The following is a 144,179-nucleotide window of genomic DNA, read 5'->3' as shown; positions in this document are numbered from 1 at the left end:
GTGGTGTATTGGTGTAGTGGTGTAGTGGTATAGTGGTGTAGTGGTATAGTGGTATAGTGGTGTAGTGGTGTAGTGGTGTAGTGGTATAGTGGTGTAGTGGTGTAGTGGTGTAGTGGTGTAGTGGTATAGTGGTGTAGTGGTATAGTGGTGTAGTGGTGTAGTGGTGTAGTGGTATAGTGGTGTAGTGGTGTAGTGGTGTAGTGGTATAGTGGTGTAGTGGTATAGTGGTGTAGTGGTGTAGTGGTGTAGTGGTATAGTGGTATAGTGGTATAGTGGTATAGTGGTATAGTGGTGTAGTGGTGTAGTGGTGTAGTGGTATGTGGTATAGTGGTATAGTGGTGTAGTGGTGTAGTGGTATAGTGGTGTAGTGGTATAGTGGTGTAGTGGTGTAGTGGGTGTAGTGGTATAGTGGTATAGTGGTATAGTGGTGTAGTGGTGTAGTGGTGTAGTGGTATAGTGGTGTAGTGGTGTAGTGGTATAGTGGTATAGTGGTGTAGTGGTATAGTGGTATAGTGGTGTAGTGGTATAGTGGTATAGTGGTGTAGTGGTGTAGTGGTATAGTGGTGTAGTGGTATAGTGGTGTAGTGGTGTAGTGGTGTAGTGGTGTAGTGGTGTAGTGGTATAGTGGTGTAGAGGTATAGTGGTGTAGTGGTGTAGTGGTGTAGTGGTGTAGTGGTGTAGTGGTATAGTGGTGTAGTGGTATAGTGGTGTAGTGGTATAGTGGTGTAGTGGTATAGTGGTGTAGTGGTATAGTGGTATAGTGATGTAGTGGTATAGTGGTATAGTGGTATAGTGGTGTAGTGGTATAGTGGTATAGTGGTGTAGTGGTGTAGTGGTGTAGTGGTGTAGTGGTGTAGTGGTGTAGTGGTATAGTGGTATAGTGGTGTAGTGGTGTAGTGGTGTAGTGGTGTAGTGGTGTAGTGGTGTAGTGGTGTAGTGGTGTAGTGGTGTAGTGGTATAGTGGTATAGTGGTGTAGTGGTATAGTGGTATAGTGGTATAGTGGTGTAGTGGTGTATTGGTGTAGTGGTATAGTGGTATAGTGGTATAGTGGTATAGTGGTGTAGTGGTGTAGTGGTGTAGTGGTGTAGTGGTATAGTTGTATAGTGGTGTAGTGGTGTAGTGGTATAGTGGTGTAGTGGTGTAGTGGTGTAGTGGTATAGTTGTATAGTGGTGTAGTGGTGTAGTGGTATAGTGGTATAGTGGTGTAGTGGTGTAGTGGTGTAGTGGTATAGTGGTGTAGTGGTATAGTGGTGTAGTGGTGTAGTGGTGTAGTGGTGTAGTGGTGTAGTGGTGTAGTGGTATAGTGGTGTAGTGGTGTAGTGGTGTAGTGGTGTAGTGGTGTAGTGGTGTAGTGGTGTAGTGGTGTAGTGGTGTAGTGGTGTAGTGGTATAGTGGTATAGTGGTGTAGTGGTGTAGTGGTGTAGTGGTGTAGTGGTATAGTGGTGTAGTGGTGTAGTGGTGTAGTGGTATAGTGGTGTAGTGGTGTAGTGGTGTAGTGGTGTAGTGGTGTAGTGGTATAGTGGTGTAGTGGTGTAGTGGTGTAGTGGTGTAGTGGTGTAGTGGTGTAGTGGTGTAGTGGTGTAGTGGTGTAGTGGTGTAGTGGTATAGTGGTATAGTGGTATAGTGGTATAGTGGTGTAGTGGTGTAGTGGTATAGTGGTATAGTGGTATAGTGGTATAGTGGTGTAGTGGTGTAGTGGTATAGTGGTGTAGTGGTATAGTGGTGTAGTGGTATAGTGGTATAGTGGTATAGTGGTGTAGTGGTGTAGTGGTGTAGTGGTATAGTGGTGTAGTGGTGTAGTGGTATAGTGGTATAGTGGTGTGGTGTTGGTATAGTGGTATAGTGGTGTAGTGGTATAGTGGTGTAGTGGTGTAGTGGTGTAGTGGTGTAGTGGTATAGTGGTATAGTGGTGTAGTGGTGTAGTGGTGTAGTGGTATAGTGGTGTAGTGGTGTAGTGGTGTATTGGTGTATTGGTGTAGTGGTGTAGTGGTATAGTGGTGTAGTGGTATAGTGGTGTAGTGGTGTAGTGGTGTAGTGGTGTAGTGGTGTAGTGGTATAGTGGTGTAGTGGTGTAGTGGTGTAGTGGTGTAGTGGTGTAGTGGTGTAGTGGTATAGTGGTGTAGTGGTGTAGTGGTGTAGTGGTGTAGTGGTGTAGTGGTGTAGTGGTGTAGTGGTATAGTGGTGTAGTGGTATAGTGGTGTAGTGGTGTAGTGGTGTAGTGGTATAGTGGTATAGTGGTATAGTGGTATAGTGGTATAGTGGTGTAGTGGTGTAGTGGTATAGTGGTATAGTGGTATAGTGGTGTAGTGGTGTAGTGGTATAGTGGTGTAGTGGTGTAGTGGTGTAGTGGTGTAGTGGTGTAGTGGTATAGTGGTATAGTGGTATAGTGGTGTAGTGGTGTAGTGGTGTAGTGGTATAGTGGTGTAGTGGTGTAGTGGTATAGGTGGTATAGTAGTAGTGGTATAGTGGTATAGTGGTGTAGTGGTATAGTGGTATAGTGGTGTAGTGGTGTAGTGGTATAGTGGTGTAGTGGTATAGTGGTGTAGTGGTGTAGTGGTGTAGTGGTGTAGTGGTATAGTGGTGTAGAGGTATAGTGGTGTAGTGGTGTAGTGGTGTAGTGGTGTAGTGGTGTAGTGGTATAGTGGTGTAGTGGTATAGTGGTGTAGTGGTATAGTGGTGTAGTGGTATAGTGGTGTAGTGGTATAGTGGTATAGTGATGTAGTGGTATAGTGGTATAGTGGTATAGTGGTGTAGTGGTATAGTGGTGTAGTGGTGTAGTGGTATAGTGGTGTAGTGGTGTAGTGGTGTAGTGGTATAGTGGTATAGTGGTGTAGTGGTGTAGTGGTGTAGTGGTGTAGTGGTGTAGTGGTGTAGTGGTGTAGTGGTATAGTGGTATAGTGGTATAGTGGTGTAGTGGTGTAGTGGTATAGTGGTGTAGTGGTATAGTGGTGTAGTGGTGTAGTGGTATAGTGGTGTAGTGGTATAGTGGTGTAGTGGTATAGTGGTGTAGTGGTGTAGTGGTATAGTGGTGTAGAGGTATAGTGGTGTAGTGGTGTAGTGGTATAGTGGTGTAGTGGTATAGTGGTATAGTGGTGTAGTGGTATAGTGGTGTAGTGGTGTAGTGGTATAGTGGTGTAGTGGTATAGTGGTATAGTGATGTAGTGGTGTAGTGGTGTAGTGGTGTAGTGGTATAGTGGTGTAGTGGTATAGTGGTATAGTGGTGTAGTGGTGTAGTGGTGTAGTGGTATAGTGGTGTAGTGGTATAGTGGTATAGTGGTGTAGTGGTATAGTGGTGTAGTGGTGTAGTGGTATAGTGGTGTAGTGGTGTAGTGGTATAGTGGTGTAGTGGTGTAGTGGTATAGTGGTGTAGTGGTATAGTGGTGTAGTGGTGTAGTGGTATAGTGGTGTAGTGGTGTAGTGGTATAGTGGTGTAGTGGTGTAGTGGTATAGTGGTGTAGTGGTATAGTGGTGTAGTGGTGTAGTGGTATAGTGGTGTAGTGGTATAGTGGTATAGTGATGTAGTGGTATAGTGGTATAGTGGTATAGTGGTATAGTGGTATAGTGGTGTAGTGGTGTAGTGGTATAGTGGTGTAGTGGTGTAGTGGTGTAGTGGTGTAGTGGTATAGTGGTATAGTGGTATAGTGGTGTAGTGGTATAGTGGTGTAGTGGTGTAGTGGTGTAGTGGTATAGTGGTATAGTGATGTAGTGGTATAGTGGTATAGTGGTATAGTGGTATAGTGGTATAGTGGTGTAGTGGTATAGTGGTGTAGTGGTGTAGTGGTGTAGTGGTATAGTGGTGTAGTGGTGTAGTGGTGTAGTGGTGTAGTGGTATAGTGGTATAGTGGTATAGTGGTATAGTGATGTAGTGGTGTAGTGGTGTAGTTGTATAGTGGTATAGTGGTATAGTGGTGTAGTGGTGTAGTGGTGTAGTGGTATAGTTGTATAGTGGTATAGTTGTATAGTGGTGTAGTGGTGTAGTGGTGTAGTGTTGTAGTGGTATAGTGGTGTAGTGGTATAGTTGTATAGTGGTATAGTGGTATAGTGGTGTAGTGGTGTAGTGGTGTAGTGTTGTAGTGGTATAGTGGTGTAGTGGTGTAGTGGTATAGTTGTATAGTGGTATAGTTGTATAGTGGTGTAGTGGTGTAGTGGTGTAGTGTTGTAGTGGTATAGTTGTATAGTGGTGTAGTGGTGTAGTGGTTAGTGGTGTAGTGGTGTAGTGGTATAGTTGTATAGTGGTATAGTTGTATAGTGGTGTAGTGGTGTAGTGGTGTAGTGTTGTAGTGGTATAGTGGTGTAGTGGTAGTGGTGTAGTGGTATAGTGGTATAGTGGTGTAGTGGTATAGTTGTATAGTGGTGTAGTGGTGTAGTGGTGTAGTGGTGTAGTGGTGTAGTGGTGTAGTGGTATAGTTGTATAGTGGTGTAGTGGTGTAGTGGTTAGTGGTGTAGTGGTGTAGTGGTATAGTTGTATAGTGGTATAGTTGTATAGTGGTGTAGTGGTGTAGTGGTATAGTGGTGTAGTGGTATAGTGGTGTAGTGGTTAGTGGTGTAGTGGTATAGTGGTGTAGTGGTATAGTGGTGTAGTGGTATAGTGGTGTAGTGGTATAGTGGTATAGTGGTATAGTGGTGTAGTGGTTAGTGGTATAGTGGTGTAGTGGTGTAGTGGTATAGTGGTGTAGTGGTGTAGTGATGTAGTGGTGTAGTGATGTAGTGGTATAGTGATGTAGTGGTGTAGTGATGTAGTGGTATAGTGGTGTAGTGGTGTAGTGGTATAGTGGTATAGTGATGTAGTGGTATAGTGGTGTAGTGGTGTAGTGGTGTAGTGGTATAGTGGTATAGTGGTGTAGTGGTATAGTGGTATAGTGGTATAGTGGTATAGTGGTGTAGTGGTGTAGTGGTGTAGTGGTATAGTGGTTAGTGGTGTAGTGGTGTAGTTGTGATGTAGTGGTATAGTGGTATAGTGGTATAGTTGTATAGTGGTGTAGTGGTGTAGTGGTGTAGTGGTATAGTGGTATAGTGGTATAGTGGTATAGTGGTGTAGTGGTTAGTGATGTAGTGGTATAGTGGTATAGTGGTGTAGTGGTATAATGGTATAGTGGTATAGTGGTGTAGTGGTGTAGTGGTATTGTGGTGTAGTGGTAAAGTGGTTAGTGGTGTAGTGGTGTAGTTGTGATGTAGTGGTATAGTGGTATAGTGGTATAGTTGTATAGTGGTGTAGTGGTGTAGTGGTATAGTGTTGTAGTGGTATAGTGGTATAGTTGTATAGTGGTGTAGTGGTGTAGTGGTGTAGTGGTGTAGTGGTATAGTGGTTAGTGGTGTAGTGGTGTAGTTGTGATGTAGTGGTATAGTGGTATAGTGGTATAGTTGTATAGTGGTGTAGTGGTGTAGTGGTATAGTGTTGTAGTGGTATAGTGGTATAGTGGTATGGTGGTGTAGTGGTATAGTGGTATAGTGGTGTAGTGGTGTAGTGGTGTAGTGGTGTAGTGGTGTAGTGGTATAGTTGTATAGTGGTGTAGTGGTGTAGTGGTATAGTGGTGTAGTGGTATAGTTGTATAGTGGTGTAGTGGTATAGTGGTGTAGTGGTATAGTTGTATAGTGGTGTAGTGGTGTAGTGGTATAGTGGTGTAGTGGTGTAGTGGTATAGTGGTATAGTGGTGTTGTGATGTAGTGGTGTAGTACAATAGTGTATAGTGTATAGTATGTAGTGTGTAGTGTTTAGTGTTTTGTGTATATTGCTATCGTGTGTAGTGTCTAGTGCTGTAGTGTATATTGTATACCTGGTGTCGTGTGTTGTGGACAGTGTGTAGTGTACTGTGCTGTTGTGTATACCTAGTGTAGTGTGTAGTGTATTGTTCTGTATTGTATGTATACATGGTATAGTGTGTAGTGTAGTGTACAGTGTATAGTTCTGTAGTGTATAATGTATACATAGTGTAGTGTGTAGTGTACAGTGCTGTCGTGTATAGTACTGCTGTGTATAGTGTATACCTAGTGTGGTGTATAGTGTGTAGTGTATATTGTATACCTAGTGTAGTGTGTGGTGTATACCTAGTGCGGTGTATAGTGTATACCTGGTGTAGTGTAGTGTATATTGGGTATTGTATACCTAGTGTAGTGTGGAGTGTATAGTGTATACCTAGTGTAGTGTATGTAGGGTAGTGTATAGTGTAGTAGTGTATGGTGTATACCTAGTGTAGTGTACAGTGTATAGTGTATACCTAGTGTAGTGTGTAGTGTACAGCGCTGTAGTGTACAGTGCTGTAGGGTATAGTGTATAGCTAGTGTTGTGTATAGTGTTTAGTGTGTAGTGTATACCTGGTGTAGTGTGTAGTGTTTACCTACTGTAGTGTGTAGTGTATACCTACTGTAGTGTGTAGTTTATATCTAGAGTAGTTTATGGTGTATACTGGGTGTAGTGTGTAGTGTATACCTAGAGTAGTGTGTAGTGTTTACCTAGAGTGGTATGTAGTGTATACATAGTGTAGTGTATAGTGTATACCTAGTGTAGTTTATGGTGTATACCTAGTGTAGTGTGTAGTGTACACCAAGTGTAGTGTATAGTGTATACCTAGTGTAGTTTATGGTGTATACCTAGTGTAGTGTATAGTGTACACCTAGTGTAGTTTATGGTGTATACCTAGTGTAGTGTATAGTGTACACCTAGTGCAGTTTATGGTGTATACCTAGTGTAGTGTATGGTGTATACCTAGTGTAGTGTATGGTGTATACCTAGTGTAGTTTATGGTGTATACCTAGTGTAGTGTGTACCCCATAAGAACTCCCTTGTCCAGAATACTGCAGCCGGAAGCCAGCAGAACTAACAACATAAATCAGGAGATTTCACGTCTCTCTCTCACACACACACACACACACACACACCCTCTCTCATCCTTTTGTCCTCTCCTTAAGCCCTCTCTCACCCTTCCCTCTCTCTCACCCTTTCCCTCTCTCTCACCCTTTCCCTCTCTCCTTATCTCCTTCTCCATTCATCTCTTTCCTCTTCCATCCCTCTCCTCCTCTCTCCATCTCTCTCCTCCTCCTCCTCCATCCCTCTCCTCCTCTCTCCATCCCTCTCCTCCTCCTCCATCCCTCTCCTCCTCCTTTCTCCCTCCCTCTCCTCCTCCATCCCTCTCCTCCTCCTCCATCCCTCTCCTCTCTCCATCCCTCTCCTCCTTCTCACTCCATCCTCCTCTCCTTTCATCCCTCTCCTCCTCCTCTATCCCTCTCCTCTCTCCATCCCTCTCCTCCTCTCTCCATCCCTCTTCTCCTCTCTCCATCCCTCTTCTCCTCTCTCCATCCCTCTCCTCCTCCTCACTCCATCCTCCTCTCCTTTCATCCCTCTCCTCCTCCTCCATCCCTCTCCATCCCTCTCCTCTCTCCATCCCTCTCCTCCTTCTCACTCATCCTTCTCTCCTTTCATCCCACTCCTCCTCCTCCATCCCTCTCCTCCTCCATCCCTCTCCTCTCTCCATCCCTCTCCTCCTCTCTCCATTCCTCTCCTCCTCTCTCCATCCCTCTTCTCCTCTCTCCATCCCTCTCCTCCTCCTCCATCCCTCTCCATCCCTCTCCTCCTTCTCACTCCATCCTCCTCTCCTTTCATCCCCCTCCTCCTCCTCCATCCCTCTCCATCCCTCTCCTCTCTCCATCCCTCTCCTCCTTCTCACTCCATCCTTCTCTCCTTTCATCCCTCTCCTCCTCCTCCATCCCTCTCCTCCTCCATCCCTCTCCTCTCTCCATCCCTCTCCTCTCTCCATCCCTCTCTCCATCCCTCTCCTCCTCTCTCCATCCCTCTCCTCCTCTCTCCATCCCTCTCCATCCCTCTCCTCATCCCTCTCCATCCCTCTCTTCCTCTCTCCATCCCACTCCTCCTCTCTCCATCCCTCTCCTACTCTCTCCATCCCTCTTCTCCTCTCTCCATCCCTCTCCTCCTCCTCTCTCCATCCCTCTTCTCCTCTTCTCTCATCCCTCTTCTCCTCTCTCCTCCTCCTCACTCCATCCTCCTCTCCTTTCATATCCTGGCCACCGAGACAAAGGAGAGCTGGTGGGAAACACATACACACACACACACACACACACACACACACACACACACACACACACACACACACACACACACACACACACACACACACACACATGCAAACACAGACTAAGAGCACTTAGCTTTCTGTGTGTGTCTCCAAATATCACATTTTATTGGTCATGTACACATTCAGCAGATGTTATGTTATGTTATTGCATGTGTAGTGAAAGGCATGTGTTAATAGCTCCAAAAGTTCAGTAGTATCTAACAATTCACAATAATGCACACAAATCTAAAAGTAAAAGAATGGAATTAAAAATACGAAGAGCAATTTCGAAGTCCGAAGTATGTAATGTGTGTGTGATGTTTTGTATTGTTAGATGGGATGTATAGATGTTGTGTATTGTTAGATGGGATATATTGATGGTGTGTATTGTTAGATGGGATGTATAGATGTGTATATTGTTAGATTGGATGTATGAATGTATAGATGTGTATTGTTAGGTGGGATGTATAGATGTTAAGATGGAAATATATCCCAACTAACAATACACAACATCTATACATCCCAACTAACAATACACAACATCTATATATCCCCATCTTACAATACACAACATCTATACATCCCAACTAACAATACACAACATCTATACATCCCAACTAACAATACACAACATCTATATATCCCCATCTGACAATACACATCTATACATCCCAACTAACAATACACAACATCTATACATCCCAACTAACAATACACAACATCTATACATCCCAACTAACAATACACAACATCTATACATCCCATCTTACAATACACAACATCTATACATCCCAACTAACAATACACAACATCTATACATCCCAACTAACAATACACAACATCTATACATCCCAACTAACAATACACAAGATCTATACATCCCAACTAACAATACACAACATCTATACATCCCAACTAACAATACACAACATCTATACATCCCAACTAACAATACACAACATCTATACATCCCAACTAACAATACACAACATCTATACATCCCAACTAACAATACACAACATCTATACATCCCATCTTACAATACACAACATCTATATATCCCCATCTAACAATACACAACATCTATACATCCCAATGATGTATACATTTCAATCAGGACTGACTAATCAGAATACTATTATGTTACTGTATAGATGTATGAATTGTATTTTAATCCTAGTACTGAATATAATGTGTGTAAATATAATCAAGAATTAGAACAATGACTGTCTGTTCCTTGGTAGAAACGAATGAACTTATCGTCAGACTGGCTAGAATGCTTATCTACACAGGGAGACCTTGGCCTGGTCGTAAATGATCTAAACCGGTGGGGTCAGATGTAGGAAGGCTTGTGAACTATACTGCCATTGTATCGGAGAGGAGGAAGGACGGGACGGTTAAAAAACCTATGACGTCATTTTCAGTTTATAACCTGCTGTAAATCAGTACTCTCGAGAATAAACGTTATTGCTTGATTTTGAGACTGGTCTCAGCCCATTTTATGCAAATAAGTATCTTACAAATCCTTAGAATGGGGCTGAGTGTATTAATTGAATTGGGTAATTTAATGCCTCTATCAGTAACAATACACATAATTTATACATCCCATCTAACAATACACAATATCTATACATCCCAACTAAAAATACACAACATCTATACATCCCAACTAACAATACACAACATCTATACATCCCATCTAACAATACACAACATCTATACATCCCATCTAACAATACACAACATCTATACATCCCAACTAACAATACACAACATCTATATATCCCCATCTAACAATACACAACATCTATACATCCCATCTAACAATACACAACATCTATACATCCAAACTAACAATACACAACATCTATACATCCCAACTAACAATACACAACATCTATACATCCCAACTAACAATACACAACATCTATACATCCCAACTAACAATACACAACATCTATACATCCCAACTAACAATACACAACATCTATACATCCCATCTAACAATACACAACATCTATACATCCAAACTAACAATACACAACATCTATACATCCCAACTAACAATACACAACATCTATACATCCCAACTAACAATACACAACATCTATACATCCCAACTAACAATACACAACATCTATACATCCCATCTTACAATACACAACATCTATACATCCCAACTAACAATACACAACATCTATACATCCCAACTAACAATACACAACATCTATACATCCAAACTAACAATACACAACATCTATACATCCCATCTAACAATACACAACATCTATACATCCCAACTAACAATACACAACATCTATATATCCCATCTAACAATACACAACATCTATACATCCCAACTAACAATACACAACATCTATACATCCCAACTAACAATACACAACATCTATACATCCCAACTAACAATACACAACATCTATATATCCCATCTAACAATACACAACATCTATACATCCCAACTAACAATACACAACATCTATACATCCAAACTAACAATACACAACATCTATACATCCCATCTAACAATACACAACATCTATACATCCCAACTAACAATACACAACATCTATATATCCCATCTAACAATACACAACATCTATACATCCCAACTAACAATACACAACATCTATACATCCCAACTAACAATACACAACATCTATACATCCCAACTAACAATACACAACATCTATATATCCCATCTAACAATACACAACATCTATACATCCCAACTAACAATACACAACATCTATACATCCCAACTAACAATACACAACATCTATACATCCCAACTAACAATACACAACATCTATACATCCCAACTAACAATACACAACATCTATACATCCCATCTAACAATACACAACATCTATACATCCCAACTAACAATACACAACATCTATATATCCCATCTAACAATACACAACATCTATACATCCCAACTAACAATACACAACATCTATACATCCCAACTAACAATACACAACATCTATACATCCCATCTAACAATACACAACATCTATACATCCCAACTAACAATACACAACATCTATACATCCCAACTAACAATACACAACATCTATACATCCCAACTAACAATACACAACATCTATACATCCCAACTAACAATACACAACATCTATACATCCCATCTAACAATACACAACATCTATACATCCCAACTAACAATACACAACATCTATACATCCCAACTAACAATACACAACATCTATACATCCCAACTAACAATACACAACATCTATACATCCCAACTAACAATACACAACATCTATACATCCCATCTAACAATACACAACATCTATACATCCCATCTAACAATACACAACATCTATACATCCCAACTAACAATACACAACATCTATACATCCCAACTAACAATACACAACATCTATACATCCCAACTAACAATACACAACATCTATACATCCCATCTAACAATACACAACATCTATACATCCCATCTAACAATACACAACATCTATACATCCCAACTAACAATACACAACATCTATACATCCCATCTAACAATACACAACATCTATACATCCCAACTAACAATACACAACATCTATACATCCCAACTAACAATACACAACATCTATACATCCCAACTAACAATACACAACATCTATACATCCCAACTAACAATACACAACATCTATACATCCCATCTAACAATACACAACATCTATACATCCCAACTAACAATACACAACATCTATACATCCCAACTAACAATACACAACATCTATACATCCCAACTAACAATACACAACATCTATACATCCCAACTAACAATACACAACATCTATACATCCCAACTAACAATACACAACATCTATACATCCCAACTAACAATACACAACATCTATACATCCCATCTAACAATACACAACATCTATACATCCCATCTAACAATACACAACATCTATACATCCCAACTAACAATACACAACATCTATACATCCCAACTAACAATACACAACATCTATACATCCCATCTAACAATACACAACATCTATACATCCCAACTAACAATACACAACATCTATACATCCCATCTAACAATACACAACATCTATACATCCCAACTAACAATACACAACATCTATACATCCCAACTAACAATACACAACATCTATACATCCCATCTAACAATACACAACATCTATATCCCATCCTTTTTATTTTTTTATTATTTTTATGTAACCTTTATTTAACCAGGCAAGTCAGTTAAGAACAAATTCTTATTTTCAATGACGGCCTAGGAACAGTGGGTTAACTGCCTGTTCAGGGGTAGAACGACAGATTTGTACCTTGTCAGCTTGGGGGTTTGAACTTGCAACCTTCCAGCTACTAGTCCAACACTCTAACCACTAGGCTACCCTGCCGCCCCAATCTAACAATACACAACATCTATACATCTATACATCCCATCTAACAATACACACCATCTATATATCCCATCTAACAATACACAACATCTATATCCCATCTAACAATACATCCCATCTAACAATACACACCTACACATCTCAACTAAAAATACACAACATCTATACATCTCAACTAAAAATACACACCATCTATACATCCCATCTAACAATACACAACATCTATACATCTAAATATCTATACATCCCATGTAACAATACACAAAATCTAAACATCTCAACTAAAAATACACACCATCTATATATATCCCATCTAACAATACACAACATCTATATATCCCCATCTAACAATACACACCATCTATATATATCCCCTCTAACAATACACAACATCTATATATCCCCATCTAACAATACACAACATCTATATATCCCCATCTAACAATACACAACATCTATATATCCCCATCTAATACACAACATCTATATATCCCCATCTAACAATACACACCATCTATATATCCCATCTAACAATACACAACATCTATATATCCCCATCTAACAATACACAACATCTATATATCCCCATCTAACAATACACACCATCTATATATCCCCATCTAACAATACACAACATCTATATATCCCCATCTAACAATACACAACATCTATATATCCCCATCTAACAATACACAACATCTATATATCCCCTTCTAACAATACACAACATCTATACATCCCTTCTACCAATACACAACATCTATACATCCCTTCTACCAATACACAACATTTATACATCTACAGTGGGGCAAAAAAGTATTTAGTCAGCCACCAATTGTGCAAGTTCTCCCACTTAAAAAGATGAGAGAGGCCTGTAATTTTCATCATAGGTACACTTCAACTATGACAGACAAAATGAGAAATGACAAATTGTGGCTGACTAAATACTTTTTTGCCCCACTGTATGTTAAGGATAGCATGTGGATAGCACAGGAGGCTGCTGAGGGGAGGACGACTCATAATAAAGTCCGGAACGGAGCAAATGGAATGGCATCAAACACCTGGAAACCATGGAAACCACGTGTTTGATGGATTTGCTACCATTCCACTGATTCCACTCCAGTCATTACCACGAGCCCGTCCTTCCCAATTAAGGTACCACCAACCTCCTGTGGTGGATATAATAGATAGTGTATCTGAAGAATACATGAATAGAATAGTATATGTACAGCAATGGTTGAATAGGATGAACTTGACTCGAATACAGTAAATACGTATGAATTACGAAAAACAGTATGTAAACAGTATGTAAACATTATTAAAGTGACCAGTGTTCCATGTCTATTTACATAGCGTAGCAGTCTCTAAGGTGCATGGTTGAATAACCGTGTTTTTACGGATAGTGACCAAAGTTCAGGGCAGAGTACTGGGCGGACCCCGGCTAATGGTGACTATTTAACAGTCTGATGGCCTTGGGATAGAAGCTGTTTTTCAGTCTTTCGATTCCAGCTTTGTTGCACCTGTACTGACCTCGCAGGCCGTGGCTCGGGTGGTTGTCCTTGATGATCTTTTTGGCTTCCTGTGACATTGGGTGGTGTAGGTGTCATGGAGGGCAGGTAGTTTGCCCACGGGGATGCGTTGGGTAGACCACACCACCCTCTGGAGGGCTTTGCAGTTGCAGGCGGTGCAGTTGCCGTACCAGGCGGTGATACAGCCCGACAGGATGCTCTCAATTGTAGATCTGTAAAAGTTTGTGAGGGTCTTAGGGGTCAAGCTTAATTTCTTCAGCCTCCTGAGGTAGAAGAGGCGCTGTTCTTCTTCACCACGCTGTCTGTGTGGGTGGACCATTTCAGATTGTCAGTGATGTGTACGCTGAGAAACTTTGTTAGGAAGCTTTCAACCTTCTCCACAGTCATGGGTGAACAAGGAGTACAGGAAGGGGCTGAGCATGCACCCTTGTGGGGCCCCTGTGTTGAGGATCAGCGTAGCAGAGATGTTGTTATCTACCTTCACCGCCTGGTGGCGGCATGTCAGTAAGTCCAGGACCCAGTCGCACAGGGCGGGGTTCCGATCCAGGACTCTGAGCTTAATGATGAGCTTAGAGGGTACTATGGTGTTGAATGCTGAGCTGTCGTCAATGAACAGCATAATTACATAGGTATTCCTCTTGTCCAGATGGGTTAGGGCAGTGTGCAGTGCGATGGCGATTGCGTCGTCTATGGACCTATTGGGGCGGTAAACAAACTGAAGTGGGTCCAGGGTGTCAGGTAGGGTGGAGGTGATATGATCCTTAACTAGCCTCTCAAAGCACTTCATGATGACAGAAGTGAGTGCTACGGGGCGATAGTCATTTAGTTCAGTTACGTTAGCTTTCTTGGGTACAGCTACAATGGTGGACATCTTGAAGCAAGTGGGGAAAACAGACTGGGATAGGGAGAGATTGAATATGAGATTAAACACTCCAGCCAACTGGTCTGCGCATGCTCTGAGGACGCGGCTAGGGATGCAGTCTGGGCCGGCAGCCTTGCGAGGGTTAACCCTCTTAAATGTCTTACTCACGTCAGCCACGAAGAAGGAGAGCCCACAGTCTGGGTTGGTGGCACTGTGTTATCCTCAAAGCGGGCGAAGAAGATTCTTGTGAAGATGCCTGGACAATTGTGTAATTGACGTCCTTTCCAGTCACAACTTGTGGACAAGCGCTGTTGCTAACGTTACTTTGCTAGCCGCCAACTTTACATTTTTTATATCGTTTTATATTTTTTATTTTTATAACAACTTTTTTGGTTATTTTTTTTGCTTTATTTGGACATGGTTCTATACGACCTCCACAGTAGTAATGATATATATTAATATAAATAATATAAATATTCATATAAATATTAACAATAATTGCCGTACTCATAATAATAATCACCTTACGGTGAGGATAGCCGTGCTGCAAGCCCAGCTTCAGACACAATCGTTGAAGTGTAGGAAAAGATGAAACAGCATCTGTGCCACTAGTAAGTACAAATAGTAGTATAAATCCCAGCACACTCCATTACCCGCAGTATTAGACTTAAAACGAATCATCCAGCGATCATACACTGTTTACCAGGGGGGCAGGGCTACCGACGTTAAGGCTAATCTGAAGATGGTGCTGGCTAAAGCTAAAACTGGCGAGTGTAGAGAGTATAGAGATATTGTTATCCACGTCGGCACCAACGATGTTAGGATGAAACAGTCAGAGGTCACCAAGCGCAACATAGCTTCAGCGTGTAAATCAGCTAGAAAGATGTGTCGGCATCGAGTAATTGTCTCTGGCCCCCTCCCAGTTAGGGGGAGTGATGAGCTCTACAGCAGAGTCTCACAACTCAATCGCTGGTTGAAAACTGTTTTCTGCCCCTCCCAAAAGATAGAATTTGTAGATAATTGGCCCTCTTTCTGGGACTCCATCCTAGCTGGAGCGGTGCTCTGATCTTATCTACCAACATAGACAGGGCTCTAGCTCCACAATGAGATAGGGTGCAGGACAGGCAGCAGGCTGTTAGCCAGCCTGCCAGCTTAGTGGAGTCTGCCACTAGCACAGTCAGTGTAGTCAGTTCAGCTATCCCCAATGAGACTGTGTCTGTGCCTCGATCTAGGTTGGGCAAAACTAAACATGGCGGTGTTTGCCTTAGCAATCTCACTGGAATAAAGACCTCCTCCATTCCTGTCATTATTGAAAGAGATTGTGATATCTCACATCTCAAAATAGGGCAACTTAATGTTAGATCATTCACTTCCAGGGCAGTTATAGTTAATGGCCTGACTGAAACATGGCTTAAGCCTGATGAATTCACTGTGTTAAATGAGGCCTCTCCTTCTGGTTACACTAGTGACCATATCCCCCGTGCATCCCGCAAAGGCGGAGGTGTTGCTAACATTTACGATTGAAATGTAGGGGAATTTTTCATCTTTTGAGCTTCTAGCTTCTAGTCATCAAATCTATGCAGACTACTCAATCACTTTTTATAGCTACTGTTTACAGGCCTCCTGGGCCATATACATCATTCCTCACTGAGTTCCCTGAATTCCTATCGGACCTTGTAGTCATAGCAGATAATATTCTAATTTTTGGTGACTTTAATATTCACATGGAAAAGTCCACAGACCCACTCCAAAAGGCTTTCGGAGCCATCATCGACTCAGTGGGTTTTGTCCAACATGTCTCTGGACCTAGTTTTGTCCCATGGAATAAATGTTGTGGATCTTAATGTTTTTCCTCATAATCCTGGACTGTCGGACCACCATTTTATTACATTTGCAATCGCAACAAATAATCTGCTCAGACCCCAACCAAGGAACATCAAAAGTTTTGCTATAAATTCACAGACAACACAAAGATTCCTTGATGTCCTTCCAGACTCCCTCTGCCTACCCAAGGACGTCAGAGGACAAAAATCGATTATCCACCTAACTGAGGAACTAAATGTAACCTTGCGTAATACCCTAGATGCAGTCGCACAGCTAAAAACAAAAAACATTTGTCATAAGAAACTAGCTCCCTGGTATACAGAAAATACCTGAGCCCTGATGCAATTTTCAAGAAAATTGGAACGGAAATTGAGCCAAACTGGAAGTCTTCCGACTAGCTTGGAAAGTAAGAGCCCTCTCTGCTGCTCAATCATCCTATTTTTACAACTTAATTGAGGAGAATAAGAACAATACAAATGTATTTTTGCTACAGTCGCAAAGCTCACTATAAAGCAGCATTCAACAAGAGAGGATGGCTTTCACTTCAGCAGTAATAAATTCATGAATTTCTTTGAGGAAGAGATCATGATCATTAGAAAGCAAATTACGGACTCCTCTTTAAATCTGCGTATTCCTTCAAAGCTCAGTTGTCCTGAGTCTGCACAACTCTGCCAGGACCTAAGATCAAGAGAGACACTCAAGTGTTTTAGTACTATATCTCTTGACACAATGATGAAAATAATCATGGCCTCTAAACCTTCAAGCTTCATACTGGACCCTATTCCAACTAAACTACTGAAAGAGCTGCTTCCTGTGCTTGGCCCTCCTATGTTGAACATAATAAACAGCTCTCTATCCACCGGATGTGTACCAAACTCACAAAAAGTGGCTGTAATAAAGCCTCTCTTGAAAAAGCCAAACCTTGACCCAGAAAATATAAAAAACTATCGGCCTATATCGAATCTCCCATTCCTCTCAAAAAAAAATGAAAAAAGCAGCAACTCACCGCCTTCCTGAAGACAAAGAATGTATACGAAACGCTTCAGTCTGGTTTTAGACCCGATCATAGCACTGAGACTGCACTCATAAAGGTGGTAAATTACCTTTTAATGGTGTCAGACCGAGGCTCTGCATCTGTCCTCATGCTCCTAGACCTTAGTGCTGCTTTTGATACCATCGATCACCACATTATTTTGGAGAGATGTAGACCAATTTGGGTTTCAACTGACAAATTTTGGCCTGGTTTAGTTTATCCTGGCCTGGTTTAGTTCATCCTGGCCTGGTTTATCCTGGCTTGGTTTATCTGTCAGAACAATATCAGTTTGTCTCTGTGGAAGGAGGTGCTGACCTGTTGCACCCTCTTCAACCACTGTGATTATTATTATTTGACCCTGCTGGTCATCAATGAACGTTTGAACATACTGGCCATGTTCTGTTATAATCTCCACCCGGCACAGCCAGAAGAGTCCTTAGCTTAGTGATGAGCTTTGAGGGTACTATGGTGTTGAACGCTAAGCTGTAGTCAATGAACAGCATTCTCACATAGGTGTTCCGTTTGTCCAGGTGGGAAAGGGCAGTGTGGAGTGCAATAGAGATTGCATCATCTGTGGATGTGTTGGGGCGGTATGCAAATTTGAGTGGGTCTAGGGTGTCCGGGAGGATGCTGTTGATGTGAGCCACTTCATGGCTACCGACGTGAGTGCCACGGGGCGGTAATCATTTAAGCAGGTTACCTTCGCTTCCCTGGGCACGGGGATTATGGTGGTCTGCTTGATACATGTAGGTATTCTCGGACAGGGAGAGGTTTAAAATGTCAGTGAAGACACTTGACAGTTGGTCCGTACATGCCTTGAGTACATGTCCTGGTAATCCGTCTGGCCCAGCGGCTTTTTGAATGTTGACCTGTTTAAAGGTTTTGTTCACATTGGCTACAGAGACCGTTATCACAGAGCCATCCAGAACAGCTGATGCTCTTGTGCATGCTTCAGTGTTGCTTGCCTCGAAGCGAGCATAAAAGACATTTAGCTCATCTGTTAGGCTCGCGTCATTGGGCAGCTCGCATCTGGTTTCCTTTTGTAGTCCGTAATAGTTTTCAAGCCCTGCCACTTCCGACGAGCGTCAGAGCCGGTGTCGTAGGATTCAATCTTAATCGTGTATTGACGCTTTGCTTCTTTGATGGTTAGTCTGAAGACATGGATTTGGATTTCTTATAAGTGTCCGAATTGGTCTCCCGCTCCTTGAAAGCGGCAGCTCTAGCCTTTAACTCGATGCGGATGTTGCCTGTAATCCATGGCTTCTGGTTGGGAAATATACGTACAGTCATTGTGGGGACGACGTCATCGATGCACTTATTGATGAAACTGATGACTGAGGTGGTATACTTCTCAATGCCATTGGATGAATCCCGGAACATATTCCAGTCTGTGCTAGCAAAACAGTCCTGTAGAGTAGCATCCATGTAATTTGACCACTTCTGTATTGAGCGAGTCACTGGTTCTTCCTATTTAGTTTTTGCTAGTAAGCAGGAATCAAGAGGATAGAATTATGGTCAGATCTTCCAAATGGAGGGTGAGGGAGAGCTTTGTATGCATCTCTGTGTGTGGAGTAAAAGTGGTCTAGAGATTTTTTCCCCCTGGTTGCACATGTGACATGCAGGTAAAAATTTGGTAAAAATTATTTAACTTTGCCTGCATTGCCTGCAGTCCCCGGCCACTAGGAGCGCCACTTCTGTGTGAGCATTTTCTTCTTTGCTTATGGCCTTTTAGAGTTGGTTGAATGTGGTCTTAGTGCCAGCATCGGTTTGTGGTGGTAAATAGACGGATACGAATAATATAGATGAGAACTCTCTTGGTAGATAGTGTTGTCTACAGCTTATCATAAGGTACTCTACCTCAGGTGAGCAATACCTCCAGACTTCTTTAATATTAGACATCGCGCACCAGCTGTTATTGACAAATAGACACTCACCCCCACCCCTCGTCTTACCAGAGGTAGCATCTCTGTTCTGCCAGTGCATGGAAAATCCCGCCAGCTCTATATTTTCTGTTTCTTCTTTCAACCACATCTCAGTGAAACATATAATGTTACAGTTTTTAATGTCCCGTTGTTAGGATAATCTTAATAGTAGGTCATCAATTTTACTTTCTAACGATTGCACGTTAGCGAGGAGAATGGAAGGCATTGGGAGTTTACTCGCTCGCCTACGGCTTCTCAGAAGGATCCCCGATCTACGTCCCCTTTTCCGGCGTCTTTTCTTCACGCAGAAGGCATGGATCTGGGCCTGTTCCAGTGAAATCAGGACATCCTTCTCGTTGGACTAGTTAATATAAAACGTTTCTTCCAGTCCGCGGTGAGTAATCGCTGTTCTGATGTCCAGAAGTTATTTTCTGTCAATAGAGACGGTGGCAGCAACATTATGTACACAATAAGTTCAAAAAGAAGTTCAAAATTATCAAAATTGCACAATTGGTTGGGAGAATGGAAAACGTCAGCCAATTAGGTTAGGGTTATGTTAGGGTTAGGGTTATATATAAAACACATTAGGTTAGGGTTATGTTAGGGTTAGGGTTATATATAAAACACATTAGGTTAGGGTTATGTTAGGGTTATATATAAAACACATTAGGTTAGGGTTATGTTAGGGTTATATATAAAACACATTAGGTTAGGGTTATGTTAGGGTTATATATAAAACACATTAGGTTAGGGTTATGTTAGGGTTAGGGTTCATATAGAACACATACCGTAGTCCTACTGTAATTATTTAGAACACATACCGTAGTCCTACTGTAATTATTTAGAACACATACCGTAGTCCTACTGTAATCATTTAGAACACATACCGTAGTCCTACTATAATCATATAAAACACAAATCGGAGGGCCTGTTGTCCGGACCTCTGGCAGTCTCTATGGGGGTGCCACAGGGTTCAAGTCTCAGGCCGACTCTTTTCTCTGTCCATCAATGATGTCGCTCTTGCTGCTGGTGATTCTCTAATCCACCTCTACACAGACGACACCAGTCTGTATACTTCTGGCCCTTCTTTGGACACTGTGTTAACTAACCTCCAGACGAGCTTCAATGCCATACAACTCTCCTTCCGTGGCCTCCAACTGCTCTTAAACGCAAGTAAAATTTTAAATCGATCACTGCCCGCACCTGCTCGCCCGTCTGGCATCACTACTCTGGACGGTTCTGACTTAGAATATGTGGACAACTACAAATACCTAGGTGTCTGGTTAGATGGAAACTCTCCTTCCAGACTCACATTAAGCAACAAAGCATCCTTCACTCATGCTGCCAAACATACCCTCGTAAAATAGACTATCATACCGATCCTTGACTTCGGCGATGTCATTTATAAAATAGCCCTCAACATTCTACTCAGCAAATTGAATGCAGTCTATCACAGTGTCATCCGTTTTGTCACCAAAGCCCCATATACTACCCACCACTGTGTCCATATTCGTCGCCAAACATACTGGCTCCAGGTCATCTATAAGTCTTTGCTAGGTAAAGCTCCGCCTTATCTCAGCTCACTGGTCACCATAGCAACACCCACCTGTAGCACGTGCTCCAGCAGGTATATTTCACTGGTCACCCCCAAAGCCAACACCTCCTTTGGTCACCTTTCCTTCCAGTTCTCTGCTGCCAATGACTGGAACGAATTGCAAAAATCACTTTAGCTGGAGACTCATATCTCCCTCACTAACTTTAAGCATCAGCTGTCAGAGCAGCTCACAGATCACTGCATCTGTAAATAGCCCATCTGTAAATAGCCCATCCAACTACCTCATCCCCATACTGTTATTTATTTATGTTCCTCCTTTGCCACCCCAGTATCTCTACTTGCACATTCATCTTCTGCACATCTATCACTCCAGTGTTTAATTGCTAAATTGTAATTATTTCGCCACTACGGCCTATTTATTGCCTTACATCCCTTATCTTACCTCATTTGCGCACACTGTACATACTTTTTTATTTATTGTGTTATTGACTGTATGTTTGTTTATCCCATGTGTAACTCTGTGTTGTTGTCTGTTCACACTGCTTTGCTTTATCGTGGCCAGGTCGCAGTTGTAAATGAGAACTTGTTCTCAACTGGCCTACCTGGTTAAATAAAGGGTAAAAAAATAAAATAAAATACCGTAGGCCTACTGTAATCATATAAAACACATACTGTAGTCCTATTGTATTTCCTACTGTAATCATATAAAACACATACTGTAGTCCTATTGTATTTCCTACTGTAATCATATAGAACACATACTGTAGGCCTACTGTAATCATATAAAACACATACTGTAGTCCTACTGTAATCATATAGAACATATACTGTAGTCCTACTGTAATTATATAGAACACATACTGTATTTCCTACTGTAATCATATACAACAAATACTGTAGGCCTACTGTAATCATATAGAACACATACTGTAGTCCTACTGTAATCTTCTAGAACACATACTGTAATCATATAGATCACATACTGTAGGCCTACTGTAAGTCCAGGGATATGAGACTAGAGACGAGGAGGAACCGGTAGTGGCTCCAAAAGGAGCCTGCCGTGGAGTCTTGTTTTGGGCACACAGTGCGCGCGGTGACGAAGGCAGAGACGTCAGGGACCATTGTGGGCCACCAGAAACATTGTCGGAGGAAGGCTAGTGTACGACGGGACCCTGGAAGGCAGGTCAGCCTTGAGGAATGAGCCCATTCCAGGACCCGGGACCGGACTGGATTAGGGACAAACAGCCAGTTAGCCCGGCCCCCTTCAGGTCCAGGCTGGGAGCATTGCGCCTCGCGGACCAGATTCTCAATAGCCCAATCCACAGTGGCAGCAAGGCATGAGGTAGGGAGAATGGTGTGTGAGGTCGAGGGTTTGGCAGAGGAACTGTATAGAAAGGAGAGGGCGGCAGGCTTCACATTTTTTTACCCTGGGTGGTAGGAAATGGTGGAGTTGAATCTGGTGAACAGGAGGGCCCACCGGGCCTGCCTGGAGTTGAGGCACTTGGCTGTACGGAGATATTCCAGGTTTTTATGGTCGGTCCAGACCAGAAATGGCTGTTCTGCTCCTTCCAGCCAGTGCCTCCACTCTTCCAACACCATCTTCACCGCCAGGAGTTCTCGGTTGCCAACATCGTAGTTCCTCTCAGCAAGATTGAGACGCTGGGACAGGAAGGCCAGGGATGAAGCTTCTGGTCCTGGGCAGATCGCTGGGACAGGATGGCCCCAACTCCAACACCCGAAGCATCCACTTTCACCACAAATTGACGCGAGGGGTCTGGATGGATGAGGATGGGTGCTGTTGTGAACTGATGCTTCAGGTCCACCAAGGCTTGTTGACAGCTGGAGAACATTTGAACGGTACCTTGGGAGAGGTGAGTGTTCGAGAGGGGGGCCGCCGGGGTGCTGTAGTCCCAAATGAAACGGCGGTAGAAGTTTGCAAAACCAAGACACTGTTGCAAATGTACCCTGGACGTTGGTTGAGGCCAATCCACCACTGCTTTCACCTTTCCAGGATCCATCTGAACATTGCCCTCAGTAATGACATATCCCAGAAAGGTGATGGTAGAGCAGTGGAACACTTCTCGGCTTTCACAAACAATTGGTTCTCCAGGAGGAGCTGAACGACCTGCCTGACATGAAGAACATGATATTGGGCAGATCGGGAGAAAAAACAGGATGTTGTCAAGGTACACGAACACAAACCGGTTTAGCATGTCCCGAAGCAAATCATTGACCAAAGCCTGGAAAACAATGGTGAGTCCAAATGGCATGACCTGGTACTCATAATGTCCACTGGCTGTGTTGAAGGCTGTCTTCCACTCATCCCCCTCGCGTATCCGAACCAGGTGGTAGGCATTCCTAAGGTCCAACCTGGAAAACATGGTGGCCCCCTGGAGAGCTTCAAATGCCGGGGAGAGGAGAGGTAGGGGGTAACGATTATTGACAGTAATGTCATTAAGTCCCCGGAAGTCAATGCATGGACGCAGGGTCTTGTCCTTCTTCTCCACAAAGAAAAACCCTGCACCGGCAGGAGATGCAAACGGACGAAGCATCCGTAAGATTTCCATTAGCAAGCCCCAGAGTCAATGAGCACTCGGAGAAACTTAGATTGCTCTCCCCACATGATGAGAATTAGGGAACTCCCAGTCTGACTCACCATAGTACTGGTACCCACTAGAGACAAGGGTTTCCTAATAGGGCAAGTAGCTAGCTATAAAATGTCCTGCCCCTCCACAGTACAGGCAACAGTTATTATTCATCCTCCATGAGCACTCCCAAACTGATAACCTAGTCCAATTGCATAGGCTCAGGAGTATCCAACTCACCCGTCGTAGATTCACGAGAGAGCTCGGGTGGCTTCGACTCCTCTTGGAAGAGCTGCCTTCAGAAACATCCGGATTCCATAGGAGGTGAACGCGCCATATCGGGCTTTTCTAAAAACTTTTCTCAACCTCTGCCATGAATTCCTCAAAATGACCGCAAATGGCAGATTGTTGTTCCCAAACTGCCATAGCCCAGGAGAGGGCCCTTTCCAACATTAGCGTAATAATATACGCCATCTTCGATCGGTCTGAAGGAAACGAAGATGGCTGTAGCTCAAAAATAAGCGAGCACTGAGAAAGAAAACCCCCGGAAGGTACCAGGATTCCCTGAATATCGCTCCGGAGGAGGTAAGCGGGGTTCCCGGGGAGTAGGATAGGCTGTACCAACTCACCACAGATAGGGGGAAATAGGCTGTACCAACTCACCACAGAGAGGGGGAAATAGGCTGTACCAACTCACCACAGATAGGGGGAAATAGGCTGTACCAACTCTCCACAGATAGGAGGAAATAGGCTGTACCAACTCACCACAGATAGGCTGTACCAACTAACCACAGAAAGGGGGAAATAGGCTGTACCAACTCACCACAGAGAGGGAAAAATATTACTGGGTGATTGGGGTTTTTCAGAGGTGGCAGACAGTCTGAGCTAACTCCCTGATTTACTCCATAATAGCCTTTAACCCATGGTCGTGGCGTTCCGTCAAAGAACGGAGCCCTTTTAAAAGGCCCTGTAGCATCTCCTCATGGTGGCTCCCTGCAGGGAGACAGTATGGCGGAGCTGGTTCAAGTCTGCTGAGTCTGTCATGGCCAGGTCGTACTATCAAGGCACAAGGCGAGACCCAGATGCAGTCACAGGAGGCAGATGGTTGGAGTTTAAGATGTTTAATAAATCCAAAGGGAGTAGGCAAGAGAATGGTCGTGGACATGCAAAAGGTCAAAACCAGTTCAGAGTCCAAGAGGGAACAGAGTGGAAGGCAGGCTCGAGGTCAGTGCAGGCAGAATAGTCAGGCAGGCGTGTACAGAGTCCATAACAGGCAAGGGTCAAAACCGGGAGGACTAGAAAAAGGAGAAAAGGCAAAGCAGGAAAAGGGGAAAATCGCTGGTAGGCTTGAACATACAAGACAAACTGGCACAGAAAGACAGGAAACACTGGGGGAAACAAACAACACGTGAAGGGGGGTGGAGACAATAACGAGGACAGGTGAAACAGAGCAGGGTGGGACATAATCATATAGAACCCATTCTGTAGGACTATTTCCTATTGCAACATCTAACCACAGACCCATTTATAGGGAAACAGAAAAACAAGCAACCTTTGTTTCACAGATTTCACAGGTAGAAAGGGGAAAACTTATTAGCCTCGTTTTGCTATCTTTGCTACAGGACTTTCAGACCTGACCAAGTACTACACAAATAATTGACAAAAAAACAGTGACAAACAATATTTCTTACGGGTCTCTCAATGAACAGTTTGGAACCCAAAGCCTCTCCAAGCACATTACACAAACTGGAACCAACTTCGAGTGGTGGGAAAAATACCCATATGTCATACTTGAGTTAAAGTAAAGATACTTTAATAGAAAGTAACTCAAGTAAAATACAACTTCAGTAAAAGTCTAAAAGTATTTGGTTTTAAATATACTTAAGTATGAAAAGTAAAATTATAATATTTTCAAATTCCTAATATTAAGCAAACCAGACAGCATCATTTACTTGTTTTAAAAAATATATATATTTACAGATAGCCATGGGGCATGCTCCAACACAGACATAATTTACAAATGAAGCCTGTGTTTAGTGTATCAGCCAGAACAGAGGCAGTTGGCTTGACCAGGGATGTTCTTTTGATTAGTGTGTGAATTAGACAATTTTCCTGTCCTGCTAAGCATTCAAAATGTAACGAGTACTTTTGGTTGTCAGGGAAAATGTATGGAGTAAAAAGTACAACATTTTCTGCAGGAATGTAGTGAAGTAAAAGTTGTAAAAAATATATAAGAAGTTACTAAGTACAGATACACCCCCCCCCCCCCCCCAAAAAAAAACGACTTAAGTAGTATTTTCAAATATTTGTACTTAAGTACTTCACTCCACTGCCAACTTAGTTATTACACTCAACCATACCCCCATCTTTAGGTAGCATGGTGATTAAAAAAAACAATGATACCAAACAGTCAATCAAATGCATAGAACCTGCAGGTGTAAAACCTCTCATAAAGTTGTATGTAGTTAGTGATGGGACGATTGATACTGGAGCTCCAACGCACTTTTCAAAGCACTTACTGGTTTGACATAAGGTACCGATCATCGTATTAAAGTAACATTATGACGTGTTTAATGACGTCGAAGCTTTTATCACGCGTTTTTTCGTGTTGCAAAATGAGAGATACCACTGATTTCGCTGTTGTGCTTTTGGCTTCCTTCGATGCAAAGTTGCTTTCAAACACCGACCTCTACTGGACACCTTAATTAACAATTTAGTTAGATGTGTTTCGGTTTATAGCACCTGAACCGTAGCTCTGTTGGTAGGGTCAGAGGATGCCAAAATAAACTGGCATCGGCACAATATTGAATCATGGCGATGCCAATGATTGAAAAAACACTAAAAACACCACAATATCTTCCCATTGTTGTTCAAATACGTCATTTTATTTAGTGTAGCCTATGACAATATTTTGTCTTCAGCGTAATAATACCACGGATTTTGAAAAAATAGTGAACCTGGAGGCAAAATGGGTGGATTTTACTAACTCACGCATGGGGGGGGAGGGGGGGGGGGGTCTATATAAACATCAAACATGCTGATATTTATCCCTGACCAGCAGATGTCCCGAATGTGCCCTGTGTTAAAATGGTATGTTAAAAGATAACTGTTTTTCGGGAACAATTTGGTGAAAGCCTAAGGGTTTAGAAAGCCTTGAATTCCCATCACTAGTATTATTGTTATTCCTGGTAAGACAGCTCTGCGAATCTGCTCTTTTCTTTACACCACTCCTAAATATGTGCAAGGAGACTTTTAAACTTTTCTGCCTGTGCTCCCCTAAATAGTATCCATAGGGAAACACTGACGAAAATTATAGTTCTTACACTGTCACCCTATTATCAGTACATTTCATTCATAGATACAATGAATACAGTCTGTGGATACTTAGTCAACTGAATAATTGTATCCGTTATTATATTTTTTTCAGCACAGGCCGGGCCTACTACAACTATCCTATTGTCTGTGTCCGCTGGAGCGCACACGGAATCAGTGCACATGTGCGAAAGAACAGGGTTTTGGATTCCAAATCCACAAGTCTGAACTTGTATCCCAAAAGTTATTCACAGCCATAAAAGGACTGGATAGAAGAAAAAAAGCAGAATGGTAGAGATTCCGTCCGAGCCAGCTATCACTGTTATAAAGTCACATTATCCGCCAGTTTTTTTAATATATATTTTTAAATACAGCAGATATCAGTAGAGTAGGAACTAAAGCAAGGAGCTAGGAACCGAATTTGTCATTAATTCGGGGAAGTTTGGGACCACTCGGGACAGCGTCGACCAATCAGATAGCACTGAGGGTCTGTAGTTGGGGAGTGGGTCCACCGCCAAATTCAAACACAGAAAGACTTCCCGTTGACTACTACAGTTAGACGTTTCTCCAGGAGACACACAGAGAGGGAACAAACAACTTTACAAGGTAGATATTATCGAATATAAAGTACTTCGTTGTGTATCATAAATGAGTTTTACAGAAAAAGATAACCTATTCACCTCGTTCAAAGGACGATTTAGCTAAAAAAAAAAAAAAAACAGGCATTCAGAGAGTTTTACGTCAGCTAGCTAATAATGTTAACTTTGTCTGCTTGCTAACTAGCTAATCCGAAGCTGCTAGTATCATTATTAAAATAATTTATTTAACCTTTATTTAACTAGGCAAGTCAGTTAATAGCAAGGTTAGCGAATTCAAAAGTAGAACAAAGTATCTAGCTAGTTAACTTAAGATAGCTACATTTTGTTGATATGGTTATTGGGATGTTAACTAGCATGTGAAATTACTACAGTAGGTAATGTTAGTTAACTGGGTACTGTAATATATTGTAACGTTAGTTAACTGGGTACTGTAATATATTGTTGGGGCAAGCCAAAGAAAAGCAGCATAACCGGGCGGTTGTGAACGGCATGACGAAATGTAAACAATGCAAACTTGAGTTGACTCCCTTTCAGAGACAAAACGCTTAAATAAGGTAAGGCTCCAGCAGATACCGGAGCGAACGGCTCTTTTTTTGGGCGAATTTCGGTAACCGAATTGCATCGGTGAAAGAGCCGTTTATTTGGCTCCCTGAGTTGCATACTGCTACTACTGTTTGTTTGTTTTAGCTCCATACAACGATTATCGGCACAACGTTATAAAAACATTATCTGGAGTTTATAATCCCTCACTAGTGAGGAGAGACTTTTTTTGGTTCACACATTTTTTGCAATGCGTTCATTTTTGCGGGACAGTAATTTGGTCAGGTACAAATGTATTTGAATTCACATGTCACGATCTGACATTATGGCAGGCAACTTTGTAGTCTTTATAAATTCCTTTTTCAAAATGTTCCTGGTTTTAAACACCCACACCAGAGACGATACGTCAGTGGGATGATTCGATTAGGCTGAGCCGCGGGCTCGTTACGTCATCGGGCGAAAGCGTGGAGGGAAAAGCCACTTACTGAAATGGAACAGTAATCTGCGCCTCTCAGTCATTTTGTCAACAAGGCAGCATGGTGCAACGTCCAGAAAAATACATATATCATTTTTATTATTATTATTATTATTTTTACTCGTTTTCATTTGGGGATGCAGACAGAGTGTGCTGAAAAACAATCACTTTTGCATGTGGAAAACACAGAATCCTACTCATTACTCCACATGCTCCTACATCACTTTGTTTCGAGCCGACAGGGCACCTGGCTCGTACCCAGGAGTGTGCCAGTTATCTAATGTAATCAACGTTTACCTGGTGCAAAACACGCCTACATGGACACCCGGGTGAAATTAATCGAATCCCCTCATTGGCAAGACGCGGGCAGTTCGGTTAACACTTCAAGTCCAAATATATCATACTTTAACTTGAACGACTACATGTTGACTGACAACATTGTGCAACAAATGTAAACTCTGCTCGTCCTCTTTCAGCTGGAACAAAGTGGATTTGGAAATTATTTTTGGGCCAAATTTTCATTTTCAGGGCTGGGTTTTATTTGAATGGTATCACCCACCAGCATGGCATTGTTTATTAATCAGAAACACCTGCAAAGTTCACGAGTAGTAATTGAGTTTAGCAGGGTGCACTGTGGTTTTAAAAGTAAGTGAGGGGGTATAACCTGGCGGTGGGTCTTGATCGACCAAGAGTAGTAGTGTTTACAACCAATTTCAATCAATTGGTCCATTTTAAAACTGGTATTTTTTTCCATGTTAAACACGGGGTGTGTCTATAATACAATCAACTAGGCTATATGTACTGTAATTGTCTGACGCTTTAAGCACGCTGTTTGATTAAATAATTAACACACACAAATGACTCAAGAGGGAGCCAGAGATCAAGATAGCCGGAACCTGTTCCTGACCCTCCTGCTGCAGCAGCTGGCCTTTGCAGATTCTGGCTTTGTGCTCCTGATGTAGTTGGTAACAGGCTACACCAAGGGTCGGAAACCTTTTCCATTTGGAGTGACAATTTATCTTACCATTTCCACCAATCTACCTGCCAGTTACGATTTTCATATGCACATTTTCGTGGAACGGTTTCATTTTAATTTATAATAGTATTTTTATATCAATCATAGACTGTAGATTAACCACATACAATCTAAATGACAATTATTCAAATCTAAAAGTAACTTTCATTGCCATTTCCAACTATGTAAAAATGGCCGACATAAAGCCAATGCATAACATTGCAGCCCGCAGGTAGAAAATACCCTGATGAAAATACATAAATATCCTATAAATCACATTGGCTATGCATGGCCTGTATGCAACAAACTTGCAACATTGTATATAATATTCTGGGCCCTGAGAGTTCCCAAGCCAGTGAGCTTGGGACAGACACAGCTGTAGGCTATTTGTGCAAAAGGGATAAGAAGTAATCAGGTATTCTATGATGTTTCCACTGGATCAGAACATTACATTTGTTCCTTTCATGCTGAGTGGTTATCGAAAGGGAGAGAGTTGGAAATATTGTTCAAATACTTTGATGAACTTCTCAATTGATCCTAAAAACACTTTGTTTACTCGCTGTTTCAGGTGAAGAAAAACATGATTTTGAGAAACTCCACAGCTCATTAGTGGTGGTGAGTTAAGACAATCAGAAAAACTATCAGACATCCCCTCTTACAGCTCTTAGAGACTGACCCAGGAAGACTCACAGCTCTTAGAGACTGACCCAAGAAGACTCACAGCTCTTAGAGACTGACCCAGAAAGACTCGCAGCTCTTAGAAACTGACCCAGGAAGACTCACAGCTCTTAGAGACTGACCCAGGAAGACTCACAGCTCTTAGAGACTGACCCAGGAAGACTCACAGCTCTTAGAGACTGACCAAGGAAGACTCACAGCTCTTAGAGACTGACCCAGAAAGACTCACAGCTCTTAGAAACTGACCCAGGAAGACTCACAGCTCTTAGAGACAGACCCAGGAAGACTCACAGCTCTTAGAGACTGACCCAGGAAGACTCACAGCTCTTAGAGACTGACCCAGGAAGACTCACAGCTCTTTAGTGGTGGTGTGTTAAGATGATCAGAAAAACTATCAGACATCCCCAAATGGACACATTTTATAGGCCTACATTTGCGCGCAGGCCAGGCAGCCTAGTCTTACTTCTATATGCGTCCTTACTCAACATTGACAGGAGCATTTCAAAGACGACCAACAAATTGACAACTCATAAATGGAGTGAAATAAACAAGCTTGTTTCTCAGAAGGTTATGAGTTCTGCAAAACACATTTCCAATCTGACAAAATTATTAAATAACTAATATATTGAACGCATTAACAGAAATTAAAGTCAGTTAAAAACAAATAACAGCCTACCAGGGAACAGTGGGAAAACTGCCTTGTTCAGGGGCAGAACGACAGATTTTTACCTTGTCAACTTGGGGATTTGATCCAGCCACCTTTCGGTTACTGGCCCAACGCTCTAACCACTAGGCTACCTGCCACCCCATGCACACAAAAGTTATATGAAACAATACGAATACCCATGAAATTGCAGGAGAGGACACATTCTGGAGAGAGATGTGCCTTGTGTATCTGAGCCACAGTCCCCATTTTATTGTCATCACTGCGGCCTCCTCAATGGATTTGTCCAGAGACAGGCGCAAATCAGACAGGTGTCTCGTGTGCCATAAAATAAACATATACACTACCATTCAAAAGTTAGGGGTCACTTAGAAATGTCCATGTTTTTGAAAGAAACTTTTGAAATTATGTTAGCACAAATTAAAACTGTTGTTCTGGTTAAAGAAGCAATAAAACTGGCCTTCTTTAGACTAGTTGAGTATCTGGAGCATCAGCATTTGTGGGTTTGATTACAGGCTCAAAATGACCAGAAACAAAGAACTTTCTTCTGAAACTCGTCAGTCTATTCTTGTTCTGAGAATTGAAGGCTTTTCCATGCGAGAAATTGCCAAGAAATTGACAATCTGGTACAATGCTGTGTACTACTCCCTTCACAGAACAGCGCAAACTGGCTCTAACCAGAATAGAAAGCGTGGGAGGCCCCGGTGCACAATTGTGCAAGAGGTTTCCGGGGTCATGGTATGTGCCTAGAACAAACTACTGACTCGGGACCAACAAACTTCTACAGGTTGTGCGCGTTCATACCATTTGAGACTCTAAAATACCATCCGAGACACTCAAGCATTCCCTTTTAGGATCACAGACCAGGCAGCGTCATAATCTTCTGCTGGATAATTCCAGCTTCTTGTAAGTAGGACTTTGTTTTGCAGTGCTTTCTAGTTCACTCCAAAACCACCGTTTTCCCCCCAGACGTGTTTAAATGACCTCGGCCATCTGTTGTGCAGAATTTCATCCCACAGACGGTCACCAGTTTTATTATGCGCTTATCTTTTACATTTTGAGGCGAGTTGCTTGTTCTACATTTCTATCTGAACGCTCTACATTGTGTGTGTGTGTGTGTGTGTGTACTGCTGAACACAGCCCTGATCTCTTCCCCTTTCCTCCCTGATTGGCCAGCTTCAGCATGTCGTCGTCGGTGATGAGTGGCGTGGCGGTGTGGAGGGCTCACAGCGTTCTGGAGGAGTCAGACGGGGGCGAGTCCAGCTCCCCTGAGGCACCCCCCCCTGACCGCTTCAGGAAGCTACGCTCCTCCTCCTCTCTCAACTCCCTCCGCATGTCTCTGAAGAAGAGGCTTCCACTGCGCTCTGTACAGGTAAGAGGCTGAATCAAGCTGCACACGTCCCCAATGGCTCCCTGTTTAGTTCACTACTTTTGACCAGAGTAATTTGGGATACATAGAAAGACCTCATCCTAGATAACATCTCCTGCCATTGGGACCTTAAGCAAAGCAACTAACCCATTCTCTGTCCAGAGTCTGTGTGTACACTGAGTTTACAAAACATTATAAGAACACCTTCCTAATATTGAGTTGCTCTGAGAACAGCTTCGGTTTGTCGGGGCATGGACTTTAAAGGGTTCCACAGGGATGCTGGTCCATGTTGACTCCAATGCTTCCCCACAGTTGTGTCAAGTTGGCTGGATATCTTTTGGGTGGTGGACCATACTTGGTACACACAGAAAACTGTTGTGTGAAAAACCCAGCAGCGTTGCAGTTCTTGACACAAACCGGTGCGCCTGGCACCTACTACCATACCCCGTTCAAAGGCACTGAAGTCTTTTGCCCATTTACCCTCTAAATGAAAAACATACACAATCCATTTCTCAAGGCTTAAAAAAATCCTCCTTTGCCCTGTCTCCTCCCCTTCATCTACACAGATTTTTGAAGTATATTTAACAAGTGACATCAATAAGGGATCGTGGCCTTCACCTGGTCAGTATGTCATAGAAAGAGCAGGTGTTCTTAATGTTTTATAGTGTGTGTGTCGGGCTTGCTAAGATAATGATCCTATCGTCCTGTCCGATAATGGCCAATAAAAAAGTGGTGCATTGTTCCTCCAGACCAACTCCCTGCCAGACCCTGAGCTGACCCCTGACCCCACCTGGGAGAGTCTGCAGGCCAATCAGAAGACCAACGCTGTCTGCCAGCTCACACGCAGCGCACGCAGCCACATCGGGGGAGTGTACCAGGTAGGAGACACTGACCGTAGTGGTACCTCTGCTTTGTCCTTAACCTGCACCGCAATTGCTAATAACCCATCCGCAACCGCCTGAGAAATAAGAATCAACTTCCGACTCTCGGAATGGAGGGACTAAAGCTGTCTAATGTTTTTACTCACGTCAAAGTGGGTTTGATGATGAGCAGCTTGTGGAGTCGCACTGGAGCCAGCCTCTAGCTCCAGTTGTCGGATCCTCACCTCCTTGTCAGCTTCTATTTTCCTAATTTCAAGTTCAAAATTAATCTGTCTCTCTTTATCTTTTTGCTCCATTTCTAACCGAGCCAGCCTCACCTTCAGCCTAGCAGTCCCATCTGAACGACCCGAAGCAGAAGATAAAGGATCGAATCGGGGCAATGTAAAAGGGGTACGAGGAACCCCTTCCTCTGCCCTGTCCTCCGACTTGGCATCAGAAGGTCTACCCGTCTTGAATACATGCCATGTCTACTTATTTGCTATATTCTTTTTTTTATTTTTTAGAATTTGAATCAGTCTAATCTACTGTTTTTATGTTTACTGGACAGCACATTAGTTCAAATGATACACCAACTCCCTGCATCATTTGTTTTGGCAGTAAGACTGAAGCCAAATACATGTCATTAATATCACAATGAATTGATCCAGAAGTTGGAGTCAACACCTCTATTGGTTTCCGATGCAGCTGGAATCATTTAGTCACTTGTCAGTATACTTATAAAACAAGATGATCCAAACCTCCATTATATACATACTGTAGAACAGCTAGTGACGTGCCAGCAACAAACACTGACACTACACATTATGAAAGACAAGAATGAGGTGAAAAAATGATTGCTGTCTATCAACAATGACAAGCCACCAGGGTCTGACAATCTAGATGGAAAATTACTGAGGATAATAGCAAACGATACTGCCACTCCTATTTGCCACATCTACTAGAAACTGTGTGCCCTCAGGCCTGGAGGGAAGCTAAAGTCATTCCGCTACCCAAGAATAGTAAAGCCCCCTTTACTGGCTCAATCAGCCTGTTACCAACTTTTAGTAAACTTCTGGAAAAAAATAGTGTTTGACCAGATACAATGCTATTTCACAGTAAACAAATTGACAACAGACTTTCAGCACGCTTATAGGGAAGGATGCTCAACAAGCACAGCACTTACACAAATGACTGATGATTGGCAGAGAGAAATTGATGAATAAATACAAATTGTGGGGGCTGTCTTGTTAGACTTCAGTGCAGCTTTTGACATTATTGATCAAAGTCTGCTGCTGGAAAAACTTATGTGTTCTGGCTTTACACCCTCTGCTATATTGTGGATAAAGAGTTACACAGAGGGTGTTCTATAATGGGAGCCTCCCCAACATAATCCAGGTAGAATCAGGAATTCCCCAGGGCAGCTGTCTAGGCCCCTTACATTTTTAAATTTTCACTAACGACATGCCAATGGCTTTGAGTAAAGCCAGTGTGTCTATGTATGTGCATGACTCAACACTATACACGTCAGCTACTACAGTGACTGAAATGACTGCAACACTTAACAAAGAGCTACAGTTAGTTTCAGAACGGGTGGCAAGGAATAAGTTAGTCCTAAATATTTCTTAAACTAAAAACATTGTATTTGGAACAAATCATTCACTAAACCTCAACTAAATCTTGTAATAAATAATGTGGAAATTGAGCAAGTTGAGATGACTAAACTGCTGGAGTAACACTAGATTGTAAACTATCATGGTCAAAACATTGATACAGTGGTAGCTAAGATGGGGAGAAGTCTGTCCATAATAAAGTGCTGCTCTACCTTCTTAACAACACTGTCAACAAGGCAGGTCCTACAGGCCCTAGTTTCTACCTTCTTAACAACACTATCAACAAGGCAGGTCCTACAGGCCCTAGTTTCTGCCTTCTTAACAGCACTATCAACAAGGCAGGTCCTACAGGCCCTAGTTTCTACCTTCTCAACAGCACTATCAACAAGGCAGGTCCTACAGGCCCTAGTTTCTACCTTCTTAACAACACTATCAACAAGGCAGGTCCTACAGGCCCTAGTTTCTACCTTCTCAACAGCACTATCAACAAGGCAGGTCCTACAGGCCCTAGTTTCTACCTTCTTAACAACACTATCAACAAGGCAGGTCCTACAGGCCCTAGTTTCTACCTTCTTAACAACACTATCAACAAGGCAGGTCCTACAGGCCCTAGTTTCTACCTTCTTAACAACACTATCAACAAGGCAGGTCCTACAGGCCCTAGTTTCTACCTTCTTAACAACACTATCAACAAGGCAGGTCCTACAGGCCCTAGTTTCTACCTTCTTAACAACACTATCAACAAGGCAGGTCCTACAGGCCCTAGTTTCTACCTTCTTAACAGCACTATCAACAAGGCAGGTCCTACAGGCTCTAGTTTCTACCTTCTTAACAGCACTATCAACAAGGCAGGTCCTACAGGCTCTAGTTTCTACCTTCTTAACAGCACTATCAACAAGGCAGGTCCTACAGGCTCTAGTTTCTACCTTCTTAACACTATCAACAAGGCAGGTCCTACAGGCCCTAGTTTCTACCTTCTTAACAACACTATCAACAAGGCAGGTCCTACAGGCCCTAGTTGTGTCGCACCTGGTCTACTGTTTAGTCGTGTGGTTGGGTGCCACAAAGGGCTTAGGAAAATTGCAATTGGCTCAGAACAGGGCAGCACAGCTGGCCCTTGGATGTACACAGAGAGCTAATATTAATAATATGCATGTCAATCTCTCCTGGCTCAAAGTGGATGTGTTTGACTTCATCACTACTTGTATTTATGAGAGGTATTGACATGTTGAATGCACCGAGCTGTCTGTTTGAACTACTGGCACACAGCTCAGACACCCATGCATACCCCACAATACATGCCACCAGAGGTCTGTTTAAACTACTAATACACAGCTCAGACACCCATCCATACCCCACAAGACATGCCACCAGAGGTCTTTTTGAACTACTGGCACACAGCTCGGACACCCATGCATACCCCACAAGACATGCCACCAGAGGTCTCTTCACAGTCCCCAAGTCCAGAACAGACTATAGGAGGCACCCAGTACTACATAGAGCCATGACTACATGGAACTCTATTCCACAGTACTACATAGAGCCATGACTACATGGAACTCTATTCCACAGTACTACATAGAGCCATGACTACATGGAACTCTATTCCACAGTACTACATAGAGCCATGACTACATGGAACTCTATTCCACAGTACTACATAGAGTCATGACTACATGGAACTCTATTCCACAGTACTACATAGAGCCATGACTACATGGAACTCTATTCCACAGTACTACATAGAGCCATGACTACATGGAACTCTATTCCACAGTACTACATAGAGCCATGACTACATGGAACTCTATTCCACAGTACTACATAGAGCCATGACTACATGGAACTCTATTCCACAGTACTACATAGAGACATGACTACATGGAACTCTATTCCACAGTACTACATAGAGCCATGACTACATGGAACTCTATTCCACAGTACTACATAGAGCCATGACTACATGGAACTCTATTCCACAGTACTACATAGAGCCATGACTACATGGAACTCTATTCCACAGTATTACATAGAGCCATGACTACATGGAACTCTATTCCACAGTACTACATAGAGCCATGACTACATGGAACTCTATTCCACAGTACTACATAGAGCCATGACTACATGGAACTCTATTCCACAGTACTACATAGAGCCATGACTACATGGAACTCTATTCCACAGTACTACATAGAGCCATGACTACATGGAACTCTACTCCACCTCAGGTAACTGTTTCAGCGGTAGAATCAGATTTAAAAACAGATAAAAATACACCTTATGGAACAGCGGGGACTGTGAAGAGACACACACAGGTACAGACAAGCATACGCACACACACATATACGATAACATACGCACTATAAATTAGAGGTCTACCGATTATGATTTTTCAATGCCGATATCGATTATTGGAGGACCAAAAAAGCCGATGCCGATTAATCGGACGATTTAAAATAAAAAAAAATACAAACGTTTTATTTGTAATAATGACAATTACAACAATACTGAATGAACACTTATTATAACTTAATATAATACATCAATAATATCAATTTAGCCTCAAATAAATAATGAAACATGTTCAATTTGGTTTAAATAATGCAAAAACAAAGTGTTGGAGAAGAAAGTAAAAGTGCAATATGTGCCATGTAAAAAAGCTAACATTTCACTTCCTTGCTCAGAACATGAGAACATATGAAAGCTGGTGGTTCCTTTTAACATGAGTCTTCAATATTCCCAGGTAAGAAGTTTTAGGTTGTAGTTATAATAGGAATTATAGGACTATTTCCCTCTATACCATTTGTATTTCATTAACCTTTGACTATTGGATGTTCTTATAGGCACTTTAGTATTGCCAGTGTAACAGTATAGCTTCCATCCCTCTCCTCGCTCCTCCCTGGGCTCGAACCAGCAACACAACGACAACAGCCACACTCGAAGCAGCGTTACCCATGCAGAGCAAGGGAAATAACCACCCCAAGGCTCAGAGCGAGTGACGTTTGAAACGCTATTAGCGTGCGCTAACTAGCCAGCCATTTCACATCGGTTACACCAGCCTCATCTCGGGAGTTGATAGGCTTGAAGTCATAAACAGCGCAATGCTTGACGCACAACGAAGAGCTGCTGGCAAAACGCACGAAAGTGCTGTTTGAATGAATGTTTACACGCCTGCTTCTGCCTACCACCACTCAGTCAGATACCTAGATACGCAGGACACGCTAGATAATATCTGGTAATATCATCAACCACGTGTAGTTATCTAGTGATTATGATTGATTGATTGTTTTTATAAGATACGTTTAATGCTAGCTACCAACTTACCGTGGCTTACTGTGGAGTAAGCCACAAGGGGCAGAGTACAACAAGGGCCAGGTCGTTATTGCGTTGGACTAGTTAACTGTAAGGCAGCAAGATCGTTTAGGGCCAAAAAGCATTCCAATTTGCTTTGTTGTTTTTGGTTGATTTCTTTCCAGCGTGTCAAATAGTTTTACTTTCTCATAATGTGTTTGGGTCTAATTGTGTTTCTGTCCTGGGGCTCTGTGGGGTCAGTTTTGTGTTTGTGAACAGAGCCCCAGAACCAGCTGGCTGAGGGGACTCCTTCTCTAGGTTCATCTCTCTGTAGGTGAGGGATTTGTGGTGGAATGCTTTAATCTCAAACCAATCGCATCTACTCACGGCCGCTCATGTTGTAAACACAGTCCAGTTCAAAGTGAATGGCACAGATCCATATATGGCAATGGTCTATTTGCATATAGGCCTACTGCAGCTCTGATTGGTTATGCTGCACCGGTCTGTGTAGAGTATGCAATAGAATCCTACTCCGATGAGTTCTGCCTACAACAAAATCTCTTGCATAGTTTGTTTTGGTATGTTGCATTGAAAGTATACATTTTTCGTTGATTCGATCACAATTACCACCGTAACAGGGAAAACTTTAGAAAGTTGAATGAAGTTCAATCTGTGCTTCTCTCTTTGGGCTGATATTTAATCTGTCCCTGGGAGCTGCAAGGCTACTGCACACCCACGCGCAGCTTAGAGGGGGCATTGGTCTTCACCAAGAGAGAGAATCTTTGATTCTGTGAAAGTCCAGCTGAAACTGTTTGGGGTTACCCAATAAAAAAATCCAAGTTTATCCAACTCCAAATGTTATCTTTTTGTATAAAAAATAAAAAATCTGCTTGTGATCTCTCTTTCTCAGAAGCTTCAGAGGAACAGAGCAGTGGTACAGGATCAGGAGGAGTGTTTGGTGGCGACACCTGGCCAGGTGTGTGAGGGGGGAGAGAACAACGAGGGGGTCACCTCCCGTACACCCAGGCGCACCCCCGTCCGTTCCACCACACTCATACCTACAACAACCCCCAGAGCCACCGCGCCCAAACGCACCCCTGCCTCAGGCCGCAGGGGGAGGAGAACCCCAGGGCGAAGTCCTGAGGTGACAGGGGTGAAGAACGTGGGAGGGAGGAGGCAGCTGGTTCGGATGGCTGCACTACGAAGCCCCTTCGCATCTCCTAACACTCAGAGCCTCAGACGGTGAGGACACACCCCCATACACACACACACGTATACATACACACACACACACATGTATACATACACACACACACACACACACACATGTACAAACATGCAGTACCAGTCAAAAGTTTGGACACACCTAGTCATTCCAGGGTTTTTTCTTTATTTTTACTATTTTCTACATTGTAGAATATTAGTGAAGACATCAGAACTATGAAATAACACATATGGAATCATGTAGTAACCAAAAAAAAAGTGTTAAACAAATCAAAATATGTTTTAGATTCTTCAAAGTAGCCACCCTTTGTCTTGATGACAGCTTTGCACACGCTTGGCATTCTCTCAACCAGTTTAATGAGGAATGCTTTTCCAACAGTATTTAAGGAGTTCCCACATATACTGAGCACTTATTGGCTGCTTTTCCTTCACTCTGCGGTCCAACTCATCCCAAACCATCTCAATTGGGTTAAGGCCAGGTGATTGTGGAGGCCAGGTTATCTGATGCAGCACTCCATCACTCTCCTTCTTGGTCAAATAGCCCTTACACAGCCTGGAGGTGTGTTGGATCATTGTCCTGTTGAAAAACGTATCAGTCACCAGGTCTGACTGTATAGTCCCACTAAGCCCAAACCAGATAGGATGGTGTATCTCTGCAGAATGCTGTGTTAGTAGCCATGCTGGTTAAGTGTGCCTTGAATTAAATAAATCACTGCCAGTGTCACCAGCAAAGCACCATCACAAATACACATGCCGAGATCATCCATTCACCCACACCACATCTCACAAAGACACGGTGGTTGGAACCAAATATCTCCAATTTGAATTCCAAATCAATCAAGACAGTTTCACCAGCAAAGCACCCCCCACACCATAACACCTCCTCCATGCTTCATGGTGGGAACCACACATGCAGAGATCAAAAATCTCAAATTTGGACTAATCAGACCAAAGGACAGATTTCCACCAGTCTAATGTCCATTGTTTGTGTTTTCTTGGCCCAAGCAAATCTCTTCTTCTTATTGATGTCCTTTAGTAGTGTTTTTTTTGCAGCAATTCGACCATGAAGGTGTGATTTACAGTCTCCCCTCCCAAACAGTTTATGTTGAGATTAGAGGTCGACCGATTAATCGGAATTGCCGATTAATTAGGGCCGATTTAAAGTTTTCATAACAATCGGAAATCTGTATTTTTGGACACCGATTTGGGCGTTTTTTTCTTTTACACCTTTATTTAATCTTTTATTTAACTGGACAAGTCAGTTAAGAACACATTCTTATTTTCAATGACGGCCTAGGAACAGTGGGTTAACTGCCTCGTTCAGGGGCAAAACGACAGATTTGTACCTTGTCAGCTCAGGGATTCAATCTTGCAACCTTACAGTTAACTAGTCCAACGCTCTAACCACCTGCCTCTCATTGCACTCCACGAGGAGCCTGCCTGTTACGTGAATGCAGTAAGAAGCCAAGGTAAGTTGCTAGCTAGCATTAAACTTATCTTATAAAAAACAATCAATCATAATCACTATTTAACTACGCATGGTTGATGATATTACTAGTTTATCAAGCGTGTCCTGCGTTGCATATAATCGATGCGGTGCGTATCGTTGCTCCAATGTGTACCTAACCATAAACATCAATACCTTTCTTAAAATCAATACACAGAAGGAGATATTTTTAAACCTGCATATTTAGCTAAAAGAAATCCAGGTTAGCAGGAAATATTAACCAGGTGAAATTGTGTTACTTCTCTTGTGTTCATTGCACGCAGAGTCAGGGTATATGCAACAGTTTGGGCAGCCTAATTTGCCAGAATTGTACGTAATTATGACATAACATTGAAGGTTGTGCAATGTAACAGGAATATTTAGACTGATGGATGCCATCCATTAGATAAAATACAGAACGGTTCCGTATTTCACTGAAATAATAAACGTCTTGTTTTCGAGATGATAGTTTCCAGATTCGACCATATTAATGACCAAAGGCTCGTATTTCTGTGTGTTATTATGTTATAACTAAGTCTATGATTTGATAGAGCAGTCTGACTGAGCGATGGTAGGCAGCAGCAGGCTCGTAAGCATTCATTCAAACAGCACTTTCGTGCGTTTTGCCAGCAGCTATTTTTGACTTCAAGCCTATCAACTCCCGAGATTAGGCTGGTGTAACCGATGTGAAATGGCTAGCTAGTTAGCGGGGTGCGCGCTAATAGCGTTTCAAACGTCACTCGCTCTGAGATTTGGAGTGGTTGTTCCCCGCGGCTTTTGTGGAGCGATGGGTAACGCTGCTTCGAGGGTGGCTGTTGTCGTTGTGTTGCTGGTTCAAGCCCAGGTAGCGGCGAGGAGAGGGACGGAAGCTATACTGTTACACTGGCAATACTAAAGTGCCTATAATAACATCCAATAGTCAAAGGTTAATGAAATACAAATGGTATAGAGGGAAATAGTCCTATAATTCCTATTATAACTACAACCTAAAACGTCTTATCTGGCTGGGAAAATTGAAGACTCATGTTAAAAGGAACCACCAGCTTTCATATGTTCTCATGTTCTGAGCAAGGAACTTAAACGTTAGCTTTCTTACATGGCACATATTGCACTTTTACTTTCTTCTCCAACACTTTGTTTTTGCATTATTTAAACCAAATTGAACATGTTTCATTATTTATTTGAGGCTAAATTGATATTATTGATGTATTATATTAAGTTAAAATAAGTGTTCATTCAGTATTGTTGTAATTGTCATTATTACAAATACATTTTTTATTTTTTAATCGTCCGATTAATCGGTATCGGCGTTGAAAAAATCATATACGGTCGACCTCTAGTTGAGATGTGTCTGTTACATTTATTTGGGCTGCAATCTGAGGCTGGTATCTCTAATGAACTTATCCTCTGCAGCAGAGGTAACTCTGGGTCTTTCTTTCCTGTAGTGGTCCTCCTGAGAGCCAGTTTCATCATAGCGCTGGATGGTTTTTTGCGACTAATGATGGACTCTTTCTCTGTTTATTTGAGCTGTTCTTGCCATAATATGGACTTGGGTCTTTTACCAAATAGGGCTGTCTTCTGTATACCACCCTTACCTTGTCACAACACAACTGATTGGCTCAAACGCATTAAGAAGGAAAGAAATTCCACAAATTAACTTAACAAGGCACACCTGTTAATTGAAATGCATTCCAGGTGACTACCTCATGAATCTGGTTGAGAGAATGCCAAGAGTGAGCAAAGCTGTCATCAAGGCAAAGGGTGGCTACTTTGCAGAATCTTATATTTTGATTTGTTTAACACTTTTTTTGATTACTACATGATTCCATATGTGTTACTTCATAGTTTTGATGTCTTCACTATTATTCTACAATGTTGACAATAGTAAAAAATAAAGAGAACCCCCTGAATGAGGTGTCCAAACTTTTGACTGGTACTGTACATCCCTACACACACATCCACACTCTCAAACAATGTATACCGAATTGACCATGCCCAGAATGGAGTGCGTGTGATTGACTGGTGTGTCCTGCTCTCTGATTGGTTCCTGTGTATGATTGACAGGAAGTTTGGCCGGGACCTGGAGAGTGTGTCCAGCGGTCTCAGGAAGCTGAAACGTCTGTCCCACGCCTTTGATGATGTCATAGGGAGAGACGACCGGTGAAGAGAACACTAACATTTATTCATACAGATACCGTCTGTTACACAGGGTTTTACTCACTATATTTACACTAGTATTTATATAGGGCAATGAGGGGTTAGGACGAGGAGGAGGACAGAGGACTATGTAGTGAGAGGTTAGTTTTGTTAGGATGGGGAGCAGGACAGAGGACTATGTAGTGAGAGGTTAGGCTGGGGAGCAGGACAGAGGACTATGTAGTGAGAGGTTAGGCTGGGGAGCAGGACAGAGGACTATGTAGTGAGGGGTTAGGCTGGGGAGCAGGACAGAGGACTATGTAGTGAGGGGTTAGGCTGGGGAGCAGGACAGAGGACTATGTAGTGAGAGGTTAGGCTGGGGAGCAGGACAGAGGACTATGTAGTGAGAGGTTAGGCTGGGGAGCAGGACAGAGGACTATGTAGTGAGAGGTTAGGCTGGGGAGCAGGACAGAGGACTATGTAGTGAGGGGTTAGGCTGGGGAGCAGGACAGAGGACTATGTAGTGAGGGGTTAGGCTGGGGAGCAGGACAGAGGACTATGTAGTGAGGGGTTAGGCTGGGGAGCAGGACAGAGGACTATGTAGTGAGAGGTTAGGCTGGGGAGCAGGACAGAGGACTATGTAGTGAGGGGTTAGGCTGGGGAGCAGGACAGAGGACTATGTAGTGAGAGGTTAGGCTGGGGAGCAGGACAGAGGACTATGTAGTGAGAGGTTAGTTTTGTTAGGACGGGGAGATGGTAGCAAATCTGGCTCAGATATGCGTTTCCTGTTCTGGGGCCCTGAGGAGGGGCTCCTGTCTAACGGTCGCCTGCCCTAAAACCCTTCAGCTGCTCTCTCCTTCCCGCCCGCTCAGATTCAAATTGGGCTTGTGGTATGTGGATGAGTGAGGGAGGACTGGAAGGGGGGTGATGTGGGGGCGGTTGGAGAGGACAGGGGGGAGTCAGAGCTCTATAGTTGGACTTGTTTTAGGAGTGATGCTTAGGGGAGGAGGGTGTGTGTGTGTGTGAGACTACGCAGGCCAGTCAAATTTCCGCCCTGCCCCGGTCAACTGTAAGTGCTGTTATTTGTGGAAACGCCTAGGAGCTCACAGAATGAGCTGAAGAATTCGCTATGACAGCCAATTAATATCTAGTATAACTTTTGATTTCACCCCCATCTCAAAAATATATATATATATTTTTACAGTTTAAATGTTTTTATGGAGTGGTCTTCTCTGTTTCGGCCATGCAGTGTGCACCGCAAAAGGGATTTCTGTCCTCGTTATGAAGTGAACTTTACCCTCTATTTAAAAATGTAAAAAAACATAAAACGCTGATTGTTTAAAGCAAAACTACCAAAACTATTGCTGATGGTGAACCTGAACAATCCAAATAGAATCGGTTGTAGTTTTCAACAGCCAGATGAATGGTCGACGGTAGCTGACTTTTACTCCAGTAAAACACAATTTTCAACATCTCCATAGGTAACAATAACATAGCAGATCACATAGATTGACACTCAACTAATTAAGGCTAATAATCACAGTCGGTCATTTTATCATTTGAACGCCATCATTCCACTATTACTGCAGATGCATGGTGGATATTTTCTGAAATTACAATGCAACATGCTACTAACATGCTACGTTGCTACATGTTACTAACATGCTACGCATAGCACCTTTAATTTAGAATGGAAATTACAATGCAACATGCTACGTTGCTACATGCTACGCGTAGCACCTCTAATTTAGAATGGAAATTACAATGCAACATGCTACGTTGCTACATGCTACTAACATGCTACGCATAGCACTTTTAATTTAGAATGGAAATTACAATGCAACATGCTACGTTGCTACATGCTACTAACATGCTACACATAGCACCTTTAATTTAGAATGGAAATTACAATGCAACATGCTACGTTGCTACATGTTACTAACATGCTACGCATAGCACCTTTAATTTAGAATGGAAATTACAATGCAACATGCTACGTTGCTACATGCTACGCGTAGCACCTCTAATTTAGAATGGAAATGACAATGCAACATGCTACGTTGCTACATGCTACGCGTAGCACCTTTAATTTAGAATGGAAATTAATATGTTAGTGTATCGATTCGTTCTCCCACCAAACCTTTTCAAAATAAAACGTATCGTTCCTGTATCGAGAGACAATGTATCTAATTGTCTTGAAAAGAGAAATATGTACATCCCTAATGAACACTGAAGTTGACATGCACACTTTTGTCATTTCAGTAAGGATTTTTGTTATGAACTGGGAATTGGATTTATAAACAACTTTATCAGTGTCATTTTTTTATGAATTCTATCAGATTTTAAGACTTGATCAAACGATGAAATTAGGTCCAACAACTAAGTCAGACTTTATCAGTGAAAACCTAGGTGTCTCTGTCTGTCTGCTTCCAGGGCCCAGTTATCTCTTGATTTTGCCTATCGGATAGGATTAAATGCATAGAAATAGAATGGACAGAACATGTATCATTGACTTGAATGGGGACTCCCGTTCTGCATGTTATATTTCTTTGTATTTTAATCCTATCCGATAGCTGAAGTCCAGATAACTGGGCAGCTGGGACTGTAAAGGTATGGCAGCTGGGACTGTAAAGGTATAGCAGCTGGGACTGTAAAGGTATAGCAGCTGGGACTGTAAAGGTATAGCAGCTGGGACTGTAAAGGTATAGCAGCTGGGACTGTAAAGGTATAGCAGCTGGGACTGTAAAGGTATAGCAGCCGGGACTGTAAAGGTATAGCAGCTGGGACTGTAAAGGTATAGCAGCTGGGACTGTAAAGGTATAGCAGCTGGGACTGTAAAGGTATAGCAGCTGGGACTGTAAAGGTATAGCAGCTGGGACTGTAAAGGTATAGCAGCCGGGACCGTAAAGGTATAGCAGCTGGGACTGTAAAGGTATAGCAGCTGGGACTGTAAAGGTATAGCAGCCGGGACTGTAAAGGTATAGCAGCCGGGACTGTAAAGGTATAGCAGCCGGGACTGTAAAGGTATAGCAGCCGGAACTGTAAAGGTATAGCAGCTGAGACTGTAAAGGTATAGCAGCTGGGACTGTAAAGGTATAGCAGCCGGGACTGTAAAGGTATAGCAGCTGGGGATGTAAAGGTATAGCAGCTGAGACTGTAAAGGTATAGCAGCCGGGACTGTAAAGGTATAGCAGCTGGGACTGTAAAGGTATAGCAGCTGGGACTGTAAAGGTATAGCAGCTGGGACTGTAAAGGTATAGCAGCTGGGACTGTAAAGGTATATCAGCTTGGACTGTAAAGGTATAGCAGCTGGGACTGTAAAGGTATAGCAGCTGGGACTGTAAAGGTATATCAGCTTGGACTGTAAAGGTATAGCAGCTGGGACTGTAAAGGTATAGCAGCTGGGACTGTAAAGGTATAGCAGCTGGGACTGTAAAGGTATAGCAGCTGGGACTGTAAAGGTATAGCAGCTGGGACTGTAAAGGTATAGCAGCTGGGACTGTAAAGGTATAGCAGCTGGGACTGTAAAGGTATAGCAGCTGGGACTGTAAAGGTATAGCAGCTGGGACTGTAAAGGTATAGCAGCCGGGACTGTAAAGATATAGCAGCTGGGACTGTAAAGGTATAGCAGCCGGGACTGTAAAGATATAGCAGCTGGGACTGTAAAGGTATAGCAGCCGGGACTGTAAAGATATAGCAGCTGGGACTGTAAAGGTATAGCCCTATCTGTTGTTAACCCTGTTGTTTTTCATCCTGCAGCAGAACCTTCAACTACTCTCTAATTGCAGAGTGAATATGCAGGTAACCATGTTTACACTAGCTAACTGTCTCACCTAACACTCTGTTACTGAACTACTGCTGGTACTGGGCCATCTGCATCTGAATGGGAGAGTTGACTGACTGACTTGACTGCATGGCTGAGTTGAACCTGGTGGCTGATTGGTTGGCTGACTGACTGACTTGACTGCATGGGAGAGTTGAACCTGGTGGCTGATTGGTTGGCTGACTGACTGACTTGACTGCATGGCTGAGTTGAACCTGGTGGCTGATTGGTTGGCTGACTGACTGACTTGACTGCATGGGAGAGTTGAACCTGGTGGCTGATTGGTTGGCTGACTGACTGACTGACTTGACTGCATGGGAGAGTTGACCTCGTGGCTGATTGGTTGGCTGGCTGACTGACTGACTTGACTGCATGGGAGAGTTGACCTCGTGGCTGATTGGTTGGCTGACTGACTGACTTGACTGCATGGGAGAGTTGAACCTGGTGGCTGCATGACATTGCATGGTGCTGTCCATCTAAAAGCCTAAAAGATACTCAGACCGTTGGGCTTCCATTCAGACACAACAACAACAGACTGATACTCAGACCGTTGGGCTTCCATTCAGACACAACAACAGACTGATACTCAGACCGGTGGGCTTCCATTCAGACACAACAACAGACTGATACTCAGACACACAATAACTACCCAGATGATCTTGACAAAGCTTGAGTTCTGATTCTCTCTCCTTCTCCAGAAGTGCATGACTGTTCACACCCACTCTAAAAGCCTTGGATTTGTGCAAGAAGGAGGGTCCTATAAAATAGAACGAGGACAGAACCACGGAATCCAGACATTGAAAACGGAATTCAACAATATTAAAAAAAACTGTTGTACTTAGTAGGGAATCAACTAACTGCATTGAATTTAGTAATTGTATGTATTGTCTACTAAATTAATTATATTCCTGCAACTTCCTGAAGAGACGCAGGAGTGTCCACTTAGCTGTTAGCGACGATGATAAGTCTTCTGGTAGATGGAAAGGCTTTCCCCAAATAAAACTAAATGAAATGTTAACTACAAAGTAGCCTATGACTATCTGGCAGAATGCTGATAGGATTATTTTCATTAATCCAGTGGCCATTTTGTTTTGAAAACTGTGATGGGAAAAAAATCCCTCACAAAACTCTGCAATCAGATGAGCACCACAGAAACATTGCTAACCAAACAACGTGCTGGTGCATGCACACTAACTACACCCAGAAACACAGAGGTTTCCAAGACCTCACAGTGGTCTCCTGATGTGCTTTAATCATTGTTGTGGACTTACAACATCCAGTTTTGTTGTTTTTCTATTTAAAAAAAAATAGTGCTTTTGCGAGTGAAAACCTGAAAAGACCTGTGGAAACCTGGAAAAACGAAATGTAGAAAATACTAAAACGGAATCAGGAAAAGATGTAAACGATTTTTAAGAAGGTCCTACTGGAGGGAGGTTCCTCCATATGCCTGAGGAAAGAACAAGTATACACTTCTAGAAGGGTAGAGAATTAGAACCTGTCCCTGGAGAAGTCAGGAGTCTGTCTGGAACGCAGCCACAAGAGGGCAGAGGGCAGTGAAGTGTCGTGTCATTACGTCAGATAACTAAGAGCCTCTCATTGTGACCAGTGGACAGGCATGTGACGCTGATGTGAATTTCCCCCCCAAAAAAACACAGTGAATGAATGGATGGCTCACATTGTTTAACTGACACAAAGACTGCTGCTATCAACCAGACACACTGACTCAACCAAAACTCTCCTCTCCTTCTCTTTTCCCTCTCACCCCCTCCAGAGGTCCTGTGCAGCAGAGCGTTATGGAGGGGTGAGGAGGTTGGACCCCAGCGGGGGGCTGGGCTACTCCTCTTTCACAGAGCCAGACGCCTCCTACCAGCTCAGCCAAACGCCTCCTACCAGCTCAGTCTCACGTCAGAATTAGACGTTGATCCATGTTTCTCAAACGTCAAATTGCAAAGTTTTTTTAAAAGATTGAGTTTAGGCATTTAACTCAAATGTGTAAGATTTAGGGTTAAGTTCAGGCTGGTTTCCCCCCCTCAGCTCCCGACGTCCTCAGACATAGATTGGACGTCGGATGCTGACTTGTATCACGGGGGACCTGGTTCACCTTGCAGTCCTCAAGCCACACTGAACCCCACATACCTTCCTGTTACAGTGTGTTGGTGTGAGGAATATCTATCTTTCCATATTCTAGATGTACAGTTGCAGCCAAATAGATTGGCATCCTTGCCACTTCTCTTAAATAATTCCCTTTTTCTTCTCTTAAGTTAACGTTTGAAATTGGTCTCCACACCTTTTTGTTATTGGATTGTCAACATTGCAGAACATATATGTTTATTTTGTTGCTAGTACTTGTTTTTGCACAGCTTTTTGTTCAAGATAACTGCCGACAAATGTTTCTTCTTCCATCAATGAGCTTGCTGCACTATTCTACTGCCGATTTGACCTTCAGAAAATAACGGATCTAGTTATTCAATGCCCTCCACCAACTGCTGTTTGGAGCTCTCCCCCCAAGGTAAGGGATGTGATTCTGGACTCTTCACTGGCCTCTCCAGAACAGTCCAGCGTTTTCGTCTTGAACCATTCCAGGGTGCTTCTATGTGTTTTAGGGTTGTTGTCCTACTAGAAGACCCACAACCTTCAACAGAGAGACATTGCACTCCAAAATGCCCTGATAATCTGCTCATTGATTATTTTGTCTTGTTGGGGGGGGGTCCAAATCAGGCTTTCTGGTGTCTCCTTCAGCAGCGGGGTCTTCCTGGTGTTTACCAACAACCAAAACAAAGCATTCAGATAAAATTACACCCTCCCTACAATCATAGATGGTGGAGGTTTGATCATGCTGTTGGGTTGCTTTGCTGCTTCTGGTACTAGTGGTCTTGGAACATGTGCAAGACATGAAATCAGCAGATTCTGGGTTTCTGGAGTCCAATGTTCAACCCAGTATCCAAAAACTGGGTCTCCATTAAAGGTTGTGGGTCTTCCAGCAGGATAATGACCCCTAAACAGAGGTTCCGGCGTGCCCAGCTAAGAGTCCCCTAATTGACAGTTGAAAAGGTGTGTCAGGAATATATATTTTTTGCTTCAAGAAGTGTTCGCGGTTATCTTGGTCAATAGGCTGTGCAACCAAGTACTAGCTCTGAAGTGCCAATAATTTTGTCGATGACATTTGTCTTTTAAGTTTACAATTTGTAATTTTAGAAAATAAAGTTTACCAAAAAATAAAATTGGTTCTGCAATGTTGAAGATCTAATAAGGTGTGGTGACTAAACGTTTCTCAAATTTGAACTTATTTGAGAAACGGGGGACTAAGAAAAGTATATGCGCGTGTATTGGTACATACCGGTTACGGTCTACCCGCCTGGGACAGTTTCTGTACAGTATGTTCGTGTATTCTATTCACCTTATGATTCCCTGCCCACTTGACCCAGTTCCTGATCCAACAGGATTGTTTGCCCATTCACAAACAAACAAAAACATTGTTAAATATAAATTACATTTGTCAAAAATATTTTTATACAAGACCTGAAGGAGGAAAAAGTCACAAATTGGATTGTCCTCGTTGACACGGGCATCATAAGGTGAATAATTAAACAGAATGGGATTCGTTTCTATGTTCATAGATTCTATAATGTAACAGGTTTGTTTTATACGTGATGGGATGTTTAAGGTAAAGCCGGGGGTGAAAGTAGATGGCATTTCTTATCGGTAGCGGTCAGCCAAGAGCACGCACGCATTTTTACTGTGAACATGACAGAGTAGCTTACTCTGCTGACACTGACGAACAGATCAACAAAACCCGATGTCTGATCCATATAATTGGCCTACGAAAACGGGAGGCACAAATACAATGGAGGGGGATATTATTGTCCAAAAACAAACAAAAGTGGCACTGATTCAATGATAAAGACTGAATATGCACACACCGGGGGGGACATGGCCGATGTTCTCTGCTGGTGCCAGGAAGATAGGCTACTGTTCGTTCGATTAAGTTAAGAATTTTGAAAGTTAAAATACAGATTGGAGTCTTCTGACTGTAATATGTTTTACAGCAATATCCATTTGCTTTCTAAACAGTTTTTCCGGATTGTAATCTTTAAATATTGCTGACAGTCGCAACGCAACAGTGATCTATTGGTATTGCAGCAGCCGCTGCCCACATTGCGGGCCCTTCCGACTGTTGGCGATTTAAAACAATCCACACGTTAATAAAATAAACTAATGATCCTCTGTTGCCAAATCATGCTTTCTGGTGTAGTAGCCTATTTTGAATGATTTTATTCATTTATGTATAGACAGGAGAAGCTAATTAGGCTATATAATTTTGCCAATTTAATTCAATTTAGGGAAAGCTTAGTTTATGCCTTTTTTTAAACGTGGCATAAACACAACCAGTTATGGTGTTTTCATCCGGTTGTCAAACAATCACTTAAAGGCGCTCCTGTGGGCTACCCGCGCACATTCATCCACTTACAAATTCATTTCAGCATCCAAACCCCAACAGTGCACTGTGCATCCGCAATTTGATGAATGGAAAGATACATGTGTTACAAAACACCTCCGTATAGATTGAAATGACGTCCTGTGATTGTCATTGGGAGCAGTACACTTGTAGTCTGAATTGATGTATCCACTGTTGTCCTCGGTCTCGGCCACTCATCTCCGCCATGACAAAACGTCAGTTTTTCTCCTCAAACGACAACGCAGTTTGGAGAACATTCCACCCGGGTTCCAGTCAATTCCGCTAATTGTTCTTGCGGCTGACACGCAGTACTGTTCCATAATGGTGTAATAGACTAGCTTTTTGGGGGCATGTTGTATTAATATGAATAGGTTCGCTCTACCGGAACATACATTACTTTCACCCCTGGGTAAAGCTGACATTCAATTAGAGTCTAGGGCCACTGTTATTCTAATGGGAAAGGGGGATACCTAGACAGTTGTACAACTGAAATGTAACTCCAACCCCTCTGAATCAGAGAGAGGTGAGGAGGGTTGTCTTAATGACGTCTTCGGCGTTAGGGGACTAATGATAACATGTTATTCAGATATTGGGAATCCATGATGTATATTCTTGATAACTACATGTTATGAATCAATGTTGCGTATTCGTAATAACTACATATCAGGAGTGATCAGAGCGTCTCCTGTCGGCATAGGGACTAAACTGACGAGACAGAGTCGCTGATGCGAGTAACCAGTCTTGTAACAGCACATTGCAATACATCCGGGTTACACTGGTGTTGCAGTAATTCACATTTACCGACAGACAGCATCAAAGTGCCATTTTACACCCATAACACAAACCTTTCCAAAATGCTTCACCAGGCACGTAGATTAAGAACAAATTCTTATTTACAATGACGGACAACTACCAAATGTTACACTAATATTCTATGAACACTAATATGTAAAGAGCAAATGGCGACCCGTCAGGGCAGGTGGGGCTTGCCTGTTTTGCATGTTATTTTGGCATTAATAGGTGTCACATATCAGTTTGCAAAAAATGTAGACAAATATATATCATTGAGTTAATAAAGCTGGAAACAAACATGGTCTCTTTTTTTGTTTTCTTGAGTAAGGCGGCTCTAAAATGCAGGTGTTTCAGCCTAGCTCAGTGCTTTCTGTGGTGGTGGGGCAGCCAGCAGCAAATACAGAGCGTTGCGTCGTTATTGGCTCAGTGTTCTGTCACTCATGGGGACACTACGTCACCGACAAGTTTAAGGGTAGAGCTAGCCAATTCTATCCCCTTGGGTCCTGCCATAGAGTTACAATAAAAGTGCCCATCCGAAAAGTCTCAAGGTCATTGGCCACAGATAAAATGACGTCAAATCACGTTATATCTACAGTAGCTTTGATTGGACTGATCATGTCAACATCTTACTTTCAAAATCTTAGCTAGCAGTGATCATGCATCAAGTTGACAATATACTGGCGAATCCTTTTTAATCTTTGTCAAAAGAAGAGATAAAATGTATCGGTGCAAACATTACACAACAAGTTGGAAAGTGGTTTGGAAGGAATCAGTGTCAATGGCTAACTGCAAGCATTGCAAAGCAACTCAGTGGAGTGGCTGTGTGGTCCCAAATCTGGGATTAAGGGTCTCTTTTCCATGTTTAAAATGATAAACGTTCAACATTGGCCATGCTGTCAATGAAGCATGATTTGTGCCACGCTCAAAACAACTCGGAACTGAGAAAACTTGACTTCAGTGAGTTCAAGACAACTGGGATGTCGGGAATAATATACGTGTATATACACTGGGGAGAACAAGTATTTGATACACTGACGATTTTGCAGGTTTTCCTACTTACAAAGCATGTAGAGGGCTGTCATTTTTATCATAGGTCCACTTCAACTGTGAGAGACGGAATCTGTGAGAGACGGAATCCAGAAAATCATTGTATGATTTTTAAGTAATTCATTTGCATTTTATTGCATGACATAAGTATTTGATACATCAGAAAAGCAGAACTTAATATTTGGTACAGAAACCTGTGTTTGCAATTACAGAGATCATACTTTTCCTGTAGTTCTTGACCAGGTTTGCACACACTGCAGCAGGGATTTTGGCCCACTCCTCCATATAGACCTTCTCCAGATCCTTCAGGTTTCGGGGCTGTCGCTGGGCAATACGGACTTTCAGCTCCCTCCAAAGATGTTCTATTGGGTTCAGGTCTGGAGACTGGCTAGGCCACTCCAGGACCTTGAGATGCTTCTTACGGGGCCACTCCTTAGTTGCCCTGGCTGTGTGTTTCGGGTCATTGTCATGCTGGAAGACCCAGCCACGACCCATCTTCAATGCTCTTACTGAGGGAAGATCTCACGATACATGGCCCCATCCATCCTCCCCTCAATACGGTGCAGTCGTCCTGTCCCCTTTGCAGAAAAGCATCCCCAAAGAATGATGTTTCCACCTCCATGCTTCACGGTTGGGATGGTGTTCTTGGGGTTGTCCTCATCATTCTTCCTCCAAACACGGCAAGTGGAGTTGAGACCAAAAGCTCTATTTGTCTCATCAGACCACATTACCTTCTCCCATTCCTCTGGATCATCCAGATGGTCATTAGCAAACTTCAGACGGGCCTGGACTTGAGCAGGGGGACCTTGCGTGCGCTGCAGGATTTTAATCCATGACGGCGTAGTGTGTTACTAATGGTTTTCTTTGAGACTGTGGTCCCAGCTCTCTTCAGGTCATTGACCAGGTCCTGCCGTGTAGTTCTGGGCTGATTTCTCACCTTCCTCATGATCATTGATGCCCCATGAGGTGAGATATTGCATGGAGCCCCAAGATAGAGGGTGATTGACCGTCATCTTGAACTTCTTCATTTTCTAATAATTGCGCCTACAGTTGTTGCCTTCTCACCAAGCTGCTTGCCTATTGTCCTGTAGCCCATCCCAGCCTTGTGCAGGTCTACAATTTTATCCCTAATGTCCTTACACAGCTCTCTGGTCTTGGCCATTGTGGAGAGGTTGGAGTCTGTTTGATTGAGTGTGTGGACAGGTGTCTTTTATACAGGTTCAAACAGGTGCAGTTAATACAGGTAATGAGTGGAGAACAGGAGGGCTTCTTAAAGAAAAACGAACAGGTCTGTGAGAGCCGGAATTCTTACTGGTTGGTAGGTGATCAAATACTTATGTCATGCAATAAAATGCATATAAATAAAAGCATTCCAGGTGAAGCTGGTTGAGAGCATGCCAAGCTGTCATCAGCTTGGCTACTTTGAAGAATCTAAAATCTCAAATATATTTAGATTTGTTAACACGTTTTTGGTTACTACATGATTCCATATGTGTTATTTCATAGTTTTGATGTCTTCACTATTATTCTAGATTTAGAAAATAGTAAAAATAAAGACCCTTCAATGAGAAGTGTCCAAACTTTTGACTGGTGCTGTATGTATCCGTCTTGTACATCTTTATGTTTATCTGTGTCTTATATATATTTTGTGATGTCTGGTTTTAAGAATTTGCTCTTAATTGACTTCATTAAATCAACAGTTTTTATTAGAATGTCCAAGAAATACAAAATCACACGTATCTGAAAGCAACAGAACAGTATTATCATACACCTCCATCGGTCTTCTCCTTCCTCTCATCTGCCTGTCTTCTCCTTCCTCCCATCTGCCCGTCTTCCCATCTCCATTGGTCTTCTCCTTCCTCTCATCTGCCTGTCTTCCCATCTCCATCGGTCTTCTCCTTCCTCTCATCTGCCCATCTTCCCATCTGTCTTCTCAGTTCTTCTTTCCTTTCTTCTTTTTCCTGAGAACAGAGAGATTATTGTTGTGAATGATTGTCCCATTGACAATTGATTAATTTACAAAAAAATATTTTTTTAAATCTCCAAATTGAATTGAGAGAAAAGAGTACGAGAATCCCGCCGCCCCCTGCCAGCTGTTGTTAAAAACACTAAACAACACTATTACCCAAACACACAAGGAAATCAACCAGATTGTTATGGAAATGAAAACCTATTTGGCAAATGGGGAAAATGAAACACAGAATTAACTAGATTGCTATTTGGCTTAAAAAGAGAAAAGAAACGGGCAAAATATCTCTAGAGATACAAAACAGAGACAGATCCTGGCCAAACACAGCCTCAGTGACCACCAATTGGCTATAAAAGGGAGACGTGAAAAAACATGGCCGCCCAAAGAGGAGTGTCTATCTGGTCACTGCACTACAGGGGAGGTAGAGACAGAGATGCACTGCCTCCTCTACTGTGAGAAATACTCCCAAATAAGAAAATCTCAATCAATCCCCAACTTCTGTGCATTTACTAATCACATAAAGCGAGCATTAAAAAAATAATCCAAGAATTAACCAGATATATGATTTCCATAGCTGAGGAACGTCCCATTAACTTCTTATGGCTGGGGCAGTATTGAGTAGCTTGGATGAATAAGGTGCCCAGAGTAAACTGCCTGCTACTCAGTCCCAGTTGCTAATATATGCATATTATTAGTATATTTTCTATATAAACCCTCTGAAGTTTCTAAAACTGTTTGAATGATGTCTGTGAGTATAACAGAACTCATATGGCAGGCAAAAACCTGAGAAAAAATCCAACCCGGGTGGGAAATCTGAGGTTGATCGTTTTTCAACTCAGCCCCTATTGAAGATACCGGTCATGTTGCATCTCCTAAGGCTTCCATTAGATGTCAACAGTCTTTAGAACGTTGTTTCAGGCTTCTACTGTGAAGGGGGGCTGAGTGACAGGGGAATGAGTCAGGTGTCTGGCAGAGAGCCACACGCTCGGGGCGCTCGTTCACGTGAGCGACCTCTCGTTCTATTGCTTTTCTACAGACAAAGTAAGTTCTCCGGTTGGGACATTATTGAATATTTATGATAAAAACATTTAAATATTGATTCTATACATCGTTTGACGTGTTTCTACGGACTGTAAAGGAACTTTTTGACATTTCGTCTGCAACTAGTGAACGCGCTTCGTGAGGTTTGATTTGTTTACCAAACGCGCTAACAAAATAAGCTATTTGGACATAAATGGACATCGAACAAAAACATTTATTGTGGAACTGAGATTCCTGTGAGTGCATTCTGATGAAGATCAAAGGTAAGTGAATATTTATAATGTTATTTCTGACTGTTGACTGCACAATATGTCAGATATCTTTTTGGCTTGTTGGTTCTCTGAGCGCCGTACTCAGATTATTGCATGGTTTGCTTTTTCCGTAAAGCTTTTTTGAAATCTGACACAGCGGTTGCGTTAAGGAGAAGAGTATCTAAAGTTCCATGCATAACACTTGTATTTTCCATCAACATTTATAATGAGTACTTCTGTAAATTGATGTGGCTCTCTGCAAAATCGCTGGATGTTTTTGGAACTACTGAACATAACGTGCCAATGTAAACTCCGATTTTTTTATATAAATATGAACTATATCAAACAAAACATACATGTATTGTGTAACATGAAGTCCTATGAGTGTCATCTGATGAAGATCATCAGAGGTTAGTGATTAATTGTATCTCCATTTGTGCTTTTTGTGACTCCTCTCTTTGGCTGGAAAAATGGCTGTTTTTCTGTGACTTGGCTCTGACCAAACATAACCGTTTGTGGTGCTTTCGCTGTAAAAGCCTATTTGAAATCGGACACTGTGGTGGGATTAACAAGAAGTGTATCTTTAAAATGGTGTGAAATACATGTATGTCTGAGGAATTTTAATTATGAGATTTCTGTTGTTTTAAATTTGGCGCCCTGCACTTTCACTGGCTGTTGTCATATCGATCCCATTAGCGGGATCTCAGCCAAAAGATTAATTCCCTGTAGTATTGACATTCTCTTTCTTTATCGTCTTAATTAAATGTATTGACCGAAGATTCCACAATACAACAGCCGAGCCAGCGGGAGCGCGCACGGAGCCGAGCCAGCGGGAGCGCGCACGGAGCCGAGCCAGCGGGAGCGCGCACGGAGCCGAGCCAGCGGGAGCGCGCACGGAGCCGAGCCAGCGGGAGCGCGCACGGAGCCGAGCCAGCGGGAGCGCGCACGGAGCCGAGCCAGCGGGAGCGCGCACGGAGCCGAGCCAGCGGGAGCGCGCACGGAGCCAGCGAGTGCCTTATTTTGCGCATCACTACTTCACAGGAGAGGCATTTGAACATAAATAATTTATCAAAATACGTTTTTTGGCAGAAATGCTGAATTATGTGAACTTTCATGTGCCTCAAAAACAAACATGTAGAAACCAAATAAAACTGTTAAAACTACGAGCCTAGTTGATTTTGCCACAGAAAAAGTCAGCAATCTTCACGCAAGCCATGATTGGCTGAGATAATGAGTGGGCTGGGCATGCCGGGAGATGAGTTTGGATTGGTCTGCCATAATATGACATGTCTCTACTCCTCTGAAACTACGCTGAGTGTAATATTTACGGTTCATTCTTTGTTTATTACCTATTTCACTTGCTTTGGCAATGTAAACATATGTTTCCCATGACAATAAAGCCCCTTGAATTGAAAGAGGCGCGAGAGAGAGAGAGCCGAGGCAAGAGAGTCTAAGGGTCGGAAGTCAGTGTCAACCTCACAGTACACTAAACACAAATATGTCTGATGACATCATCAAAAGAAGACAGTTAGTGCACATTAACCCAGATGGATATTTCTCAATTCATCTTTTCCTCCTCAAAACAGACTGGAAAAGAAAGTCAAGAGGCGAAGGACCTCGACTCTCCTCCTCCAATAGCGTTGAGGCGGTGGCGAGGAATAGATGAATTGTCAAAGATCCTTTGTTTCCTCTACATGATCAGAGCTCCTACCTCGTCCCCTGGACCTTAGACTGGACTCCAACAGACGACTTCTGTCCTTTATCTCCCTTCGTCTGTCCGTCAGCTCCTTTCTTTGGGCCTCCCAGTCCTCCTTCCACTCCTCCTCCCGTCTTCTCTCCTCCTCTTCCCTTCTTCAGTACAAATTGAGGCGTGGTACGGATAGTGCTCCTCTTCGGTCCTTCCACTCCTCCTCCCGTCTTCTCTCCTCCTCTTCCCTTCTTCAGTACAAATTGAGGCGTGGTACAGATAGTGCTCCTCTTCGGTGGTTTCTTCTGGAGCTGCCGTTTTACCTTACTGCAGATACACAGTAATGCTTTTGTTAGGTTTTTATTTTTCAGGTTACTGTAGCCCCTCCCCTCTGAGCCATAGGTTACCGTAGCCCCTCCCCTCTGAGCCATAGGTTACCGTAGCCCCTCCCCTCTGAGCCATAGGTTACCGTAGCCCCTCCCCCCTGAGCCATAGGTTACCTTAGCCCCTCCCCCCTGAGCCATAGGTTACTGTAGCCCCTCCCCTCTGACCCATATGTTACTGTAGCCCCTCCCCTCGGACCCATAGGTTACTGTAGCCCCTCCCCTCTGACCCATAGGTTACTGTAGCCCCTCCCCTCTGACCCATAGGTTACTGTAGCTACGGACAACGTTACAAGCACCATTGAGGGAGATGTTTAATAAAAAAAATGTATTGACTTTTTCAATGCTAGTTAAGGGTACTGTAGTGATCACGTTTCACATTGGATTTATTAACTACAGAAAGGTAAGATGTGTTTTTAATTTCTGGTGCCGCTCGACACACAAGGTTGTTATCTAGCTAACGTTCAAAGGCATTCAAAGTTCCCCCGTTGGTATAATTCAGTGGTCCTAATTCAGATAACACATGTCATAACCAGACGACAAGCTTCCTCCATTCTCTCTCTCTCTCCTCACCCTCTAAATGTCTGTTTTATCTGGCTTCCTACACTGGCAGCTCAGTGTGTGAGTCGTCATGATTAAACCATGCTAAGGGATAACAGTCACTGATTTATAACACATCTACTACTGCATAATAACAGACAGGGAACATCAGCTAAACCACATACATGATTAAACCATGCTAGGCAGATATAAACTCACCTGTGTATCTTTTTAAAGCCTACCATGTAGCCAGGGACAGGACAACCGGCCTGTTTGATCACATTGGCAATACTGGAGAAAGAGAGAGGTGGGGGGGCGAGAGAGGTGGGGGGGGCGAGAGAGGTGGGGGGGGCGAGAGAGGTGGGGGGGGCGGAGAGAGGTGGGGGGGGGGAGAGGTGGGGGGGGGGGGAGAGAGGTGGGGGAGAGAGAGAGAGAGGTGGGGGGGAGAGAGAGAGAGAGAGAGAGAGGTGAGGGGAGAGAGAGGTGGGGGAGAGAGAGAGGTGGGGAGAGAGAGAGGTGGGGAGAGAGAGAGGTGGGGAGAGAGAGAGGTGGGGAGAGAGAGAGGTGGGGGGAGAGAGAGGTGGGGGGAGAGAGAGAGGTGGGGGGAGAGAGAGAGGTGGGGGGAGAGAGAGAGGTGGGGGGAGAGAGAGGTGGGGAGAGAGAGAGGTGGGGAGAGAGAGGTGGGGGGAGAGAGAGAGGTGGGGGGAGAGAGAGAGGTGGGGGGGAGAGAGAGAGGTGGGGGGGAGAGAGAGAGGTGGGGGGGAGAGAGAGAGGTGGGGGGAGAGAGAGAAGTGGGGGGAGAGAGAGAAGTGGGGGGAGAGAGAGAGGTGGGGGGAGAGAGAGAGGTGGGGGGAGAGAGAGAGGTGGGGGGAGAGAGAGGTGGGGGGAGAGAGAGAGGTGGGGGGAGAGAGAGAGGTGGGGGGAGAGAGAGGTGGGGGGAGAGAGAGGTGGGGGGAGAGAGAGAGGTGGGGGGAGAGAGAGAGGTGGGGGGAGAGAGAGAGGTGGGGGGAGAGAGAGAGGTGGGGGGAGAGAGAGAGGTGGGGAGAGAGAGAGAGGTGGGGAGAGAGAGGTGGGGGGAGAGAGAGAGGTGGGGGGAGAGAGAGAGGTGGGGGGGAGAGAGAGAGGTGGGGGGGAGAGAGAGAGGTGGGGGGGAGAGAGAGAGGTGGGGGGAGAGAGAGAAGTGGGGGGAGAGAGAGAAGTGGGGGGAGAGAGAGAGGTGGGGGGAGAGAGAGGTGGGGGAGAGAGAGAGGTGGGGGGAGAGAGAGAGGTGGGGGGAGAGAGAGGTGGGGGGAGAGAGAGGTGGGGAGAGAGAGAGGTGGGGAGAGAGAGAGAGGTGGGGAGAGAGAGAGGTGGGGAGAGAGAGAGGTGGGGGGAGAGAGAGAAGTGGGGGGAGAGAGAGAGGTGGGGGGAGAGAGAGGTGGGGGGAGAGAGAGGTGGGGGGAGAGAGAGAGGTGGGGGGAGAGAGAGAGGTGGGGGGAGAGAGAGAGGTGGGGGGAGAGAGAGGTGGGGGGAGAGAGAGGTGGGGGGAGAGAGAGAGGTGGGGGGGAGAGAGGTGAGTTATTACTACAGCTCCCATCAGAACGTGCTGCTTTACAAGCCCCTCCCCTGTGGATCCCTAGGCTCCTCCCCCTGGTGTACCTGCGTAGAAGAGGCTTGTCATCCTCGGTGAAGAAGGTGACAGCTCTCCCTGTGCGTCCGGCCCTGCCAGTACGACCTACGATTAGATATACAAAGATGGACAACACTTAATTACATACGTACTGTAACTAGCTCACTATATAGGGAATAGGGCTCTGGTCTATAGTAGTACCACTATATAGGGAATAGGGCTCTGGTCTATAGTAGTACCACTATATAGGGAATAGGGCTCTGGTCTATAGTAGTACCACTATATAGGGAATAGGGCTCTGGTCTATAGTAGTACCACTATATAGGGAATAGGGCTCTGGTCTATAGTAGTACCACTATATAGGGAATAGGGCTCTGGTCTATAGTAGTACCACTTTATAGGGAATAGGGCTCTGGTCTATAGTAGTGCACTATATAGGGAATAGGGCTCTGGTCTATAGTAGTACCACTATATAGGGAATAGGGCTCTGGTCTATAGTAGTGCACTATATATAGGGAACAGGGCTCTGGTCTATAGTAGTACCACTATATAGGGAATAGGGCTCTGGTCTATAGTAGTACCACTATATAGGGAATAGGGCTCTGGTCTATAGTAGTACCACTATATAGGGAATAGGGCTCTGGTCTATAGTAGCGCACTATATATAGGGAACAGGGCTCTGGTCTATAGTAGTACCACTATATAGGGAATAGGGCTCTGGTCTATAGTAGTACCACTATATAGGGAATAGGGCTCTGGTCTATAGTAGTACCACTATATAGGGAATAGGGCTCTGGTCTATAGTAGTACCACTATATAGGGAATAGGGCCCTGGTCTATAGTAGTACCACTATATATAGGGAATAGGGCTCTGGTCTATAGTAGTGCACTATATAGGGAATAGGGCCCTGGTCTATAGTAGTACCACTATATAGGGAATAGGGCTCTGGTCTATAGTAGTGCACTATATAGGGAATAGGGCTCTGGTCTATAGTAGTACCACTATTTAGGGAATAGGGCTCTGGTCTATAGTAGTGCACTATATAGGGAATAGGGCTCTGGTCTAAAGTAGTGCACTATATAGGGAATAGGGCTCTGGTCTATAGTAGTGCACTATATATAGGGAACAGGGCTCTGGTCTATAGTAGTACCACTATATAGGGAATAGGGCTCTGGTCTATAGTAGTACCACTTTATAGGGAATAGGGCTCTGGTCTATAGTAGTGCACTATATAGGGAATAGGGCTCTGGTCTATAGTAGTGCACTATATAGGGAATAGGGCTCTGGTCTATAGTAGTGCACTATATAGGGAATAGGGCTCTGGTCTATAGTAGTACCACTTTATAGGGAATAGGGCTCTGGTCTATAGTAGTGCACTATATAGGGAATAGGGCTCTGGTCTATAGTAGTGCAGTATATAGGGAACAGGGCTCTGGTCTATAGTAGTGAACTATATAGGGAATAGGGCTCTGGTCTATAGTAGTGCACTATATAGGGAATAGGGCTCTGGTCTATAGTAGTGCACTATATAGGGAACAGGGCTCTGGTCTATAGTAGTGAACTATATAGGGAATAGGGCTCTGGTCTATAGTAGTGAACTATATAGGGAATAGGGCTCTGGTCTATAGTAGTGTACTATATAGGGAACAGGGCTCTGGTCTATAGTAGTGAACTATATAGGGAATAGGGCTCTGGTCTATAGTAGTGCACTATATAGGGAATAGGGCTATGGTCTATAGTAGTGCACTATATAGGGAATAGGGCTCTGGTCTATAGTAGTACCACTATATAGGGAATAGGGCTCTGGTCTATAGTAGTGCACTATATAGGGAATAGGGCTCTGGTCTATAGTAGTGCACTATATAGGGAATAGGGCTCTGGTCTATAGTAGTGCACTATATAGGGAATAGGGCTCTGGTCTATAGTAGTACCACTATATAGGGAATAGGGCTCTGGTCTATAGTAGTACCACTTTATAGGGAACAGGGCTCTGGTCTATAGTAATGCACTATATAGGGAATAGGGCTCTGGTCTATAGTAGTGCACTATTTAGGGAATAGGGCCCTGGTCTAAAGTAGTGCACTATATAGGGAATAGGGCTCTGGTCTAAAGTAGTGCACTATATAGGGAACAGGGCTCTGGTCTATAGTAGTGCACTATATAGGGAATAGGGCTCTGGTCTATAGTAGTGCACTATATAGGGAATAGGGCTCTGGTCTATAGTAGTGCACTATATAGGGAATAGGGCTCTGGTCTATAGTAGTGCACTATATAGGGAATAGGGCTCTGGTCTATAGTAGTGTACTATATAGGGAATAGGGCTCTGGTCTAAAGTAGTGCACTATATAGGGAACAGGGCTCTGGTCTATAGTAGTACCACTATATAGGGAATAGGGCTCTGGTCTATAGTAGTGTACTATATAGGGAATAGGGCCCTGGTCTAAAGTAGTGCACTATATAGGGAATAGGGCTCTGGTCTAAAGTAGTGCACTATATAGGGAATAGGGCTCTGGTCTAAAGTAGTGCACTATATAGGGAACAGGGCTCTGGTCTATAGTAGTACCACTATATAGGGAATAGGGCTCTGGTCTATAGTAGTGCACTATATAGGGAATAGGGCTCTGGTCTATAGTAGTGCACTATATAGGGAATAGGGCTCTGGTCTATAGTAGTACCACTATATAGGGAATAGGGCTCTGGTCTATAGTAGTACCACTATATAGGGAATAGGGCTCTGGTCTAAAGTAGTGCACTATATAGGGAACAGGGCTCTGGTCTATAGTAGTACCACTATATAGGGAATAGGGCTCTGGTCTATAGTAGTACCACTATATAGGGAATAGGGCTCTGGTCTATAGTAGTGCACTATATAGGGAATAGGGCTCTGGTCTATAGTAGTACCACTATATAGGGAATAGGGCTCTGGTCTATAGTAGTACCACTATATAGGGAATAGGGCTCTGGTCTATAGTAGTACCACTATATAGGGAATAGGGCTCTGGTCTATAGTAGTACCACTATATAGGGAATAGGGCTCTGGTCTATAGTAGTACCACTATATAGGGAATAGGGCTCTGGTCTATAGTAGTACCACTATATAGGGAATAGGGCTCTGGTCTATAGTAGTACCACTATATAGGGAATAGGGCTCTGGTCTATAGTAGTACCACTATATAGGGAATAGGGCTCTGGTCTATAGTAGTGCACTATATATAGGGAATAGGGCTCTGGTCTATAGTAGTGAACTATATATAGGGAACAGGGCTCTGGTCTATAGTAGTACCACTATATAGGGAATAGGGCTCTGGTCTATAGTAGTGCACTATATATAGGGAATAGGGCTCTGGTCTATAGTAGTGAACTATATATAGGGAATAGGGCTCTGGTCTATAGTAGTGCACTATATAGGGAATAGGGCTCTGGTCTATAGTAGTGCACTATATAGGGAATAGGGCTCTGGTCTATAGTAGTGCACTATATAGGGAATAGGGCTCTGGTCTATAGTAGTGAACTATATATAGGGAACAGGGCTCTGGTCTATAGTAGTACCACTATATAGGGAATAGGACTCTGGTCTATAGTAGTGAACTATATATAGGGAATAGGGCTCTGGTCTATAGTAGTGAACTATATATAGGGAACAGGGCTCTGGTCTATAGTAGTGAACTATATATAGGGAACAGGGCTCTGGTCTATAGTAGTGAACTATATATAGGGAACAGGGCTCTGGTCTATAGTAGTGCACTATATAGGGAATAGGGCTCTGGTCTATAGTAGTGAACTATATATAGGGAACAGGGCTCTGGTCTATAGTAGTACCACTATATAGGGAATAGGGCTCTGGTCTATAGTAGTGAACTATATATAGGGAACAGGGCTCTGGTCTATAGTAGTACCACTATATAGGGAATAGGGCTCTGGTCTATAGTAGTGCACTATATATAGGGAATAGGGCTCTGGTCTATAGTAGTGAACTATATATAGGGAACAGGGCTCTGGTCTATAGTAGTACCACTATATAGGGAATAGGGCTCTGGTCTATAGTAGTGCACTATATATAGGGAATAGGGCTCTGGTCTATAGTAGTGAACTATATATAGGGAATAGGGCTCTGGTCTATAGTAGTGCACTATATAGGGAATAGGGCTCTGGTCTATAGTAGTGTACTATATAGGGAATAGGGCTCTGGTCTATAGTAGTGCACTATATAGGGAATAGGGCTCTGGTCTATAGTAGTGTACTATATAGGGAATAGGGCTCTGGTCTATAGTAGTGCACTATATAGGGAATAGGGCTCTGGTATATAGTAGTGTACTATATAGGGAATAGGGCTCTGGTCTATAGTAGTGCACTATATAGGGAATAGGGCTCTGGTCTATAGTAGTGCACTATATAGGGAATAGGGCTCTGGTCTATAGTAGTGCACTATATAGGGAATAGGGCTCTGGTCTATAGTAGTACCACTATATAGGGAATAGGGCTCTGGTCTATAGTAGTGCCACTATATAGGGAACAGGGGGTCTCCCCCAAAAAAATGGTCAAAGACTCCATTCAACCAAGTCATAGACGGTTTTCTCTGCTACCTTTCTCTGCTACCTCACGGCAAGCGATACCAGAGCGTCAAGTCTAGGATCAGAAGGCTCCTTAACAGCTTCTACCTCCAAGAACATCTCATCAAAATGGCCACCAGACTATTTACATTGACCCCCCCCCTCCTTTGTTTTTACACTGCTGCTCTGTGCATCGTCTTTGCAGTCACTCTACCCCCACCGACACGTCGAGGTCATGTGTACGTGCGGGGGCACCGGTTACGCAGTACCGTATTCGGCACATGTAACTAATAAAACGAGATGAGATTTTTAGAGCTTTGTGCGGTAGTGTAGTGATACGCAGGGACTAACCGATACGGTGGATGTATTCCACCGCGCTGGTAGGGAAGTCGTAGTTCAGCACCAGGTTGACACCCTTAAAGTCGATACCTCGGGCCAGCAGGGCTGTACAGATCAACACCCAGATATCACCCGACCGGAAACTACTGATCACGTTGTCTCTCTGGAGAAAAAAACAACAGTTAGGGAATGACTTATAGTAGTGTGTGTTTTACTATACTTGGGAGTACAGTAGTGTGTGTGTGTGTGTGTGTGTGTGTGTGTGTGTGTGTGTGTGTGTGTGTGTGTGTGTACACATGTTGTACTATACATGGGAGTACCAGAAGTCCACACTAGAATAGTAAACTAACTAAAATATAGAGACCTAAGAACATTTTGCTGGTTAGATTTAGGGTTAAAACTAGGGTTAGAGGTTATAGGTTAGATTTAGGGTTAAAACTAGGGTTAGAGGTTATAGGTTAGATTTAGGGTTAAAACTAGGGTTAGAGGTTATAGGTTAGATTTAGGGTTAAAACTAGGGTTAGAGGTTATAGGTTAGATTTAGGGTTAAAACTAGGGTTAGAGGTTATAGGTTAGATTTAGGGTTAAAACTAGGGTTAGAGGTTAAGGTTAGATTTAGGGTTAAAACTAGGGTTAGAGGTTAAGGTTAGATTTAGGGTTATAACTAGGGTTAGAGGTTATAGGTTAGATTTAGGGTTAGAGGTTATAGGTTAGATTTAGGGTTAAAACTAGGGTTAGAGGTTATAGGTTAGATTTAGGGTTAAAACTAGGGTTAGAGGTTATAGGTTAGATTTAGGGTTAAAACTAGGGTTAGAGGTTATAGGTTAGATTTAGGGTTAAAACTAGGGTTAGAGGTTATAGGTTAGATTTAGGGTTAGAGGTTATAGGTTAGATTTAGGGTTAGAGGTTATAGGTTAGATTTAGGGTTAAAACTAGGGTTAGAGGTTATAGGTTAGATTTAGGGTTAAAACTAGGGTTAGAGGATAAGGTTAGATTTAGGGTTAGAGGTTATAGGTTAGATTTAGGGTTAGAGGTTATAGGTTAGATTTAGGGTTAAAACTAGGGTTAGAGGTTATAGGTTAGATTTAGGGTTAAAACTAGGGTTAGAGGATAAGGTTAGATTTAGGGTTAAAACTAGGGTTAGAGGTTAAGGTTAGATTTAGGGTTAGAGGTTATAGGTTAGATTTAGGGTTAGAGGTTATAGGTTAGATTTAGGGTTAAAACTAGGGTTAGAGGTTATAGGTTAGATTTAGGGTTAAAACTAGGGTTAGAGGTTATAGGTTAGATTTAGGGTTAAAACTAGGGTTAGAGGTTATAGGTTAGATTTAGGGTTAAAACTAGGGTTAGAGGTTAAGGTTAGATTTAGGGTTATAACTAGGGTTAGAGGTTAAGGTTAGATTTAGGGTTAGAGGTTATAGGTTAGATTTAGGGTTAAAACTAGGGTTAGAGGTTAAGGTTAGATTTAGGGTTATAACTAGGGTTAGAGGTTAAGGTTAGATTTAGGGTTAAAACTAGGGTTAGAGGTTAAGGTTAGATTTAGGGTTAGAGGTTAAGGTTAGATTTAGGGTTAAAACTAGGGTTAGGGGTTATAAGTTCGATTTAGGGTTAGAGGTTAAGGTTAGATTTAGGGTTAAAACTAGGGTTAGAGGATAAGGTTAGATTTAGGGTTAAAACTAGGGTTAGAGGATAAGGTTAGATTTAGGGTTAAAACTAGGGTTAGAGGTTAAGGTTAGATTTAGGGTTAAAACTAGGGTTAGAGGTTAAGGTTAGATTTAGGGTTATAACTAGGGTTAGAGGTTAAGGTTAGATTTAGGGTTATAACTAGGGTTAGAGGTTAAGGTTAGATTTAGGGTTAGAGGTTAAGGTTAGATTTAGGGTTAAAACTAGGGTTAGGGGTTATAGGTTAGATTTAGGGTTAAAACTAGGGTTAGAGGTTAAGGTTAGATTTAGGGTTAAAACTAGGGTTAGAGGTTAAGGTTAGATTTAGGGTTAAAACTAGGGTTAGGGGTTATAGGTTAGATTTAGGGTTAGAGGATAAGGTTAGATTTAGGGTTAAAACTAGGGTTAGAGGATAAGGTTAGATTTAGGGTTAAAACTAGGGTTAGAGGTTAAGGTTAGATTTAGGGTTAAAACTAGGGTTAGAGGTTAAGGTTAGATTTAGGGTTATAACTAGGGTTAGAGGTTAAGGTTAGATTTAGGGTTAGAGGTTAAGGTTAGATTTAGGGTTAAAACTAGGGTTAGGGGTTATAGGTTAGATTTAGGGTTAAAACTAGGGTTAGAGGTTAAGGTTAGATTTAGGGTTAAAACTAGGGTTAGAGGTTAAGGTTAGATTTAGGGTTATAACTAGGGTTAGAGGTTATAGGTTAGATTTAGGGTTAGAGGTTAAGGTTAGATTTAGGGTTAAAACTAGGGTTAGGGGTTATAGGTTAGATTTAGGGTTAGAGGATAAGGTTAGATTTAGGGTTAAAACTAGGGTTAGAGGATAAGGTTAGATTTAGGGTTAAAACTAGGGTTAGAGGTTAAGGTTAGATTTAGGGTTAAAACTAGGGTTAGAGGTTAAGGTTAGATTTAGGGTTATAACTAGGGTTAGAGGTTAAGGTTAGATTTAGGGTTAGAGGTTAAGGTTAGATTTAGGGTTAAAACTAGGGTTAGGGGTTATAGGTTAGATTTAGGGTTAAAACTAGGGTTAGAGGTTAAGGTTAGATTTAGGGTTAAAACTAGGGTTAGAGGTTAAGGTTAGATTTAGGGTTATAACTAGGGTTAGAGGTTATAGGTTAGATTTAGGGTTAGAGGTTAAGGTTAGATTTAGGGTTAAAACTAGGGTTAGAGGATAAGGTTAGATTTAGGGTTAAAACTAGGGTTAGAGGTTAAGGTTAGATTTAGGGTTAAAACTAGGGTTAGAGGTTAAGGTTAGATTTAGGGTTAAAACTAGGGTTAGGGGTTATAGGTTAGATTTAGGGTTAGAGGTTAAGGTTAGATTTAGGGTTAAAACTAGGGTTAGGGGTTAAGGTTAGATTTAGGGTTAAAACTAGGGTTAGAGGTTAAGGTTAGATTTAGGGTTATAACTAGGGTTAGAGGTTATAGGTTAGATTTAGGGTTAGAGGTTATAGGTTAGATTTAGGGTTAAAACTAGGGTTAGAGGTTATAGGTTAGATTTAGGGTTAAAACTAGGGTTAGAGGTTATAGGTTAGATTTAGGGTTAAAACTAGGGTTAGAGGTTATAGGTTAGATTTAGGGTTAAAACTAGGGTTAGAGGTTATAGGTTAGATTTAGGGTTAGAGGTTATAGGTTAGATTTAGGGTTAGAGGTTATAGGTTAGATTTAGGGTTAAAACTAGGGTTAGAGGTTATAGGTTAGATTTAGGGTTAAAACTAGGGTTAGAGGATAAGGTTAGATTTAGGGTTAGAGGTTATAGGTTAGATTTAGGGTTAGAGGTTATAGGTTAGATTTAGGGTTAAAACTAGGGTTAGAGGTTATAGGTTAGATTTAGGGTTAAAACTAGGGTTAGAGGATAAGGTTAGATTTAGGGTTAAAACTAGGGTTAGAGGTTAAGGTTAGATTTAGGGTTAGAGGTTATAGGTTAGATTTAGGGTTAGAGGTTATAGGTTAGATTTAGGGTTAAAACTAGGGTTAGAGGTTATAGGTTAGATTTAGGGTTAAAACTAGGGTTAGAGGTTATAGGTTAGATTTAGGGTTAAAACTAGGGTTAGAGGTTATAGGTTAGATTTAGGGTTAAAACTAGGGTTAGAGGTTAAGGTTAGATTTAGGGTTATAACTAGGGTTAGAGGTTAAGGTTAGATTTAGGGTTAGAGGTTATAGGTTAGATTTAGGGTTAAAACTAGGGTTAGAGGTTAAGGTTAGATTTAGGGTTATAACTAGGGTTAGAGGTTAAGGTTAGATTTAGGGTTAAAACTAGGGTTAGAGGTTAAGGTTAGATTTAGGGTTAGAGGTTAAGGTTAGATTTAGGGTTAAAACTAGGGTTAGGGGTTATAAGTTCGATTTAGGGTTAGAGGTTAAGGTTAGATTTAGGGTTAAAACTAGGGTTAGAGGATAAGGTTAGATTTAGGGTTAAAACTAGGGTTAGAGGATAAGGTTAGATTTAGGGTTAAAACTAGGGTTAGAGGTTAAGGTTAGATTTAGGGTTAAAACTAGGGTTAGAGGTTAAGGTTAGATTTAGGGTTATAACTAGGGTTAGAGGTTAAGGTTAGATTTAGGGTTATAACTAGGGTTAGAGGTTAAGGTTAGATTTAGGGTTAGAGGTTAAGGTTAGATTTAGGGTTAAAACTAGGGTTAGGGGTTATAGGTTAGATTTAGGGTTAAAACTAGGGTTAGAGGTTAAGGTTAGATTTAGGGTTAAAACTAGGGTTAGAGGTTAAGGTTAGATTTAGGGTTAAAACTAGGGTTAGGGGTTATAGGTTAGATTTAGGGTTAGAGGATAAGGTTAGATTTAGGGTTAAAACTAGGGTTAGAGGATAAGGTTAGATTTAGGGTTAAAACTAGGGTTAGAGGTTAAGGTTAGATTTAGGGTTAAAACTAGGGTTAGAGGTTAAGGTTAGATTTAGGGTTATAACTAGGGTTAGAGGTTAAGGTTAGATTTAGGGTTAGAGGTTAAGGTTAGATTTAGGGTTAAAACTAGGGTTAGGGGTTATAGGTTAGATTTAGGGTTAAAACTAGGGTTAGAGGTTAAGGTTAGATTTAGGGTTAAAACTAGGGTTAGAGGTTAAGGTTAGATTTAGGGTTATAACTAGGGTTAGAGGTTATAGGTTAGATTTAGGGTTAGAGGTTAAGGTTAGATTTAGGGTTAAAACTAGGGTTAGGGGTTATAGGTTAGATTTAGGGTTAGAGGATAAGGTTAGATTTAGGGTTAAAACTAGGGTTAGAGGATAAGGTTAGATTTAGGGTTAAAACTAGGGTTAGAGGTTAAGGTTAGATTTAGGGTTAAAACTAGGGTTAGAGGTTAAGGTTAGATTTAGGGTTATAACTAGGGTTAGAGGTTAAGGTTAGATTTAGGGTTAGAGGTTAAGGTTAGATTTAGGGTTAAAACTAGGGTTAGGGGTTATAGGTTAGATTTAGGGTTAAAACTAGGGTTAGAGGTTAAGGTTAGATTTAGGGTTAAAACTAGGGTTAGAGGTTAAGGTTAGATTTAGGGTTATAACTAGGGTTAGAGGTTATAGGTTAGATTTAGGGTTAGAGGTTAAGGTTAGATTTAGGGTTAAAACTAGGGTTAGAGGATAAGGTTAGATTTAGGGTTAAAACTAGGGTTAGAGGTTAAGGTTAGATTTAGGGTTAAAACTAGGGTTAGAGGTTAAGGTTAGATTTAGGGTTAAAACTAGGGTTAGGGGTTATAGGTTAGATTTAGGGTTAGAGGTTAAGGTTAGATTTAGGGTTAAAACTAGGGTTAGGGGTTATAGGTTAGATTTAGGGTTAGAGGTCCAGCAAAACAGGATTTAGATGGAAATCAATTGCTGGTCCCCAAAAGTCTTGAAAAGTATATTGTGTGTGTGTGTGTGTGTGCGCGCGCATGTGCGTGCCTGTTGCTGTGTGCGGTCAGCGTGTATGATGTCTACGTTGATGCCTTCGTACACCAGCTCATGGAAGAGCTCTCTGGCTCGATCAATAGACTGGACAAACACCAGCATAGGGGGCAAGAAACCCTAGGAGAGAGGAATTAGTATTTACCATTCAGGTAGCAAATGTTATCTGAAACATGCTTGGTAAACAACAGGTGTAGACTAACAACAACAACAGGTGTAGACTAACAGTGAAATGCTTGGTAAACAACAGGTGTAGACTAACAGTGATATGTAACCTACAGGCCCTTCCCAACAACGCAGAGAGAAAAATAAAAATAACATTGCTTTATACACACGGTACCAGGCTATATACACACACACGGTACCAGGCTATATACACACACACACACACACACGGTACCAGGCTATATACACACACACACGGTACCAGGCTATATACACACACACACGGTACCAGGCTATATACACACACACGGTACCAGGCTATATACACACACACACACGGTACCAGGCTATATACACACACACGGTACCAGGCTATATACACACACACGGTACCAGGCTATATACACACACACGGTACCAGGCTATATACACACACACGGTACCAGGCTATATACACACACACGGTACCAGGCTATATACACACACACGGTACCAGGCTATATACACACACACGGTACCAGGCTATATACACACACACGGTACCAGGCTATATACACACACACGGTACCAGGCTATATACACACACACGGTACCAGGCTATATACACACACACACGGTACCAGGCTATATACACACACACGGTACCAGGCTATATACACATGGTACCAGGCTATATACACATGGTACCAGGCTATATACACATGGTACCAGTACTGAGTCAATGTGCAGGGAGTACTGGGTAATTACCAGAGTTAGAAAGAGGACTATCTATGTTTTAACAGACAGGGCCAGAGGGCTTAAAACACTTTGAAGTACAGGAAGCCAGCAGGGTGGACTTCCTAAACCATTTTGAAGTACAGGAAGTCAACAGGGTGGACTTCTTAAACCATTTTGAAGTACAGGAAGCCAGCAGGGTGGACTTCCTAAACCATTTTGAAGTACAGGAAGTCAGCAGGGTGGACTTCCTAAACCATTTTGAAGTACAGGAAGTCAACAGGGTGGACTTCTTAAACCATTTTGAAGTACAGGAAGCCAACAGGGTGGACTTCCTAAACCATTTTGAAGTACAGGAAGTCAACAGGGTGGGACTTCCAATGGGTTAAGAAGGAATGATCACATGATTCCATCCAGGTCATGAGGGATCAGCCAATGAATTAGATGGTTTATCTTCCGTCACCAAAATGACACACGCGCATTGACGTGGCCGGAAGATGTGGGTTGTTATGATTCTGAACGGTCAGATAGCAACAATGACAAGAAACTACCTTGTGAGGAATCGGAGGTGGCTCGTTTAAGCTTGTTGTATCTTGTTCTTGATACCATGTCTTGTGTTGACTGATGTCATGTCTACGCCAATATGGCTAAAATCCGCTAGCTAGCTAATCAACAACTGCAACGATGTATTTGAGAGATAACAAGCGATCATTGTGCAAATGTATTTATGTTTTCAATAAACATCTGGAGAGGATATATTGTTTACATGTTGTCTAGTCTAAGCCAGGGGTCCTCAACCTTCTCTTTCACAGGGACGAGAGTCTTCACAGATCCACCTGTACCCCAGAGTCCCCGGATCCAGAACTCTAACCATCTGTACCTGAATACCCCAGAGTCCCCGGATCCAGAACTCTAACCATCTGTACCTGAATACCCCAGAGTCCCCGGATCCAGAACTCTAACCATCTGTACCTGAATACCCCAGAGTCCCCGGATCCAGAACTCTAACCATCTGTACCTGAATACCCCAGAGGGTCCGGATCCAGAACCCTAACCATCTGTACCTGAATACCCCAGAGGGTCCGGATCCAGAACCCTAACCATCTGTACCTGAATACCCCAGAGGGTCCGGATCCAGAACTCTAACCATCTGTACCTGAATACCCCAGAGTCCCCGGATCCAGAACTCTAACCATCTGTACCTGAATACCCCAGAGTCCCCGGATCCAGAACTCTAACCATCTGTACCTGAATACCCCAGAGTCCCCGGATCCAGAACTCTAACCATCTGTACCTGAATACCCCAGAGTCCCCGGATCCAGAACTCTAACCATCTGTACCTGAATACCCCAGAGTCCCCGGATCCAGAACTCTAACCATCTGTACCTGAATACCCCAGAGTCCCCGGATCCAGAACTCTAACCATCTGTACCTGAATACCCCAGAGTCCCCGGATCCAGAACTCTAACCATCTGTACCTGAATACCCCAGAGTCCCCGGATCCAGAACTCTAACCATCTGTACCTGAATACCCCAGAGTCCCCGGATCCAGAACTCTAACCATCTGTACCTGAATACCCCAGAGTCCCCGGATCCAGAACTCTAACCATCTGTACCTGAATACCCCAGAGTCCCCGGATCCAGAACTCTAACCATCTGTACCTGAATACCCCAGAGTCCCCGGATCCAGAACTCTAACCATCTGTACCTGAATACCCCAGAGTCCCCGGATCCAGAACTCTAACCATCTGTACCTGAATACCCCAGAGTCCCCGGATCCAGAACTCTAACCATCTGTACCTGAATACCCCAGAGTCCCCGGATCCAGAACTCTAACCATCTGTACCTGAATACCCCAGAGTCCCCGGATCCAGAACTCTAACCATCTGTACCTGAATACCCCAGAGTCCCCGGATCCAGAACTCTAACCATCTGTACCTGAATACCCCAGAGTCCCCGGATCCAGAACTCTAACCATCTGTACCTGAATACCCCAGAGGGTCCGGATCCAGAACCCTAACCATCTGTACCTGAATACCCCAGAGGGTCTGGATCCAGAACTCTAACCATCTGTACCTGAATACCCCAGAGTCCCCGGATCCAGAACTCTAACCATCTGTACCTGAATACCCCAGAGGGTCTGGATTCAGAACTCTAACCATCTGTACCTGAATACCCCAGAGGGTTTGGATTCAGAACTCTAACCATCTGTACCTGAATACCCCAGAGGGTCTGGATCCAGAACTCTAACCATCTGTACCTGAATACCCCAGAGGGTCTGGATTCAGAACTCTAACCATCTGTACCTGAATACCCCAGAGTCCCCGGATCCAGAACTCTAACCATCTTTACCTGAATACCCCAGAGGGTCTGGATCCAGAATTCTAACCATCTGTACCTGAATACCCCAGAGGGTCTGGATCCAGAACTCTAACCATCTGTACCTGAATACCCCAGAGGGTCTGGATCCAGAACTCTAACCATCTTTACCTGAATACCCCAGAGGGTCTGGATCCAGAACTCTAACCATCTTTACCTGAATACCCCAGAGGGTCTGGATCCAGAACTCTAACCATCTGTACCTGAATACCCCATTTGCATTAAGGTGTCTAACAAAACTGCACATTTTAGATTGGCCTTTTATTGTCCCCAGCACAAGGTCCACCTGTGTAATAACCATGCTGTTTAATCCCTTTCTTGATATGCCACACTTGGCACTTTTGTAATACAACTTTAGGTATTTCTAAACGTATGTAATCGATCAAATTAAAGACGGGATGATCTGTGTTCAATACAGGAGCAAAACAAACTGATGCTACTTTTCTGGTTACACCCCTCTATCAAAAGGTTCACATGAAATGACGTTCATTCTGAGCTATGGTACTTCTTCATTACACAAAGGGAAAACCTCAACCAATTTATACAAACTGGTGACATCCAGTGGAAGCGGTAGGAACTGCAGGAAAGTCATTTAGAACTCTGGATTCCCCATGAAAACGTATTGAAAAAACAGTGACCTCAAAAAAAAAGAACATCTGAATGGTTTGTCGTCGTGGTTTCGCCTGCTAAATAAGTTCTGTTATAGTCACAGACATGATTCAAACAGTTTTAGAAACTTCAGAGTGTTTTCTACCCAATACTAATAATAATAATATGCATATATTAGGATCTGGGACAGAGTAGGAGGCAGTTCAGTTTGGGCACGCAATTTATCCAAAAGTGAAAATGCTGCCCCCTACCCCAAACAGGTTAAAATAGGTCATTCACAACATTCACAAGGCTGCAGGGCCAGACGGATAACCAGGAAGTGTACTGTGAGCATGCTTTGACCAACTGACAAGTGTCTTCACTGATATTTTCAATGTCTCCCTGTCTGAGTCTGTAGTACCAACCTGTTTTAAGCAGACCACCATAGTCCCTGCGCCCAAGAACACTAAGGTAACCTGCCTAAATGGCTGCTGACCCGTAGCACACAAATCTGTATCCATGAAATGCTTTGAAAGGCTGGTCATGGCTCACATCAACACCATTATCCCAGAAACCCTAGACCCACTCCAATTTGCATACCACCCCAACAGATCCACAGATGATGCCATCTCTATTGCACTCCACACTGCCCTTTACCACCTGGACAGAAGGAACACCTATGTGAGAATGCTGTTCATTGACTACAGCTCAGCGTTCAACACCATAGTACCCTCAAAGCTCATCAATAAGCTAAGGACCCTAGAACTAAACACCCCCCTCTGCAAATGGATCCTGGACTTCTTTACGGGCAACCCCTAGGTGGTAAGGGTAGGTAACAACGCACCCGTCACGCTGATCCTCAACACAGGGGCCCCTCAGGGGTGCGTGCTCATTCCCCTCCTGTACTCCCTGTTCACTCATGACTGCATGGCCGGGCACGACTCCAACACGATCATTAAGTTTGCCGATGACACAACAGTGATAGGACTGATCACCGACAACGACGAGACTTCCTATAGGAAGGAGGTCAGAGACCTGGCCATGCGGTGCACGACAACAACCTCTATCCTCAACGTGAGCAAGACAAAGGAGATGATTGTGGACTACAGGAAAAAGAGGACCGAGCACGCGCCCATTCTCATAGACGAGGCTGCAGTAGAGCAGGTTGAGAGCTTCAAGTTCCTTGGCGTCCACATAAACAACAGACTAGAATGGTCCAAACACACCAAGACAGTTGTGAAGAGAGCATGACTAAACCTCAGGAATCTGAAAAGATTTGGCATGGGTCCTCAGATCCTCAAAAAGTTCTACAGCTGCACCATCGAGAGCATCCTAACTGGTTGCATCACTGCCTAGTATGGCAACTGCTCAGCCTCCGACTGCAAAGCACTACAGAGTGTAGTTCGAAAGGCCTAGTACATCACTGGGGCTAAGCTGCCTGCCATCCAGGACCTCTACACCAGGTGGTGTCAGAGGAAGGCCCTACAAATTGTCAAAGACTCCAGCCACCCTAGTCATAGACTGTTCTCTCTGCTACCTCACGGCAAGCGGTACCGGAGCACCAAGTCTAGGTCAAAGAGGCTTCTAAACAGCCTCTACACCAAAGCCCCCCCCCCCCTTTACACCGCTGCTACTCTGTTGTTATGTTGTATGAATAGTCACTTTAATAACTCTCCCTACATGTACCTCAACTAACCGGTGCCCCCGCACTTTGACTCTGTACCGGTACCCCCATGTATATAGTCTCCACATTGACTCTGTACCGGTACCCCCTGTATATAGCCTCCACATTGACTCTGTACCGGTACCCCCCTGTATATAGTCTCCACATTGACTCTGTACCGGTACCCCCTGTATATAGCCTCCACATTGACTCTGTACCGGTACCCCCCTGTATATAGTCTCCACATTGACTCTGTACCGGTACCCCCTGTATATAGCCTCCACATTGACTCTGTACCGGTACCCCCCTGTATATAGTCTCCACATTGACTCTGTACCGGTACCCCCCTGTATATAGTCTCCACATTGACTCTGTACCGGTACCCCCCTGTATATAGTCTCCACATTGACTCTGTACCGGTACCCCCTGTATATAGTCTCCACATTGACTCTGTACCGGTACCCCCTGTATATAGTCTCCACATTGACTCTGTACCGGTACCCCCTGTATATAGCCTCCACATTGACTCTGTACCGGTACCCCCTGTATATAGCCTCCACATTGACTCTGTACCGGTACCCCCTGTATATAGCCTCCACATTGACTCTGTACCGGTACCCCCTGTATATAGCCTCCACATTGACTCTGTACCGGTACCCCCTGTATATAGTCTCCACATTGACTCTGTACCAGTACCCCTGTATATAGCCTCCACATTGACTCTGTACCGTAATACCCTGTATATAGCCTCCACATTGACTCTGTACCGGTACCCCCTGTATATAGTCTCCACATTGACTCTGTACCGGTACCCCCTGTATATAGTCTCCACATTGACTCTGTACCGGTACCCCCTGTATATAGCCTCCACATTGACTCTGTACCGGTACCCCCTGTATATAGTCTCCACATTGACTCTGTACCGTAACACCCTGTATATAGCCTCCACATTGACTCTGTACCAGTACCCCTGTATATAGCCTCCACATTGACTCTGTACCGTAACACCCTGTATATAGCCTCCACATTGACTCTGTACCGGTACCCCCTGTATATAGCCTCCACATTGACTCTGTACCGGTACCCCCTTCTATATAGCCTCCACATTGACTCTGTACCAGTACCCCTGTATATAGCCTCCACATTGACTCTGTACCGTAACACCCTGTATATAGCCTCCACATTGACTCTGTACCGGTACCCCCTGTATATAGCCTCCACATTGACTCTGTACCGGTACCCCCTGTATATAGTCTCCACAATGACTCTGTACCGTAACACCCTGTATATAGCCTCCACATTGACTCTGTACCGGTACCCCCTGTATATAGCCTCCACATTGACTCTGTACCAGTACCCCCTGTATATAGCCTCCACATTGACTCTGTACCGGTACCCCCTTCTATATAGCCTCCACATTGTTATTTTACTGCTGCTCTTTAATTACTTGTTAATTTGACTTGTTTTCGTTTTTTTTAAACTGCATTTTTGGTTAAGAGCTTGTAAATAAGCATTTCACTGTAAGGTCTACTACACCTGTTGTATTCAGCATTTCACTGTAAGGTCTACTACACCTGTTGTATTCAGCATTTCACTGTAAGGTCTACTACACCTGTTGTATTCAGCATTTCACTGTGAGGTCTACTACACCTGTTGTATTCGACTAATAACATTTGATTAGATTTATTTGGAAAGGTACCTTCTTGATGATGTCCCTCACGGCCAGTAACTTCCCGTTCTCCGTTCCAACAAACAGCAGCTCCTGTTCTACTGTCTCTACTGCAGAGTTCCTGAGAACACACACACAATCGTTTTTAAACTCTTTTTAGCTGGTTCTGAACGAGATTATCAGACAGGAGATACAGTTAGAAGGGGTTGAACCCCGGTATACGGTGGGGAGCTTTGTTCATGTGCAGTGTTACCACTCAACCACGGCTCTGCAAAGAAGAGAGGGTAGTTATGGGTAGTGTAAGAGACAGGGCGGCACGATAGAGAGGGTAGTTATGGGTAGTGTAAGAGACAGGGCGGCACGATAGAGAGGGTAGTTATGGGTAGTGTAAGAGACAGGGCGGCACGATAGAGAGGGTAGTTATGGGTAGTGTAAGAGACAGGGCGGCACGATAGAGAGGGTAGTTATGGGTAGTGTAAGAGACAGGGCGGCACGATAGAGAAGGCAGTTATGGGTAGTGTAAGAGACAGGGCAGCACGATAGAGAGGGTAGTTATGGGTAGTGTAAGAGACAGGGCGGCACGATAGAGAAGGCAGTTATGGGTAGTGTAAGAGACATGGCGGCACGATAGAGAGGGTAGTTATGGGTAGTGTAAGAGACAGGGCGGCACGATAGAGAGGGTAGTTATGGGTAGTGTAAGAGACAGGGCGGCACGATAGAGAGGGTAGTTATGGGTAGTGTAAGAGACAGGGCGGCACGATAGAGAGGGTAGTTATGGGTAGTGTAAGAGACAGGGCGGCACGATAGAGAGGGTAGTTATGGGTAGTGTAAGAGACAGGGCAGCACGATAGAGAGGGTAGTTATGGGTAGTGTAAGAGACAGGGCGGCACGATAGAGAAGGCAGTTATGGGTAGTGTAAGAGACATGGCGGCACGATAGAGAGGGTAGTTATGGGTAGTGTAAGAGACAGGGCGGCACGATAGAGAAGGCAGTTATGGGTAGTGTAAGAGACAGGGCGACACGATAGAGAGGGTAGTTATGGGTAGTGTAAGAGACAGGGCGGCACGATAGAGAAGGCAGTTATGGGTAGTGTAAGAGACAGGGCAGCACGATAGAGAGGGTAGTTATGGGTAGTGTAAGAGACAGGGCGGCACGATAGAGAGGGTAGTTATGGGTAGTGTAAGAGACAGGGCGGCACGATAGAGAAGGCAGTTATGGGTAGTGTAAGAGACAGGGCGACACGATAGAGAGGGTAGTTACGGGTAGTGTAGTATAGTAGAACAGGGGACTGTGGGTAGTGGAGTACCTGTGTCCAATGTTGACAGAGACCAGGTTGTCGAGGTTGAGACGACACCACTGTTCCACGTCTGGAGCACAGGTAGCACTGTAGAGCGCTCGTCTGACCCGCGGAGAGGAACACGCCTGGAACACTGCTGCTAGCTGCTCTCTGAAGCCACTACGACCATCCTCAAACAGCTTATCGCTCTCATCCACCACCAACCATTCCACACTGAGCACACACACACACACACACAGTATTAACAAACCCTGCTACGACAGCCCTCAACCAACATATCAGACCCAACAACACAGAAATAACACAGTCTTGTATAACTAACCTTAGGGCTGGGCGGTTAACCGTATTTTACTATATACAGATATTGATGCAGGGACCGGTTTGGGTTTTTACTTTACCTTCTAGAACGATATTTAAACGTTTGGTTTGTTAAATGTGATACGCTGTGTGTAACGTCCGTTTTTATAGTTGACTTGGCTACTTGGGTCGTCTCTCTAAGCTCTCTCTCTATGCCGCTTTCCACACAGAACTAGCCCCGCCCCCCTGTCACTCAAGGAGTGGATTTTGATGTTACTTGCCCAGAGACACTTGTGTTCAGTCTGCATGGCCAATCGAGTACCACAGTATGAGTCATAATCGCCATGAAGCCATGTGGTCAAACAGGGAAATGGTTCCATTGTTTTTTCACAATTCATTTTTTAATTTTAGAAACACTTAAAATAAGGGATGTGTTTCTCGTAGGTTTACAAGGAGACTTTTATCAATATAGTCAGTCGCCTGTATTTACTCGCCAAAAATTAAACGGCAATTAGCTGCTAATGTGGCTAATATTAAGAACTACAAATGCCACCATGATCTAGCCGAATCGAGGCAAAGGTAAGAATGTCTGGATTAACTATCTAATGTTAGCTATTTGTAGTAATGAATAAAATTGGCTACATTTCATTAAAAACTGACAATTCTGTGAAAACTTGTGCAAGTTTTAAATTGAGAATATGTTAGCAAAGGTGCCAGATAGCGATGAAGTGCAGGAGCTTGCAGGGATTTGTAGTCTTGCATAATGTCTACTTTGGATGCAAATTAGCATTTTAGAATCAGAGTAAGTAGAGCCCGAATATCTTGATAAAAGTCCCCTTGTCCGAGAGAGATGTACACGGTCATCAAAACGCCACGTCAGGGTAAAGACTACATGAAACACAGCCCTTAATTTAAGTGTTTCTAAAATAAATACAAAATTAAATGGTGGAAAAAACAAAGGACCCATTTCCCTGTTTGACCACTAGGTGTTATGGGTATGATGACACCACCACTGTGGGGTTCTACGTAGCACATGCGACAACGTTGTTTTCATTTTGCTTCTTAATATAAATCCACTAGCGTTCCATAATTACACTATTAGTTTGTTTCTCTTACATCTGCAAAGTTCTTAGCAAGTTTGCGGGAAAAAAGTATCTTCTAAATCAAAGAGGAATAGTTATAGCATGAATATGTCGGCTACATGAAGAAACATCTAATGTAGCCAAAGATTATAGGGTCCCCTAGGAAACACTTATCAACACTTTGGTTCCTACCCTGTCACAATAACTCCTCCCCGGCATTTTCATTCGTTGTCATCTCAAACACAGTATTCAAAGTGCCCACCATTATTTATATTCTAACTATAGAATTATAATAATCCTTCTATTGCCATGATTCCAACAGTTCACTAGTGTTTTTGCTCTAAATCAATTGCAACATTTGGTTATAAATAAGGCCTAGTATCTGTGGCCCATTATCGTGCAGCCAGTCTTACGCGGCAGTGTGGAAATGATCCTCAGTGCAGGAAACACAGAAATGTATGAAAATGTTTTTGGTTGAATTGAACAGTAGAAAACAAAGGAGAAAGACTCATTGAAATCACGCAGAATGTATGTTGCCACCCAGGGGTCATTACTCAAAGCACATTAAGGACTTTTAGGACTAACATTTTTAAAAACACAGTGATATATTTTGGTCATAGCGCCCAGTCCAAACTAACCTTACGGGGACATACATTTCTGTCCCATTCAAAATCCTATTTCCCCTAACCACAAAACCTAACCCTAATTCTAACCTTAGCTCCTAACCCTAATTCTAATTCTAACCTTAGCTCCTAACCCTAAATCTAACCGTAGCTCCTAACCCTAATTCGAACCTTAGCCCCTAACCCTAATTCGAACCGTAGCCCCTAACCCTAATTCTAACCTTAGCCCCTAACCCTAATTCTAACCTTAGCTCCTAACCCTAATTCTAACCTTAGCTCCTAACCCTAATTCTAACCTTAGCTCCTAACCCTAATTCTAACCTTAGCTCCTAACCCTAATTCTAACCTTAGCTCCTAACCCTAATTCTAACCTTAACCCTAAACAACTTAGAAATAGCGTTTGACCTTGTGAACCCAGTTGGCCCAAATGTTTTGACTTCTGGTCTCCACGAGTATAGTTAATAATGTGTGTGGATGTGTTTAACACACACAGTATTGACAAACAAAACCTGTTACATTAGCCCTCAACCAACATAGAGCCAACACACAGAGGGAGCTGACCTGCTGAGGTCTATAGCATCCTGCTTCAGGAGGAACACCAGTCTATTGGGGGTACTGATCAGAATATCTAGACAGAGAGGGGAGAGAGAGAGAGAGGGGAGAGGGGGAGAGAGAGGGGGAGGGACAAAAAAAATAGAAAATGAGTGAGGACTGTTGTGCTGGTCTCGGTCTCATTAGTAAACAGGTCCCAGCGCATTTTACAGATCATTTGAATATTGTCTTTGTACCGGATTTCTTGTGAGAGCTGGGAACGTGTTTCCTGGCTGCCATGGAGGCCTTGTCTAGTATGTGAACTCTGAACCCGACGCCCTCCGACAGACGCACCAACTCCCTGTGGGTCTACACAACAACACAACATTGTAACAAAATAACACAACATTCTAATAACACAACATTCTAACAACGCAACATTCAATCAACGCAACATTCTAACACCACAACATTCTAACACCACAACATTCTAACAACACAACATTCTAATAACACAACATTCTAACAACGCAACACAACATTCTAACAACGCAACATTCAATCAACACAACATTCTAACACCACAACATTCTAACACCACAACATTCTAACACCACAACATTCTAACACAACATTCTAACAACACAACATTCTAACACAACATTCTAACAACACAACATCCTAACAACACAACATTCTAACACAGCTTTCAATCAACACAACATCCTAACACAACATTCTAACAACACAACATTCTAACAACACAACATTCTAACAACACAACATTCTAACACAGCATAAAAAACACATGCAACAATGTCAAATCAAATTGTACGTGTCACATGCTTGGTAAACAACAGGTGTAGACTATGAACTGTTTACCGACAGGCCCTTCCCAACAATGCAGAGAGAAACAGAACAATTATAACCCCAGGAATAAAAATACACAACGACTAACGATAAGTTGGCTAAAAACACGTAGTACAGGTACCAAGTGGACATGCAGGGGTATGAGGTTCATGCAAATAGGTAGGATAGATAATAGACAGTAACAGCAGTATACTGTTGGTAGGGGTAAAGGATAGATAATAGACAGTAACAGCAGTATACTGTAGTTAGGGGTAAAGGATAGATAATAGACAGTAACAGCAGTATACTGTAGGTAGGGGTAAAGGATAGATAATAGACGGGAACAGCAGTATACTGTAGGTAGGGGTAAAGGATAGATAATAGACGGGAACAGCAGTATACTGTAGGTAGGGGTAAAGGATAGATAATAGACGGGAACAGCAGTATACTGTAGGTAGGGGTAAAGGATAGATAATAGACAGTAAGAGCAGATGAGTCAACAGAGTTAGTGCATAAAGGGGCAGATAGTTAAATAGTTAACCAAATAGCTATCCAGACTAACTATTTAGCAATCTTATTGATTCTGGTAGGCTTGAGGCTGGGTTTCCCTTTGTAATCCGTGATAGTTTGTTATCCATATAGTTAGCGTCAGAGTAGGTGTAGCAGAATTCGATCTTAGTCCTGTATTGACGCTTTGATGGGTCGGAGGTCTTAGCCGGATTTCTTATAAATGTCTGGATTAGTGTTCCGTTCTTTAAAAGCGGCAGCTCTAGACCTTAGTTCGGTACGGATATTGCCTGTAATCCATGGCTTCTGGTTGGGATATGTACGTACGGTCACAATGGGGACGTTGTCGTTGATGTTCTTATCAACGAAGCCGGTGACTGATGTGGTAAACTCCTCAATATTATTGGATGTATACCGGAACATATTCAAATCTGCGCTAGCGAAACTGTTTTCCAACCGTTAACGACGATGACGTGCGGAGCACTTAATATCCGTGTCATAAAGTATTCACACCCCTCGACTTTTCCCATATTCTGTGTTACTGAATTTAAAGTTGAGATTGTGTCACTGACATTATGGGGTAGTGGGTAGATCGGAGTGAAATTTTATTTGTAGAACATTTGCAAAATTAATAAAAAATGTCAAGCTGAAATGTCTCGAGTTAATCTGTTTTGAACCCCTTTGTTAAGCCTCAATAAATTCAGGAGGAAAAATGTCTTTAACAAGTCACATAATAAGTTGCAAGGACTCACTCTTTTTGCAATAAGTGTCTCACATGATTTCTGAATGACTACCTCATCTCTGTACCTCACACATACAGATAATTGTAAGGTCCCTCAGGCAAACTGGGGATTTCAACCACAAAGACCAGGGAGGTCTTTGGGCATCCTATTGGTAGATGGATAGGGCATCCTATTGGTAGATGGATAGGGCATCCTATTGGTAGATGGATAGGGCATCCTATTGGTAGATGGATAGGGCATCCTATTGGTAGATGGATAGGGCATCCTATTGGTAGATGGATAGGGCATCCTATTGGTAGATGGATCTAAATAAAATAAAAATGCAGACATTGAATATCCCCTTGAACAAATTAATTACACTTAGGACGGTGTATCAATACACCTAGCCACTACAAAGATACAGGCATCCTTCCTAACTCAGTTGCCAGAGAGGAAGGAAACAGCTCAGGGATTTCACCATGAGGCCAATGGTGACTTTAAAACAGTTACAGAGTTTAATGGCTGTGATAGGAGAAAACTGAGGATGGATCAACAACATTATAGTTACTCCACAATACCACAACAATACTGTTTGGGGCAAATCCAATCTAACACATTACTGGTGGCAGCTACATCCTGTTATGGGTATGCTTGTCATCGGACTGGGGAAATAGAATGGAGCTGAGCACAGGAAAAATCCTAGAGGGAACCCTGATTCAGGCTGCTTTACACCAGACACTGGGAGATGAATTCACCTTTCAACAGGACAATAACCTAAAACACAAGGCCAAATCTACACTGGAGTTGCTTACCAAGAAGACAGTGAATGTTCTTGAGTGGCTGAGTTACAGTTTTGACTTAAATCTACTTGAAAATCTATGGCAAGACCTGCAAATGGTTGTCTAGCAATGATCAACAACCAATTTGAGCTTTAAGAATTTTAAAAAGCATTAAAAAAAATGGGCAAATGTAGCACAATCCAGGTATGCAAATCTCTTAGAGACGTACCCAGAAAGACTCACAGCTGTAATCGCTGCCAAAGGTGATTCTAACCAGTATCGACCCAGGGGTGTGAATACTTATGTAAATGACATTTCTGTATTTCATTTTCAATAAATGTGCAACATTTTGTAAGCATAAGTTTTCCACTTTGTCCTTATGGGATATTGTGTGTAGATGGGTGAGAGTTTTATTGTTTATATCAACACAACATGTCCCATGTTTCATGAGCTGAAATAAAAGATCCCAGAAATGTTCCATACACACAAAAAACACATTTCCTTTCAACTGTTGTGCACAAATGTGTTTCCATCCCTGTTAGTGAGCATTTCACCTTTGCCAATATAATCCATCCACCTGACAGGTGTGGCATATCCAGAAGCTGATTAAACAGCATGATCATTACACAGATGCACCTTCTGCTGGGGTCAATAAAAGGCCACTCTAAAATGTGCAGTTTTGTCACACAACACAATGCCACAGATGTGTCAAGTTGAGCATGCAATTGGCATGCTGACTGTAGGAATGTCCACCAAAGCTGTTGACAGATAATTGAAGGGTAATTTCTCTACCATAAGCCACCTCAGTCATGCAGACCACATGCCAGCCAAGGACCTTCACATCCAGCTTCTACACCTGGAGTATCGTCTGAGACCGGCTAACCGGAAAGCTGATAAAACTGAGGAGTATTTCTGTCTGTAATAAAGCCCTCGTAGGAAAATGTATTCTGATTGGTTGGGCCAGCTCCCCAGTGGGGGGGGGGGGGGGGGGGGGCAATGCCCTCATGGGAGTTTCTCCCATTCTTCTCTGCAGATCCTCTCAAGCTCTGTCACGTTGGATAGGGAGCATTGCTGCACAGCTATTTTCAGGTCTCTCCAGAGATGTTCGATTGGGTTCTGGCTGGGCCACTCAAGGACATTCAGAGACTTGTCCCGAAGCCACTCCTGCGTTGCCTTGGCTGTGTGCTTAGGTCGTTGCTTAGGGTCGTTGTCCTGTTGGAAGGTGAACCTTGACCCCAGTCTGAGGTCCGTTGTTCCGCGATAGAGAGGGAGGCCAGAGTCCGTTGTTCCCGATAGAGAGGGAGGCCAGAGTCCGTTGTGCCCGTTGTTCCCGATAGAGAGGGAGGCCAGAGTCCGTTGTTCCCGATAGAGAGGGAGGCCAGAGTCCGTTGTGCCCGTTGTTCCCGATAGAGAGGGAGGCCAGAGTCCGTTGTTCCCGATAGAGAGGGAGGTCAGAGCCCGTTGTGCCTGTTGTTCCCGATAGAGGGAGGTCAGAGCCCGTTGTTCCCGATAGAGAGAAAGGCCAGAGCCCGTTGTGCAGATAGAGAGAGAGGCCAGAGCCCGTTGTGCCGATAGAGGACAGAGCCCGTTGTGCCGATAGAGGCCAGAGCCCGTTGTGCCGATAGAGAGAGAGGCCAGAGCCCGTTGTGCCGATAGAGAGAGAGGCCAGAGCTCGTTGTGCCGATAGAGAGAGAGCCCAGAGCCCGTTGTGCCGATAGAGAGAGAGCCCAGAGCCCGTTGTGCCGATAGAGAGAGAGCCCAGAGCCCGTTGTGCCGATAGAGAGAGAGCCCAGAGTCCGTTGTTCCCGATAGAGAGAGCCCAGAGCCCGTTGTGCCGATAGAGAGAGAGCCCAGAGCCCGTTGGTGCCGATAGAGAGAGGCCAGAGCCCGTTGTGCCGATAGAGAGAGGCCAGAGCCCGTTGTGCCGATAGAGAGAGGCCAGAGCCCGTTGTGCCGATGGAGAGAGGCCAGAGCCCGTTGTGCCGATAGAGAGAGGCCAGAGCCCGTTGTGCCGATAGAGAGAGGCCAGAGCCCGTTGTGCCGATAGAGAGAGGCCAGAGCCCGTTGTGCCGATAGAGAGAGGCCAGAGCCCGTTGTGCCGATAGAGAGGCCAGAGCCCGTTGTGCCGATAGAGAGAGGCCAGAGCCCGTTGTGCCGATAGAGAGAGGCCAGAGCCCGTTGTGCCGATAGAGAGAGGCCAGAGCCCGTTGTGCGATAGAGAGAGGCCAGAGCCCGTTGTGCCGATAGAGAGAGGCCAGAGCCCGTTGTGCCGATAGAGAGAGGCCAGAGCCCGTTGTGCCGATAGAGAGAGGCCAGAGCCCGTTGTGCCGATAGAGAGAGGCCAGAGCCCGTTGTGCCGATAGAGAGAGGCCAGAGCCCGTTGTGCCGATAGAGAGAGGCCAGAGCCCGTTGTGCCGATAGAGAGGCCAGAGCCCGTTGTGCCGATAGAGAGAGGCCAGAGCCCGTTGGTGCCGATAGAGAGAGGCCAGAGCCCGTTGTGCCGATAGAGAGAGGCCAGAGCCCGTTGTGCCGATAGAGAGAGGCCAGAGCCCGTTGTGCCGATAGAGAGAGGCCAGAGCCCGTTGTGCCGATAGAGAGAGGCCAGAGCCCGTTGTGCCGATAGAGAGAGGCCAGAGCCCGTTGTGCCGATAGAGAGAGACCAGAGCCCGTTGTGCCGATAGAGAGAGGCCAGAGCCCGTTGTGCCGATAGAGAGAGGCCAGAGCCCGTTGTGCCGATAGAGAGAGGCCAGAGCCCGTTGTTCCCGATAGAGAGGGAGGCCAGAGTCCGTTGTGCCCGTTGTTCCCGATAGAGAGGGAGGTCAGAGTCCGTTGTGCCCGTTGTTCCCGATAGAGAGGGAGGCCAGAGTCCGTTGTTCCCGATAGAGAGGGAGGCCAGAGTCCGTTGTGCCCGTTGTTCCCGATAGAGAGGGAGGCCAGAGTCCGTTGTTCCCGATAGAGAGGGAGGTCAGAGCCCGTTGTGCCTGTTGTTCCCGATAGAGGGAGGTCAGAGCCCGTTGTTCCCGATAGAGAGAGGCCAGAGCCCGTTGTGCCGATAGAGGCCAGAGCCCGTTGTGCCGATAGAGGCCAGAGCCCGTTGTGCCGATAGAGAGAGAGGCCAGAGCCCGTTGTGCCGATAGAGAGAGAGGCCAGAGCCCGTTGTGCCGATAGAGAGAGTCCAGAGCCCGTTGTGCCGATAGAGAGAGGCCAGAGCCCGTTGTGCCGATAGAGAGAGGCCAGAGCCCGTTGTGCCGATAGAGAGAGGCCAGAGCCCGTTGTGCCGATAGAGAGAGGCCAGAGCCCGTTGTGCCGATAGAGAGAGAGGCCAGAGCCCGTTGTGCCGATAGAGAGAGAGGCCAGAGCCCGTTGTGCCGATAGAGAGAGAGGCCAGAGCCCGTTGTGCCGATAGAGGCCAGAGCCCGTTGTGCCGATAGAGGCCAGAGCCCGTTGTGCCGATAGAGAGAGAGGCCAGAGCCCGTTGTGCCGATAGAGAGAGAGGCCAGAGCCCGTTGTGCCGATAGAGAGAGAGGCCAGAGCCCGTTGTGCCGATAGAGAGAGAGGCCAGAGCCCGTTGTGCCGATAGAGAGAGGCCAGAGCCCGTTGTGCCGATAGAGAGAGGCCAGAGCCCGTTGTGCCGATAGAGAGAGGCCAGAGCCCGTTGTGCCGATAGAGAGAGGCCAGAGCCCGTTGTGCCGATAGAGAGAGGCCAGAGCCCGTTGTGCCGATAGAGAGAGAGGCCAGAGCCCGTTGTGCCGATAGAGAGAGGCCAGAGCCCGTTGTGCCGATAGAGAGAGGCCAGAGCCCGTTGTGCCGATAGAGAGGCCAGAGCCCGTTGTGCCGATAGAGAGAGGCCAGAGCCCGTTGGTGCCGATAGAGAGAGGCCAGAGCCCGTTGTGCCGATAGAGAGAGGCCAGAGCCCGTTGTGCCGATAGAGAGAGGCCAGAGCCCGTTGTGCCGATAGAGAGAGGCCAGAGCCCGTTGTGCCGATAGAGAGAGGCCAGAGCCCGTTGTGCCGATAGAGAGAGGCCAGAGCCCGTTGTGCCGATAGAGAGAGGCCAGAGCCCGTTGTGCCGATAGAGAGAGGCCAGAGCCCGTTGTGCCGATAGAGAGAGACCAGAGCCCGTTGTGCCGATAGAGAGAGGCCAGAGCCCGTTGTGCCGATAGAGAGAGGCCAGAGCCCGTTGTGCCGATAGAGAGAGGCCAGAGCCCGTTGTTCCCGATAGAGAGGGAGGCCAGAGTCCGTTGTGCCCGTTGTTCCCGATAGAGAGGGAGGTCAGAGTCCGTTGTGCCCGTTGTTCCCGATAGAGAGGGAGGCCAGAGTCCGTTGTTCCCGATAGAGAGGGAGGCCAGAGTCCGTTGTGCCCGTTGTTCCCGATAGAGAGGGAGGCCAGAGTCCGTTGTTCCCGATAGAGAGGGAGGTCAGAGCCCGTTGTGCCTGTTGTTCCCGATAGAGGGAGGTCAGAGCCCGTTGTTCCCGATAGAGAGAGGCCAGAGCCCGTTGTGCAGATAGAGAGAGGCCAGAGCCCGTTGTGCCGATAGAGGCCAGAGCCCGTTGTGCCGATAGAGAGAGAGGCCAGAGCCCGTTGTGCCGATAGAGAGAGGCCAGAGCCCGTTGTGCCGATAGAGAGAGGCCAGAGCCCGTTGTGCCGATAGAGAGAGGCCAGAGCCCGTTGTGCCGATAGAGAGAGGCCAGAGCCCGTTGTGCCGATAGAGAGAGAGGCCAGAGCCCGTTGTGCCGATAGAGAGGCCAGAGCCCGTTGTGCCGATAGAGAGAGGCCAGAGCCCGTTGTGCCGATAGAGAGAGGCCAGAGCCCGTTGTGCCGATAGAGAGAGGCCAGAGCCCGTTGTGCCGATAGAGAGAGGCCAGAGCCCGTTGTGCCGATAGAGAGAGGCCAGAGCCCGTTGTGCCGATAGAGAGAGGCCAGAGCCCGTTGTGCCGATAGAGAGAGAGGCCAGAGCCCGTTGTGCCGATAGAGAGAGAGGCCAGAGCCCGTTGTGCCGATAGAGGCCAGAGCCCGTTGTGCCGATAGAGGCCAGAGCCCGTTGTGCCGATAGAGGCCAGAGCCCGTTGTGCCGATAGAGGCCAGAGCCCGTTGTGCCGATAGAGAGAGAGGCCAGAGCCCGTTGTGCCGATAGAGAGAGAGGCCAGAGCCCGTTGTGCCGATAGAGAGAGGCCAGAGCCCGTTGTGCCGATAGAGAGAGAGGCCAGAGCCCGTTGTGCCGATAGAGAGAGAGGCCAGAGCCCGTTGTGCCGATAGAGAGAGGCCAGAGCCCGTTGTGCCGATAGAGAGAGAGGCCAGAGCCCGTTGTGCCGATAGAGAGAGAGGCCAGAGCCCGTTGTGCCGATAGAGAGAGAGGCCAGAGCCCGTTGTGCCGATAGAGAGAGAGGCCAGAGCCCGTTGTGCCGATAGAGAGAGAGGCCAGAGCCCGTTGTGCCGATAGAGAGAGAGGCCAGAGCCCGTTGTGCCGATAGAGAGAGAGGCCAGAGCCCGTTGTGCCGATAGAGAGAGAGGCCAGAGCCCGTTGTGCCGATAGAGAGAGAGGCCAGAGCCCGTTGTGCCGATAGAGAGAGAGGCCAGAGCCCGTTGTGCCGATAGAGAGAGAGGCCAGAGCCCGTTGTGCCGATAGAGAGAGAGGCCAGAGCCCGTTGTGCCGATAGAGAGAGAGGCCAGAGCCCGTTGTGCCGATAGAGAGAGAGGCCAGAGCCCGTTGTGCCGATAGAGAGAGAGGCCAGAGCCCGTTGTGCCGATAGAGAGAGAGGCCAGAGCCCGTTGTGCCGATAGAGAGAGAGGCCAGAGCCCGTTGTGCCGATAGAGAGAGAGGCCAGAGCCCGTTGTGCCGATAGAGAGAGAGGCCAGAGCCCGTTGTGCCGATAGAGAGAGAGGCCAGAGCCCGTTGTGCCGATAGAGAGAGAGGCCAGAGCCCGTTGTGCCGATAGAGAGAGAGGCCAGAGCCCGTTGTGCCGATAGAGAGAGAGGCCAGAGCCCGTTGTGCCGATAGAGAGAGAGGCCAGAGCCCGTTGTGCCGATAGAGAGAGAGGCCAGAGCCCGTTGTGCCGATAGAGAGAGAGGCCAGAGCCCGTTGTGCCGATAGAGAGAGAGGCCAGAGCCCGTTGTGCCGATAGAGAGAGAGGCCAGAGCCCGTTGTGCCGATAGAGAGAGAGGCCAGAGCCCGTTGTGCCGATAGAGAGAGAGGCCAGAGCCCGTTGTGCCGATAGAGAGAGAGGCCAGAGCCCGTTGTGCCGATAGAGAGAGAGGCCAGAGCCCGTTGTGCCGATAGAGAGAGAGGCCAGAGCCCGTTGTGCCGATAGAGAGAGAGGCCAGAGCCCGTTGTGCCGATAGAGAGAGAGGCCAGAGCCCGTTGTGCCGATAGAGAGAGAGGCCAGAGCCCGTTGTGCCGATAGAGAGAGAGGCCAGAGCCCGTTGTGCCGATAGAGAGAGAGGCCAGAGCCCGTTGTGCCGATAGAGAGAGAGGCCAGAGCCCGTTGTGCCGATAGAGAGAGAGGCCAGAGCCCGTTGTGCCGATAGAGAGAGGCCAGAGCCCGTTGTGCCGATAGAGAGAGAGGCTAGAGCCCGTTGTGCCGATAGAGAGAGAGGCCAGAGCCCGTTGTGCCGATAGAGAGAGAGGCCAGAGCCCGTTGTGCCGATAGAGAGAGAGGCCAGAGCCCGTTGTGCCGATAGAGAGAGAGGCCAGAGCCCGTTGTGCCGATAGAGAGAGAGGCCAGAGCCCGTTGTGCCGATAGAGAGGGAGGCCAGAGCCCGTTGTGCCGATAGAGAGGGAGGCCAGAGCCCGTTGTTCCCGATAGAGAGAGAGGCCAGAGCCCGTTGTTCCCGATAGAGAGAGAGGCCAGAGCCCGTTGTTCCCGATAGAGAGAGAGGCCAGAGCCCGTTGTTCCCGATAGAGAGAGAGGCCAGAGCCCGTTGTTCCCGATAGAGAGAGAGGCCAGAGCCCGTTGTTCCCGATAGAGAGAGAGGCCAGAGCCCGTTGTTCCCGATAGAGAGAGAGGCCAGAGCCCGTTGTTCCCGATAGAGAGAGGCCAGAGCCCGTTGTGCCGATAGAGAGGGAGGTCAGAGCCCGTTGTTCCCGATAGAGAGAGGCCAGAGCCCGTTGTGCCGATAGAGAGGGAGGTCAGAGCCCGTTGTTCCCGATAGAGGGGCCAGAACCAGTATTTCTCATGTTCTATAATTGTCCAGCAGCCAAAGACACAATACTACACATATTAACAACCCACAGCAACAACCCACAGCAACAGCACATATTAACAACCCACAGCAACAACCCATAGCAACAACACATATTAACAACCCACAGCAACAACCCACAGCAACAACCCATAGTAACAACCCACAGCAACAACCCACAGCAACAACCCACAGCAACAACCCACAGCAACAACCCACAGCAACAACCCACAGCAACAACCCACAGCAACAACCCACAGCAACAACCCACAGCAACAACCCACAGCAACAACCCACAGCAACAACCCACAGCAACAACCCATGCTTGTTGTTGCATCTTCAGATCTTCCGTCTTTCTACATTGGCGAAGGATATTTTCATCTCTTGTCAAATGAAACCGCTGGCATTTGCAGTGCACTTTTGAGAGCGGTGTTTTCCGGTAATTGAATTGTATAATATTTGCGTTTATAGCCTACTGCCGTGTGCACATCGCTGTGCTTAAGCTAAATGTCATGCTACATGAATCTCATTGCTTTTAAAAGTTATTTGATATATAGTGGTTGTATTAGTTTGGGGTCTATCGTTACCACAACTCTCCTTGACTATGTTTGCAATATGTTATTTCTCACACAGAAGGACAAGCTGACCAATAGACGAGGTCAACTGTTGTACTCTGTATGGATAGCAGATCGACAGTGTTCGTTACTCATCTTGTCGGCTGACGAAAAGTAAAATGTGGACAGTTCTATCATCTTCAATACGCGCCTCGGAATTCAATGAGGACGTGTGTGGCCTCCCCCGGTGAGTCCGTCTTCACGTGAAACCTACTTCCAAGCTGCAATGCCTGTGACAAGGACCCGATCAAGTGTCGGCATTGGCTAATAAGAATTGCGATATCTGAGAGCCTGGTGAGAGGAGCACGGGCGATTGAGAGCAGGAAATTATTATTATACTCACCCCAAGGGCACAACGGCCACCAAACATGGATTTGTTAATGAGGCATGACGACCAAACGGTTCTATATGTGTGTGTACCTGGCTGGCCAGTTCCCTGGTGGGAGAGATGACCAGAGCTCTGATGCCGAGGTTAGCAGGCTGTTTCAGGTGTGTCAGGAGAGGGAGACAGAACGCTAGAGTCTTCCCCGAACCTGTGGGAGCACACGCCAACAACTCACGACCCTGGGAGAGGGGTGAGAGAGAGATGCATACAACTATATTATTTAGGGTTCCATTCTATTTATCCATACACTCAGTCTGTGTTCCATTCTATATATCCACACACTCATCAGTCTGTGTTCCATTCTATATATCCACACACTCATCAGTCTGTGTTCCATTCTATATATCCATACACTCATCAGTCTGTGTTCCATTCTATATATCCATACACTCATCAGTCTGTGTTCCATTCTATATATCCATACACTCATCAGTCTGTGTTCCATTCTATATATCCACACACTCATCAGTCTGTGTTCCATTCTATATATCCACACACTTATCAGTCTGTGTTCCATTCTATATATCCACACACTCATCAGTCTGTGTTCCATTCTATATATCCACACACTCATCAGTCTGTGTTCCATTCTATATATCCATCCACTCATCAGTCTGTGTTCAATTCTATATATCCATCCACTCATCAGTCTGTGTTCCATTCTATATATCCATCCACTCATCAGTCTGTGTTCCATTCTATATATCCATCCACTCATCAGTCTGTGTTCCATTCTATATATCCACACACTCATCAGTCTGTGTTCCATTCTATATATCCACACACTCATCAGTCTGTGTTCCATTCTATATATCCACCCTCAGTCTGTGTTCCATTCTATATATCCACACACTCATCAGTCTGTGTTCCATTCTATATATCCATACACTCATCAGTCTGTGTTCCATTCTATATATCCATACACTCATCAGTTTGGGTTCCATTCTATATATCCATCCACTCATCAGTCTGTGTTCCATTCTATATATCCACACACTCATCAGTTTGTGTTCCATTCTATATATCCATACACTCATCAGTCTGTGTTCCATTCTATATATCCACACACTCATCAGTCTGTGTTCCATTCTATATATCCATACACTCATCAGTCTGTGTTCCATTCTATATATCCATACACTCATCAGTTTGGGTTCCATTCTATATATCCATCCACTCATCAGTCTGTGTTCCATTCTATATATCCACACACTCATCAGTCTGTGTTCCATTCTATATATCCACACACTTATCAGTCTGTGTTCCATTCTATATATCCACACACTCATCAGTCTGTGTTCCATTCTATATATCCACACACTCATCAGTCTGTGTTCCATTCTATATATCCATCCACTCATCAGTCTGTGTTCAATTCTATATATCCATCCACTCATCAGTCTGTGTTCCATTCTATATATCCATCCACTCATCAGTCTGTGTTCCATTCTATATATCCACACACTCATCAGTCTGTGTTCCATTCTATATATCCACACACTTATCAGTCTGTGTTCCATTCTATATATCCACCCTCAGTCTGTGTTCCATTCTATATATCCACACACTCATCAGTCTGTGTTCCATTCTATATATCCATACACTCATCAGTCTGTGTTCCATTCTATATATCCATACACTCATCAGTTTGGGTTCCATTCTATATATCCATCCACTCATCAGTCTGTGTTCCATTCTATATATCCACACACTCATCAGTTTGTGTTCCATTCTATATATCCATACACTCATCAGTCTGTGTTCCATTCTATATATCCACACACTCATCAGTCTGTGTTCCATTCTATATATCCATACACTCATCAGTCTGTGTTCCATTCTATATATCCATACACTCATCAGTTTGGGTTCCATTCTATATATCCATCCACTCATCAGTCTGTGTTCCATTCTATATATCCACACACTCATCAGTTTGTGTTCCATTCTATATATCCACACACTCATCAGTCTGTGTTCCATTCTATATATCCACACACTCATCAGTCTGTGTTCCATTCTATATATCCATCCACTCATCAGTCTGTGTTCAATTCTATATATCCATCCACTCATCAGTCTGTGTTCCATTCTATATATCCATCCACTCATCAGTCTGTGTTCCATTCTATATATCCATCCACTCATCAGTCTGTGTTCCATTCTATATATCCACACACTCATCAGTCTGTGTTCCATTCTATATATCCACACACTCATCAGTCTGTGTTCCATTCTATATATCCACACACTTATCAGTCTGTGTTCCATTCTATATATCCACCCTCAGTCTGTGTTCCATTCTATATATCCACACACTCATCAGTCTGTGTTCCATTCTATATATCCATACACTCATCAGTCTGTGTTCCATTCTATATATCCATACACTCATCAGTTTGGGTTCCATTCTATATATCCATCCACTCATCAGTCTGTGTTCCATTCTATATATCCACACACTCATCAGTTTGTGTTCCATTCTATATATCCATACACTCATCAGTCTGTGTTCCATTCTATATATCCACACACTCATCAGTCTGTGTTCCATTCTATATATCCATACACTCATCAGTCTCTGTGTTCCATTCTATATATCCACACACTCATCAGTCTGTGTTCCATTCTATATATCCACACACTCATCAGTCTGTGTTCCATTCTATATATCCACACACTCATCAGTCTGTGTTCCATTCTATATATCCACACACTCATCAGTCTGTGTTCCATTCTATATATCCATACACTCATCAGTCTGTGTTCCATTCTATATATCCACCCTCATCAGTCTGTGTTCCATTCTATATATCCACACACTTATCAGTCTGTGTTCCATTCTATATATCCATACACTCATCCATCTCTGCATACTCACATGCATCATCAGGGGTATAGCCTGCATCTGGATGGGCGTGGGTATGGTGAGTCCAGCTGCGGACAGGTTCTGGAGGACGCGTGGGTTCAGGTCGTACTCGGACTGCAGCTCGGAGAAGGTGCACACTGGGTCAGGCACGTCACAGCCATGCACGTTGATACGATGCTGCATGCGGACACGGTTCACCTGACAACACACAGAGATGAGATTCAACAGGTAGACAGAGCGAAGAGCTGTGTGTGTGTGTGTGTGTGTGTGTGTGTGGTGTGTGTGTGTGTGTACCTTCTCTTGGTGGAGGTGTTGGAGTCTCTTCATGGATGTCTTGTCTCTGTCCCTCCCCTCCTTCAAGCCTTTAGACTTCCTGTCTGCAGAGGAGGTCCACAGGATGCCCTCGGTCTCCTCACACGCTACTACAACAAAACGACAGGGACCATCAGAATGCTGAATTAATTCATGGGTCATTTTAAACAACAATAAGCTGCTCCAGTTGAAACACACAGAACACACATACACACCGATGTGGAAAGATGCCCAAAAAGCAACACATGAAGTTTTGGAAATGGCCAAGTCAAAGTCCAGACCTAATCCCAATGGAGATGTTGTGGCAGGACTTGAAACGAGCATTTCAAGCTTGAAAACCCCAAAATGTCACTGAGTTAAAGCATTTCTGCATGGAAGAGTGGGCCAAAATTCCTCCACATCGATGTGAGAGACTTATCAACTACAGGAAGTGTTTGGTTGGAGTCTTTGCAGTTAAAGGTGGACTGATCAACTACAGTAAGTGGTTGGTTGGAGTCTTTGCAGCTAAAGGTGGACTGATCAACTACAGTAAGTGGTTGGTTGGAGTCACTGCAGCTAAAGGTGGACTGATCAACTACAGTAAGTGGTTGGTTGGAGTCACTGCAGCTAAAGGTGGACTGATCAACTACAGTAAGTGGTTGGTTGGAGTCACTGCAGCTAAAGGTGGACTGATCAACTACAGTAAGTGGTTGGTTGGAGTCACTGCAGCTAAAGGTGGACTGATCAACTACAGTAAGTGGTTGGTTGGAGTCACTGCAGCTAAAGGTGGACTGATCAACTACAGTAAGTGTTTGGTTGGAGTCACTGCAGCTAAAGGTGGACTGATCAACTACAGTAAGTGGTTGGTTGGAGTCACTGCAGCTAAAGGTGGACTGATCAACTACAGTAAGTGGTTGGTTGGAGTCACTGCAGCTAAAGGTGGACTGATCAACTACAGTAAGTGTTTGGTTGGAGTCACTGCAGCTAAAGGTGGACTGATCAACTACAGTAAGTGTTTGGTTGAGTCACTGCAGCTAAAGGTGGACTGATCAACTACAGTAAGTGGTTGGTTGGAGTCACTGCAGCTAAAGGTGGACTGATCAACTACAGTAAGTGGTTGGTTGGAGTCACTGCAGCTAAAGGTGGACTGATCAACTACAGTAAGTGTTTGGTTGGAGTCACTGCAGCTAAAGGTGGACTGATCAACTACAGTAAGTGGTTGGTTGGAGTCACTGCAGCTAAAGGTGGACTGATCAACTACAGTAAGTGGTTGGTTGGAGTCACTGCAGCTAAAGGTGGACTGATCAACTACAGTAAGTGGTTGGTTGGAGTCACTGCAGCTAAAGGTGGCACAATCAGTTATTGAGTGTAAGCGGACAATTACTTTTACACACAGGGGCATTGGGTGTTACATAACTTTGTTAATTGAATAAGTACACTTTTTTGCAATTTGTAAACACAGGTTATCTTTATCTAATATTAGGTTTTGGTTGAATACTTTTTAACATTCGGTATCAAAAATAGAGAATGAGAAAGGGGCAAATACTTTTTCACCGCACTGTAGAACACAAGCCTCCAAATTCTACCTTCAGCCTGAGTATCTTTCTTTTCCTTCTTTGCCGTCTTCTCCTCATCCTGTCGTTTCCTTTTCCCTGCAGCAGCATCTACCTCTCCCTCCTCGTCTTGCTTCTCCTCCGCTCTCTGCTCCTGGTTGCCGTGGGTTGTTCCGGTCCCGAAAAAGTCGATCCCATAGTGGTCAGATACATCTTTCTCTTGAGATCTCACCACCTGGAACGCACACACGTACCATAAATAAATATAACTATTGTTAATGACAAGAGTATACTACGAAGACAGCTACTAGCAATACCCCAGACCGCTAAATCCTAATGTGATATATGTCCTGATACATCTCACTACAAACGTTCAGAATAATGTTAGTTAACCAAAACAATCGAAAGTTACATAGATAATATCATCCGGGACTTCAATTTATGAGAATAAACGAAACATTGAGTTTGAGATGTATTCATTTTAAACCTGAAACTAGCTAACTTAGCTAGACTGTGTCTCTACAGATCGAGGGCAGACACGCTAACGAACCGCCCAAATCTTTGCAGCGTTCAAATACTACTCGCTCAACACGAATAGAGAAATATTGGACATCATCCTCATTACCTTAAATCGTTCGGCATCTTTACCAAACCTCTTGAAATCAAATTTCGCTCCGGCTCCGAGTTTACGAAACAAGTCGAAGGCGTCCATTGAAACAGCGTGGAGACGAGAAAAAAGGCATGACGACTCGATCCCAGTGTAGTTAAACCAACCGGTGATTCGTCGATTGATTATAAAGCCTGGATATGTTTGTGTGGTTGTACCTCATGTGTCCACATGGTGTCGCCATTGTCTCATCAGTGGAATATGGAAACCAAAGTATTTCGTTTGCATGGTTACGTTTGGTATTTTCCATGTCTCAAACGGCAGTATTTGTAGTGAGGACGTTACTATTATTGAACAACACTGTGATGTGTTTACGTCCTCTACAGATCCTCTCTAATTAACGAGACAGGAGTTGACAGGAGTTGAGAGAAAACATTCAGCTAGTGTCATGGAGACAGAATACCTAATAATGATTTAGTTTAAATGTTTTACAATTTACTCAATAAATGAAATGTATTTATAAAGACCCTTTTTACATCAGCCGATGTCACAAAGTGCTGTACAGAAACCCAGCCTAAAACCCCAAACAGCAAGCAAATGCAGGTGTAGAAGCACGGTGGCTAGGAAAAACTCCCTAGAAAGGCCAAAACCTAGGAAGAAACCTAGAGAGGAACCAGGCTATGATGGGTGGCCAGTCCTCTTCTGGCTGTGCCAGGTGGAGATTATAACAGAACATGGCCAAGATGTTCAAACGTTCATAGATGACCAGCAGGGTCAAATAATAATAATAATCACAGTGGTTGTAGATGGTGCAACAGGTCAGCACCTCAGGAGTAAATGTCAGTTGGCTTTTCATAGCTGATAATTAAGAGTTAGAGACAGCAGGTGCAGTAGATCATCAAAAAACAGCAGGTCTGGGACAAGGTAGCACGTCCGGTGAACAGGTCAGGGTTCCATAGCCGCAGGCAGAACAGTTGAAACTGGAGCAGCAGCACGATTAGGTGGACTGGGGACAGGCCAAGTAGTCCTGAGGCATGGCTCAGGGCTCAGCACCTCCGGAAGGGGAGGGAGAGGAAGAGTACTTAATTCATAGAGGACACCGGAGACAAGGCTGAGTATAGCCCACGAAGATATCCCCCAAGGCACGGATATGTGTTCAAATATTTAAAATTCAAATTTAGGTACCGTGATGCTACTGTGGTTAAAAAGGTACCGTGATGCTACTGTGGTTAAAATGGTACCGTGATGCTACTGTGGTTAAAATGGTACCGTGATGCTACTATAGTTAAAAATGGTAACGTGATGCTACTGTGGTTAAAAAGGTACCGTGATGCTACTGTAGTTAAAATGGTACCGTGATGCTACTGTGGTTAAAAATGGTACCGTGATGCTACTGTGGTTAAAAAGGTACCGTGATGCTACTGTAGTTAAAAAGGTACCGTGATGCTACTGTAGTTAAAAAGGTACCGTGATGCTACTGTAGTTAAAAAGGTACCGTGATGCTACTGTAGTTAAAAAGGTACCGTGATGCTACTGTAGTTAAAAAGGTACCGTGATGCTACTGTAGTTAAAAAGGTACCGTGATGCTACTGTAGTTAAAAAGGTACCGTGATGCTACAGTAGTTAAAAATGGTACCGTGATGCTACTGTAGTTAAAAAGGTACCGTGATGCTACTGTAGTTAAAAAGGTACCGTGATACTACTGTAGTTAAAAAGGTACCGTGATGCTACTGTAGTTAAAATGGTAACGTGATGCTACTGTAGTTAAAAATGGTAACGTGATGCTACTGTAAATAAAAGTGAATTTCCTTGTTGTTCGCTCATCTTCGACACACAGACAGTTTGTCACTGCTGGAAGAGATGGAACAAATCCAAAGACTTACCTCTTCACTGCAGTGTTAGGTGGGTTAAGTTGAAGGAAGGTTCTGGAACGGTTCGTGGAGTGTTTGGATACAGTTTTAGCCTTTCTGGCTGAAAAGGGCCAAAATGACCCATAGCTTGGGGTTGGCTTATAAAACTGATATTTCTCACTGACATAACAGGACACCTCAACGTGCTCAACCTGCATCTTCAGGGTGCAGGGGAAACAGTCCTGGAACTGATACATGCATGGAAGGCATTCGTTGCCAAGCTAAAAAAAAAAGTATACTCGCAGGATATTCAAGGTGGAACGTTCCGCTACTTCCAAGCAACTCAAAGGGATGTCAACTCCACACATGGTCAGTGCTGACGTTATCGGAGTGTACATGGGGGAATTGAAGTCAGAGTTCTCTGTCAGATTTCAAGCAACATGACCCAATGTTTTATTTTTTGATCAAGCCAGACAACTTTGAGGACAGTGACTTGGATCTGTCTGTGTTTCAGTGGATGGTGATTGAGGACTTTGAAATGCAGCTGATCGAGCTCCAGGCATCCTTCCTTTGGTCATCAAAATCCACAGAGCTGCGGAAAAAACTAGAAGGGACTGAGAGATCAGGGACCTCCATCATGCACTGTTGGGAGAGCCTTCCGCTGAAATCTGACAGTTTGGATGTAAGACAAAAATATATTCTGGATTGTCTGGAACCTGTTTTATTACTCCAAGTGAATGATCTTTCGGTCAGAAACCTCTCTCCATATATCAGTAAGATCAAACTTTTCCATAAAAAGTATTAAACCCAAATTCTGATTGGTTGGACTACCTGGGGGCCATCTATCAGTTGAATTATCTATAGTAATGTTCAAGTCCCCTCCTATCAATAATAATGATTTATTCTCAAATGTTGCATACTTGCAAATCTTATTGAATTTGTCACTACGCTGTCCTGTATAACGTAATAGGTGCGTTCCAGAGCTCAGACATTGCAGACGCCCGACAGATCTTACAACGTCTGGATCGGTATTTTACCTATCAGCTAACCACGTAACAGCCAATGCCGTAGCATGCCACCATTGGTTGAGGCAACATCTGAGCAGGGGAACACCACCAAATACTGACTGCATTCATAACCATTAAACAGAATCTACATGATCAGTCTGTGTGTAAAATAAGTGGTTAATGTGACACTAACTCACAGCTAAAAACAATTTAAGAAAGAAATCCAATGTCATTTGTTGCCTTGACTTTACTGCAAATGACACTCAAGTCTTCAGAAAAAAACAATACACTAATATTTCAGTTACCATGACAGCCTTTATAATAGAATGCTTGTGACCACACACACACACCTAAATATTACACTTGGGGAAAAACATCTTAAAAGTAGAAATAGAATATGGCCATTATAGACACAAACCCAGTGCACAAGGCTACATGTGAGCAAAAATAAAGTTCACTGAGAAAGAAATGTAATAACCCCCCCTCACTCACGTATTACTGTCAAATTCAACACAACAAAAGCAATATCTTTGGGGCTACACTGAACATATTTACATTGTACACGTTCTGCCTGTGGACATCTGTTGTACAATGTGCCAGCAGAGCATGAGACCCGTTGTTGGTATAATTGATCTCTTTCAGGCAGGTAGTCACCTGGCATAGCCCTTTATACCACTGTATTGAAGTAGAGGGAAAGTGTGTGGTCTTTCACCTCTATACTGGCATCCAGTTTAAGACAGGCCCAGCTCCAGCTACACTTAAAGGTTTAACAAACAACACCTCATTTTCACCTAATTCTCTCATTCTGAAAATAATCCAAAACATTAGTTCACATTTCACACAGATTGCCAGGGTCCAGTAAGCACCTAACGCGTTATAACTTGAGGAAAGGCACGGAGTCGTATAACGTTACAAGTTAATACTATTGCAAATTTGGTTAGGTTACTAACGTTGGCTCACCTGATGTTGTAACGTTAACCGCCTGACAATCAGCCAGCTAATTTTTCACACCATAAACTAAATGATTTGATCAGTTAAGTTGGCTAATGTTGCTCAACATTTCTCTGGATAAGTTATCTAACGGAGAAACCGATCCAGCTAACCTGATACTTAACGATGCTAATCATACTTGTTCCACCACTTTCTCCTTCAGCTCAAACTCTCCAAAAGCCGGTTGTTTTTCGGTTACAGCTCATGAAGTCCGCTTCATCACCTTCTCACCCCGGCCTCTCCCACCGTCACCTCACCCCGGCCTCTCCCACCGTCACCTCACCCCGGCCTCTCCTACCGTCACCCCACCCCGGCCTCTCCTACCGTCACCCCACCCCGGCCTCTCCTACCGTCACCTCACCCCGGCCTCTCCTACCGTCACCCCACCCCGGCCTCTCCTACCGTCACCTCACCCCGGCCTCTCCTACCGTCACCCCACCCCGGCCTCTCCTACCGTCACCTCACCCCGGCCTCTCCTACCGTTACCTCAGTTACCGTTCAGGGAGACACGCTGCTGTAACCTCCTCACCCCGGTCTTAGCCACCACCGTTACCTCACCCCGGGCTCACCCACCACCGTTACCTCACCCCGGTCTCACCCACCACCGTTACCTCACCCCGGTCTCACCCAACTTTACCTCACCCACCGTTACCGTTCAGGGAGACGCGCTTCTGTAACGGACAAGTCTCTTCTCTCTTCAGTCGGGCGCTGCGTTTTGTTGTCATGTGAACGACTGGCTGAGCCTTGGAAACAGCCGGGATTGGTCCAAACGCACATCACTCATTCACATCCCCCCCCCCCCCAAAACACTTTTAATTGATTCGACACAAATCACGTAGGTCACCTATTTTGGATTGAAAACGGCACATTTCGCCCGAAAGGTGACTAGTTTGCATCCCTACGGTAGCTACTGTAGAAGAATCAAGAGGAACAAGAATCAGAGGCACACAGACTAGCTACTGTAGAAGACACTTTATTGAAGAGGTGCTGAAACATGAAAAGTTACCAACTAGGGAAACAAACAAATCCTAAAATATACTGAGGAAACAATGCAAACCTAAAAATAAAAATAAACTTTTAAAAAAACACACCCTCCAAACAAACTAAACACATTACTCTCAATCCCTTTATAGAACAAACACATTTAACCCCCCCAGATTGTAATTCCCTTCTAGTTACCAATCTCCTTATGTGCGCCTCCCTCCATCCTGAGCCAGACTCCTGGTTTTGCGTTGAGCTCCACTCAAATAATAAAAGAACGCTGGTCAGGATCCTAGAAGGACGCTGTGGAGTCCACACGGGGGGGGGGGGAATAAACTAATTTTGGGTGTTTGAGAGCCATTTGAGTGACTTAGGTCTAGTATCTAGGTTCCAGTGGGCTGGGCTGTGGCCTGGGGGCTGGTCCCGATCCTATGCTCCTGTCCCACTCCGCGTTCTCTCTCCATCCTTAATCCTAATCCCTGCTCTGATCCTGAATCCTGAAGGTCTGATTGGCTCCAGGACGGGGAGACAGAGCCCTCCTCCAATCACAGCCCTCCTTGAGACAGATCCCGCACCCAACAGAGAGAAGGAAGGAGCAACAGGTTAGAATCACTCACAGCCTGCTACAGCCAATCAGCCACACTATCACAACCTGCTATAGTTAGGACTTGGCGATATGGCCAAAATATTATATCACGGTGTAAAAACAATATTTAAAAAAAAAAATGGTATGCCAGTATTTAATGTTTTTAATAAAAGTCCTTAATTTTCTTTGTGAGTATTGTTACTATGTGATTTCAAATGGGTCTTTCTCCTTTGTTTTCTACTGTTCAATTCAACCAAAAACATTTTCATACATTTCTGTGTTTCCTGCACTGAGGATCATTTCCACACTGCCGTAAGACTGGCTGCACAATATGGGCAAAAAAAAAAACTAGGCTTTATTTTTAACCAAATGTTGCAATTGGACTTGCGATTTAGAGCAAAACACTTGGGTGAACCGTTGAAATAAAAGGAAATAATGATTAGGCAGGGTTAATTCTATAGTTCGAATATAATAGTGGTTGTTGTTTGACATGAAAATGCCAGGAGGATTTATTGTGACAGGGTAGGAACCAAAGTGATGGTCAGTGTTTCCTATGGGACTCTAATCTTTGGCTACATTGAAGGTTCTCTAAGTTACTTCATGTAACTAACATTCACATGTTCCTCTGATTTCGAAAATACTGTTGTACCAACATGCCGATTTAGTTCTACACCATCACTGGTATTATCAGGCTGTATAGCTAGTTACATTTGCTCTGACTCGGTTCATTTATTAGCGAGCTAGCAGTTAGCATTAGCGGCTAACAAGATTAAGGCCCAACTTGCTATGAAAATACAAATTTGCAGATGTAAGAAGCAAACTAATAGTGTAATTATAGAACGCTAGTGGATTTATATGAAGAAGCAAAGTGAAAACAGCATTGTTGTCGTCAACATTGTTGCACGTGTTACATTGACCATGCAAACTGAACGCAAGCGTCTCCTGGTTAGCCAACATGGTAGTGGTCAGCATTGACCATGCAGACTGAATGCAAGCGTCTCCTGGTCAAGCAACAACAATTATGCTCCTTGAGTGACGGGGGGGGGTGGCGGGGCTAGAAAGTGGCATGGCGAGAGATGACCCAAGTAGCCAAGTCACCTATAAAAACGGACGTTACACACAGCGTATCACATTTAACAATCCAAACGTTCAAATATCGTTCTAGAAGGTAAAGTAAAAACACAAACCGGTCCCTGCATCAATATCTGTATATAGTAAAATACGGTATACCGCCCAAGTCTAGCTACAGCCAATCAGCCATCACAACCTGCTGGCTCTGAAAGCTGTGTTTAAGAGAAGACATTTACAGAAGAAAACTCACCTCAACATTAGAACTAAAGTTCTCTGAACCAAGACTAACCAACCACTAATAACAATGCCAGACACACACACACTCTCCTATTGATACTGCCACCTACCGACGCACTACACTACCGACGCACTACACTACCCTACCGACGCACTACCTCCACAGACGCACTACCTCCACAGACGCACTACCTCCACAGACGCACTACCTCCACAGACGCACTACCTCCACAGACGCACTACCTCCACAGACGCACTACCTCCACAGACGCACACTGCCATGCATGCTACTCTGACCAGAAACCGTGAATAGAAAACCAGGGGAGGATGGGATCGAGGGAAGGAGAGGTGGCAAAGCACTCTAATATGAGAGAGTTAAGAGTAGAAAGTTAAAACCAGCTCAATAATATTACTGGTCACTAAAACATCAGGTCTGACAGCTGATTGGATGAGAGACTACTGCCGTCATACCATTGGCTGGTTATTTGACTCCTCCTGCTCCTCCTGTTAATCCTAATATGAACAGTTTCCTGTTTCCCAGCAGCCTATCAGCTTGCTCCTGTGATCTCTACAGAGAGACACGACAGACAGGTCAGAGGTCAGCACAACAACACATCACAGACACCACAACAGGCCAAAGAAAATACCATCCCTCCCCACAAACACAAAATGAAACCTCTTCTTCCCCCTCCCAGTCAAAACTAACAGAAACAGAACAATTAAAGCCCTTTACACAGATGGGGGGGGGGGGAGAGAAGATGGGAGAGAGAGCGGGGGAAGATGAGGGGTCAGCAGATACAAAGAGAACAGAGGTCATAAGCCAAAACCACAGCTGAGGCAAACTAGACCAGGAAACGGGGATGAAAGAACAAGAGATAGCCGAGGCAAGAGAACATTAGGTGTAATTCATTAGAATGTCCACCGGGCGGCGTCTGTCCATCTCCTGGTCTGATGTATCCTCTCCCTGGGGGCCGCTGGGCTGGAGGTGTGTGTATGTGGTTTGTGTCTAGCTGCGGGAGCGTGATCGGGAGTGTCGTGGCGAGTAGCGTGGCGAGGGACGGCTGCGTCGCGGCGGTGAGAAGCTGCGCGAGCGGCTGTTGCTACGCCCGTTGCTACGCCCGTTGCTACGGCTACGAGAGCGGGAGCGTCCGTAACTGGGGCTGCGAGGTCCGTCCACCTTCACACGCACATACGCAGTCTCTCCCTAAACACACAGGAGAGAGAGAAGGCTGCCTGATGAGAGACACATAGAGTATAGGGTGTGGACTCCAACCAACAGTGTTCCACCCCTGGAGTCCAGACCAACCTCTGACCTCTGACCTACCTCGTGGGAGCGGAACTTGGTGTTGTCCAGCTTGCGGACAGCGTAGGTCATGTCCTCCTTGCGTACGAACTCCACCACGCCGGTACCGTCCCGGAACACGTCAGCGTAACATACATCACCTGCCTCGCGCATGTGGTCCTTTAGGTCCTGCCAGCTACCACTAGAGGGGAGACCTGGAGAGGGAGGAGGTGGTAGAGGGGCAACACAGTAAAACAGGAGGAGACCTGGAGAGGGAGGAGGAGGTGGTAGAGGGGCAACAGTGTAAAGACAGGAGGAGACCTGGAGAGGGAGGAGGAGGAGCAACAGGGTAAAGACAAGAGGAGACCTGGAGAGGGAGGAGGAGGTGGTAGAGGGGCAACACAGTAAAGACAGGAGGGGAGGGGTAAAGACAGACCTGAGACGATGACTCTGTACTCTGAGCGCCGTGAGGGAGGTCCGTATCGTCCTCTTGGGGCTCCTCCTCCATCGCCGCCACCCCTGCCGCCGCCACCACCCCCTCTCCCTCCCCCACGCCCACTACGGGGGAACTCCACCCGGAGACGGTAACCATCATAGTCATAACCATCACGGCCATGCACCGCATCATCAGCATCCCTGGGAGACACAGACACCAAGAGAGGTGAGAGAGAAAGATGTAACACAGACAGAGTTTGAGAGGGCCAATAGTTAATTAGCTAGCTACTTCACTCTGCTGCCTACGCATCAGTTTGTGAAAAGCACATTCCACAGCCTACCTGTTTTCACTGAGTTGTTTAAATGTCTGCACAGTTGCCATGAAACCAACCAGACCAAATACATAAAATGTAACAGTCTGATTGGCTGTTCCGTGAAAAAATGTGTGAACACACCCCCAGTGAACCCGAGCAGCACATTTTATTTAACCTTTATTTAACTAGGAAAATCAGTTATAATGACGGCTAGGAAGAGTGGGTTAACTGCCTTGTTCAGGGGTAGAAGGACAGATTTTTACCTTGTCAGCTCGGGGATTCGATCTTACAACCTTTCGGCGGCGCAGTAGGACATGTATATCGGTGTCAATAGCCGGTCTTTTTTCATTACATCTTAATCTCACTTCGATCTACGAACTAAATATACTTTCCTGCAACTCACCCAATGTAGTACAGATATATTATTTTGTCATTTTATTACTTATAACTGGAACGTCCATCAGGAGCTAGCCAGCTAACTAGCTACTAGTCTTTGTTAGCCACGGCTAGCGGTCCTCTAGCCAGCTAACTAGCTACTATTCTTTGTTAGCCACGGCTAGCGGTCCTCTAGCCAGCTAACTAGCTACTAGTCTTTGTTAGCCACGGCTAGCGGTCCTCTAGCCAGCTAACTAGCTACTAGTCTTTGTTAGCCACAGATAGCGGTCCTCGCCTTTCCCCCCCTGGAATCAGCCAGCCTTAGCTCGGACAGTCACCTGCCAGTCTTACACAGCGCGATATCAACCCAGAGCATATAGGACTGCTTCTCTCTACCACATCACCGGATTCCTGCCCGCTCTGGATCATTACACCGGATCATCGCAGCTAGCTAGCTGCAAACGAGCAAGCACCAACTAATTCTAGGGCTACAATACCTCCTTCGCCAATTGGCCTGGACCCTTTATTGTCGGCATGATCGCACGATGTGCCCGATGTGGTCTCAACAGGCTATTCTGTTACGACGTTGCCACAGAACCATCTACTAGCCCCGGCCCGCTAGCTTTTTCTGAATGCTGTGACCCCAGTGAGAGAGAAAGATATAAAAACAGATTGCATAGCGGAGAAGTGAAAACAGCACCCTGACTCACCTATTGCTACTCTTTCGACACTATGATCACTCGGCTACACAGCTGATGCCCCCCGGACTGTTACAATAACACGGTTCCTCATTTTGTTAACCTGTCGGCCCTGGCTTAGGAAGGCCACCAAAAATACCCCTATCCCGGTCAACAGCTCTGCACCCCCCACAGCAACTTGCCCAAGCGCCCCCCATTTCTCCTTCACCCAAATCCAGATGGCTGATGTTCTGAAAAAGCTGCAAAATCTGGATCCCTACAAATCAGCTGGGCTAGACGATCTGGACCCTCTCTTTCTAAAATTATCCTCTGCAATTGTTGCAACCCCTATTACTATCCTGTTCAACCTCTCTTTCGTATCGTCTGAGATCCCCAAAAGATTAGAAAGCTGCCGCGGTCATCCCACTCTTCGAAGGGGGACACTCGAGACCCAAACTGCTACAGACCTATATCTATCCTACCCTGCCTTTCTAAGGTCTTTGAAAGCCATGACCATTTCGAATGCCACCATACCTTCTCCACTGTGCATTCTGGTTTCCGAAGCTGGTCATGGATGCACCTCAGCCACGCTCAAGGTCCTAAACGATATCATAACCTCCATCGATAAGAGACAATAATACTGTGTAGCGGTATTCATCGACCTGGCCAAGGCTTTTGACTCTGTCAATCACAACATTCTTATTGACAGACTCAGCCTTGGTGACTGCCTCGCCTGGTTCACCAACTACTTCTCAGACAGAGTTCAGTGTGTCAAATCGGAGGGCCTGTTGTCCGGACCTCTGGCAGTCTCTATGGGGGTGCCACAAGGGTCCAATTCTTAGGCTGACTCTTCTCTGTATACATCAATGTCGCTCTTGCTGCTGGTGATTCTCTGATCCACCTCTATGCAGATGACACCATTCTGTATACTTACTGGCCATTCTTTGGACACTGTTACGCACTTCAATGCCATACAAAACTCCCTCCGTTGCCCCCAACTGCCTGCTCGTAAATGCAAGTAAAACTAAATGCCTGTTCTTTAACCGATCGCTGCCCGCACCTGCCCAGCATCAATACACTGGATGGTTCTGACGTAGGTATTTGTAGTTGTCAACATATTTTAGGTGTCTGGTTAGACTGTAAACTCTCCTTCCAGACTCACATTAAGCATCTCCAATCCAAAATCAAATTAGAACCGGCTTCCTATTTCGAAACAAAGCCTCCTTCACTCATGCTGCCAAACATACCCTCGTAAAACTGACCTTCCTACCAATCCTCGACGATGTCATTTACAAAATAGCCTCCAACAGTCTACTCAGCAAATTAGATGCAGTCTATCACAGTGCAATCCGTTTTGTCACCAAAGCCCCATATACTACCCACCACTACGACCTGTATGCTCTCGTTGGCTGGCCCTCACTTCATATTCGTCACCAAACCAACTGGCTCCAAGTCATCTATAAGTCTTTGCTAGGTAAAGCACCACCTTATCTCAGCTCACTGGTCACCATAGCAGCACCCACCCGTAGCACGCACTCCAGCAGGTATATTTCACTGGTCACCACCAAAGCCAATGCCTCCTTTGGCCGTCTTTCCTTCCAGTTCTATGCTGCCAATGACTAACAAATTGCAAAAATCACTTTAGATGGAGACTCATATCGCCCTCACTAACTTTAAGCATCAGCTATCAAAGCAGCTCACAGATCATTGAAACTACCCCATCCCCATATTGTTATTTTTTTCTCCTTTGCACCCCAGTATCTCTACTTGCACATCTATCACTCCAGTGTTTAATTGCTAAATTGTCATTATTTTGCCACTACGGCCTATTTATTGCCGTACCTCCCTAATCGCACCTCATTTGCACACGCTGTATATAGACTTTTCCCTTATTCTTTGTGTAACTGTTGTTTTTGTCACACTGTTTTGAATTATCTTGGCCAGGTCGCAGTTGTAAAATAGAACTTGTTCTCAACTGACCTACCTGGTTAAATAAAGGAGAAAAAAAAGAGAAAAAGAAAAAAACAGGTCCAACACTAACCACTAGGCTACCCACTAACAGATAGCCATGATTGCTTTCTCCTCATGTTGGCGCTAGCAATCAGGCCAGGTGGTGATAGGTATTAACAGCCAATCCAGTAGGGGCTGGAAACTACAGTGAGCTTGGATTGGTAAATAACAATGCGATGTCTCGGATTATTTGCATGAAGTTCAGCTTTACCCAACTTTGGTCCCGCCCCTCGCCCACTTTGCTTCCTTCATTCAAAATGAATGGGCTTCCATTGTTTCATCTCCCCAACATATTAAATGTGTCTCTCGTGTTACAGATGTCAACGCAAATTACCCCGCAGCCAGCTAGAAACAATGATTCCTAATAAATTTAAATAAAAAACGGTTTTCTTCAAACCAAAAAAAGTGCTTTAAAATTGGCCACATCTTGAAAAAGACCGGGACAATTGTTAGGTTTTACACCCTGAATGGATTGCTAACCACGAGAAGAATATAATGTTTCACTTTTGATTTACACACGCCAGCAACCTGTCACCGTAGGCCATCAAGGTGTACCCATGCGAACAGCGGACGCTCTCACATAGTAACTTTATTAATATCTTCGGTAAACAGACGGTTTGGGTGGGTTAACAGGCTGGCACTCACGCGGAACAATGGGGCTGAGCATAGAAAGTTAGAAAGGCGAGTTGGTGCAACGGTGCGCAATAAAACGAGTAGGAGCTGGCAGGGTGAAAAAAAAACACCGTCAAATATGTTTCCGCGATTACTTCTAAAACTACGGCGGGCAGTTGGGCCAAACTAATGCAACTGGACTCCATGGCAGATGCATTTAACTAATTTAAAAAGGGAAGCGTTAAAAAGTAATGTGTCCGGCCCATCGCCATCTTGCGCAGCTCTCCGTTTAGCCATAATTATGGACTGTGGAAACTAGTGACAACCACCTCAATAACTTGGCTCTTGACCATAGTAGAAAAAAGCAAAATAACCTATTTATAGTATATATTTTTTAAACTCTGGTAAAAAAAACTGTCTGGCAACAAAACACCAACCAATATCTCCGCCTCAACACGAGGTAGCTAAGGGGTAGCTAGTTGTTCCCTTTCCGCCGCTAGCTACTTAGCTATCGGTTTTGTTCTAAAAGCGGATTATTAATTATGTTTTTAGCATAGTCAGCTAATTTACCTGGGGTCCTCGAATTCCACAAAAGCGAACGGAGGTCCTCCTCTCCGGTTCTTCAGATCGATATCTCGGATCGCCCCATACTTATAAAACACATCCTCCACGTCTTTAGTGCGAATATCAGGCGGCAGGTTACCCACGTAGATCCGACAGTCGTTGTTTCCCGCTGGGCCACGAACCACGCTCCCGCCGCCCGACATATTATCTCCAGACATCCGTAGACTGATAACTAACTTTCGTGTTTTAAAAGTTAGGAGACCACTTTTAACGTTAATTTAGCTAATTGCTATTGTAAAAATATATATATAAAAAAAATACAGCAAGCTATGTTTGGTCAGTCGTTAACAGTTCACACCAAGTTTTGCTAGCTCACTAGCAACAAAATACAAATATTCCCACCACAACTCTCGCAGGCTTGAGTGGCTTCACAAAATGGTGCCGAGATCTCGCCACAGAGTTTTTAAACCCAGAGGCGCAACATCGTAAGACTTCCGGGAACACTTGCGAAGCAGGCCGTGGTTTGGTGTTAAGAGAAGCGAAACGTTCTTCCTTTGTTTTGTTTTTATCTAAAAGGCACAAGCTAGATACTAAACAATGTTTTAAGTATTTTAACATGTTATTACTCCAACCTCGGGAAAGTGACACGTTTTCATTTTCGTCAAAAACGACTAAATCGAAGGCATGCGTTTTGATTTTTGACGGCCTGCACCTGCGCAGTTCGGCGCGAGACGACCGTTAGACCCGATGACGTTTTCTACGCAAGCGCTTAGCCAGCCAACGTCGCCATGACACCTACACGCGTGATCGGGGATCTGCATATCTTCATACTGCAATGTCTTTGGTCTCGCGTTCATTTGGTCGTCACTAGCTACCACAGCCACAAATTCGGAAGGCCCGCCTACTTGACCAATCAGAGGGAGTGTGATGACGCATAGGGTTAGGTTTGTGCGAAACGACCAATCAGACGAGGGAGATGTAATGACGCGAATGCCAGCGGTCCTGTTAGGTGCAGAGGAGAAACAAGCACTTACCTAGATTTGAGTTATAGAAAGGAATTAGGCAAGGTTGTCCTATCTCACCGTATCCATTTTTATTAATCACTCAACTTCTTACAAATTCTTTAAATAAGAGTCCTGTACAAGGTCTTTCCATAGCTGGTAAATAAATTATTATATGCCAGCTGGCTGACAATACTACACTTTTTCTGAAAGACGCTGGTCAGATTCCCATATCGATCAATGTGATATATAATCCATTTCCAAAGCATCTGGTCTGTTTTAACATTAATACATGTGAACTCATGGCTGTCAAATATTGTGTGACACCTTCATATTATGGTATTCCAGTAAAAGAAGAACTTACATATTTAGGCATAACCATTACAAAGGATCAGAAGTCTAGTGGCTTACTACATTTTAACCCTCAAAATAAATTTAAAAAAAACCAGAAGAAGCTAAATCAATGGCTGCAGAGGGATTTATCTGTAAAAGGAAGAGTCCTAATTACCAAGGCTAAAGGTATCTCTAGACTAACATATGGCGCTCTGTTTATATCTTGACGGTAAAATAAGCAAGGAGAACCAGATGCTTTTCAGCTTTCTGTGGAGAAACAGTACCCATTACAGTAGAAAAAACTGTTGTAATGAACACTTATGAGAATGGTGGGCTGAATTTTCTAGACTTTACTACCATAAAATATGATTTAAGATCAATTGGATAAAACAATTCCTAAGAAGACCCACTTCTATGTGGAACTTTATTCCTCGGTCCTCTTTACTTTTGGTGAACTTAACTTCATGTTGGTTTGCAATTTTAATATTGACAGTTCAAGCGAAACTTTCTTGTCATGGTACTTAATTTATAAGCCAAATTTTTCTCCACACAGATATTATATATGGAATAATCGGGATATATTGAATAAAAATACTTTGTTTGTTTGTTTTTAGAATTTTGGTTCCGAAATAATATCGTATTGGTGTGACAACTGGTAAATGCAGAGGGTTAATTACTTCCTTATAAGGATAATTTTACAAGATCCCAGTAACACTTAAAGATTTTGCAATTATTTTAGATGCCATTCCCTCAGGTGTTGCTTTATTATTCAGGAACGTGTCAAGACCTGAACCTCAGAACCTACCTACGATTCATAAATATTATCCTGACAACCACTAGATGAAGTTTTTTATTTTTTATTCTCCAAATTGTACCCAGAAACAGTGTTGCATCTTTTTCGGCATTGTGTTCATGTAAGGAATCTGTGGCAAGACATCAGTAGATTTATAATCAAACACATTTATGAAGATTTTACACTATTATGGAGAGATGTAGTGCTTGGATTCTTTACCTACGATAGAAATAAGTTGAAATAATTTTATGTAATTCCATTATTCTTTTGGCCAAATTTCATATTCGCAAATGTACATTTACAAACAAAATAACATTTTATTAACTTAAATTGAACTACACTTCTACATTGTAGAATAATAGTGAAGACATCAAAACTATGAAATAACACATATGGAATCATGTAGTAACCAAAAAAGTGTTAAACAAATCAAAATATATTTTTTAGATTCTTCAAAGCCCTTTGCACACTGATGACGTCAGTGATCGTTCCCGATTTACAATTCTGAGTTAGATGAAATTTCAAAACGTATTTTCTCAGTCGTAGCTCATTTACCAGAGTTCCCAGTTTAATCTTGAACTCACTAAAGTCAGGTTTTGCAGTTCCAAGTTAAAAGTTGTTTTGAGCGTGGCACAAATCATGCTTCATTGACAGCATGGCCAATGTTGAATGTTTATCATTTTAAACTAGGAAAAGAGACCCTTAATCTTACACTTGGGACCACACAGCCACTCCATTGAATAGCAGGCTGGTTTTGCAATGCTTGCAGTCAGCCACTGATTCCTTCCAAACCACTCATTGTTGAATTTGCGATTTCCAACTTGTTGTGTAATGTTTATGACCGATTAGCACCGATATGTTTTATCTATAATTTCTCTATATTATTTTTCTTCATATGACAAGGATTAAAAAGGATTTGCCAGTAGTTGTTGAAACACCTTTGGCAGCGATTACCGCCTCGAGTCTTCTTGGGTATGACTCTACATCATCATCTGCACATATATCAATCCAGTGTTAATTGCTAAATTGTAATTACTTTGCCACTACCTCCTGACTTCATTTGCACACACGGTATACAGATTTTTCTATTGTGTTATTGACTGTACGTTTGTTTATCCCATGTGTAATTCTGTGTTGTTGTTTTGGTCGCACTGCTTTGCTTTATCTTGGCCAGGTCGCAGTTGTAAATGAGAACTTGTTCTCAACTGGCCTACCTGGTTAAATAAAGGTGAAATAAAAAAACACTATAAGCTTGGCACACCTGTATTTGGGGAGTTTCTCTCATTCTTCTCTGTAGATCCTCTGTAGATCCTCTGTAGATCCTCTCTTCTCTCTGTTTTTGCTTTGTCATTATGGAGTATTGTGTGTAGATTGATGAGGAGAAAAAACGATTCAATCAATTTTAGAAAAAGGCTGTAACCTAACAAAATGTGGAAAAAGTCAAGGGGTCTGAATACTTTCCGAAGGCACTGTATACAAAAGTATATTCAACGGACTAATTTGGGTTTGGCGGATGCCATGAGAACACTACCTGCCCCAATGCATAGTGCCAACTGTAAAGTTTGGTGGAGGAGGAATAATGGTCTGGGGCTGTTTTTCATGGTTCAAGCCCCTTAGTTCCAGTGAAGGGAAATCTTAACGCTACAGCATACAATGACATTCTAGACGATTCTGTGCTTCCAACTTTGTGGCAACAGTTTGGCTTAGGCCCTTTCCTGTTTCATCATGACAATGCCCCCATGCACAAAGCGAGGTACATGCAGAAATGGTTTGTCAAGATCTGTGTGGAAGAACTTGACTGGCCTGCACAGAACCCTGACCTCAACCCCATTGAACACCTTTGGGATGAATTGGAACGCGACTACGGGCCAGGCCTTATCACTCAACATCAGTGCCTGACCTCACTAATGCTCTTGTGGCTGAATGGAATCATGTCCCTGCAGCAATGTTCCAACATCAAGTGGAAAGCCTTCCCAGAAGAGTCGAGGCTGTTATAGCAGCAAAGGGGGACCAACTCCATATTAATGCCTATGATTTTGGAATGAAATGTTCGATGAGCAGGTGTCCAAATATTTTTGGTCAGAAAAAGCTATTGACTGCCCACCCTTGATAGACAGTCAGCAACCAAGTTGTCCACGGACGCGTCTGATTTCAAGGGGAAACTCCTGCAACATAAGACTCCAGTGAGCCGGCGATTCATGGAGTCTTTTGCAGGAAAACGAGAGGGTTATGATCGGTATAGACCAGCAGAGGAGTAGAGACCGATTCATAAACCTCGAAGTGCTGAAGAGCCAGTACCAAAGCGAGTGTCTCCGTCTCGATAGTCGAGTGGTATTTTTGATATGAAGCCAATGTCTTTGAAAAGTACCCCACAGGGTGTTCAACGTTGTTATCGTCTTTCTGTAGGACCACAGACCCTGCTCCTACATCTCTGAACAACGCAAATAAATTACGGAAATCCGGAGAAAGCTAGCATCGGTGGAGAGACCAAAAGCCTCCTGACAGTTGGAGATTCAACAGAGAAAAAAAAAACTTTCGGATTGGTCAAATCTGTGGCGCAATAACCTGGGCAAAGTTCTTGCAAAATGCCCGGTAGTAGCCAGCCATTCCCAAGAATTGGCGCTGTTATTGGTTCTGGACAGTTATTGAGGTCCGGCCGGCTTTTTCCCTTGCCCCACCACCTTCCTGAGATATTTCACTGTTGCTCGGGCAATTTCGCTCTTTGACCGGTTAACTGCGAAATGCCTGAACAGACTTCCAATATCCTGAAGGTGTTGGGTCCAGGTCGTGCTAAATACAAGCACATATAAATATGCCTCAGCATTTTCTAGGCCACGTAGCACGATGTGCATGAGCCTTTGAAACATGGCTCCGGCATTTCCGGAGTTCGTCTCTCCCGAACAGGAGACGAAGGTTGGAAAGCGAGCCAAAAGCAGACAACTCTTTGGCACGCTCAGTTAGAGGGACCTGCCAATATCCATTCAGCAGATCAAACATGCTAATGTACTTATCAAACATGCTAACAAAACCGCAGAGACCCATCCACCCATACTAATACACAGGGCGAACTCCACGGACTGTTACCATGTAGTGCGATGCCACGTTCAAGAATGAACTCCACCTCACTGTGAAGCCTTTCTCTCTTTTCTGGGTTCACTAGATAGGCATGATGTTGGATCGGGGCCCAGTCCCCAACGTCAATGTCATGCTCCAGTACATTTGCCCGAGCTGGCACATCCGAGAACAAACCCTGATATTCCAAAAGCAGTGTAACAATGTCGCCCCTTTCCTCCGTTGACAAGTGTGCCAAAAATACTAGAGTTAAGAGTTACTTAACCGTCCAACTGGCACAGTGTGTATTGGTCTTTCCTCGATCTTAGTCAACTGTGACAGCAGTGGCCATAGTCAGCACATGGTTTACCCGTTTCTACCAACTTCTCCGCCCCGATTGTAGTGGATGAAGTATGGTTTCAACATGTTGACATGACAACAGGTTCTCTTCTTCTTTTGTTGCTCACAGGATCTGTGTTTCTCAAAACTTTTAGGCAACTGTATAACAAAAAATTGAAAGACAAAAAGTGTGTTTTGTCTTGTGTCATTGTTGACAGCCAGTAAATGCTATGTTTACACTGGAGAAGGCGACTCATTGAGGTTGATTATGTTGTGTAATGGAAGTTGTTTTCTGTTGGCAGTGAGCAAACTTGTCCAACAAAAAGATAGGATATATTTGCTTTCTTAAGGGGGAAGGTGTTACAGGTTTTGGTTTTCCCATTTACATTTTGAGGTTGGACTTTTAGCAAGTAGGCATGTAGGGCGCACCGATTGGCATCACCTTGTTAGTCAGTATGTGTTACACCTGTGCTGGCTTGTCCATCTCGTTAGTCAGTATGTGTTACACCTGTGCTGGCTTGTCCATCTCGTTAGTCGGTATGTGTTACACCTGTGCTGGCTTGTCCATCTCGTTAGTCGGTATGTGTTACACCTGTGCTGGCTTGTCCATCTCGTTAGTCAGAAGGTTTTTCACCTGTGCTGGCTTGTCCATCTCGTTAGTCGGTATGTGTTACACCTGTGCTGGCTTGTCCATCTCGTTAGTCAGAAGGTTTTTCACCTGTTCTCGCCCAGGTACTATTTAAGAGTGTCTGGCCCAGTGCTCCACTTGTCTTGAGACATGTGGAGAGTCAACACCTTTAATTGGCGCTCCCTAATTGAGTTCTAGAGAAACGTTCCTTTGTCTGATCTTCAGTGTTTTTTCGTTTTGCTAAACATTTTGGTTTGCTACCTGTTTAAGTTTGGTGTGAGTTTTTTTTTGTTTGCTTCTTTGTGGTGGGTGGTCGCGGTGGGTGCCTTAAGTCCCAGTTGTTGCTATGGGAACTTTCCGTGGAACCCCCATGAATGTCTTTGAACCTCTCCTAAAAACCTACCTGTTTGGGTTGTTGTCATTGACTCTGTTAGTTCAACCTTCTGTTTGAGTGACATTTATTTCGCTTTCTTGCTGGGCAACAATATGAAGGTTTCACTTAAGAGTTTTTTTTTTCCATCTGGTGTCAGATCGCTGATGTGTTGTGCACTTAAGTCCACAGGTGACAGGATGAGAAGGCATTATCCAACGCTCAAAAGAATCCTGCGTGGTTTCTATGAAAGTGAACTGTGTTCGCGTGTGACCAGCCGTGAATTCCTTCTGCCGATTTAGGTTGAAAAAGTTTCATAAACTGAAGCAAAAAGCATTCCTGACTTTGTCTAATAGACTCGTTTGCAACTGTTGGATTACTGATTACACCCTAGATCAGCTAGATGCAGGTATGAGCGTTCAAGGTGGTTTTGAATGTATCAATGTCTGTCATCCTTGATTACTCATTGCTCTCGACTTGTGTGTGTAGTTGCCTAAACCTATCGATGTTACATTGAGCTGGGTGACTAGAATATGAATGACAATCATCCAATAGGCTGCAGTAGAAATAAGGTCATGCTCAAAAAATGTAATTATCTTCCCTCATCTTAAACGGGACCGATGGTAACTGCTCCCAACGGAGTTGTTTTCCTACCAAAGGCTGTGCATCTGTTGCAGGTCAATAATATATTAACGTTACTATTAGAAAGGCTAACAACTTTTCTCTATCAAATAAGAATAACTCCTCTAATGCTAGTTAGCGAACTCCTTTTATATGTGAGTAGTAACAGAGAACTACTAGTTGCCCTTTCTCAGTGTAATTTTAGTGTCGTCGCCAATTCTTGTTCCAGACTGTATTTAGTTATTTGGTCGTCAAACACTAACTCGAGATGAACCGGAACACGCATCATCACATTCCCTCCCCTGATTGGTCGGGTAGAAGGGCCTTATAGTCACGGTGGTAACAAGTGATGACCTGTTCGTTCGGGACCTGCACAGACCAATACCAGAATGCAGTAATGTTCCTAGAATAAGTACAATTGATGTTTGCAGTTACTACACGGAACAAAAATATGAAAGCATCATGTAAAGTGTTGGTCTCATATTTCATGAGCTGGAAATAAAAGATCCCAGAAATGTCCCATATGCACAGAAAGCTTATTTCTCTCAAATTTTATATCAAGAAGCTGATTTAAACAGCATGACCATTACACAGGTGCACCTTGTGCTGGGAACAATAAAATGCCACTCGAAATTGTGTAGTTTTGTTACACAACACAATGCCACGAATGTCTCAAGTTTTGAGGGAGGGTGCAATTGGCACGCTGACTGCAGGAATGTCCACCAGAGCTGTTGCCAAATAATTTCATGTTCATTTCTCTACCATAAGCCGCCTCCAATGTCGTTCTAGAGCATTTGCCAGAACGTCCAGCCGGGCTCACAAGCCCACAGACTACGTGCAACCAGCCCAGGACCTCCAAATCCGTCTCCTTCACTTTTTGGAATCGTCTGATACCAGCCACCTAGACGGACAGTTGGTGAAACACAAGTATTTCTGTCTGTAATTAAGTCCTTTTGTGGGGAAGAACTCACTCTGATTGGCTGAGCCTGGCTCCCCATTGGGTGGGCCTATGCCCTCCAAAGCCCACCCATGGCTGCGCCCCTGCCCAGTCATGTGAAATCCATAGATTAGGGCCAAATATATTTATTAAAATTGTAACTCAGAAAACTCATTTAAATTGTTGCATTTATATCTTTGCTCAGTATATTTATCAAACATAAGACCGGCCTTAGATTTTTTTTTATTGTCATAAACATGTACAAAGCATAAAACAAACAAAAAGATAGACAAAGTCCTTCCCCAAATCAATGAATTCCCAGTTGATCGTACGAGTCCCTCTCGTACAATAATCGACAGAGCGTAAGTAAAGCATCATTCCTAACATAAATAAAACAATCTAAACCTTGTTGCTACAGTGAAAGACAGACCTGTTGCTTCCAGATCAGACATCAGGCAAATAAAAGACAACTAAAAACATTTCAACATCGCCACGGTGATGGCATCAACCTCCTGCCACCAGTGGTTTCAGACTACAGCAAACGCCTGGTTCAGAGGGGCCGCATATGTATCAAGTATCTCAGTCAGAGGTTGGAACCGGTTCAGGGAACAGAACTGAAAAAACAACATTTTCCCAGGAACGAAATCAGAACCGGGAACGAAAGGGATCTCTAGTGTTCCGGGAACAGAACCGTTATTTTCAAATCTTGATTACCGGTTAATAACTTTTTTTCCCAAAAATATCCCTTATGTCTAGTATATAATTCTGTAATTAGGTGACGTTATAATGCTAGTAATAGCCTAAACACATTGGTGCTAATTGGGGGAATACATTTATTTAACTCTAAATGTTAAAACGATATTGATTTCACAGTTTTTTTTAAGTAACGAAAAGCCACTATATAAAAACAGTAACGTTCTTCTGCTCGGAACACCGGAATGGAACATAAAGAACAGAGTTCTGCTCGGAACACCGGAATGGAACATATAGAACAGGGTTCTGCTCGGAACGGAACGATTGGAAAATAATTTTGGTTCCAACCACTGCTCAGAGTAGGAGTGTTGATCTAGGATCAGGTCCACCCCCCCTGTCCATATAATCAGTGTTGATCTAGGATCAGGTCCACCCCCCTGTCCATATAATGAGAGGAGTGTTGATCTAGGATCAGGTCCCCCTGTCTATATAATCAGAGGAGGATTGTTGATCTAGGATCAGGTCCACCCCCCCTGTCCATATAATCAGAGGAGTGTTGATCTAGGATCAGGTCCCCCTGTCTATATAATCAGAGGAGGATTGTTGATCTAGGATCAGGTCCCCCCTGTCTATATAATCAGAGGAGGATTGATCTTGGATCAAGTCCCCCTGTCCATATAATCAGAGGAGTGTTGATCTTGGATCAGGTCCCCCTGTCCATGTAATCAGAGGAGTGTTGATCTAGGATCAGGTCCCCCTGTCTATATAATCAGAGGAGTGTTGATCTTGGATCAGGTCCCCCCCTGTCCATGTAATCTTATTCATTGTGTTCTGAAAGGCAAAACTGATCCTAAATAAACACTCCTATTGTGAGAAGTTTGATCAATACGGCCCATGTATTTCTAATGGTCTTAACATCATTTCTGAGTCCAGACAGTTTCCTTTAAACACTTTGTTGATCAGTGAACCAACTGTGCGTGTGCCCGTTCATCGGTCGATCTCTCCATCTTAATAACTTCCATCTCACTCCTTCTTGTCCTGTCTCTCCCGTCGCCTCTGGCGTGCCTCGGCGGCCATCTTGAGCAGTGAGAGCAGGATGGGGACACACATGGGCAGGAAGAGAGGGATGTAGATGGCAAACTTCTGATCGTCAGGGAAATAGAGGAGGTGGAGGAGGGAGGGGTCGAAGAAGGCTCGTTCTGAATGGAGGATAGCTTCCTTACTGTACTGCAGGGCCAGGCCCAGGTTCCCCGCCTCCAACTGACCCACAGCCAACTGGAGAGAGGCAACTGCTGCTGACACCTGACGGACAGGAACAACAGCCAATCACCAGTTAGAGACCATGACGACAGCAAGACAAGACTACTATTTCTCACACTCACACACACCTGTTCTGCGATGTTGTCGTTGATGACGATGTTTCCTATCTGGTCCAGCAGCTGGGCCAATGAGGTGATAGTTGTCGTTGCCGTGGCAACGTTCTCTACACTGCGACTCCACAGGAGGCGATCCAACTCCCAGTCAGCCAATCCCGCTGGGCCACACGGGCCAACCAGGAAGCCAGGGGGAGGGGTTGACGACTGGACACCCAGCATCAGCCTGAGGGAGAGATAGAGGGGGGGGGGGGGGGGGGGGTTGGTAGTTTGGCCAAACTGATAAGTGGACAATGGACACCAAGTTGGAACGGATTAATTTTGGTCCATCTGAACGTTTTGTCGGTGGATGGAAACTGTATGGATCGTCATCTCCACTGACCTCCAACGTCCGTCTCCCAATGAAGACTGGAAAAACACGGATCAAATCAACACGCCAGTACTGACCGTAGCTGTGCTAGGAAGACTCCCATCACTCTGGTCATGTCTATGTTGATGTGAACAGGAAGCTCGGTCCCATTGACATTATACACCTAGAGAGAGGGAGAATACACATCTTCTTCACAAGACATTGTGTGTTGAGTATGTGATGTACACTCCCTTCACAAAGTATTCACACCCTTCCACATGTTGTTGTGTTACAGCCTGAATTTAACATGGATTACATACCCCATAATGAATTTAACATGGATTACATACCCCATAATGAATTTAACATGGATTAAATACCCCATAATGAATTTAACATGGATTAAATACCCCATAATGAATTTAACATGGATTAAATACCCCATAATGAATTTAACATGGATTAAATACCCCATAATGAATTTAACATGGATTAAATACCCCATAATGAATTTAACATGGATTACATACCCCATAATGAATTTAACATGGATTAAATACCCCATAATGAATTTAACATGGATTAAATACCCCATAATGAATTTAACATGGATTACATACCCCATAATGAATTTAACATGGATTACATACCCCATAATGAATTTAACATGGATTAAATACCCCATAATGAATTTAACATGGATTAAATACCCCATAATGAATTTAACATGGATTAAATACCCCATAATGAATTTAACATGGATTAAATACCCCATAATGAATTTAACATGGATTAAATACCCCATAATGAATTTAACATGGATTACATACCCCATAATGAATTTAACATGGATTAAATACCCCATAATGAATTTAACATGGATTACATACCCCATAATGAATTTAACATGGATTACATACCCCATAATGAATTTAACATGGATTACATACCCCATAATGAATGTAACATGGATTACATACCCCATAATGAATTTAACATGGATTACATACCCCATAATGAATTTAACATGGATTAAATACCCCATAATGAATTTAACATGGATTAAATACCCCATAATGAATTTAACATGGATTACATACCCCATAATGAATTTAACATGGATTAAATACCCCATAATGAATTTAACATGGATTACATACCCCATAATGAATTTAACATGGATTAAATACCCCATAATGAATTTAACATGGATTAAATACCCCATAATGAATTTAACATGGATTACATACCCCATAATGAATTTAACATGGATTACATACCCCATAATGAATTTAACATGGATTAAATACCCCATAATGAATTTAACATGGATTAAATACCCCAGAATGAATTTAACATGGATTAAATACCCCATAATGAATTTAACATGGATTACATACCCCATAATGAATTTAACATGGATTACATACCCCATAATGAATTTAACATGGATTAAATACCCCATAATGAATTTAACATGGATTAAATACCCCATAATGAATTTAACATGGATTAGATACCCCATAATGAATTTAACATGGATTAAATACCCCATAATGAATTTAATATGGATTACATTGAGGTGGTGTGTCACTGGCCTCTATACACACACAATACCCCATAATGACAAAGTGGAAATTAAAAATGAAAAGCTGAAATGTGCTGAGTCAATTCAACCCCTTGGTTATGACATGCATAAATCAATTCTGGAGTGAAAATGTGCTTAACAATCACATAAATTGCATGGACTAAATAGTGTAACATGATTTTTGAATGACTACAGATCATTTCTAGGTAGGGCTCAGTTGAGCTATGAATTTCAAGCACGGATTCGACCACAAAGACCAGGGAGGTTTTCCAACACCAATTGGTTGATGGCAACAACGAAAGCAGACATTGAACATCCCTTTGAACATGGTGAAGTCATTCATTACACTTTGGATAATGTATCACTACACCCAGTCACTATAAAGATACAGGAGTCCTTCCTAACTCAGCTGCCGGAGAGGAAGGAAACCGCACACCATGAGGCCAACGGTGACTTTAAAACAGAGTTTATTGGCTGTGAGGATGGATCAACAGCATTGTAGTTACTCCACAATACTAACTGAGGACAACCAATTTGACAGAGCTGGAATATTTTTTTTCAGAATAAATGGGCAAATGTTATACAATCCAGGAGTGGAACGCTCTAAGAGACTTACCCAGAAAGACTCACAGCTTTTAGGGCCTTACCCAGAAAGACTCACAGCTCTTAGGGCCTTACCCAGAAAGACTCACAGCTCTTAGGGCCTTACCCAGAAAGACTCACAGCTCTTAGGGCCTTACCCAGAAAGACTCACAGCTCTTAGGGCCTTACCCAGAAAGACTCACAGCTCTTAGGGCCTTACCCAGAAAGACTCACAGCTCTTAGGGCCTTACCCAGAAAGACTCACAGCTCTTAGGGCCTTACCCAGAAAGACTCACAGCTCTTAGGGCCTTACCCAGAAAGACTCACAGCTCTTAGGGCCTTACCCAGAAAGACTCACAGCTCTTAGGGCCTTACCCAGAAAGACTCACAGCTCTTAGGGCCTTACCCAGAAAGACTCACAGCTCTTAGGGCCTTACCCAGAAAGACTCTGTAGTCGCTGCCAAAAGTGATTCTAACATGTATTCACTCAGAGTATGTGTGTGTGTGTGTGAGTGATTATGTGTGTGTGTGTGTGAGTGAGTATGTATGTGTGTATGTGTGTGTGTGTGTGAGTGAGTATGAGTGAGTATGTGTGAGAGAGAGTATGTCTGTGTGTGTGTTACCATGATGCCACCCCAGCGCGGGGAGCTGAAGGCGTTGGAGACAACAGTGTATTTGCGGTGGTCGGTGATGTAGAGGGGGGAGTGACGTGCGTCTGGAACGTACAGCAGGAAGTTCAGGACAGGGTTGGATGACGCAGCGCTGGAGCCTGGACACACACACACACACACGTGAAATTACTGTAACCGTTCTCGATATTGGGACCTCGGTTCGGTCTGCACTGTGAACCCCAATTAATTATATATAACATTTATAAAATGCTAGGCCTATAGGCTATGCCTACACTGCGTTGTATGCCTTGAGTAAAACTGAGGCTGTAATATAACAAAATGTGGAATAAATCAAGGGGTCTGAATACGTTCTGAATGCACCGTACACCGAATGCACCGGATTAGCTGAATGTGAGCGTATATACAATGGGTGTGTGTTCTCACCCAGCCTGGCCTCTACGGGGTTAATGACGTGAGACAGGCTGTCAGCGTTGAGTGTGTAGGCGTTGAGTGAGGGATCAAAACGTGGGTTGACCCCTAGGACAGCGTAGTAGAGGATCTGTGAGTCCAGACTGAAGTCGGCCACCGGGGCCAGCTTCGACAGGAGAGGCTGGATATAACTCTGTACTGCTGCCTCTATGTCCCAGTGCAGATGGTGAGACTTAGGGTCAGGGTTCAACAGGCTGAAGGTTATTTCATAACCTGCAGGGGGGGGGAGAAGAGAGAGAGAGAAAATGGAGAATCATTGTACCATCTACACCCCTGAGAATCATTGTACCATCTAAACCACTGAGAATCATTGTACCATCTACACCACTGAGGATCATTGTACCATCTACACCACTGAGGATCATTGTACCATCTACACCACTGAGGATCATTGTACCATCTACACCCCTGAGGATCATTGTACCATCTACACCCCTGAGGATCATTGTACCATCTACACCCCTGAGAATCATTGTACCATCTACACCCCTGAGGATCATTGTACCATCTACACCCCTGAGGATCATTGTACCATCTACACCACTGAGGATCATTGTACCATCTACACCACTGAGGATCATTGTACCATCTACACCACTGAGGATCATTGTACCATCTACACCACTGAGGATCATTGTACCATCTACACCACTGAGGATCATTGTACCATCTACACCACTGAGGATCATTGTACCATCTACACCACTGAGGATCATTGTACCATCTACACCACTGAGGATCATTGTACCATCTACACCACTGAGGATCATTGTACCATCTACACCACTGAGGATCATTGTACCATCTACACCACTGAGGATCATTGTACCATCTTCACCACTGAGGATCATTGTACCATCTTCACCACTGAGGATCATTGTACCATCTACACCACTGAGGATCATTGTACCATCTACACCCCTGAGAATCATTGTACCATCTACACCCCTGAGAATCATTGTACCATCTACACCCCTGAGAATCATTGTTCCATCTAAACCACTGAGAATCATTGTACCATCTACACCACTGAGAATCATTACACTAGCTCCTCCTTCAACCCTTTGTTTCCACAGGACTGAGATCTGGGCTTGGACTCGGCCATTCCACAACCCTCCACTTCTTTTTGAGACATTCTGTTGTGGATTTGCTCCTGTGTTTTAGACAATTCTCCTGTTGCAAGATCCATTTTGGGGTCAGCTTTTTGACAGATGGCCTCACATTCTCCTCCTGTTTCTCTGGTACAATGTGGATTGATGATTGACTCAATGATGGCAAGCTGGCCAGGCCCTGAGGCAGCATGCTCTATTGTTGGTGTGAGGTTCTTCTGTTTAAAGGCAGTGTTTTGTTTTCAGCAAACATGACTTCTGGCATTGTGGCCAAACAACTCCACCTTTGACTCATCTGTCCAGAGCACATTGTTCTTCACTCAGCTGTTGTCTGGCAAACTACAGTCGTGCATTTATATAATTTTTTTGAGAGCAGAAGCTTCTTCCTTCCTGGCCAAGTCTCTTTCTGATTGTTGACTCATGGAGTTAAACATCGATTGTGTCAAGAGATGCCTGTAGATCCCTTGATGTTACCCTGGGGTTCTTAGAGATTTCCTTTGCATCTTTCGGTCAGCTCTTGGGCTGAATTTGGTGGGACTTCCAGACTGCCAGTGGTGTGGAATTTTATCCATCTATAAATTATCACTCAGACACTGAAATGATTGACCTCAAATTGCTTGGAAATGTCTCTGAAACTCCTCCCAGACTCAAGGGTTTATTCTGAGGACCTCAGAGAGCTCTTTTGATCTTGGCATAACATAACACATAACACCACACACCTGTATGTTTAAGACCAAACCAGACCCAGTTTCCGATCTTCATGGAAGGCTGGACCCTACCAAACCAGGTGGGGGTTGGGCCACCTGATTCTATGATAAAGGTGGGGGTTGGGCCACCTGATTCTATGATAAAGGTGGGGGTTGGGCCGCCTGATTCTATGATAAAGGTGGGGGTTTAAAATAAATGAAGTCTATTGCTACACAATCATTTGCGTTTGGGCGGACCGGTTTTGGAGAAAGAATCCCCTCGACGGGCACACTGGAAACGGATAATCAACACAGTTCTGCCCAGTCGGACAAGTTAGTCCCATATGAGGACCTCCTCTCTTCTGTGGGAGTTAGAATAGAAACACACCTGACACTAATGTCCCAGCAGCTAGAGGATTTATTATCCTATGAAGTTGGAGCACACTGACTAACCTGGACTAGGGTTAACTAGGGGTTGGGACTAACCTGGACTAGGGTTAACTAGGGGTTGGGACTAACCTGGACTAGGGTTAACTAGGGGTTGGGACTAACCTGGACTAGGGTTAACTAGGGGTTAGGACTAACCTGGACTAGGGTTAACTAGGGGTTAGGACTAACCTGGACTAGGGTTAACTAGGGGTTGGGACTAACCTGGACTAGGGTTAACTAGGGGTTGGGACTAACCTGGACTAGGGTTAACTAGGGGTTAGGACTAACCTGGACTAGGGTTAACTAGGGGTTAGGACTAACCTGGACTAGGGTTAACTAGGGGTTAGGACTAACCTGGACTAGGGTTAACTAGGGGTTAGGACTAACCTAGACTAGGGTTAACTAGGGGTTGGGAGTAGGACTAACCTGGACTAGGGTTAACTAGGGGTTAGGACTAACCTGGGCTAGGGTTAACTAGGGGTTAGGACTAACCTAGACTAGGGTTAACTAGGGGTTGGGAGTAGGACTAACCTGGACTAGGGTTAACTAGGGGTTAGGACTAACCTGGACTAGGGTTAACTAGGGGTTGGGAGTAGGACTAACCTGGACTAGGGTTAACTAGGGGTTAGGACTAACCTGGGCTGGACTTGAAGGCTCTCATGCTGTCGGCCAGACCCTCCCTGCTACTGTAGTCGAGGCGGACGCGGTCGCTAAGGGCTGCGGTGATGTCACTGTGGCTGAATGACATGACCTTGAGAACCTGTTGTACCTGGGTCTCCAGGTGGGCTAGCACCTCCTTCAGGCCGACGCCCACTCTCATTGGCCTCCCCGCACGCAACAGCGCCGTCCGCCTCTGACCCACGTACACACTCACACCCTGGAACAAGAAGGATAAGAATGTGTTCTTAACTGACTTGCCTAGTTAAATAAAAGGTAAAACACTATTTATTTTTAAACACATCATATTATATGTACAGTCCCAGTCAAAAGTTTGGACACACCTCATTCAAGGGTTTTTCTTTATTTTGACATTGTAGAATAACAGTGAAGACATCAAAACTATGAAATAACACATATGGAATTATGTAGCAACCAAAAAAAGTGTTAAACAAATCAAAATAATAATTTATATTTTAGATTCTTCATAGTAGCCACCCTTTGCCTTCATGACAGCTTTGCACACTCTTGGCATTCTCTCAACCAGCTTCATGAGGAATGCTTTTCCAACAGTCTTGAAGGAGTTCCCACTTATGCTGAGCCCTTATTGGCTGCTTTTCCATCACTCACAAAGACATGGCGGTTGGAACCAAAAATCTCAAATTTGGACTCGTCAGACCAAAGGACAGATTTCCACCAGTCTAATGTCCATTGCTTGTGTTTCTTGGCCCAAGGAAGTCTCTTCTTCTTACTGGTGTCCTTTAGTAGTGGTTTCTTTGCAGCAATTTGACCATGAAGGTCTGATTAACACAGTCCTCAGAAAAGTTGATGTTGAGATGTGTCTGTTACTTGAACTCTGTGAAGCATTTATTTGGGCTGTTAACTCTAATGAACTTATTCTCTGCAGCAGAGGTAACTCTGGGTCTTCCTTTCATGTGGCGGTCCTCATGAGAGCCAGTTAACCCTAATGAACTTATCCTCTGCAGCAGAGGTAACTCTGGGTCTTCCTTTCCTGTGGCGGTCCTCATGAGAGCCAGTTTCATCATAGAGCTTGAAGGTTGTTGTGACTGCACTTGAAGAAACTTACAAAGTTCTTGAAATGTTCCAGATTGACTGACCTTCATGTCTTAAAGTAATGATGGACTGTCGTTTCTCTTTGCTTATTTGAGCTGTTCCTGGCATAATATGGACTTGGTCTTTTACCAAATAGGGCTGTCTTCATTATACCACCCCTACCTTGTCACAACACAACTGATTGGCTGAAATTCATTAACGAAATAAATTCCACAAATAAACTTTTAACAAGGCACACCTGTTAATTGAAATGCATTCCAGGGGAGAGAATTCCAAGAGTGTGCAAAGCTGTCATCAAGGCAAAGGGTGGATACTTTGAAGAATCTCAAATATAAAATATATTTTGATTTGTTTAACACTTTTTTGGTTACTACATGATTCCATATGTGTTATTTCATAGTGTTGATGTCTTCACTATTATTCTACAATGTAGAAAATAGTAAAAATAAAGAAAAACCATAGAATGAGTGTCACGTTCTGACCTTTATTTCCTTTGTTTTGTATTTATTTAGTATGGTCAGGGCGTGAGTTGAGGTGGGCAGTCTATGTTTGTTTTTCTATGTTTTGGGGCATTTCTATGTTTTCGGCCTAGTATGGTTCTCAATCAGAGGCAGGTGTCATTAGTTGTCTCTGATTGAGAATCATACTTAGGTAGCCTGGGTTGCACTGTTAGTTTGTGGGTGATTGTCTATGTTAGTGGCTTGTGTTCAGCACAGGTCTCTTTTTGTAGCTTCACGGTCGTATTTGGTTTATTGTTTTTTGTATAGTGTTTCAGTGTTCAGTGTTCTCTTTATTAAAATTCACTATGAACACATACCACGCCGCATATTGGTCCTCTGATCCGTTTCGCCTCTCCTCTTCAGATGAGGAGGAGGACGACCGTGACAATGAGTAGGTAACTTTTGACTGGTAGTGTATATAAAACACACATACACACACAATATTATAGACAAACGCACATTCAAGATAATCAAATATTACGTGTATTTGTGTTCTCACCTCAGGTAGCAGTGTGGTGGATTCTGGGACCACATAGATGACCACGGAGCCACAGGGGCTCTCACTGAGCAGATGAAGAGACTCATCCGTCTCTGGGGGCGAGAGAGCGAGATGAGTGTGAGGAGGGAGAGAGAGATGATAAATAATGACAGTTTGTATTCTTGATCTGATGAAACGCCACCCAGCTGATTGGCTGAGGCAGCCACTGACCTGCTGCAGTGGGCTGGTTCAGAGCATCTTCCTCCATGATGGTAGCTGTCCTGTATCTAGTCTCATACCTGTAACTCAACACTGTGGTCTCTGGAGGGGGGCGGATATGGGAAAGAGGGGAGGCAAGGGAGAGAGAGAGAGGGAGGGACAGAGGGACAGACAGAGGGTGGGAGAGAGAGCGGGGGAGAGACAGAGAGATGTTAATATTTAGTAGGGCTGACCCTATATTGATTGTTTGGTTGAGCGGCTGTTGGTTGACAGATTTCTTTAGTCAGGCAGTAGCAAAACAAATAATGGTGTACAAGACACCTGTCTGATTGGCTCCTGTCTGAGTGGACTAATCCATTGTGGAGGCCGTGGGGATGGCACAGTCCATCAGTCTAAGACACCTTTCTGATTGGCTCCTGTCTGAGTGGACTAATCCATTGTGGAGGCCGTGGGGATGGCACAGTCCATCAGTCTAAGACGTGCTATTGAAATGGTATATGGTTATATTAACATCTTATATTACCACAACAAGTTATATTACGTAACAACAATGGTGAATCATTAATAAATATTATTTTATCCCGAAGCTGGATAGTGGTCGCTGTCCATGGTTCTGAAACACATCAGTGCACTGTTGAATTAGTACCTTTTCCTAGACCCCTCAAACTCAAATCTGGACCTCGAAGCCAGTTCCACTGCATTTTTTAATTGTGCATTTATCAGGTATAACAGAAAACCAGCAGGCTCTGGACCTCGTAGGGTAAGACTTGAGTACCCCTGTCCTAGACCATGTTGCTATGTGCATAATAGTGAACCAGCATATTGGTGTTGAGAACAATGAGGCAGCAGTGGAGTTAGGAGACAAGGAAACAGCCATTTCCTTAAATTGTCTAAGAAAAGTGATGAGAGAAGAAACCATGACTTAATTAGGTCTAGAATCACTAGTCTAACTGTTAAAATGTGCCTGGCTTTATAAATCTGTATTTTTCTACAGAAATAAGACAGATCCTGCTTCTGTTGCCTGTTTGAGTGTTTGTTCAATAGCCTACTGATTCCCTGAGCACCAAGACTCCCACAACCACAACATGTTGGATAAACAAGTTCACAAATGTGGCTGTTTTTAGTCTTTGTTGAAATAAAGGCTTTACTTTTTGTTTTGTCAGAACAGCTTCTCTGGTATTATTTATCATTTATTTAGTGTTGTTGACACTGTTTCAAATTGTCATCAATATAATATTTAAAATAATAATAATCTCCTTTTTCTTGATCTCCTTCAGATTGTTAGTTTTACAATAATTAATAGTAGTCTTAGTATCCCCATACTGTTTTTATTTTATTTACTTTTCTGCTCTTTTGCACACCAGTATCTCTACTTGCACATGACCATCTGATCATTTATCACTCCAGTGTTAATCTGATAAATTGTAATTATTCGCTCCTATGGCCTATTTATTGTCTACCTCCTCATGCCTTTTGCACACATTGTTTATAGACTTTATTTTCTCTACTGTGTCATTGACTTGTTTATTGTGTTATTGGCTTGTTTATTGTTTACTCCATGTATAACTCTGTGTTGTCTGTTCACACTGTTTGCTTTCTCTTGGCCAGGTCGCAGTTGTAAATTATAACTTTTTCTCAACTAGCCTACCTGGTTAAATAAACGTGATTTTTTTATTTTTTTATTTTTATTAACAATAATAATAACAGCCTTGTAGATCCACCCCTGGTGGCATCTCCAGAACCACCCCCCACCCCTCGTGGTATCTCCAGAACCACCCCCCACCCCTGGTGGCATCTCCAGAACCACCCCCCACCCCTGGTGGCATCTCCAGAACCACCCCCCACCCCTGGTGGCATCTCCAGAACCACCCCCCACCCCTCGTGGTATCTCCAGAACCACCCCCTCCCCTCTCACCGTCCACAGGGTGCTCCTCCAGGCGTGTGTGTGTGGGATCAATCTTCTTCTGGTGTTCAGCAGTCAGAGTTCCTCTAGAGAACACCACCTCCACTTCCACACTCAACTGTAGCTGTAACACACACAGCTCTGTTAACCTGCACACACACACACAGCTCTGTTAACCTGCACACACACACAGCTCTGTTAACCTGCACACACACACAGCTCTGTTAACCTGCACACACGCACAGCTCTGATAACCTGCACACACACGCACAGCTCTGTTAACCTGCACACACACACAGCTCTGTTAACCTGCACACACACACAGCTCTGTTAACCTGCACACACACACAGCTCTGTTAACCTGCACACACAGCTCTGTTAACCTGCACACACAGCTCTGTTAACTCTCTCTCACGCGCGCAGCGCAACACACACACACACACACACACACACACACACACACACACACACACACACACACACACACAGCTGTGTTACCTGCAGCTGAGCCAGCTGGTTGATCTGGGTGACAGGTAGCCATGCCCTGTATGTCTCAGTGGTCTTCCACCACAAGGGAACTCCCACAGCGATCACCACCACTGCTATGGCCAGGGCCGCCAGACGCCCTCGGTGACGCTCTGCAACACACACATTATATTAGACTACTAGGGAATCAGAGAGTGATCCACGGGCTGTGGGTCATCTACAGCCATCTACTGACGGGTTATCTACTGCCATCTACTGACGGGTCATTTACAACCATCTACTGCCGGGACATTACAGTCATCTACTGACAGGACATCTACTGGCAGGTCATCTAAGGCTGTGGGCATCCAGCCGAGGAACTACACTTTCTCCCTAGTTAACGTTACCTTTACATAGATGTTCGGAGCACACTAGATAATTAGCACTGTGGTCAACTCTGCCTTCCGTAAACAAGCGCAGTAACATGGACATATGATCGTATGGGAGAACTAACCCTAATAAAAAAAAGATGTGTAGTAATTTAACTTTTTGTTTTTTGAAAATGATTATTTCTCGCTGATATGAAAGGGTACGTTCCTTATGTTTCCAAAACCGTACCTCGAGTTAACGTTCAGACCGAGCGTCGGGTCGGTTAATAGAAAGGCCCCGGTAGTTATCGGCTATGACTGGGAAAGCTAGACAGACAACTCTCTGGGCACAACACTACAACTATGAAACAAAAAAATATTTACAAATAGTCAATAAACGCTGCCTAATTCATTCTCTTCTGAATATACTGTTCTAAATGTGTGTTTTATAGCGCTAAAACTGCGGTAGTTTAAAGAAAACGACGCATTATTGTGCCAGACGCTTCACTCACCCACTTCTATCGCCGCCATCTCTGTCCATGCAACTGGGCAGGGCTGGAAGGGCAGGACAGCTGTCCAATGGAAAACTCGCTATTCCCCCTACATCTTACCCAATCACAAATCAAAAGGCGGGCTTTAAATATCTAGGGGAGATTCTCGTCCGTTCTTTTATTTAACCTTTATTTAACTAGGCAGGTCAGTTAAATAAGAACAAATTATTATTTTTTACAATGACGGCCTACCCGGAGTCATTGGTAACTGCACACCCCATACAATTACAATCAGTCGATAAAATCGACAACTATCATCAGAAATCAAGCGATATGAATCAGACAGTGGAGCGCCGCCTGACCTATTCGTAGTTGATCAGAAGGTCCAAAATCAACGTTTCATATCGTGATGTAAATGTACTGTACTGACAATAACGCGAGACTCCGACTGCTCGTGGCCCAGCTGGCTAGTTTTTGTGGCATTGCTAGACCGTGGTTGCGTTCCAGGATGCAGGTCGTTTCGGGTGCGTTCCAGGATGCAGGTCGACTCGGGTGCGTTCATTGCTAGGCTGCGGTTGCGTTGCAGGTTTACACGGGTACTTTCCAGGTGGTCTTCATCGCTTCATAATTTCTGGGGGTATTAAAACGGATTGTTAACATAACCGATTAGCATAATTGGTTCAGATTATTTGATGATTTACTGTTCTCTACTTTTATTTATTTTGTACAAATCCCAAATCCCGGTTGCAAGGCTGACCAACTTTGTTCCTGGAGAGCTACCATCCTTTAGGTTTTCGCTCCAAACCCAGTAGTTACCAACGTGATTCAACGTATCAACAAGTTAGGTAGCTAGACAAAGGTTTGAACAAAAACCAACTCCCATTCAAACCCAGAATCTTATACTGGATTTCTCCAGACTTCCAAGACCATATTTGGAAGGATGGCTACGATTGGCTAGTGTTGGAACATATCCAGTGGCAATTTTAGCTTGTAAATCTTAGTGGGGCAAACTAACCTTTTTTGTTGTTGTTGTTGAGATGCATACTAGCAAAGTCACTACACAACACTAAACAATACATTAATTGCACTACAACGACGACAAACGGCGCCCACAAATGTTTAGGGCCGACATAAAGCTGTCCCAACAGCAGAGCTTTCTGTTCAGCACCATGGAGTGAATCCTTACCACCGCTACACCTGGCTATCAGCGGAGCCTTGTCTGGCAGCGAAACAGTTCATTCCGACTCATTTACTGCCTTTTAAATAAACATATCTAATATAGCTGACCATATCTCCCTGGCGTATTGCATCATTTATGCAGCAGCATTATAAGACATTTTTGGACTCACCTTGCTGCGCGGCTGGTCCTTCGTTGGCAAATTTTGTCATCAAAGAAAAAGATTTACAATTCTGAGTTGGATGACTGTTCAAAACGTATTTTCCCGGACTTCCCAGCTGCAATGCCTGCGGTTAGACACTGTCACCGATTCCTTCCAAACAACTCCTTGTTGAATTTGCGAATTCCAACTTGTTGTGATGTTAATGTCCAATGGCCGATAAGCACAGATACGTTTTATCTATATTTTTTCTTCACTATTTCTCTTCATATGACAAGGATTAAAAAAAGATTTGCCTGTAGACTTGATTCATGATGATGACTGCTAGCTAAGATTGTGAACAATGTAATCTAGATGTAATTTTTATTCAGACATTTGGAACAACACAAATAAATATTCATGACATTTAAAACTATATAAATATAAAAATATATACAAAAATAAGAATCATAAATACCAAAAAGAAGTAACAAAGACAAATAGAAACAAATTTGTGTTGATTTGGCACTCGAGCATCACTACATTACCCATCCTCCAACACTGTCAACCAAGAGTCAAGACTACATTACCCATCCCTCAACACTGTCAACCTAGAGTCAAGACTACATTACCCATCCCTCAACACTGTCAACCAAGAGTCAAGACTACATTACCCATCCCTCAACACTGTTAACCAACAGTCAAGACTACATTACCCATCCCCCTCAACACTGTTAACCAACAGTCAAGACTACATTACCCATCCCTCAACACTGTTAACCAACAGTCAAGACTACATTACCCATCCCTCAACACTGTTAACCAACAGTCAAGACTACATTACTCATCCCTCAACACTGTCAACCAACAGTCAAGACTACATTACCCATCCCTCAACACTGTCAACCAAGAGTCAAGACTACATTACCCATCCCCCTCAACACTGTCAACCAAGAGTCAAGACTACATTACCCATCCCCCAACACTGTCAACCAAGAGTCAAGACTACATTACCCATTCCTCAACACTGTCAACCAAGAGTCAAGACTACATTACCCATCCCCCAACACTGTCAACCAAGAGTCAAGACTACATTACCCATTCCTCAACACTGTCAAACAACAGTCAAGACTACATTACCCATCCCCCAACACTGTCAACCAAGAGTCAAGACTACATTACCCATCCCTCAACACTGTCAACCAAGAGTCAAGACTACATTACCCATCCCTCAACACTGTCAACCAACAGTCAAGACTACATTATCCATCCCCCAACACGGTCAACCAAGAGTCAAGACTACATTACCCATCCCTCAACACTGTCAACCAACAGTCAAGACTACATTACCCATCCCCCAACACTGTCAACCAAGAGTCAAGACTACATTACCCATCCCCCAACACTGTCAACCAAGAGTCAAGACTACATCACCCATCCCCCAACACTGTAAACCAAGAGTCAAGACTACATTACCCATCCCTCAACACTGTAAACCAAGAGTCAAGACTACATTACCCATCCCTCAACACTGTAAACCAAGAGTCAAGACTACATCACCCATCCCCCAACACTGTAAACCAAGAGTCAAGACTACATTACCCATCCCCCCAACACTGTCAACCAAGAGTCAAGACTACATCACCCATCCCCCAACACTGTAAACCAAGAGTCAAGACTACATTACCCATCCCTCAACACTGTAAACCAAGAGTCAAGACTACATTACCCATCCCTCAACACTGTAAACCAAGAGTCAAGACTACATCACCCATCCCCCAACACTGTAAACCAAGAGTCAAGACTACATTACCCATCCCCCCAATACTGTCAACCAAGAGTCAAGACTACATTACCCATCCCCCAACACTGTCAACCAAGAGTCAAGACTACATTACCCATCCCCCAACACTGTCAACCAAGAGTCAAGACTACATTACCCATCCCCAACACTGTCAACCAAGAGTCAAGACTACATTACCCATCCCCCAACACTGTCAACCAAGAGTCAAGACTACATTACCCTTCCCTCAACACTGTCAACCAAGAGTCAAGACTACATTACCCTTCCCTCAACACTGTAAACCAAGAGTCAAGACTACATTACCCATCCCCCAACACTGTCGACCAAGAGTCAAGACTACATTACCCATCCCCCAACACTGTCGACCAAGAGTCAAGACTACATTACCCATCCCCCTCTACTGTCAACCAAGAGTCAAGACTACATTACCCATCCCCCAACACTGTCGACCAAGAGTCAAGACTACATTACCCATCCCCCAACACTGTCAACCAAGAGTCAAGACTACATTACCCATCCCCCAACACTGTCAACCAAGAGTCAAGACTACATTACCCTTCCCTCAACACTGTCAACCAAGAGTCAAGACTACATTACCCATCCCTCAACACTGTAAACCAAGAGTCAAGACTACATTACCCATCCCCCAACACTGTCGACCAAGAGTCAAGACTACATTACCCTCCCCCAACACTGTCGACCAAGAGTCAAGACTACATTACCCATCCCCCTCTACTGTCAACCAAGAGTCAAGACTACATTACCCATCCCTCAACACTGTCAACCAAGAGTCAAGACTACATTACCCATCCCTCAACACTGTCGACCAAGAGTCAAGACTACATTACCATCCCCCAATACTGTCAACCAAGAGTCAAGACTACATTACCATCCCCCAACACTGTCAACCAAGAGTCAAGACTACATTACCCATCCCCCAACACTGTCGACCAAGAGTCAAGACTACATTACCCATCCCCCAACACTGTCAACCAAGAGTCAAGACTACATTACCCATCCCCCAACACTGTCGACCAAGAGTCAAGACTACATTACCCATCCCCCAACACTGTCGACCAAGAGTCAAGACTAAACCAGTTCACCCTGGTGGTGTCAACCAAGGGTCAAGACTAAACCAGTTCACCCTGGTGGTCTGCAGACTGGTTTTATATTATTCTTAACGATTTCGCACAAACCAGAAAAAAATGCAACAATATGTCTGTGAAACTATATATTCACAGTGTTATGAATTAATTGAGGTTTATTTGGTAGCATTTTGTAGTGTGACTGATTTTATTAATTGCATTAGTGCTGTACAAAGTTAGAGGTGTGCTATTTGATAGATTCCCCTGCTCCCCCTACCTCAGGCTTGCAGTGGGGAGACCTGAGGTCAACCTACTCACGCTCCCCCTACCTCAGGCTTCCAGTGAGTGGGGAGACCTGAGGTCAACCTACCCCCGCTCCCCCTAACTCGGGCTTCCAGTGTGGAGACCTGAAGTCAACCTACCCCCGCCCCCCCCTCCCCATCTCGTAAAACTAGTTTTTCAACCACTCCACAAATGTCTTGTTAACAAACTATAGTTTTGGAAAGTCGGTTAACACATCTACTTTGTGCATGACAAGTACATTTTTCAACAATTGTTTAGACATTATTTCACTTATAATTCACTGTATCACAATTCCAGTGGGTCAGAAGTTTACATACACTAAGTTGACTGTGCCTTTAAACAGCTTGGAAAATTCCAGAAAATGATGTCATGGCTTTAGAAGCTTTTGATGGCTAATTGACATAATTTGAGTCAATTGGAAGTGTACCTGTGGATGTATTTCAAGGCCTACCTTCAAACAAAATGCCTCCTTGCTTGACATCATGGGAAAATGAAAAGAAATCAGCCAAGACCTCAGAAAGAAAATTGTAGACCTCGACAAGTCTGGATCATCCTTGGGAGCAATTTCCAACCCCCTGAAGGTACCACGTTCATCTGTACAAACAATAGTACGCAAGAATAAACACCATGGGATCATGCAGCCGTCATACCACTCAGGAAGGAGACGCATTCTGTCTCCTAGAGATGAACGTACTTTGGTGCGAAAAGTGCAAATCAATCACAGAAGAACAGCAAAGGACCTTGTGAAGATGCTGGAGGAAACAGGTACAAAAGTATCTATATCCACAGTAAAACGAGTCCTATATCGACATAACCTGAAAGGCCGCTCAGCAAGGAAGAAGCCACTGCTCCAAAACCGCCATAAAAAAAGCCAGACTACGGTTTGCAACTGCACATGGGGACAAATATTGTACTTTTTGGAGAAATGTCCTCTGGTCTGATGAAACAAAAATAGAACTGTTCGGCCATAATGACCATCGTCATCTTTGGAGGAAAAAGGGGGAGGCTTGCAAGCCGAAGAACACAATCCCAACCGTGAAGCACGGGGGTGGCAGCATCATGTTGTGGGGGTGCTTTGCTGCAGGAGGGACTGGTGCACTTCACAAAATAGATGGCATCATTAGATAGAAAAATTATGTGGATATATTGAAGCAACATCTCACGACATCAGTCAGGAAGTTAAAGCTTGGTAGCAAATGGGTTTTCCAAATGGACAATGACCCCAAGCATACTTCCAAAGTTGTGGCAAAATAGCTTAAGGACAACAAAGTCAACGTATTGGAGTGTCATCACAAAGCCCTGACCTCAATCCTATAGAAAATGTGTGGGCAGAACTGAAAAAGAATGTGCGAGCAAGGAGGCCTACAAACCTGACTCAGTTACACCAGCTCTGTCAGGAGGAATGGGCCAACATTCACACAACTTATTGTGGGAAGCTTGTGGAAGGCTACCCAAAATGTTTGACCCAAGTTAAACAATTTAAAGGCAATGCTACTGTAACGGATGTGAAACGGCTAGCTTAGTTAGTGGTGCGCGCTAAATAGCGTTTCAATCGGGGACGTCACTTGCTCTGAAACCTTGAAGTAGTGGTTCCCCTTGCTCTGCAAGGGTCGCGGCTTTTGTGGAGCGATGGGTAATGATGCTTTGTGGGTGACTGTTGTTGATGTGTGCAGAGGGTCCCTGGTTCGCTCCCGGGTATGGGCAAGGGGACGGTCTAAAGTTATACTGTAACACTACCAAATACTAATTGAGTGTATGCAAACTTCTGACCCACTGGGAAAGTGCTGAAAGAATTAAATAATTCTCTCTACTATTATTCTGACATTTCACATTCTTAAAATAAAGTGGTGATCCTAACTGACATACAACAGGGAATGATTACGAGGATTAAATGTCAGGAATTGTGAAAAACTGAGTTTAAATGTATTTGGTTAAGGTGTATGTAAACCTGTAAACTGTATATCCATTTCTAAAATCTTAGAACGCCAATTTAACAAACAGATCACTGACCACTTCGTATCAAACCGTACCTTCTCCACGATGCAATCTGGCTCAACGTCCTAAATGATATCATAACCACCATCGATGAAAGACAGTACTGTGCATCCATCTTCATCGACTTGGCCAAGGCTTCCGACTCTGTCAATCACCGCCTTAGATTTCTACGGCACTTTCTTGCAGTTCCTATAGCTTCCACTAGATGTCAACAGTCTTCAGAAATTGGTTGATGTTTTTCCTTTGAGAAATTAAGAAGTAGCCATTTTCTTTCTGGGAGTCGAGCCAAGTGTACTGTTGTCTTTGGGGCGCGCGACCTGAAAGCTCGCTCCACTTTGTTTTCGTCCGGTATTGAACACAGTTTATTCCGTCTTAAATTTGATCATTTATTTACGTTGAAAAAATACCTAAAGTTGGAATAGGAAAGTTGTTTGAAATGTTTGGACCAAGTTTACAGGTAACTTATTAGTTCATTTGTAGTCATGTTGGGGGAGTTGGAACCGGTGTATTTTCTGAATCAAACACGCCAAATAAATTGACATTTTGGGGATATAAAGAAGGACTTTATCGAACAAAAGGACCATTTGTGATGTTTATGGGACATAATGGAGTGCCAACAGAAGAAGATCTTCAAAGGTAAGGTGAAGGTGAAATATATAGTTATTTCTGAGGTTGATATATGACTGTTATGTGTTTGTTTGATGGGGTGCTGATAATAGCATGGTTTGCTTTCGCCATAAAGCCTTTTTGAAATCTGACACTTTGGCTGGATTAACAAGAAGTTCATCTTTAAACCGATGTATAACACTTGTATGATTAATTATTATTATGAGTATTTCTGTTTTTGAATTTGGCACGCTGCTATTTCACTGGGTGTTGTCAAATCAATCCCGTTAACGGGATTGGCGCGCGAAGGGATCACTATGAAGTTAACCGTCTGATGGCCTTGAAATAGAGGCTGTTTTTCAGTCTCTCGGTCCCAGCTTTGATGCACCTGTACTGACCTCGCCTTCTGGATGATAGCGGGGTGAACAGGCAGTGGCTCGGGTGGTTGTTGTCCTTGATGATCTTTTTGGCCTTCCTGTGACATCGGGTGGTGTAGGTGTCCTGGAGGGCAGGTAGTTTTCCCCCGGTGATGCGTTGTGCAGACCTCACTACCCTCTGGAGAGCCTTACAGTTGTGGGTGGAGCAGTTGCCATACCAGGCGGTGATAAAGTTTGTGATTGTTTTTGGTGACAAGCCAAATTTATTCAGTGTCCTGAAGTTGAAGAGGTGCTGTTGCGCGTTCTTCACCATGCTGTCTGTGTGGGTGGACCATTTTAGTTTGTCCATGATGTGTACGCCGAGGAACTTAAAACTTTCCACCTTCTTCACTACTGTCCCGTCAATGTGGATAGGGTAAGGGTGCTCCTTCTGCTGCTTCCTGAAGTCCACAATCATCTCCTTTGTTTTGTTGACTTTGAGTGTGAGGTTATATTCCTGACACCACACTCCGAGGGCCCTCACCTCCTCCCTGTAAGCCGTCTCGTTGTTGTTGGTAATCAAGCCTACCACTGTAGTGTCGTCTGCAAACTTGATTATTGAGTTGGAGGCGTGCATGGCCACGCAGTCATGGATGAACAGGGAGTAGTGTTGAAGATCAGCGGGGTTGAGATGTTGTTTCCTACCCTCACCACCTGGGGGCGGCCCGTCAGAAAGTCCAGGACCCAGTTGCACAGGGCGGGGTCGAGACCCAGGGTCTCGAGCTTGATGACGAGTTTGGAGGGTACTATGGTGTTACCTGCTGAGCTGTAGTCAATGAACAGCATTCTTACATAGGTATTCCTCTTGTCCAGATGGGTTAGGGCAGTGTGCTGTGTGATTGCGTTGTCTGTGGACCTATTGGGGCGGTAAGCAAATTGGAGTGGGTCTAGGTGTCAGGTAGGGTGGAGGTGATATGATCCTTGACTAGTCTCTCAAAGCACTTCATGATGACGGAAGTGAATGCTACGATAGTCATTTATTTAAATTACCTTCGCTTTCTTGGGAACAGGAACAATGTTGGCCCTGGGAACAGCAGACTGGGATAGGGAGAGATTGAAAATGTCCGTAAACACACCAGCCAGCTGGTCTGCGCATGCTCTGAGGACGTGGCTAGAAATGCCGTCTGGGCCGGCAGGCTTGCAAGGGTTAACATTTTTAAATGTTTTACTCACGTCAGCCACTGAGAAGGAGAGCCCGCAGGTTTTGGTAGTGGGCCGTGTTAGTGGCACTGTATTGTCCTCAAAGTGAGCAAAGAAGTTGTTTAGTTTGTCTGGGAGCAAGATGTCGGGTGTCCGCGACAGGGCTGGTTTTCTTTTTGTAATCGTGGTCATGTGGCCATGTCGCTGGTCCGTAGCTAACGTGATCATGTCGCTGGTCCGTTGCTAACGTGGTCATGTCGCTGGTCGGTAGCTAACGTGGTCATGTCGCTGGTCGGTAGCTAACGTGGTCATGTCGCTGGTCCGTAGATAACGTGGTCATGTCGCTGGTCGGTAGCTAATGTGGTCATGTCACTGGTCGGTAGCTAACGTGGTCATGTCGCTGGACCGTTGCTAACGTGGTCATGTCGCTGGTCCGTAGCTAACGTGGTCATGTCGCTGGTCGGTAGCTAACGTGGTCATGTCGCTGGTCGGTAGCTAACGTGGTCATGTCGCTGGTCGGTAGCTAACGTGGTCATGTCGCTGGTCCGTAGCTAACGTGGCCATGTCGCTGGTCGGTAGCTAACGTGGTCATGTCGCTGGTCGGTAGCTAACGTGGTCATGTCGCTGGTCCATTGCTAATGTGGTCATGTCGCTGGTCGGTAGCTAACGTGGTCATGTCGCTGGTCGGTAGCTAACGTGGTCATGTCGCTGGTCGGTAGCTAACGTGGCCATGTCGCTGGTCGGTAGCTAACGTGGTCATGTCGCTGGTCGGTAGCTAACGTGGTCATGTCGCTGGTCCGTTGCTAACGTGGTCATGTCGCTGGTCGGTAGCTAACGTGGTCATGTCGCTGGTCGGTAGCTAACGTGGTCATGTCGCTGGTCGGTAGCTAACGTGGTCATGTTGCTGGTTGGTAGCTAACGTGGTCATGTGGCCATGTCGCTGGTTGGTAGCTAACGTGGTCACGTGGTCATGTCGGTGGTTGGTAGCTAACGTGGTCATGTGGCCATGTCGGTGATTGGTGGCTAACGTGGTCACGTGGTCATGTCGCTGGTTGGTAGCTAACGTGGCCATTTTTTTCTCTCACTCAATTTCATTTTAAATAGGATAGCAGCCTACACAACAAATCGTAAGGGGGCGCGGGTCTGTTGCATCCCACAGTGAGTGTGACGTTTGGAGTGGCGTTATTTTATGTTTGTAATTTGTACACTTTGTTTGTAAACCATCTGTCAACAGTGGCGGGGTGTTGGACTGATCTTGTTGATCGTGTACATACCCGCTACAAACGGACTAAATGATGAAAACGCTGCTGGCAGCGGAATCCAATACGGCAGGGAGTTCCTATTACAATGCAACTCAAACACAAACGCGATGGATATCCCAATGGCCCATCTAATCCCTGATTGTCTGTGAGGGGATTACAAACCCAAATGCAAACGTGGAAAACATGGGGGAATCAAACAAAGACTTACAAAATTAAAGAACAAATTTCAAGGATCTCTCTGTAGTTTGCTCTGTTCATCTTTCCCTCGATACTAACAAGTCTCCTAGTCCCTGCCGCTGAAAAACATCCCCACAACATGATTCTGCCACCACCATGCTGCACCTTAGGGATGGTATTGGCCTGGTGATAAGCGGTGCCTGGTTTCTCCCAGATGTGACTCTTGGCATTTAGGCCAAAGAGTTCAATCTTGATTTCATCAGACCAGAGAATCTTGTTTCCCATGGTCAGAGTCCTTTGGGTGTCTTTTGGCAAACTCCAAGCGGGCTGTCATGTCTTTTACTGAGGAGTGGCTTCCTTCTGGCCACTCTACCATAAAGGCCTGATTGGTGGAGTGCTGCAGAGATGGTTGTCCTTCTGGAAGGTTCTCCCATCTCCACAGAGGAACTCTGGAGCTCTGTCAGAGTGACCATCAGGTTCTTGGTCACCTC

The 144,179-nt window shown here is 44.1% G+C and overlaps 4 protein-coding genes across 13 annotated transcripts; 1 reads left to right on the top strand and 3 right to left on the bottom strand.

Moving 5' to 3' along the window:
• The first annotated feature begins 27,368 nt into the window (after positions 1-27,368).
• On the top strand, positions 27,369-52,440 carry pimreg (PICALM interacting mitotic regulator). Of its 8 annotated transcripts, XM_090226303.1 has the most exons (8): positions 27,620-27,728; positions 30,320-30,366; positions 32,270-32,465; positions 33,212-33,340; positions 39,137-39,468; positions 43,001-43,096; positions 46,832-46,873; positions 48,667-52,440. In XM_090226303.1, the coding sequence occupies exons 3-7, from the start codon at positions 32,277-32,279 to the stop codon at positions 46,863-46,865; spliced, it is 780 nt and encodes a 259-aa protein (XP_090082429.1). In that variant the 5' UTR covers positions 27,620-27,728; positions 30,320-30,366; positions 32,270-32,276; the 3' UTR covers positions 46,866-46,873; positions 48,667-52,440. The 8 variants fall into 8 exon arrangements, with proteins under 8 accessions (XP_021447375.1, XP_021447374.1, XP_090082432.1 ...); XM_021591700.3 differs by lacking the exon at positions 30,320-30,366 and having other exon boundaries at positions 27,369-27,728; positions 46,835-46,873; XM_021591699.3 differs by lacking the exon at positions 30,320-30,366 and having other exon boundaries at positions 27,590-27,728.
• Positions 52,441-54,874: 2,434 nt separating this feature from the next.
• Positions 54,875-99,567, bottom strand: ddx52 (DExD-box helicase 52). 2 transcript variants are annotated; one of them, XM_036967922.2, is made up of 15 exons: positions 98,475-99,567; positions 97,883-98,084; positions 96,300-96,427; positions 96,018-96,203; positions 93,172-93,315; positions 82,360-82,471; positions 82,133-82,199; positions 79,579-79,782; positions 78,303-78,393; positions 71,092-71,214; positions 65,573-65,723; positions 60,700-60,775; positions 59,281-59,352; positions 58,163-58,465; positions 54,875-55,151 (listed from the first exon to the last, which is right to left on the bottom strand). In XM_036967922.2, exons 1-15 carry the CDS (start codon positions 98,559-98,561, stop codon positions 55,124-55,126), a joined length of 1,974 nt encoding a protein of 657 aa, XP_036823817.1. In that variant the 5' UTR covers positions 98,562-99,567; the 3' UTR covers positions 54,875-55,123. The 2 variants fall into 2 exon arrangements, with proteins under 2 accessions (XP_036823817.1, XP_036823818.1); XM_036967923.2 differs by having other exon boundaries at positions 96,300-96,424.
• A 3,693-nt stretch (positions 99,568-103,260) lies between these two features.
• Positions 103,261-112,161, bottom strand: srsf1b (serine and arginine rich splicing factor 1b). 2 transcript variants are annotated; one of them, XR_002471548.3, is made up of 5 exons: positions 111,454-112,161; positions 106,897-107,096; positions 106,503-106,675; positions 105,650-106,382; positions 103,261-103,840 (listed from the first exon to the last, which is right to left on the bottom strand). XR_002471548.3 is itself a non-coding variant. In XM_021591702.3 (4 exons), exons 1-4 carry the CDS (start codon positions 111,663-111,665, stop codon positions 106,185-106,187), a joined length of 783 nt encoding a protein of 260 aa, XP_021447377.1. In that variant the 5' UTR covers positions 111,666-112,161; the 3' UTR covers positions 103,261-106,184. The 2 variants fall into 2 exon arrangements, 1 of the variants encoding a protein (XP_021447377.1); XM_021591702.3 differs by having other exon boundaries at positions 103,261-106,382.
• Positions 112,162-119,747: 7,586 nt separating this feature from the next.
• On the bottom strand, positions 119,748-134,096 carry pigs (phosphatidylinositol glycan anchor biosynthesis, class S). The gene is made up of 11 exons (XM_036967634.2): positions 133,606-134,096; positions 132,759-132,898; positions 132,273-132,384; positions 130,370-130,459; positions 130,160-130,251; positions 128,066-128,306; positions 125,161-125,418; positions 124,729-124,874; positions 122,034-122,119; positions 121,602-121,812; positions 119,748-121,515 (listed from the first exon to the last, which is right to left on the bottom strand). Exons 1-11 carry the CDS (start codon positions 133,622-133,624, stop codon positions 121,237-121,239), a joined length of 1,674 nt encoding a protein of 557 aa, XP_036823529.1. The 5' UTR covers positions 133,625-134,096; the 3' UTR covers positions 119,748-121,236.
• Between the last annotated feature and the right edge of the window lie 10,083 nt (positions 134,097-144,179).

Source organism: Oncorhynchus mykiss, chromosome 29 (genome assembly GCF_057628025.1).
Source record: "Oncorhynchus mykiss isolate SJ-2025 chromosome 29, ASM5762802v1, whole genome shotgun sequence".
Classification (NCBI taxonomy): domain Eukaryota; kingdom Metazoa; phylum Chordata; class Actinopteri; order Salmoniformes; family Salmonidae; genus Oncorhynchus; species Oncorhynchus mykiss.
The sequence above is the reverse complement of the archived record's forward strand: the minus strand, read 5'-3'. Positions and strand labels throughout refer to the sequence as shown.

What these genes read in the sequence shown, in the direction of transcription:
- srsf1b (XM_021591702.3), bottom strand. Translation starts at nt 111,665, where the DNA reads ATGTCTGGAGATAATATGTCGGGCGGCGGGAGCGTGGTTCGTGGCCCA. An exon ending in GTACAGAGTCATCGTCTCAG is followed by an intron (nt 106,676 to 106,896) that starts GTCTGTCTTTAC and finishes CTCCCTCTCCAG; the next exon opens with GTCTCCCCTCTAGTGGTAGC. An exon ending in CCAAGTTCCGCTCCCACGAG is followed by an intron (nt 106,383 to 106,502) that starts GTAGGTCAGAGG and finishes CTGTGTGTTTAG; the next exon opens with GGAGAGACTGCGTATGTGCG.
- ddx52 (XM_036967922.2), bottom strand. Translation starts at nt 98,561, where the DNA reads ATGGACGCCTTCGACTTGTTTCGTAAACTCGGAGCCGGAGCGAAATTT. An exon ending in CCAGGGAACTGGCCAGCCAG is followed by an intron (nt 82,472 to 93,171) that starts GTACACACACAT and finishes GTTGTTGTGTAG; the next exon opens with ACCCACAGGGAGTTGGTGCG. An exon ending in TCTGTCAACATTGGACACAG is followed by an intron (nt 78,394 to 79,578) that starts GTACTCCACTAC and finishes GTGTGTTCTCAG; the next exon opens with GAACTCTGCAGTAGAGACAG.
- pigs (XM_036967634.2), bottom strand. An exon ending in GGAGGAGCACCCTGTGGACG is followed by an intron (nt 130,460 to 132,272) that starts GTGAGAGGGGAG and finishes GCCCCCCTCCAG; the next exon opens with AGACCACAGTGTTGAGTTAC. An exon ending in GTCTTCCTAGCACAGCTACG is followed by an intron (nt 121,813 to 122,033) that starts GTCAGTACTGGC and finishes TCTCTCCCTCAG; the next exon opens with GCTGATGCTGGGTGTCCAGT.
- pimreg (XM_036967787.2), top strand. Translation starts at nt 32,277, where the DNA reads ATGTCGTCGTCGGTGATGAGTGGCGTGGCGGTGTGGAGGGCTCACAGC. An exon ending in TTCCACTGCGCTCTGTACAG is followed by an intron (nt 32,466 to 33,211) that starts GTAAGAGGCTGA and finishes TTGTTCCTCCAG; the next exon opens with ACCAACTCCCTGCCAGACCC. An exon ending in GTCATAGGGAGAGACGACCG is followed by an intron (nt 43,097 to 48,666) that starts GTGAAGAGAACA and finishes CACCCCCTCCAG; the next exon opens with AGGTCCTGTGCAGCAGAGCG.